This window comes from Triplophysa dalaica, chromosome 20, assembly GCF_015846415.1.
Source record: "Triplophysa dalaica isolate WHDGS20190420 chromosome 20, ASM1584641v1, whole genome shotgun sequence".
NCBI classification, from domain to species: Eukaryota; Metazoa; Chordata; class Actinopteri; order Cypriniformes; family Nemacheilidae; genus Triplophysa; species Triplophysa dalaica.
Genome location: NC_079561.1, coordinates 11,380,977 through 11,525,155, shown reverse-complemented (window position 1 = coordinate 11,525,155; position 144,179 = coordinate 11,380,977). Strand labels below are relative to the sequence as shown.

At 38.0% G+C, this 144,179-nt stretch overlaps 6 protein-coding genes across 12 annotated transcripts in view; 3 read left to right on the top strand and 3 right to left on the bottom strand.

Annotated features, from left to right (window-relative positions):
* The window catches only part of kcna10a (potassium voltage-gated channel, shaker-related subfamily, member 10a), a 15,813-nt gene extending 1,832 nt beyond the window's left edge, over nucleotides 1-13,981 (top strand). Inside the window, exons 2-3 of one of the 2 annotated variants that reach the window (XM_056733096.1) lie at nucleotides 10,695-10,803; nucleotides 11,773-13,981. In XM_056733096.1, the coding sequence (XP_056589074.1) occupies nucleotides 11,880-13,583 (1,704 nt within the window). In that variant the 5' untranslated portion in view covers nucleotides 10,695-10,803; nucleotides 11,773-11,879 and the 3' untranslated portion in view covers nucleotides 13,584-13,981. The remainder of the gene's footprint in view (nucleotides 1-10,694; nucleotides 10,804-11,772) is intronic. The other variant, XM_056733095.1, reaches the window with a different exon arrangement.
* Nucleotides 13,982-34,402: 20,421 nt separating this feature from the next.
* pnpla1 (patatin-like phospholipase domain containing 1) lies at nucleotides 34,403-39,780 on the bottom strand. Of its 2 annotated transcripts, none has more exons than XM_056733606.1 (9): nucleotides 39,382-39,780; nucleotides 38,282-38,514; nucleotides 37,808-37,873; nucleotides 37,481-37,690; nucleotides 36,945-37,005; nucleotides 36,089-36,307; nucleotides 35,873-36,005; nucleotides 35,554-35,676; nucleotides 34,403-35,455 (listed from the first exon to the last, which is right to left on the bottom strand). In XM_056733606.1, the coding sequence occupies exons 1-9, from the start codon at nucleotides 39,656-39,658 to the stop codon at nucleotides 35,194-35,196; spliced, it is 1,584 nt and encodes a 527-aa protein (XP_056589584.1). In that variant the 5' UTR covers nucleotides 39,659-39,780; the 3' UTR covers nucleotides 34,403-35,193. The 2 variants fall into 2 exon arrangements, with proteins under 2 accessions (XP_056589584.1, XP_056589585.1); XM_056733607.1 differs by having other exon boundaries at nucleotides 37,481-37,611; nucleotides 37,813-37,873.
* Nucleotides 39,781-40,361: 581 nt separating this feature from the next.
* etv7 (ETS variant transcription factor 7) lies at nucleotides 40,362-46,832 on the bottom strand. 2 transcript variants are annotated; one of them, XM_056733232.1, is made up of 9 exons: nucleotides 46,639-46,832; nucleotides 46,031-46,139; nucleotides 45,632-45,796; nucleotides 45,424-45,543; nucleotides 44,699-44,821; nucleotides 43,109-43,246; nucleotides 42,743-42,885; nucleotides 42,505-42,605; nucleotides 40,362-41,995 (listed from the first exon to the last, which is right to left on the bottom strand). In XM_056733232.1, exons 1-9 carry the CDS (start codon nucleotides 46,672-46,674, stop codon nucleotides 41,812-41,814), a joined length of 1,119 nt encoding a protein of 372 aa, XP_056589210.1. In that variant the 5' UTR covers nucleotides 46,675-46,832; the 3' UTR covers nucleotides 40,362-41,811. The 2 variants fall into 2 exon arrangements, with proteins under 2 accessions (XP_056589210.1, XP_056589211.1); XM_056733233.1 differs by lacking the exon at nucleotides 44,699-44,821.
* A 3,525-nt stretch (nucleotides 46,833-50,357) lies between these two features.
* On the top strand, nucleotides 50,358-52,264 carry zgc:194242 (uncharacterized protein LOC100005854 homolog). The gene is made up of 2 exons (XM_056734048.1): nucleotides 50,358-50,793; nucleotides 52,068-52,264. Exons 1-2 carry the CDS (start codon nucleotides 50,358-50,360, stop codon nucleotides 52,262-52,264), a joined length of 633 nt encoding a protein of 210 aa, XP_056590026.1.
* A 5,686-nt stretch (nucleotides 52,265-57,950) lies between these two features.
* ube2t (ubiquitin-conjugating enzyme E2T (putative)) lies at nucleotides 57,951-60,770 on the top strand. Of its 3 annotated transcripts, none has more exons than XM_056733603.1 (7): nucleotides 57,951-58,081; nucleotides 58,313-58,437; nucleotides 58,551-58,620; nucleotides 58,711-58,816; nucleotides 59,266-59,364; nucleotides 60,244-60,327; nucleotides 60,514-60,770. In XM_056733603.1, exons 2-7 carry the CDS (start codon nucleotides 58,329-58,331, stop codon nucleotides 60,628-60,630), a joined length of 585 nt encoding a protein of 194 aa, XP_056589581.1. In that variant the 5' UTR covers nucleotides 57,951-58,081; nucleotides 58,313-58,328; the 3' UTR covers nucleotides 60,631-60,770. The 3 variants fall into 3 exon arrangements, with proteins under 3 accessions (XP_056589581.1, XP_056589583.1, XP_056589582.1); XM_056733605.1 differs by having other exon boundaries at nucleotides 58,000-58,081; nucleotides 58,328-58,437; XM_056733604.1 differs by having other exon boundaries at nucleotides 58,010-58,081; nucleotides 58,317-58,437.
* A 103-nt stretch (nucleotides 60,771-60,873) lies between these two features.
* Nucleotides 60,874-137,275, bottom strand: LOC130409246 (leucine-rich repeat-containing G-protein coupled receptor 6). Of its 2 annotated transcripts, none has more exons than XM_056733108.1 (18): nucleotides 136,901-137,275; nucleotides 106,131-106,202; nucleotides 89,879-89,950; nucleotides 85,671-85,742; nucleotides 81,666-81,881; nucleotides 81,244-81,315; nucleotides 75,541-75,609; nucleotides 74,798-74,869; nucleotides 73,809-73,880; nucleotides 73,147-73,215; nucleotides 72,198-72,269; nucleotides 70,871-70,936; nucleotides 70,563-70,634; nucleotides 69,766-69,837; nucleotides 67,479-67,604; nucleotides 65,952-66,106; nucleotides 64,859-64,939; nucleotides 60,874-63,632 (listed from the first exon to the last, which is right to left on the bottom strand). In XM_056733108.1, exons 1-18 carry the CDS (start codon nucleotides 137,083-137,085, stop codon nucleotides 62,398-62,400), a joined length of 2,850 nt encoding a protein of 949 aa, XP_056589086.1. In that variant the 5' UTR covers nucleotides 137,086-137,275; the 3' UTR covers nucleotides 60,874-62,397. The 2 variants fall into 2 exon arrangements, with proteins under 2 accessions (XP_056589086.1, XP_056589087.1); XM_056733109.1 differs by lacking the exon at nucleotides 136,901-137,275 and adding an exon at nucleotides 112,969-113,059.
* Between the last annotated feature and the right edge of the window lie 6,904 nt (nucleotides 137,276-144,179).

The following is a 144,179-nucleotide window of genomic DNA, read 5'->3' as shown; positions in this document are numbered from 1 at the left end:
CTTTCTTTCGCCATGCCATGCTTTTCCGGGAGAATTGCGCAATAACATATCTGAAACAAGTTGGAGTGCTGGGGGAGTGTATTAAGCACAGAAATACTACGTCATACGTCCAACTCGTTTTTTATCAAGTTGACCATGTTAAGCATGAGAGCCAGCACGGTCAGCAGTGTGAAGACGTCAGAATGCATGACTTAGCATGTTACCTTCACTTTAAGAATGGACCCCCATCCCATCCTCGAGACAGACTTTTTTTAAACTATGAGTCTGCAAATTAGTGCCTGTCTGCCTGATGAAAATGCATTTAAAACACGTTCATATTTTAGAGAATTAATAAAATAAAATATTTGCATAATTAATGACCGCAATTAATCACAAGGTACTTTGTTATTACCTTACCCGCCCAACCTGCGGATTATCCGCAGCGCCCACAGATATAACCGCTATTCATGAATCACTACAAACTCATCTGTTTAGCTTGTATATTACATATTATTAATATGACCCCTGTGTAAGTTCAACCAGTTTTAGTAACAAACAAGTGCTTTAAAAAATCATTTTTACAGTAGACTATTCTATTCGTCTGGTTGATGATGAGATGGATGAATGAAGCTGGCAGGTGAAGGTCAGCACTGCTTGGATAAAATGAGAATATTGTTAAGAACCACGCTCTGCCCTTCTGCTTTACTGTGAAGGACCTTTTGCATCAGGCGTAGGCGATGACGGGCCGTTGCGACCGTCACAGGCTGTGTGTGTAGACACTAATGCCCGTTCTTGTTGAGAAGTGCACAGATGGGAGCACAGTAGGGGCATGATATTTTTAGTTGAAATTTTGGAAGGGTTTCCCTGCAATCTCGCAAGCTAATGATTTTGGTGACCTTTGCAGGGTATTTTCACGAAGTCCAGGAGGTTTTCTTAAATAAGAACACGAAAAAAAGGCTCTGCTGATGGCTGTTTATTTATAGTGGAAACCATCATGCCGCAGATTCTGGCAACAGAGTTGAACTCTTCTAAGATACGAGTGGGCAAACAACCACAGCTATTAAAAATGTTCTTCACTTGTTCCATGTCATGAGACACTATTCAGTAAAGACAGACAGGGCTTTCTGTACGGTTAAAGTTCAACCCAAGCAAGAAGTTAAAACAATTGTATTTATTTTATTTGTACGTTCTTTCGTAAATATTGCATAGGCATCTTAACCGCCAGGGGGGTGTAAGCAGATCGTATGAAAATAAGTGTGATAGGGTTTGTACGCTTGTATGTGTCATGTGTGTGATTGGTTTAGCTCATGTTGGCATACATACAGTAAATGTTTATGTGTTTTTTTGCGGTTAAGCCGTGCCAGTTGACAATGCAAATAAATTTTTTCCTCCATGCAGTACAGTAAATCCCTTATGCTGATATACAGAGAAACCAGACTAAATGCTTGTCCAAGCCGGTGCGAGGAATTTATCACTGACATTTAACGCATCCCGACTAAACAAATGGCACCAATTTGAGTGTGCAGAACGATGGGCAAAACAGCAGGCGTAAAAGCGTCATTCTAAAATACGCCTCGGGTTCTTTTTTTGTTTGATGCGGCGCGTAAAAAACTGGCCGATCAATGAGATTGCTGCTTTATTTCACGTGCCTGAAGCTGCTGAAGTTAAACACGACTTGGTGGCGCTCAAGCAGAAAACAATCTTGCCGAGCACACATTGAAGAAGAGGAAGCAAGTTGAAGCTTTACAAGCTTTACAAGCTTTAAATAGGTAAACGTAGTTATAGCAAAAAGAAAAAAATCAATCGCACTTTATGACAGATAAGCAGAATAATTCACTAGACACTGTACACATAATTTCAAACTCTTAGTAGACATTTTTGTGTTTTGTATTTGTCAGCTGTAAGTGGTAGAGGAATTAGAACATCTGTGTGGCTAGACTCAACTCTTATCCCATAGTTTGTTGGGACTTGTTTGCAGATGTGATTTGGGAAACAAATCAGGTCAGAACAGCTGCCACGCAAGGATTGAGTGAGTCCTCCATCCCTCAGAGGGCACACAGCCACCACACAGAGATCTGCTGTGTCAATGTCAGTTCACATGCAATGGATGTACGATATCATCCCGCACTACATTATTTAGAATCCAATTTTATTTTAAAATTAAATGAGGAGCAGCTGTGAAAAGGGCGGTCCTAATGATCCTTATAAAAAAATACTTACAAAAATGATATTTGGTCCCCACAATGTAGGTTTAGAAAGACCAAACACACACACAGCGTTAGAGAAAGAGGCTGTGCAGCATCAATTTCTTTTACAATACATATTTATATATCTATGTATTCTGCAACATTTTGATACAATAACAGAACTCCAATGCTCCGAGTAGTGACTTCAGTCTCTTTGGAATTCCCTCTGGGGATTCCTGGTCCAAGCAAAATAGGAAATTCAAAACTATTTATCCTAAGTACACACACTGGCCTGTAAGGGAAAGCTTTAACTTGCCTCTGGAGGTAAAAATAGAATTAATGATCGCTATTTCCTCTAAGCAGTGTAGAAGCTGAATTTCAATGTGTCAATTAGGGACTATCTACGTATTAGATAGTTGCACTGATACACAGGTCAGACTATGTCGTAAAACAAAACATGAACGTATACAATTGGTTCCGTTTATAGAGTTCACCTAAAAATAAAAATTATTTCATAATTTACTCACCCTCATGTGAATTCACACCAGTATGACTTTCTTTCTTCTGCAGAACACAAACCAATATAATTTGAAGAACATTTGTAACCAAACAACACTGAACTCCTCTGACTTCCATTGTATGGGCACAAAACCAAATTCAGTTTATCTTTAGTATTTTGCATTCTGTCTGTTTGTCCCTCAGTCTGCCTGACTTTTGGATATGGCTTTGTCAGATTGTTTTTCAAGTTAGTTTGTTTTTCAAGTTTTTTTTCTCTATACATGAGATTTCACTTTATTTCAGTGTGTGTCATGAGTCTATGTCAGGTGATGACATCACTAAAGGCGTGTTAGCGGGATATAGGCGGGATATAGGAATATCCTGTTCCAATAGTTCTGATGGTGAAAACCTGTGCTTGTGTTTCTCCACACACTTCTATACTGGTCAACGATGGACTGGTCATCTCGGAGAATGTTTTCTGATCCTAATTGATGTGTTGAAGTCATGCCATCTATCCTATAATTGAGCTTTCAGACATGTGGCGGCTAATGTTCAACTGAGAGAGGTGATCCCTCAGCTTATAGCATTGAGCTCCCTCAGCCAGATTAATCCTCTTAGAAGCATCCAGACCAAGCCCAAAGTCATCTGCTCTGGTTTAGGAGTTGCACAGTGTGATCCCCCTCAAGATGAGACACCGAAGACCATCGTGAGATGGTCTCATGTTCAGTAGGTCAATGTTGTTTAAGAATTAAATAACATTTTGGTCCAGCCTTGTGGAACATTCTAGATGGCATAGCATTTGAATGGACAAAAGCCTGTGTGGTGCAGGGTGACTCATCAATACTTTTGGTCAATTTTTCAAAGTCTCTAATGTAATAAGCTTTCCTGTAGCTCAGTGGTAAGAGCATTGTGTTTAACAACGCAAGGTTGTGGGTTCGATCCCAGGGGATTGCAAATACCTATGTAAAATGTAAAGGATAAAGCAATGTAAGTCGCTTTGGATAAAGGCTTCTGCCAAATGCATAAATGTAAATGTAATAACAGATACTTAAATTATTCACTGTATATCTCATAAACATATCTCATCTACATTTTGTCAACCTTTAGGACAATTTAAAGCTAACACACATGGATATAAAGTTACAAAACTCTACATTTGACTTCATGGGGTCTGCAGACAATTTGTATATTTCAAATTTGTGCAGATCTGCACCAGATATATTGTATTTCCTGATATTTTTTACTGTCTTTGGTTAATATCTAGATAAACCGCAGCTTATGTCGGCGAATGTACCAGTCACATTGAGGATTTCCCCACTTAAGTCCTTCATCTATTAAAGCGCAGCTAAATCTAGTCAAAGGACAAATTACAGTCTTTAGGCTTTTCCTCGCATGCTTAACCTTTAAAATGGCTCTCAACTTTCATACCAATTTCTTGAGTGACAGTGAAGGGCTACAGGGATTAATAAAAGTTCTTTGATTACTTTTTCAGCCTCTTGTCATTTCAAATAACCCGTATGACTTTCTATCCTTGCAGAACACAAAATAAGATATTTTGAAGAATGTTGGTAACCAAACAACATTGGCCTTAACTTTTAGTTTCACTGTATGGACACAAAATAGGGTTGGGCAATCTCTATATCTACACTGAAACATTTCGATGGATGCTGACATCGCCCTGCGGCGTGATAAAGTAACGTGCATCTTTATGCAATGTGAGCTGCAGAGCCCGCATTGTATAAAGACGACGTACGCGTGTACAATTATAAACCTTTTCTTGCCTAAACACAACAGGTGAAAAGAACGTACTACACATCATTTTAATCCGATTATTTATTTTTACAACTCATGGCAAGTGTTTTGCTTTTATTGCCTAATTAAACAAAAAATATAACTTAAACTATGATAGTACACTTCATTTACATGCATTTATGGTGACATTACTGCATTTTTGTGTCAATTCATTTTAATTTTGAGCATAATACGTGTGCTATCACTTTAAATAAATCCGTGCTTTACAGCAAAAGTAGACTCGATGAGTAAATGATCGCTGCAACGATGCACCGCACTGCATCTGCAACGGACGGACCACATCGCATCCGCGTGCTATTTCAATGATCTTATCCGTTAACATGTGCACTCAAAAATATGCACACCATATGCACTGCACACGGAGTATGTGTGAAACAGGCATGACTTGTGTCTGCGCAGCCCACGTTGTAAAGTCAGGCAATTCTGCGCAGCACATGTTGAAAAATCAGGCAGTTCTGTGCAAACTGTGCGTTCTCTTTACACAGCGCGAACTCCACAGTTATAAAGTCAGGCCAGACTGTACAGCGCGAGCTTATATGCCCCTTTACCTTGTTCGTATGCGACCCTGGATCACAAAACCAGACTTAAGTAGCACGGGAACATTTTAAGGAAAAGACAAAAATACATTTCATGGGTCAAAATTATCAATTTTCTCTTTTATGCCAAAAATCATTAGGATATTAATTAAAGATCATGTTTCATGAAGATATTTGTAAATTTCCTACCTTAAATATATAAAAACTTTATTTACGTGAGTGGATGGCCTGCCACAGTTCCCCTGATTAACAACTTGATTAACAACAAGGCGATTTTCTCACCATTAAGATTTTTTTGCGCTCTCAGATTCCTGAGTTTTAAAGGGTTGTACCTCAGCCAGATATTGTTCTATTCTAACAAATCATACATCAATATAAATCTTATTTATTAATTAATGTAATATTTCATTTATGTAAAAATCTCAAATTCGAAAAATTGACCCACGAGACTTTTTTTGACGTCCAGGGTCACATATTTGTTTACAAAGTGATGTGCAGCACAGAGCAGCGTGACGAAAGTTAAACATTTGTTGGACAGGAGAGAGAAAAGCTGTTTAACAACGAATAGTCTGACACTTCGGGATGTGTTGTTTGACACAGAATTTTAAAGAAGCTTCTTTGAAAGGTGTAACAGAAGTCCAGGTTTGGTTTAATGACCAGGTTTAATGGGTAGACAGAGAAATTGATGAGGGTGTTTGGATTCTAGCCAGTGGTCATTTATCATGTCACATTACGAAAGCTCGGGTCAGTATATAATTAATCTCTATGACAAGATCCTGACATGCTGCTTTGATCTTTAAATCTATTATCTATACTCTTGAAATATGCATTGAATGTCTTGTTTGTGGAGGAAAATGCTATTATATGATAAAATCTTTGACCGTAGTGTCAGAATAATGGAGAAAATCACCTTGTCTAAAAGCTATCACGTCTGTAGGTTGTTTATGTAATTAGAGTTATCGGTCAGTTTAAAAAGACAAATTGAGAGAGATAAAAAGATGTGACCAATGAGAATTTGGGAATTTTTTTTGAACTTGTCATTTTATTTATTTATTATAAATAAAAGAAGACAATATTCATTCAGTTGTTTCGGGTTGCATCCATACATCTACATATTGCTGTTAGATTCTCTTAAAGTCCCCATGAAATCACCATTTAACAAAGTAACGTTGTTAGCACACATTCCTACGCTGTAATATTACAGAATTTTTATGCATTTTTGAAATACAAAATATAGATAAATAAAAGATAGACTGCAAAAGTCTGGTGTAAAATAACATATAAGTTTGCTTAACAAAAAAGTCATTTTAAGGCATTTTTCTGATGCCCCAGCTGCCAGAATATTACATTATTATAGAATATTATAATTTTTATGGGATTTGTTTTACAGTTTGTATTGTGGTAAAAGTTTTTTCCACAAACAAAAAACTTCTTCTTCAATAAAAATGTAAAAATGAACTTCTGAAATGCCCACTGACGCATGCTTTCTACTTCCAATCAATTTGCAGTGGAAAAAATAAGGCCCGCCTCTTCAATATTCAATATTCCATTTCACTGATGAACACCCCAAAACTGAACTTGATCGAGACTTCCGGTTCACTTAGACTTATTTAAAACGGAACCAAAAATATTTATTGTCAAGGCAACCCCTGCTGTAAATCAGCCGGTTATCAATGAATACCAATATTGGCCGATTACTTGGCATAGGCGATACATCGATCTTTGGATTTGTCAAGCCAGCGTAAAAGCACATTGACTTCTGCTTTCTGCTTTGCATAACATAACATGTTCAGTTCAATGCAATGCAAGCAAAAATCTGATCCCTGAATCGACAGATACAATGACACCCACACGTCTTTTCATGATGGAGGTGATGTGTAAATTCGGGGGATGAACTGGCGAGCTGTTGAGCTGGAGTGATCTGGAAATAAGCAGAGGATTGATGTGATATGCGAGCGATTGGTCTGGTGGGTGTCAATGCTGAATGAGACAAATATATTTAGCCCGGACACGTTGATCAACGCTCATCAAATGTGTCTAGACTGCTGTAGGTCAAGCGTGTCCGACATGCCGCCATAAACAAAAAGTTTGTCTCTGTGACAGGTGACGGATATTTAACAAGGATGTCTCTAGTTAACGTGAGAAGGCGAGGTGTGTCGTGGATTGGATACGAAAGTACGCCTCTAGTGCACTGTAATTCCATACATTTGAAGCGCTAAATCCTGAAGTTACACCTCACAAAAATAAAATAGTTGGTTAGTAAAACAAAATAACTTTAGTTGACTGCTGTGGGATGCATTTTCTGTACACCCTGTGTTTGTGAACAGACCATTGAGTGTGTGCGTGTGTCTGAATGTGTGTCTGGGTGTGAACTCAAATAAATGTTTGTTTGAGTGTGAGAGAGAGTTTGCGTTTGTGTGCGTGTGTATCTCAGCTCTTGTTTCCTGCCAGCATAAGGTTACCTAATGCTGTCTTTAATAGATTAGGCCACTCTGAACCCAAATGTAGAACAAGCTGGAGACAGAAACGACAGCTCGACAGGAGACTCCTCTCTCACGAGAGGTAGGCCTGTGTGTGTTTAATAAATGAGTATTAGGGGAAATCTGTTCAAACGTCCTGTTATCTTTAAATGCGTGTGTGTTTGTGGAATTGAGTGCTCTTCTGAAATAATGCCCTGTAATTTTAGTGTATGTGTAAATGTAATATTATTATTACCTAGCCCTAAATTGTGAATACTGAGATGTAAATCTGGTCATTGGACTTGAGTGGCGTTCAGGGTTTAACATCTTTGTAGTTTCAGTATCATATCAAATTATTAGATAAATAAATGAATTACTGAAAAAATGATTTTGTGCTTTAGCAGATTTGATGAAAAGAAGTTATTAAAATATGCTTAATATAATTATGTTCCTGTTTCTAACGAAGAGAATTATGTTAAAATAACGTAAAAATACAATCTACTAACTTGGGTTGTTGAGATTTTAATTATTTTGTTTAAGTAATTTTATTTGAACAAATAATTAGGTAAATCCAACTCAATTTTATTATGTTAAACCCAATTAAATTTGTCAAATTAAGTTTATTTATTTATTTTGTGTTGATACTACATAAATAATTTCTGTAAATATAACTACATTGGCAGTTGATCACTGAGCATGCTCTGTATCTGACTCGATTAGGAGATTCATTTTCAAGATTAACTGTCATTTTAAGTTTTTGTCAGTACAAAGAAACACTTATTTTGTGTTGATTTATCTTTGAGATTTAGTAGAGTTTTGGTATTATTTTTATGTTTGGGTTTTTTAAGTTGTTACCGTTGTTCAGAAGAGCGGCGCTTGTGCCTCGACTGACGGAGGCACGAGCGTAATCATGAAGTATGTTATTGAACTGTGCTAATGCAAGTACAGAGACCACAAGTATATTCTCACTTGACCATCTATGTTGTTAATATGAAAAGTAAGTGATCCGTGAAGTTTGAGTCAAGACACATGATTCAGTTCAGCATCATCTTTTTGGTTTACTTTTAGTAACATTAACTTGATATTTTAACAACAACTAAATGTAAGTTAATAAGTAGAATTGAATTTATTCTGGTAAGTAAGCTGTACTTGAATCATAACAGCAAATTTTACTTAAAAAAATTGTGCAAATTGTTACGAGGATTTTATTAAGTAAATTCTACAAGTTCTTTTTTTCAGTGTGTAGAACTGCCTAGATGTTTTTTTTAAATGGAATATATACATTAAATAACAGAAATACAGCAGAGTGTATTATGATACTGTAATTAAAGTTGAGATTCCTTTAGATACATTTTAACAGAATGGAAATAGTTTGGTTACATGGCTTGAATAGAATACGTTACATTTTTAAATAAGTTCAGTAAAAACGATTGTTAGGTTTCTAAGTGACTGCCGTCTAGAAAGTGTGAAATGTTGATATATGTTAGTGTTTGTTCAAGTTATGTCAAACAGCCTTTTCACGGTATGAACCACGCAGGTGTTTCGTAATATTAATAATTTACATAAAATAAACAAAACAGCGCACACACAATACATTTTGTTAGGCTATGCATTAGAGTCTACAACACTTTATGTTCAAGAAAACAAAAAGACAGAAATACAACAAACTTTAAACACGAACGCTATGGTTAATACAACACTATAGATTTTGTATAGCACTCTCTTTCTTTTTTCAAATGGGTCCTTCTTCTGTGGATTTGTTTCCTTTGTCTAATGAGAGTATCTCTCTCTCTCTCTTCCTCTCTCCGTGACGCACATGTTCTCTGTTTTCTTGTCTGGGCAGTTCAGCAGGATGACTCATTTTTGGCATCTTTAATTAAACATCTGTCCAGGCGTCTCCTCCACGCTCCTACGTTAGATTTATCCTTTTCAGTGTGATAATTCTTAAGTAAAAATCTCCCAGCAACACTTTTATAAAAAATATTCCAGCTATGTATTGTTATTCTGTTATCGTATTTGTTCGTCTATTTGCATGTTGCTTTTCTAGTGAAAATGTGCTATTGTGTTCTGATGGGATATTTCAGGAGGTTCACACTGTAAGTCAATCTTGTAGCGGTTTCTTACCAGTCAAAAAACCCTTTTTCATTGTAATGTTGCATTCACACTAGACTTTTTTTAGATTGCAAGATGATTGTTTTTTTTGTTATTTTAAAGTTGTATTGTAGAAAATTGATTCTGATTTTATTATTATTAGGGTTTCATCTAACTGGCAAGATCACACTGTGGCATACTGATCTTCTATTGGTCAAACGTAGTTATGTGATATGAATTCACAGGTCATTTGACCGTTGGAACATAGCAAAATGCAATTTTTTTTGCAAAATCTTGCATCTCTGGTCTACGGCATTTGCATGCAAATTAATAATAATCTGGTAGTGTGACCATGCCATGAGACTGAAGACGGTTTCATCGGATGCACGTGCCTTGCCCGAAGTTAACTTCCGGTCTTTGTTTGGTTATAATATTTAATTGATATAAATATGTTATTGTATATTTATTGGATTAAATGACATTAAGACTACTTAACAGTTATTGATTCTTTGCAGAGATCTACCAAAGGTTAAGTTTGGGCTAAATAACATTTGTTTGTTTTGTAGTCGCTGAAACTGTGTACAGTATTTTGTTTTTGGTTCAAAATGAAAATGTTGAGTTGATCACTTACACTTACAGCAAATTTGCATTAAAACTGCAGCCTGTAACTTTTTGGGGTAAAAATAAACAAAAAGCATGAGCAAGTTCAAAAACTGTTTTGAATAGTAACTTATAATAATGAATAAAAATTTGCGCGATTGGGTACAATGTTGCGGTAAATGTCAGTTTGACTGCATAAACGTGTTAAATTAGATGCTGATTTATTACCGTTTAATCAATGTCATACTCACCTGTTAAATTTTGCATTTAATTAAAATGTGATGAGAATGTTTGTTTAAATCTGGTTAAAAGCCGGGGAAAAAAACTGTTCTTCATGACTTGTATGATATTTACTGTTAGCAGATCTTGTCTCATGACATCGCAACATTGTCTACAGACCCAATAGAGGTCATTGGAATAGTAAGTGAATAAGATGAGGGGGTGATTGTTTTCATTACAGCCGCAGGCAAGAGTTTCTCTTTCTCTCTCTGTTTCCTGCAGTATCTGCTACTATCTCGCTCCTTCTCTTTCAGTTGCTGTCTTATCCGCCCACGTTGGCTCACAGGCCTGGACTCTGGTGTCAAGTGTTTGACAGAGTTGCACTTTAGCTGGGGTGATGTCCGGCCGACTGTTGTGTCAGAGGTGTGTCACCATAGATACTGTTTGTCTGTGTCACATTAAGAACTGGGCAGAATTTGTCCTTGTGTCCTCTTCCGCTTAAGTGTACCACACTTTGTGTTTGTGAAAATACAAATAAACTTTATAATTTATGTTTGTCAATACATTATACAGCAATATAAGTTTGTCTTTCAAATGCTGAAGTTATCATAAGGCAATGAAGTGAAAGTTTTGCATTGTATACAATTAAATGACAGCTTAAGCACGGAATGTGTCTAGATATTTTTTGTTTTCCCCAAAAGCATTCGATTAGGTCTTACTTTAATACAATATTTTTATTTACTAATTGTAAGAAAAACATTTAAAATAGAAATTGATTTTAAAATTACTTAAAATTATTTTTAACCAGGATATTTTAAAGGCATAAAAACAAATGCTTTCATTATGTCATTGACAATGTAAATAATATATCATTTTTCATTTCACAACAGTAAGCTTTCCTGTTGCTCAGTAGAGCATGGCGCTAGCAACGCCAAGGTCATGAATTTGATCCCAAGGATTGCACATCTTCAGAAACAAATGTTTAGTATCATGTAAGTCGCTTTGGATAATAGTGTCTGCCAAATGCATAAATGTCAAATTTATTGCACTAATGGCATAATTGTTATGAAATGTTTTTCGCAGAACATATTAATACTTTAATGCTTCTTAAAGGACTATATAGATGTGTAAAAATTCCCCATCACTCCTACATTTGCAGTGCAAAAGTGACTCACAGCTAAAACAGAAATAACCCAGCAGCTGGCACCTGACATTTGTGGAAGTGTTGGGATGCTGACTCCCAAAATATGTATTATCACAATCACCAGTTGCTCTCGACAGCCTTCCAACCAGACCAGCAAACCAAGAAACAATGAGTCTCCCAGACATCACTCACTAGTTAACCCTTCCCTTTAACATACATGCTCTAACGCTTTGTTATTTGTTTTACAGGCCCCACTTGTTGGTTTCTTCTTAAACAGTGTGACGACTCTATGCAATAAATAACCAGTGCTTTTGTTCCGGTGAATGCTTGACTCTGGTGTGGCATCTGGAGCCACATGACCGTCCAGGCTGGAAGGATGGAGGTGGCACTAGTGGACTTTGGGAATGTGGAGAATATTGACAACAGCGTGGACAACTTCAACGATCCAGATTATCCCAACGAAATGACAGCATTGATGCTCGATATGCCAGACTTTAGCCCTGGCTGCACTTATTCTTCAAAAATGTCCCAATGTAAAGAGAAAATCCCCCAGAATCTGGAGGTATCACCACCATCACCAGTCATGCCCCCTAACAACAGAAGGGGGCGGGCTAGCTGCGCTAGTATTATTTCCAATTGGAAATTACTTATGAACAGTGAAGGGACACAAAGCGAGACCATCTTGAGTCGGTTGGCCAAAGAATGCTACGAAGACTTATTTGTGGACAAGCGAGGTTTTGATGATGGAGATCAGAAGGTCATCATTAACATCGCTGGGCTTCGTTTTGAAACACGCCTCAAGACCCTTGACCAGTTCCCAGATACACTGCTGGGGGACCCTATGAAACGAATGGGCTTTTTTGACCCAATGAGAAACGAGTATTTCTTCGACCGTAATCGTCCGAGCTTTGATGGGATCCTGTATTACTATCAGTCGGGTGGCAAAATCCGTCGGCCCGCCAACGTACCTTTGGACGTCTTCGCGGATGAGATCCTCTTCTACGAGTTAGGACAGGAAGCCATGGAGCAGTTTCGCGAGGAGGAGGGCTTTATCAAAGAAGTCGAGGTCCCTTTGCCTGCCAACGAGTTCTATAGGCAGTTCTGGTTGCTTTTTGAATACCCCGAGAGCTCAAACGCAGCCCGAGGGGTTGCTCTAGTCTCCGTCTTCGTCATCGTTATCTCTATAATCATATTCTGCCTGGAGACTCTTCCGGAATTCCGTGAGGACCTGGAGATTTTTCCAACCGTGGGTTTTTCCTTAAACCAGACACACGGTCGTCCCTCGGGTTCTCCGCCAAGCGTCGCGCCTAAAAGCATCACCAGCACCTTCTCCGACCCATTCTTCATCATTGAGACGGCTTGCATCATCTGGTTCTTCTTCGAGCTCAGTGTGCGCTTCCTGGTCTGCCCCAGCAAACGGGAATTTTTCAACAACATCATGAACATGATCGACATTGTCTCCATCATTCCTTATTTCGTCACTCTGATAACCGAAATAGTGACCTCTGCTGATAAATCCAACACAGGGCAGAACATGTCCCTAGCGATCCTACGAATAATTAGACTGGTGCGAGTCTTCAGAATATTTAAGCTGTCCAGACACTCCAAAGGCCTGCAGATCCTGGGCCAGACGCTCAAGGCCAGCATGAGGGAACTTGGTCTACTCATCTTCTTTCTCTTCATTGGAGTCATTCTCTTCTCTAGCGCCATCTATTTTGCTGAGGTGGATGATCCTAACACCCAGTTTGTTAGCATCCCTGATGGATTCTGGTGGGCAGTTGTTACCATGACCACAGTGGGGTATGGAGACATGTGTCCTATTACTCTGGGGGGTAAGATGGTGGGCACTCTGTGTGCCATTGCCGGTGTTTTGACCATCGCCCTGCCGGTGCCTGTAATAGTCTCAAACTTTAACTACTTTTATCATAGAGAGAGAGATCAGGAGGACAAGCAGCCCGCAGCAGATGCTGATAAATTAGGAAACGCTACAAAACATGGGAGCACTTCCTCTCTGAACAAGGCAAACGGGAGCTGGAAGAAAGACAAATCAAAGTATTAAAAGCACATTGAAATGTATTTTTTAATAGGTGAATATAACAGAAATTTGTCCAGGACATGTTTTACTTCCAAATAATAAAAAAATATATATTTTAAGAAAGAATATGAGGCATTGTAATTTGGATATTTTTACATTATTATTTTTGTGAGAAGTATCCACCAAAATTGTCATTACTATAATTCGTTCTGATGCTTTACATTATTAAAACTAAATTAAATATAGTACAATGCTGCTACCATGACATCTAAATTATAACTTTTTTTCAAACATCTTCAATGTAATGTGAATTAGATTATTTTGCAAAACATTAAGGAATATTCAGGGAATTTCGATTATTTGATCGATTTAAGTAAAATAATGCCACAATGCAAAACACATATTAATGATTCAATACACTCTTAAAAATAGGTGCTTAAAAAGGTTTTTTGATGCCATAGAAGAACATTTTGGCTACATAAAGAACCTTTAACATCTGAAGAACCTTTCTGTTACACAAAAGGTTCTTTGTGATGAAAGGTTCTTCAGATAATAAAAAAGGAAAGAAAGAGATGGTTCTTTAAAGTTTAAAGAACCTCTGTCTGAATGGTTCTTTGCGAGACCAAAAATGGTTCTTCTATGGCATCGCCGTGAATGTGTGTGAATGTAAGAGTGTTTGTGCTTATTCATAATTATTAAAATTGTGAATTTTTTATCAATAGACATGCTCCTATAGACATGCTCCTTTATCAGTAGACATGCTCCTATGATTAAAAACTTTTCTTATATCTGTTTTTTTTTTTATTTCTGTGAACATAGAATAATATATTTTACCAAAATATATCCTATCCTGAATGGTTAAAATAAGATTATAGTTTCACTGAAAGAGTAAGTAATGTCCGATTTTCATCTGTTTTGTATAATCCTATTTGAATAATAATATTTAAACCATCTCATAATCTCCTAAACCTACAACATGCAGAGTCCACTATCAGAAATTAAATGTATCTTTAATCATTGTGAAATTAAATGTCTAATTTTGACAACTGTCCTGTTCTGTAAGTGCATTTAGGAGGCTTAAAACCTCCACCAGGCAAAATATCATCCTTGCTGACACATGAACAGACACCCCTAACATTTTTCTCTAACAGTATAGCAACAATTCATTGTATCATTTTGTATGTTTTTTCTTATATAATTACAGATTAAGTAGCACACTTCTTAATTCAAACATATTGCATTTGAAATGATAATCAATTATGTTTCTATGAAATGTGTTTATTTATTTTGGTGTTCATAACAGTGCCTTTTTGACAAATGGTATTAACCTGCTACCGCATGTTTTATATATGATTATTTATTTCTCTTCATCCGTGATAATTGTTGTCTAGAGTAGAACAAACATATCACAGCTTTCTCCATTGTAATTTCAGGGGAGAGGACTGGGAAACTATGAGTCATGATCTCATTGTATTACATATGATTATACTTGTGTTAGTTTGCACTTTTGAGAAATCAGACTCGCTAAGAAACTCCTCAGGACACTGTAAACATACCGCATGTATACAAAGCTTATTTTCATTGCGATGTGTATGTTAAACACTGTAACTGCTGCTATTTTTTAATTATCTGAAGTACATTTTCATAATTTTAAAAGAGATATTTAAACTATGTATTCAAAGGACATTTTTTTTTCCAAATGAGCAAAGTCTCTGTTTTTGACAGGGTCACTGGTTTGTTATTATTGTTGATATCGTGTATCAGTGCAGGAAGAAATTGTTAAGCAGAATGCTACCTGATTTTCATTTATTTTACCTCTATGATATGGTTGCCCTTAATATCTAAACATCGCACTAGAGAATATATTAAAGGGTAAAACGTCTAAAAAGCTTAAACAACTGATGAAAGCTGGTCCTAATGTATGAGACTGTGCATATATTTGACAAAATAAAAGTCATTTAACGTCATCATACTGTAGTTGTCTCAAGTCATTATACATGTTACCGTTAGCTGGGCAACGCAAGCATACTGGATGTGACATTTTAATTCAAAACTTGAAACGAAACACTGTATAAAGTCTTCCGAGAATGTATTTATTACCATTATATTGAACACTTCACATGTGCACTTCACATGGCCCATATCTGCCATTTTACTTGCAACAACGCATACAGGACAAGCTGGACTAACTTAAATTGTAGTTGATGTAAATTCGACAGAATGTAACATGTCTCTTATGTATATTAGCAAGCAGACTCCTAACAGGAAAGTAATGAAAGTGTGCTGAGGAGTTATGTGGCGGTCAGGTCTTTGAGGTCTCCCACCTCTCTAGAAACCCCACTGGCTCATTCATTTACTCTGTGTTATATAAGATATCCTCATTACAGCAATGACAGGCTTAGCTTTCACCGTAACATGAGCTCCTCCTCTTTTTCTCCGTCATCAGAGACAGAACCTCTCCTGCGATTGTTTTCAAACATTTAAACTTTTACCCAGCTTTCCTGTAGCTTAGTGGTAAGAGCATGGTGTTGACAATGCTAAGGTTGTGGGTTTGATCCCACGGGATTGCACATACTTAGAAACAAATGTATAGGATAATGCATTGTAAGACGCTTTGGATAAAAGTGTCTGCCAATTGCTTTATTTTCAGTGAACAACTACTTTATTTTATAGCTTCCAAGTTTTGTTTTTTCAGCACTGCATTTTCTTCCACAAGTACCTTAGGAAACCAATTTACACTGCATTTGGTTAAAATGCATAAAACGTTAAAATTTTAAGCAAAGCATTTAAAAAGCCAATTGCCCTAAAGCAATGCTTCATTAAGTCCAAAGTGGGTGACATAAGACTGGGCGAACAAGTCAGACAATTCTACAATCTTCAAGTGAAGTTCTAAAATTTTTACATGAAGATAAGTCCAAAAATCCCAAAAAATTGCAATGTACAGGAACTAAAAATAATTCCATCTCAATCCGCTTTTTATTGTGTTTTGATCTTTTTTTATGCAAATAGGTAAAATAATATAAAGAAGAAAGGTTACTTTCTAAAATGAGTTTAAGTTTCCCTGGATAAAAATGGCTACAGTACATTAGCTCACCCTCATGTTATTCAAAACCTATATATGACCAATTTTTCTGTGGAACATAAAATATGATATTTTGAGAAATGTCTCAGTGGTTTTGTATTCATTCAATGGAAGTTGAATTCTAGTGTTGTTGGTTACCAACGTTCTTCAAAATATCTTTGTGATATTTGCAACGGCTCCGCATCTCTCATGGTGGAGATCGGAAGCATAGAAGGACGAGCGTACGAGTATTCGACGAGAGAGGACCGGGCCCGGACATATGTTAATTTTGTATTTAAGTTCTTGTGGCCGGCAGTCGACCGTGAGGTGGCTGCCGGGCTTTTACTTTTGTTATATTGTTTGTTTATTTTGATTAAAGTTTGTTGAACGGTCGGCGGTTTCCTCCTCCTTCCTTCCCTACTTTGAACTTTGCTATAATCTTCTTTCGTGTTCTGCAGAAGAAAGAAGGTTATACAGGTTTGAAATGACATCATTTCCAACATTTGGGATGAACTTTCCCCTTAAATGTGTATAAAGAACAACTAGAAGTCCACTTGCATATCAATGGGCTCTTTGGTAAAAGATCAGTAAGACATAATAATAGAAAAATTAAACATCTAGAAAACTGGACATCGGCCAAAGGTTAAAGTAACCAACACTTTTGTCGTGCTACACCACTACCTGCCTTAAAGACCACCTCCCCCCACTGTACAGACCCACGCAGACTGGTTCATGCCTCTGACGTGACATAAGCCGCAGGAGTTCTCACTTAAATGTGTAACACTAGCCCAAATGCTGTCGGGCGCTAAAAGGTAAAAGAAAAACGATGACTAGTGGTCAAAAGAAACACTGAAAGAGTTTTTTATGAAAGCATGTAATGCGACATGCCACTTGAAAGAAAGAGGGAAACATGATGAGAGAATCTGTCAGTGCATTGCTGCAGTTATTCGTGGAACTGAATGTGACTTTTGAAGAGATGGTTTGAGTGTCATAATGATGCTCAGGTCTGTTACATAGCAAGCGGTTTATAACAAGGCCTCATGAGGGGATTAGGTCTTTGGTGTGTATGTACGTGTGTTTGTGCGTACCTGGTAAACATTTTGTCCGCATACCGTAGACCAAAACATTTTTTTGGTCCCCATGAGGAAACAAGGTTATAAATCATACAGAATTAACTTTTTTGAAAATCTAAAAGAGCAGAAAGTTTTGTGTGATTGTTAGGTTTAGGGATGGGGCTAGGAAATATGATATACAGTTTGTACAGTATAGAAACCATGATGGAATGTCCCCATAAAACGTCTTGGTTACGTATGTAACCTCAGTTCCCTGATGGAGGGAACGAGACGTTGTGTCGAGAACGACAGATGGGGGTTCGCCCTTGAGAACCAATCAACTCTGACTACTATAGAAAAGGCCAATGAAATTTGGCGAATGCAATTTGCATGCCGGGCTCCGCCCCCGGAAATCCGGTATAAAAGGAGGCCGGCGTGCAGCATTCACTTACCTTTGTTCTGAAGAGCCTGAGACCTCTCAAACTGCAGCAGAATACGATACGTGTTCGTGGCATAAGGGACACAACGTCTCGTTCCCTCCATCAGGGAACTGAGGTTACATACGTAACCAAGACGTTCCCTTTCTGTCGGTCTCTCGACGTTGTGTCGAGAACGACAGATGGGGTTGCCTATGGAAAATGCCACAACGCTGTATCGCGTCACAATCTCTAGCGAAGCGACGGTAACAAGCCTGGGCGTGTCATCTCGAAGCTTTCATGAGACTGTAACCTTCCAGTGTGGTGGTCGGGGGGTTCCAGAGCTTTCTTGGAGAAAGATGGGTACAGCCCTGACCGGTAACTTTCACGGACGGGGCCTTAGCTCTCTATAGGCGAGAGGCCGTCCAGATCAGTTTACACCGGGTAAGCGCGACTCTTAATCAGGGAAGCGCTACAGAGGCCACCTCCTACCCGTGGGGAGGAATATGGTGGATATAGGTATGGTCTCGTCCTTGGAGGAGAACGCATGGAACGTGCGGACTGAGTAGTTAACCGCGAGGTGGAGGCCCACCTGGGGAAGCTCATGGGTTACCAGGAGTGGGAACCATTCTCATGAGGATACATCAGACGGAACAGCCCACGGAGGGGGTGTTACAGACGTCTGGTAGCACTAGGTCCGGTTAGAGCTATCTGTGATAGCTCACATGGTATCCCGGCCTAAGGGGGAAGGCTGCTCTGCCCAGCCAGCCCCCAGGGGGTGCTTGTTTGGTGATGGATGGAATGCCTATTCTTAACCAGTGTCTGGGTAAGAAGGGAGGCTGGTGAGGTACCAGTTTCTTAGCGATGTGTTCGGGTAAGAAGAAAAGGTAAATAGCACACTGACCCAACCTGTTAGAGGGTGGAAAGGTGCTTTCGCAGGCATACGCCCCCCCGGATGCCAGTCCTACATGTCGCCACGCAGGACGTGGGCTGACACCGGGTTTACGCGAAGGTTGTTAACCCTTGCGAAGGTGTTTGGGCATAGCCCAACCCGCAGCTCTACAGATGTCTGCTAGAGAGGCGCTTCTACCAGTGTCCAGGAGGTGGCTAAACTCCGTGTGGAGTGAGCCCTCACTGCCAATGGGCATGGGAGATTCTGAGATCGGAATGCCGTCGTAACGGCGTCCACGACCCAGTGCGCCAGCCTCTGTTTGGAGACAGCCTTCCCCTTCTGCTGTCCTCCAACAGACACGGAGCTGGTCAGAGCTTCAGAGCTCTGCGTGCGGTCCAGTACGTACTGGACACAACACTAGTCGGGTTGGGTCTTCCTCCCCTATGGGGAGCGATTGCAAGTTCACCACTTGGCCCCGGAGGGAGTAGTGGGAACTTCTTGGGCACGCATCCGGGCCTGGGTCTCAAGATAACGTGAGAGTTTCCAGGGCCGAGTTTAAGGCAATCCAGGGACACGGAGGATGCTCGGTGGTCCCCTACCCTCTTGAAGGAAGTGAGCGCCGTCAGGAGGGCCGTCTTACTCTATGAGGAAGATCGGAACCTCCGAGGGGCTCTTTGGGGGGCCCTGAGGCTCCCCAGGACCACTTAGGGTCCCAAGAGGGTATGGAGCGGAGATGAGGCGGATTCCGCCCTCTCGCTGCTTAGGAACCTGGTGACCAGGTCGTGTTGCCCTAGAAACTTTCCACCGACTGAGTCGTGATGAGTGGCAATAGCGACTACATACACTTTCAGTGTGGAAGGGAGATGTTAGTCTCAAGTTCGTGAGAAGGGGAACACAATCCTGATCAAGCACCTCAGTGGGTCTTTCTCGTTGAGAAAGACACCAGGACGAGAAGAGGCACCGTCTAGAGGCGTGTAACCGCCTAGTAGATGGGGCCCTAGCCTGGGTGTCTGAGACCAGACATGGGTGTTCCAGAGGTCTGATCTGGGATGCCAGAACGTGTCCTTCCCCTGAGAGAGCAGGTCCTCTGTCAGGGGAATGGTTCAGGGGGAGTCGCTGTCCAGAGCATCAGCTCTGAGGCCAAGTGCGGTTAGACCGGTGTGGTGTAACCAATAACGATCACCATCACCATGCGCCTGCTGCCGGTGTGCCACGCTCATCTCGGAACTCGACTCTGAAACCAGTGTTGGAGCGGTGTCATGTGCATCAACTCGAGGGGTATTAACCCGCGAGGACGCAATGTGTCCCAGGAGCCTCTGAATTGTTTCAGGGGGACCGCTGTCTGCCTAAAATGTTCATTTCAGACAGTTCAACACTGGTTGGGCACAACTGCGGACAGGTGTGCCGACATGGTGACAGAGTTGAGTTCCATACCGAGAAAGAGGATGCTCTGCACTGGGGAGAGCTTGCCCCTCTCTTGGTTGACCTGGAGTCCCAATCGACCTAGGTGCCGGAGCACCAGGTCCCTTTGTGTACATAACAGATCTCGCGAGTGTGCCAAGATAGGCCAGTCGCTGAGATAGTTTAGAACCCGCTCGCCTTCCTCCTCTCAGGGAGAAAGGGCGGTCAGGGACAGACCGAAAGGGAGGACTCTGTACTGATATGCCCGCCTCTCGCACGCGAACCGTGGGAACGGCCGGTGTCGAGGAGGATCGAGACATGAAAGTAAGCGTCCTTCAGGTCGATTGCCACGAACCAATCCTGACACCTTATAGATGTCAGGACGCGCCTCTGTGTGAGCACCCTGAATGGCAGCTTGTGAAGGCGCTCTGTTCAGGGTACGCAGCCTTTGGGGGCAACCCGCCGTCTTTCTTGGGAACGATGAAGTGCGGGTGGTGATCCACTGAACATCTTGGTTTTGAGGGACGAACTCGATGCCTGTTTTGCCAGAAGGGTGGTGACCTCTACCCGAAGTACGGATGCGTCCCTGCCTCTGACAGAGGGAGAGATGATGCCCCGAAACTTGGGTGAGTCTCTGGCGAACTGGATCGAGTAACCTAGACGGACCGCCCTCATTAGCCAGCGAGACAGTGTGGGCAGCTCTCGAGCTCCCAGGGACTGTGACAGGGTGACCAAGGGGACGGTCTGCTTCATCATTCCCACGGGGGGTGGTTCGTCGGCTGGCGGAGCTAACCATGTCGTGGGGAGTCCCCGGAGGGAAGGTTTGCTCCGCCTACTTACCTGCCTGGCGGGACAACGGCACGCACTGTCGGTTTGAGAGTGGTGACGGCTGTCGTATGTGTACGACCTCACGCCTCGCCAGGGTGTGAGGTCGGTTCGCCGAGCACAGTCCAGTGGAGTGTGCGATCGGCTGCAAGTAAACCCGGGGAGAACAGAAAACTCAGTGAGTAAGTGGGCGTCAAGCCCTAACAAGGGCCCGGCTTTGGTGACGAGGCAGGAGTCGTCCCGTACCGACCGATCAGAGCCGTGGCTGTGAAGGTTCGGGCCCGATGTTGTTCTCCCTGGGGTCTTCCCGTCAGTGTCCCTTCTCGCGAGGAGGTTGCTGACGGGGTGGAGGTTTCCCCCTCGACCTCTGCTTCCGGGGTGCCGCCTGTGGGGGCACAGGAACCGGAGCCGATGTCGAAAGGGTCCTGGGTTGCAGGGAAGCAGACGTCACGTGAGATCTCGGGGGCCTGTAGGCGGCCGAGTCGCGGCGTGTAAAAAATGTGGTTAATTGCCACTGTCTGCTTCGCCGTCAAAAAACTGCTGAGCGCAGTCCTCGACGGTGTTACCAACAACCCACCCTGCGAGATGAGTGCATCAAGAAAGCGGACTTCCTTGCTGTCACTCTTCTGCACAAGGTATAGCCGGGGGTGTCTCTCCTGGACCACTTCCGTGGACATCGTCCGACCAGGGCCCGTGCCGCCGCCTTAGTCGCCCGTAGAGCGCTGTCAGCGGTGGCACGGAGATCCTGCATTATACCCGGGTCGGCCTTACCCTCGTGGAGCCCTCTCAACGCCCTGGCCTGGCGGACCTGCAGGATGGCCAAGGCATAGAGAGAGGAGGCAGCCTGGCCCGCAACATCGCAAGCTTTCGACACCAGTGATGCCGAAGTCTTACGTGCTTTGGACGGTAGGAGTGGTCGATCCCCCCCCAGGCGGTAGCCGTCCGCGGCACAGGTGCACTGCAGGCGGACGTTCCACCCGGGGGATCTCGATGCAGTCCTTGGCTGCCTCACCATCGAGGGAAGTAAGGGAGCCAGAGCTGGTTTCACTGGAACGGTCCGTGAGTGGAGCGTTCCAAGTTTTACACAGCTCCTCATGCACCTCCGGGAAAAACATGGCACCCGGGGTGGGCACGGTTTGCACCGCGCACCGACCTCGGGAACCACGTATCCCCGGGTTAGCACGGATGACATCACTTCTGCTTCCTCCTGAACTCGACCGCTGGGGGTGGAGTTTGGATTCGGCAGAGTCGGATGCCAGTCTCCCTCCGATGCTGCGAGCGACATCTCATCTACGTCACACATCGTTTCCGAGTGTGTGCGTGAGGATCCGGACGGTATGCCACCGCCGGTTGGGGAACGTTCAGAAGAGCAAATCGGGGTGCGATCGGCCCCTGAGCACTTGGCTGGCGGGTTTACGTTCGCAGAGTTCCCCATATCACTAACGCTGCTAACGTGGGTGGTCATCGGGGCCGTAGCCACAGATGTCACAGCCCGGGTAGCAGACGAAATGGTGGCTGGTTCCCGTAGGAAGACAGCCACCCGTGACCGCAACTTCTGAATGACAATCTGCCCGCAGTGCAGGCAGATGTGTCAACGAACGCTGCTTCAGTGTGCTGGACGCCCAGACACCTAATGCAGCGATCGTGTCCATCCCCCTCCTCGATGAGGGTGCCGCACCCAAGAGAACAGCGGGACATGCCGCGCTGGAGATTGCTCAGTCAGTCCTGAAAAGGACTTTTAGAAAAAATCTCTAACACCTCCGGAACCGCCGAGACGCCCAGGGGAAGGTCGCTGCAGGAAGGGACGATCCGCTGTAACACGTCGTAGCACCAGCGTGTAGTTGTAGAGGATTGAATCCTGAGTTGTACTCATGAGCGATGGCTCTGAAGAACAAAAGGTAAGTGAATGCTGCACGCCGGCCTCCTTTTATACCGGATTTCCGGGGGCTGAGCCCGGCATGCAAATTGCATTCGCCAAATTTCATTGGCCTTTTCTATAGTAGTCAGAGTTGATTGGTTCTCAAGGGCGAACCCCCATCTGTCGTTCTCGACACAACGTCGAGAGACCGACAGAAAGGGAACATTGAAACCCAACATGTGTGTGTATGTGTGTGCGTGTTTGTGCGTGTATTAGTGTTGCTTTTCACAGAAAGAACTGACAGAACGAACATGTTCACGGTGTTCATGACATCGGACTCTGACATACACGCACACACAACTAATGGAATATTTACTAACTGTAAACAGAGCTAACAGAATGACCCCATATGCACTACATACTGACAATCAGTTTGCAAAATAAACACTTGCCAAAATATCAAACAAGAATGGAATTATGAGGCATTGAATGCAAAACACACCCTCCTTTATAGCATAGATAAATGCTTTCATTTACAGTACAGTCTGTTTACATTGAAGGATTTATAGTTTGTCAACACATGCTTTAAGGGATAGTTCACCCCAAAATAGAGCGTAGCATTAGTTCTGGCAGGTCATTTGAGTCTAGCTTGCATCAGCCGATCACATCAGGTGCCGCTTATCAACGTTTAGTCATACAACACACACTAGGCTGCGTTCTATTTAAATTGCTCCTTATCAGCTGCTTAATCTCCATCCCCATTTCCTCCATTTCTGCCTGTATATGAAGGATCATTTCATTTAATCCTGTTATGCATCATGAATTGGTTCTGGTTCCCCAGATGGCCCAGAACAGTTTCATTCCGCCAACCTTAAATAGATGCTATTGTTAAAAATAGCACAATACAATTTCTGTCTTCACTTCTCTAATCCTCGTGTTATTCCAAGCTTGTAAATGACAAAAGATATTTTCTGAAATTTCTCTGTGGTTTTGTTACCATACAATGGAAGTCAAAGGAGGTCATTGATGTTTGGTTCACAACATTCAACAAAGGAAAAATGTCAAGCAGGTTTGGAATGACATGAGAATAAGAAAATGATGAAAAAATATGTTGCGTGTTTCAGACATAACATCACACACTCTTAAAACTGTTAAAAACATTTATTGTGTCACTCAGCATGACTTCTAATACACAGACCGCGTGTGTATGTACAATTATATGTTTATAACCTAATATCAAAATAATTCGTACATATTTAAGGAGGTGGCTAACCAACAACTAACCTCATCCCAAACTCTAAAATCATAGCTGCAAATGACATTTTTTCTATAAATGTGAGTTTCATGAGCTGGAAACTCACCCTAATCCCAATATTCCAAGTTGATTTTAAATCATTCGATAATTTATGTAAGTAAAAAACAATATAGCATCAATAAGTTCATGGAAACTCTGAACCCAGCTGCTGCTGTCATCTGTCAATATCAACCCCTATAACACCCCCTCCTGGTTTCACTTCACCGGCTGCCAGTTGCATCAAGTTCAAATTGACAACCAACATGTTCTCACTCACCACATATTGATGCATAAATAAAGCGGACGTAACGTTTCTTCTGGCGACATTTTTTGAATGCATGTTCACCTGGGGAATGTTCAAGCTCAAACCGATGCGCAACGTTTTGCTACGGTTTGCGTTGAACGACACGTTTTCTGGAACCGGTTTGCAACGGTGTGCAATATATAACACAAATAATAGCCTTCTCAGCCGCCATAGTTCTACTCTTGCATCATCACAACAAGGTCTTCAACCGCTTCACCGTTTCCGTTTAAAAAATGTTTTGCAACGTTTTGTCGGGGGAGAACGCAGCCCTAATCTGAGGTGGACGGTGATCGCTTTCACATCTTTTCTTATTGCAAATTGATCATTTGGTGTCTGGTACTCTTGGAATATTTGATAGACATTGTAACTGTTTGTGTCTTGTTTTTTATATTACATGATGGTTAACAAGACATTTAATAAAATATAATTATAAAACACCACACATTATATAACACCCACAAGGGGTTAACATAACAAGACATGGCAAATAACTGGAAAAAGGACAAACTAAACTGGACAAGACAATAACTCTAGACATTTAACTACAGTAAACTAAACTCACTGATATGACACGGGAACTCACCACAATGACACACATAATGGACCAGCACAGGATAGAAAACACACGGGCATTATAAAGGTAAGTAAATGAGGAGAGGGCAGGTGTGGGGCATGAAATCATAACGAGCATTAACAAGGAAACAAGAGGGCAGGAACAATGACAAGACCGTAGGGAGAGTATTGCAAGCCATTAGCACCAAAAAGCCTCTCTCCACATGAAACAAGGGATCCTGCTAGGATTTCGCCCCATCATTCCATGTCTTTCCTAGTCTTATGGGACAGAATCACGACAGGAATCAATACTTAGGATCCAGAACGGTAAAAGAAAATGTGGTATCGGTGCATACTTATAAGCCCAGCAGAATGCTGCATACATTAAACCTGCAGAGTAGCAAATACATCAACAATCTTCTTCAGAAACAATCTTGTTGTGTTCCATTGAGGAAAGGCATGTGGGTTTGGAACAACATGAGGGAACAGGATTTTGTTTGAACTATCCCGTCGAATGCTTGATTTCTCAGCAGGGAAGGGCTTTCTGTCTGAGATTAATGCTTAGTTTGGAATTAATGCGGTGTGTGATTTAGTTGGAAGATTTGATGTTTAAATCCAGGTCTTTACCAAGTTAAAGCAATTGATTTTAGAAGCTCATGAAAGACTATGTTGAGTCTATCTGAATACTTTTATTTGCTAAGATTATTTGTCCGTTAAGATTCTGGATAAATACTTTACATTTGTTTTTGCATTCTTGTATGTAATTGCACAGGGTGCTTTGGCATTACATCAGATATCCCAGTGACTTTGTTGTTGCCTTATGCAAATAGTTAAAAAGGATACTTTATTGGTCTTCTTGGCCTTCTTACAATGATGATTCACCATGTTGACACCAAGCCAAAGCTTTAGACAAAGCCATTCAAGCCCTTCATTCATCACTAGCAACATCAAGTAAAAATATTGTATATATATATATATATATATATATATATATATATATATATATATATTTACGTATATATATATATATATATATATATATACAGTATATATAGTATTTTCTTCGTAATGGAAAAAATTGTCGCTCTAGGCATATCTAATCTTTTTGATATAGTTCTGATTGAATTTCAATACTTTTAATTCAAATCTCAAACCAATTACCAAGCAATACTTAACTTTGTTCAGTCTGTGGTGTAAAAAGCCATTAGCGATTAAAGAAAATACACTCAGAATACAAAATAAGGTCAGGTCAAAGTGTCTGAATAATTTTTGCTCCCAAATTTGAATCTTCTTAAACGGTAGTCCACTGTATGGACATTTTAGGAGTATGAAATTTCACAGTTACCTTTATTTTACTATCCTCACTTATGTAAATTAAACATAGTGTTCTGCACCAACTAGTAAAAAATATCAAAAATGATATCTGGTTTCTGAATAAATTTTGGTTCGACCGTAAATGGGCCTTTCTACAGATTTCGTGCACACTAAGATCCTTCTTTCATCTTTCGAAACCCACAATAATATTTATAATATCAGTACGCTTGATAAATATAATATCGTCATTTATTGGGTACTTTCAATTGGAAGATGGGTGTCCTGAACCCAAACCCTTAAATTTCAACCTGTGATGATATCACAAATTTTTCATTTTTTTCACATTGTTGTTTTAAAAAAATATACTTGAGATTTTATTTTAAGTGAAGTTTAAATTATTAAATTTTATGTAAAAATATGTGTCCCGGATTCTCATGCCACTACCGAAACAATGTATGTTTAACTCCATTTTAGCCATACCCCTACATTTTAATCAAGAATCATTACTCTGTCTGTCTCTCGGTCCAATCATTTTGAACTGTGTTGAAAAGTCAGAAAATCTGTCTGTAAATTATAAGAACGTCACTACCTAACATCTTTTTTTTGCAATTAAAAAAAGATTCCGGCATTATTCCAATTAAAAAATTGTTTTTATGTGTGTACATTTGTTCAGAACTGCGCTTGCAAACCATATGCTGATTAGCATCTTTGAGTCACATATCACATACTGTATCATTTCTTGGTAGTGACAAAAAAAATGGTAGTGAGAATAAGGAACACTTAATGCCTTATTTGGGGAAATAAACAAAACAAAAAAAGGATGTGAGCTGTGGGTCTTCTATTAGATATTTACTGTCAGATGTGTGTCTGCTTTATGTGCTGGCTGGGTATGTGCAACAAAGTTAGTTATTTGTATTGATTCGGCTTTGCAAATTAAATATTTAGATCACAACCAAAACATCAACATCAACATCACTGCTGAAAATGTGTGTCATGACCAAAACATGGGATGTTTTGTCAAAAATAAAGAATATTAAATTATCAACTAATATATTAGGATGGTGTTGGTTCAATACTTATAATTATTGAACCCTTAACTTTGAAATCGTTATGAACAGTTTTATGCCTTTTACAAAGAAAGATTGGATTCAAAATTCAACAAATATCATAAATTATGCTTGAAATATTGTTAAAATGGTATCTATTATTGATTAACACGTGTGAAAAATAGGTAAAATAGTAATTAACTAAAATTATCTGATATTATATAATTTGCATACATAAAAAGATTCTGGAAAAAAAATCCAAGATGTTTCCAACTCTGATTTTGCACTAATTCTGTAGAATGGCTCATTTTTTTCAATTTTCTGTAACCAAATGAAATGAAAAAATGTCAATATGTTACACATGTATTATGCTAAATCTATTCCTCCCTTTACAAGAAACCAAATCAGACTTCAGGTTTATCTGCAGTTACACGTAACTTTCCGTCACAGAGATCTGGTTAAAGATGTAGTAATCCATGCAATTTTAACAAGTCGAAAAAAATCCTCAGAAGCATCTAAGATGACACAAGTTCCATTAAACCGTATAAATGATAAACACATTGTTATGCCCATGCCAGGCTAAATATATTCATGAGGACAACGCTAACCAACAAACTAAAACACAGTAAGAGTTAAAAGAGATATAGGATTAAGTGAAACAGAAAGAGAGAATACCAAAGTAAGAAAAGACAGATGGAGAAAGAGATTGAATCACCAAGACAATTATCACCTTACCAGCACAAAAGATCTCCCCAAATAAGACAGTGTTTATTGTAGCCCATGAGTGTGGGTACTTCAGACATTCCTTTTGTAAAATGTATGAAAAATTGTATGTTGTATGACAAAGCGGACAACTGATATTTAGTAGTAAACTTTCGTTTAAACTCATGGGGCAATAGCTTTACTTTAGTGTTTAGCCTTATACACTCATTATTCAAAAAATTTACTCAAAAACCCTGTAAAGAGGTTACAGTAGCCCTTAACGGACAAACTGCTTCACAGAGCTCATTTCGTAAATACGTCATCTCCTTCGACAAAGAAAAGAAAGCGTGACAACATCTAAGTTCTGTGTCAGCCTCTGTAGTGCTTCAAAAGGGAGGGGGGAGCGTTGGAGTAACCCGTTGGTTGCAATTCGCAACCTTACCACTAGATGCCGCTAAAATCAAACAATGGTCCTATAAGAATGAAGCTCTATTATGGGACACTCAAAATACAAAATGAAGACTTGGCCATAAAGGGCCATACTTTGAGGATTTTATTTGCTGGGGCCCTCTTGTGCACATTGGTGCTTATGGGTATGCAGAAACCAAAACAAATCACCATGTTGCATTTTGGGACACAGGCCAATTCATTTGGCAAGATGAAGTTGGGTGGATCATGGAGACAGCTTTAAAAGCAAAGAATACTACATGAAGCAGAAATATTAGTTTGCTAGAACACTTTTACAAACATGTCACCAAGTACATAAAAGTAAGATCAGGCACCTATTTAATCTTCTAAACAACCAACAAAACATATACAGTGCTAGAAATGTGCCTCATTGTATCAGTCGCACAATAGGAACATTGTCAGAGAGTTAAACTCAACAGTTTAAATGATCTTTGCGTGCTTACCTGTTGTCACGTATACTTAACCAGCAGGGCACATCCGAGGACAGACGCAGTCACGAGTCACGCCTGCTTAACATTTTATAGCTCTCCACTTTGTCACTCTTTCTTCACATGATCGCTGCTTGTGTTGGTGTGTTATCGTCCATCTGTTTCCACTGTATCTGTAGCACCACAGGCATCACTCATCATTCCAAATGGCTGTGTTACTCTTTTTTTATATGTTTTATCATCAGTCTTGTCCTATTTTTTCACACCTACCCAATCAATACTTGTGAACATATCAGAATCAGAAAGAGATTCGTTCGCAAGTGTGCTTTGACACACAAGGAAATTGTATTTATTGTGTTATAGTGACAGAAGCTTCCAGTGCACAAACAGGTTCAAAAAGTGACGGAAAACAAAACGTAAAAAATTTATATGTGAGAGACAAAACACATTTGACAAAAAGGACAATATTAGACAAAAGGACTGAGAAAAACACAATGCTTTTGCCTTGTCAGACAGGGAATGAGAAATGTCACAAACAGTGGGTTCAGACACTTTTATTAAGACTAAAAGTTTAACTAGTTTGTGTAAAATAACTCAATATTTTGTTGTATGAAGTTAAATTAAAACTCATACTTTCATATACAATTTGTGTTGCTTATGATAAAGTTTTGTGAAAGAATTTATTCTTTAGTTCTTGCTATTGTATTCTTTGTTTGTATCTTTCAATTTTTTATCCAAAACCCAGATTAACATTATCCTGTAAAAAATAATCATAATTTTTCTGTTTTTCTATTCGGTCGTTTTCTGTTTTTATATTTGTACATCATATGTGGAAAAACTGTAAAAAAAACTGTAAAATTATGTTTTTTACAGTGTGCAAAAATGTTTTTCAAACATTTAGAAATGAAAACCTATTATCGGACACCCAATGACCTATAGTACAAAATGAATCATGTTGCATTGGGACACATGACAATTGATTTGGCAACATGTGTAGTGGGTTCAGACACTTTAATTTGATCTTAAATCTTCTATTTTATTATTCTAATGTTGTCCAAAACCCAGATAGACATTATTAGCACACTTAACAACTGTGTCATGTTTATCAAAAAACAATACAAGTAAATATGTTTTAAAATAAAATTAAATTGAGATTATTATTTTATTAGATTATTTTGACATGATTTTTTCAATATTATTTAATTTAGTACATTATTTAAAAAGTATAAATAAATCATTTACATGTCACATTTTTCTTGTGTTAATTATTTACTGTTAACGCTACTTACAAAATTAGACCATTTTTAAATATTAAAAAGTATTGTTATTTATTCGCACCATAGAATGCTATCAAAACACATCATTTGAAAATCACTTCATTACTTTCGGAAATATTGACAAAACTGAAAGTACACAAGACTAAGTGCCAGTAGTTAATGGAAAACGTCCTTGATTATGTTTGCTCAACCTTAAGCTATAACATACTGTTTTAGGAAAATGAAAAGTTTAATCCTTCAGCATTTAAAATGTAGTAATCTTGTTTTAATAACAACGTGCTTATAGATTTAAATGCAAAAGCCAGGATGTCGCCTTTAGCTCCCTTGCTGAATGACATCAAGCAAATTTAACATTAGTGTTAACGTGCCTCTAAATATTTAAACTGCTGGAGTTAAGTTGAACTTGGGTGAATTATTCACTTGGGTGACTTGGAGGATACAAGGTGTTTCCTGGGCTATATATGTTTAAAATACGCTAAAAAGACACGATAAAGCTTATTTTGAATTGCTTGTGGTCTCTGAAGAGAATTTAAGGTGAATAACTCCTCTGTGGCGGTCTGTGTTCGCATAGGTTATGTTTCGCCAGCCAGATTGAATTCTCATGTGATAGGCTGCTGTTCCCATCAAGCTGTCAAGTGTTTTGATGTTATCGGAATGGAACAGAATAATTAGACAAGATGTCTCATGGTTTGTCAGTTTAAGGGTTGGCCAGGAACTAACCATGCCTAGACTGATGAATGGTGTAGATTACATTGTACATTTATGAGAAATTATTGCAAAATACTGTAAAATAGTATTTCAAAGCAGGTCTGAATGCACATTTAACTATTAATAAAACCAACAGGGGTTCTTGAGCGCATTATTACAAAATAATAAATCTATGGTTACTGTTGACCATCGTTTCTTTATTGCAAAAAATAAACTTAAACTTTGTAGTTACTGTGCTTTTAATGCAGATAAAACTAAAAACTATGGTAATTATAGGTAAGTGGTAGTTCACCCAAAAACAGCACTTTTAAGGAATTGCGCCATCATATGGACAGTTTTAGAATACATTACTCAGTGGATGTCCCCTAACCATTCCAAAAAAATAAAAAAAATAATAAAAAAAATCTTCAAAAATCACCTCATGTTTACAAGGGAACGCAAAATAATCTCATGGGAATGAGAAAGTTTCTGAACGGATTTTTTTTGTCTGGGAATTAAAAGTTCTGCAAAGAAATTGCAATATTCTTGGGGAAAGAGAAATATTTTCGCTCCCTTTCATATTTTTTACCAGCTATGTCCGTTTAGTGGCTCAGTATCGCATCGGATCTGGTTTGACAGTGTGAGATAACTTCGTTGAAAAAGAAAGACCTGCAAGTTTTTTCTGCCTATTTTTCACAGCATTTGTTATGTTTATGATGTGCCAAACAATAGGTGTTCATGTTTCGATAAAAAAATTATATTAAATATTACACCTATGTTTTTTCCACAGTCATCTCGATTCTCTGAAATTCTTCCGAAATGCTGATTGGTCAAGCAGAGCCAGTCTTTTGTGATTGGTCTACAGCTTAGAGTGACATGGAGAAATAGCGATGCGTTTGTCTGGAGTACCTTTGTGTGTATGGTTTGTAAACACGGTTCTCTCGCCCTAATGCGGCCTAGACCGGACGGGCTTCGCGAATGGCCCCGGGGGAAACCGGTGTGCTTAGCTTATCGGAAACAGTGTGTTTGGTGTTCAAAGACGAGACCTTGTTTCTCGTTCGCTTTATGTTACCATACTTTAATGTTTTGTCGCTGGAAGCAGAGGCTCACTGCACAGTTTCTGCTGAAAAGGGGGCTGAGACTAGCAGCTCTCTTGCTTTTAAAGAGACACATGCAAAAGTGGGCATGTATCGCATGATATGCCCACACTGAAATCTGATGTTTGCAAGATTTCTGTAATTTTTAATATGCCAAATAATTGCAGAAATCAAAGCTGCATTGAACTCAGAAACTTTACACGTATAAACCACGATGACACCCTAACCTTAAAACTTACACCTGCACTGTCAATGACTAACTACTGTTTTGTTACTGTTATGAAGTGACAAAGTTTAGTCCAAAGAAACAAAGAAACTTACCACTACTATGCAATCTGTGCAGCTACACTCCAATCACAATGAAGGCTGCTGCAGGTCGAAATACTTGGTTGCGTCAAAAGGTGCTGCGGTGCCAAAGAGTATAGATACCAGGAGGCAAAACTCTGGTGTTTTTGGGAAACAGTGCGGCCGATCTGTGGTGTTTTTTGAGCTAAAACTTCACAAACACACTCTGGGGACACCAGAGACTTATTTAACATCTAGTGAAACCATTCGTACAACCTCTCCTTTAAGAAGATGGGTTCCTTTTCTGTGAAATTTGAGTGTTGCCATTTGGCAGGTGTTGTTTATGCTCAAACAGCTACAGTACACTACTCACAAAATAAATTTAAAGAAATGAAATTCCATCAGACCTCCCCTATAAAGTAAGATAACTCAACATGAGAGGATCCGCATGCTGCCAATGTGTCAGAGTGACATCTCTGTCTGTACATGTCTTCATTAAAAACAGTGCGGCGTCCTTGAGAATGCATACATTTTACAGATAAAAATGTAATTTCAATGACAAATAAGTTGTTTGAAATAACGGACGTAAGTGTAGTGTTTTGGTGTAAGAATTTGACAAAAAATTATAGGCATTTATTAGTCTAGTTTTAATGAATACTTTGAGACAGTGTCAGAAGAACTAGAACAGAGAGTGAAGTATTTTCAGTTTATTCCAGGAGAAGATTCGGCCGTACTGCCGTCTGCTGTTTGTCTGGAAGAAACAGCCCCATAGTTGACAAGTCACATTACAAAAGCTGTAAACCATAACTTCATGGTTAAAACAACTCAGCTGTTAAGCAATCACATAAAAATAATGGTAAAACTTTATAAATTGAGCTCTCGGGTAAAGTTTTGTGATAAATGTCAGATTGACATTCAACACACATAAAGTATGTCGTCATTTCTTACAGAGTTTTTTACGGATATTGAAACAATAAGGTGAGGACATCACATTAAGCAATATGGAGATAATATTGAGTTATTTTTGTATGTTTGTTTCAATAAACACTTGTCTTGTTATGTTATGTAATTCTAAGGGTTCATTTTATTTGAACTCTGATGTAATGGTCATTTTCAAGAGCCTGCAATATACAGTCTACATACAGTACATATAAGAAAAATGAAATATGTTAGATAGCCTATTACTCCCCAGGGTCAAACGTGAGTAAGATAATAATTCCTATTTTTTTCTGTTTCTTTGTTCAGACAGGGTTGATTGAGGCAGTTGATTGAAAACGTGCCGTGTGATCATATTCCCTTTTTTCCTGGTATAAGTGTCAGAAGATTTGTAGGCTTCAGAAAAATGTGAAATTAGGATTGATGCTGCTTTCTTTCATAAACAAGAACAGTATTACATTGTACAGCAGTCTTTATGCTATACTTTATATGAGCCACAACCTGTAATCTGAAATTCTATTGTGTTTGCATGTTAAATTACAGTTAAATATTAAAAGCTGTCATGGTTCTGTCTGCCCATGTCTGCCTCTCGTGTCCTTCTTCGCCCGTTTTCCCCAATGGACTCAGTTTCCCAGCATCCTCTTCACTCCCTCACCTGTCCCACATCGGTTATCGCAGCACCTTCCAGCTATTCTCTCATCACCCGGACTCTGTGTGTATCCGGACTCATTGTGTTGTTTTGTATATATATAAAACTCTTAAATGTGTCTTGTGATTCTGTCAAGTGCGTTTACTCATCGCCCTGTGTTGGATTATTGTGGATTACCATTAAAGAGTATTTTTGGATTTACCGTCGTCTGTCATGCAGAGAGTACTATTACAAAAGGTTTTATAATAAATACAAAACACAAAATTGTCTTTAGCCGTTTTTTTTATTGCTTGAAAGCTTTTACACCGCTTTTGTTTTGTATTTCTTACCATGTGATAACATTTTTAATTTTGGCGCAGGAAAATGGCAGATTTCTCGCAAATGCTTTTTTCAGTGATTCTCACAAAAACGTTTCTTCCCAAATGTCATGAAAATGTCACAATGCTTTGATATTCGCCTATTCAAGCTTAACACTTTGATACAAAATGTAACAATGGATCGGTTATCTCAACTTAGGTTGAGAGTCCTCTTTGGAAATCATGCAAAGTTAATTTGATATGCTTTTTAGCTGTGGTCTGAAGGTAGACAGTAGATGTTTGTAATGATGGCGGTAGATGCAGCATCACACGACTCGCCACTGATGGATTGAGGCCATGCCAGGACATGCTTTTTGGTTCCACTGTTTTATTTCATAGAGGGAACTTTGAGCTTTACTTAAATCCTATTTTGCATCATTAATGTAAATTAGCAATGGTTGACATTAAATAACGATGTCTACTAATGTGTGCAACATGCATTAGCCACCCCTGACATTTCAATGTGTTCATTGAGCACTATTTCTAATCCATCTCATGTGAATCACAATGTTTGGACTGATCGAGTCTTGTGATACATTACTACATAAGCGTAAAAGTTGTGTACCCATATTTTAGGAGCATACCTTGAATATGTGAATAAAATACTTAGAATATAATTGTTTTTTATAATAAAACACACAAAAAAAAAACATATTTGCAAACCCACAGAGAAACATGTTGGAAATTATGAAAAAGGGAGATACAAGGTTTTTACAAGTTCGGTTCGCACGCACTTAACTTCTCTTTGCAATCATATGCTGCAGTATTGTGTGCTGCACCTCTATCTTGTGTTTCTTCCATTTGCTGTCTATCTCTAGTGAACGCAGGAGTGTGTAGAGGTTCGGAAGGGTCTGTGATATGGAAGAACTGTCTTGGAAAGAGGTAGAGACCGGAACGTTGAAACTATTGGAGGCATCACGTCTCTCAATAAGCTGTCGAGCCTTCTGGTACTCGGCATGAACTTGTGAAGGTACGAAACTGATCAGACTCATCATCCTTTGGAAAAGACAGAAAACAGGGCAAAAACAATGATGCATTTAATAAAGAGTTTTAATGTTGATGTCAAGGAAGATAATATTTTCTTGTGTGCTTACATGTCTCTCAGGCTTTGCCACATAGTGGACAAGAAAATGTTGAATATAAAGATCACAAACAGTTTACAGCCTTGCAAGACCCAGTATGTCACAGTCACGGCGTGTGTGATCCATTTCTGATACCTTTAAAACAACAAAACCAGACTCGATGTCAAGATGTATTCTGCCAGGTTTAACTTCAAATTACATTAAACTTTATTGGGGATTGCTTTTTCTTGTGATCAATCCTTATTCTGTAAATTATTATGTTTCCTATTTATCGTATTTAAATGATGCTTTTGTAAAACAAATATGTGAAAGATCATTTATGTTTCAGCACCTGCTAGCAAACGTTGTGGCGCTCCATATTGGCAGAGTGAACAGAAAGAGCAGGAACGATAGCGTTCGTTGAGATAAAGATACTTTTGGATCACTCATAATCTCCAGCTGACCCACGATATTACACAGCAGCACTAAAAGAGAAAATCTTGAATTTCTCTTGGTTGTTTGGTGTACTGTCTATGTGTATGTAAAAAATGTAAAAAAAGAACAATACCTTCCTGAACCTGTACTTTGGACACTTCCTGGATGTATCGAGATGGACCCTGGGATGAGGAGACCTCTTTAACGCTCTTTCGAAGTTCCTCTTGCTGGTCTCGGTCCTCTGCATCAGTCTGTGTCAGCATCCAGTGATCAGAGCTCAGAGAATCAGACGTCCCAGAATCATCGGATACATCAGATTCCATCCTCCTGTCAGGGTACAACTGCAAAGCCTCTGTTGAGGTACGTGATATAGACGTTTATCATTTAAGTCATCCAAAATATTAAAGCATTACTTAACAGTGAGAAGCTAACACAGACAAATTTTGAAAGACTTTGGTTTAACATCTTCTTTTCAAATTATGACAGGTCGTCATGCTATATCAATCTGATCTCATGAGATTTTACAAGGTGGCTAATTTATATGAGTCTGTACGATGTAAATCGCACAAAAAAATATAATTTTGTAGATGAAAAGCATCACTGAAGCTTTTTAGTAGATGACAAGTTACACATTCTCATGAGATCGGATTGATACATCACGCCGACCTGTCGTATTTTGGAAAGAAAATGTTTAAGTCCATAAAAATTTGGCTAGTTTGTATTAGCTTCTTACTGTTTAGAAATGTTTTAATACTTTTTTAGTACCTAATAATAATATTTAATTATTTTAATTGTGAGTTGGATATTTTTGGAGGGGCAATGCCCCACTTGCCCCTGCCCTGATCCCACCCCTAAACACAACCGTCACTGGCATGAAAGCAAATCGAACAGAAACATACAACTGAGATTGTACGAATTCATAAAAATTGACCACCTCTGAAAATAGTTTTGGATTTCTGAGATTGTGTTGTGTATATTGAATCACTCACTGCTACGCTCCAGAAAATAAATGGTATCTTGGTATCCACTGTAGAACGCTTTCTTTAAAATCTGCAAATTAACAAAAAATATGGTATTTAACAAAGGCGGTCTAGAAAAAGGTTGTTTTGAGGAATGTTGGTCACCAAACAACATTGACCCCCATTGACTTCCATTGTATGGACACAAAACCGCAGATACATTTCTCAAAATATCTTAGTTTGTGTTCTACAGACGAAAGTCAGTCGTGCAGGTTTTGATCGATTTGAGCATAAAGAAATGATGACCGATTTTCTTATTTAATATATGGGTGACCTATCCCAGTTGTTATTCTCTTCAAGTCCTCCTTTACACAATACACTCAGTTGTTCCAAATCTTGTCCTCAAACAAATCAATCATAGGATTTATAGTTTTATGGATTATTTATATTAATTTAAGTTTGCTCATTCATCCATTAGTTTTTCTTTGGTGAAAGACCCTTGTCACCATCAGACTTATATTGCACTCCACAAAATATTTTTATGACCATATTTTGTCAGGACTCACCCTCCAGTCTCGAGGGAACATGGCATCTAACAGTCTGATTAAGTTGGGCATGGAGCAATGGAAGGACAGCTGCTGGATGATGACATCACAGAAGGTGGTGGAAGTGTCAGAGGGACAGATGTCCATCTCTCCTGCAAATGGGGAGATGGTGAGGGTTGGTGACGTGTCTTCAAAGGGCTGGATGTTTGTGAAACCTCCATCCATGTAGTGCTAGGGAAAAATTATTTTTAGTTCGTCGAGCTCTAGGATGCTCCCCAGTCTGGAATTATTGGGAATAGAAATGCTGCGCTAAAGCTCATATGCCGTATAGATAAAAATGTCACTCACCTCACCTTTATACTGCGGTGGGATCATGCCAGAGTATAAAGGAACAAAACAACTGCACAAAAGTGCCTTACAGAAAAAAGACAGTTTAAAGCAAATTTGTTAAATCATTTTCCCCATATTTAAACATATTTTTTAGCGGATCAATTGGAGCTGTAGGTTATCACAACTATCGACATATGTCTAATGTATTTACAACAAGAAAAGTTTGAACTTTAATAAAACATCTAGTTAAACGTTTTCGGGGATTCATTCATTTGTTGCTTGAATTGTGTGCTTTTGCTAGTTTAAAATAAATGCTGCTGTATTGCATTATTTTTTACTCTGTAAACTTTTTTTGCTGTCTAAGATTTTCAAGTAAAATTGAACTGGATTTACTGTAAAAGTCTTTGTGAATTTTTTTACACTGTATTTATAAAAATGTTTTATGTATATGAATGTATTATAACATTCAAAACACTAATGTATAATGCTAACTCTTATAAGGTCTTCGTTGGATTGAAATTCCGACACTAGAACGTTTTTCCCATCAGGGATCCGAGTCATGGAAATGTGCAGACGTCCGCTGGCCAGACTGTGGGCATTATCAGGCAGGGATCGCTCCAGTGTGACCTCCAGCCATCTGTAGACATCAGCTGTGGGGCTGAGAAGGCCGAGAGGAAGCTGACGTGAATATCTCGCAAATTCCAAAAGATTGTCTCGCACTCGACCTAGAAAAAGGAGATTTGATGACTCTTTGATCATTTACGATCCACCAGTGTTGAATAAATTAGCTATGCTTCGGATATTAATATTTACATTGTCAATGTTCCATTTCAATTGCTAACAAATCAAACAAAACAAGTTCTACAAACTACAAAAATTACAACTAATTATACTGGATAAATTGTAACTGCATTACTACCTAAATTCTGAATTTATCTTGACCACATGGACAAAATGTGTACAGTATGTATATAAATCAAACGCTCTTTATCTCTTTAAATCTTAATCTTTAAAAATGTTGCCAATTGTGCATAGACTTAAAAACAAATACTAAAATGCTAAATAAACAACATAAACCCATATTACTATAAAGGCAAAACAAAAGCAACTCCTGACTTAATAGGACTTTGATACAAACTGTTTTTCAACAATGCTGTATGAAAACATCATCATAAAGTATGTTTATAAAAACAAATACACCACAAAAAAATAACAACCTATAAACATGACACTTTTCAATTAACCAATTTGGTTCAAGTGAAACTATAAATGACAAAATCATGATTTGTAGTTGTTTTTCCTGATTTTAATGCCTGATTTCTAGTTTAAGTACCCCTAGTGGGCCGGGCCCAGGTTGTGAAACACTAATGTAATGCAAGAATGAGAAGTTGTAAATAATCTATTTAAAAATGTAGAGTAAACTATACTTTTCTCAGGGTATAATTCATTACAGATTATTACATTTAATTAAAAGCGACTACCAATATAGTCCAGCTGGACCAACCTTTTTAAAAAGCGTCCCATCTTGAGTTCAAACCAACAGTTTTTGAATTATCAGTACAGTTCAAGATTAAGTAAATATCAAAAATTACCCAGATTTGATCCACAAACAACAGCAGCAGCAACGAGAGAACCTGCAGACGCGCCGTACACCCTTGGAGCACCTCGTAGGATCCATGGTGCATTATCCAAAAGACTTTGCGCAACACCTAGCTGGTATGTTGCTAAAAAGCCTGAACCACAGAAAGACACTGAGAGGTTTTCAGTGTTAGACAGAACAAATAAAGGTGATGACATGTTTACAGCTAACCCGTATTCGTCTACTGGTAGAGTTTCAGCCCTTTTCACACACTTTTGAGAAGTGTGCATTTAGTAAAAACAGGCGGTCACGGAATTAATAAACCAAAAAAGCTTCAGTCATATAAAAAATTTGTATTTACGTACAGCTATGGGAAACAAAATCTGTGTCAAATCAGTGTATCACTGCACGCTGTCTGGAGTATGCATGTCTAATGTCCATCCATCCATTTTCTACCGCTTATCCGAACTACCTCGGGTCACGGGGAGGCTGCGCCTATCTCAGGAGTGCATGTCTAATGTATGTCGGCAAAAACATTCAAGTGAATGAACGCATTATCATTGTCATTGCACTGAAAAACATTACTCTTAAATAAATAAAAATCAAGTGTCATGTTTAGAAAATAGATATTTCATATGTATTTGTTGAATTAGATTACTGTGCAAAAAAAGAAAATAAAGGAGATGTGCTGTCATTATTTAGACTTGAAAGATTTTTTAATGGTGTTCTTTTGCTGTGTTAGACAGTTGCATCAATTCCCACTTTCACACCAATATATAATTGAATCTCCACATTTTATAATAAATATTAATTAGTATTTAATTTAAGTAAAAATTCAAAGATAAACTAATTAGAATGTAAAAGTTCAAAATGACTTGTTCTGGTTTAACTCAAAATGGGTGTAGTTCTGCCTGGGACAATCACTAAACAACAATCCCGTAACCTTGAATATGAAACTTTGTTGTGAAATATATGACTTGATGAGAATCAATATGATTTTATGTTTTATAATTTTATTCCTTTAATGATACATTTTACAAAAAAATATATTAATCCCTTTATTTGTCAGTTTTAGTTAAAGGGGTCATATGGCACGAACACGTGTTTTCTTTGTCTTTGGTGTGTTATAAGTTGCCCATGCATGTATATTAGACACGAAAAATTGCAAAAATGAAAGTGTCGGAAGAAAAGATGCATTCTATCTAAAAGTGAATGCTCACCCAGACCTGCCTGAAACGCCTTGTTTAACCAAACCCCCACAAATTCACATCAGTTCGTGGTATGAGTTGACTAAGACCGGCCAAATGTATAGGCAAGTCAGTACCGTCAGTACAATACGCATACAGTATTTCAGAAAATGGCGACCGAGACCGTAAGTAGGGGATTGTTTTTTTCGGCCACATTGCTGCGATGGCCATTCATTCATTCAGCTTGTTTTCTCACAGGCATTCATTTTCTTTACCAAAATGACATACGTTGTCCGATTTATTCATGGTTTACTGGGAGATGTAAAAATAGGGAAAGCAAACATTACAAAAACATTGTTTTTTGAGCGATTTATTTATTATCAAGGTCTGATATGTGTTAGACAAATCAGCATAAGGGTTAGGTTAGGCTTCATGTCTAACTTCTTCTGGTCTCTGCAACTGTTCTGTGTAGTGAACGGACCTAGAGCATTGACCGGACAAGCGTTTACCCTACTTCCGGTTTGTACATGTTACTCTGTGAAATTGATCCATAGCTTTTGAACCTCATATGCCAAATATGGTAAGAGGCGTTACATTTCCGTCACATGCTTGCAGTATTCAACCTATCAATACGCACTGCTTAACTGTCCAATCATAGCACACCTCGCTAAGAGAGCGATGAACTTTGTGAAAATGTTCGCGTTTCAGAGAGGCGGGGCAAAGAGGAGATGCAAACATGAACGGTATGTGGAAAATACGCCTACAGCATTCTTGAACCTTAAATCGTGTTTACACATTGCATTACGTCTATTCGTTTTAGCCATGTCATATTACCCCTTTAATTATCGCATTAACAGATTTAAATATACAGATTAATAACAAATGAATACCATTAATTATTTACTTCATACACAAAAAGAAACAGAATGCTACCAAGTTACAACCTGAGAGAGTATTCTCATAAACGTCAACTTCTAAATCTAAATCCTCAAAAGATATTAGAACCTGTATCATATTTGCTTGTATTGAAAAATTAGTGTTGTTTACTGGTACTTTACTCCCAACCCCCACTGCTAAACCAGAGAAGAATTGAATGCAGCTACTCGAAATTTAGAAAGAGTGATGTAGCTCTAAAGTTAAGCAGCTTGTGAAGTCTTATCCCTACAGCAATTACTAATATTCACACTTATGGAAGATCAGAGTTCATTGTGAACCATTCTTAAAGCTCATGTTAAATCAGAATGTGGAGGTATGTTTCACGGGAGTGGTGATATGCTGAAGTTGTGTTCAGAGCAGGGGCTTAAGGAGGTGGGGGACGATTCGGGCGATACTCCTAGAACATCTTCTCTGTTGTCAGGAGAGGCAGGACTGTCAGGAGACTCTGAAGGTTCTGCACGATCTGACCTGCTTTGCATTATTTCATCAGGTGTCTTGAGAAACCTGCGACACAGAAAGGTTTGAGGGCCAATGGATAACATCCGAGCAGTGATGTGTGAAATGTTGAGAGTTTGTGCCCAACCGGTGAATTACAAGAAATGTTAGCGCCCCCTAGTGTGAGTTCAAAAAACTGTAGGATGGTCAATGGATACGAAGCAGTTTTTAAACATTTTTGGTTTATTTTGACTAACTTCAGTCTACAATACATTTGTCATCATAAAAACTGGACACATATCGTTTATTAGTACTTAATATAAGACTGGTAAAGTAACTAAAACTATGCATTAGTGCAAACTATTATCTGCCAAATAAACTTTTACATTTTAGATTTTTTAACATACAGCATTCTACCTCCCCCAACCAATTTCATGCTATGCATGCTGGGATATATGTTGTGTAAAAAACAAGCCAGTAGCTCAAACGCTTATTATGAGTCAAACTACAAAGTGGTAAAAAATGACTAGTGTCCAGTACATCAGTTGCAAACAGGTTTTCAGAGTGCCTCTACTTACCGGAAAAGTAATCTCTGCCCTGTCTCTTTTTTGATAATGTTGAGTTTGTAGTAATGACGCAGTGCTCTAGACATTTTCTCATATGTCATGTTGACTCTGTTCTGCAATACCAAACCAATTATTTAATTATTGTTCATGTATTTAGCTCTTTTCAAAGTAAACTTTTTTTTTACAGGAACTGAAACCATGATTTTGGCATTGCTACGTCAATACAAACAAGACTGGTCTCTCTTGTTACCTTGTGGTTTCCCCAGAGCCTAGCTAGTCCATTGGGATCCACCACTCTGAAGATCATGGTCTTAGGGTCCTCCCAGCGGATGTAGGCCTCATACCTACTGTCTGACAGCAGGTGGTACACGTAGTCCCATAAGAGTTTACAGTCTGATAAACGAGGTGATCAACAGGTTATATTGCAATCTGAGAGACTAGAGAACAATTCTACACAAACAGTAAATGTAGGCTACTGTATGATACACATCCATTTAGCTAGAAAGATAATAGCATTTTAGGAATTAATCCTTGCCTTAGTTCATTCACTATTCTTCATTTACAAGGATAGCAAGCTTGCCTCTAATAAGGTTTAATAGTTTGAAACAACATGTACCTGCAATCTTTCCATTTGCTTCAGATGTGTGTGCGTTGTGTCCAGTTCTTTCTGATTTATTTGACAGATTGAGTGGTTCATCTGGGGGTTTTCTTACATTGAGTGTAAGCCTTGTAGTTTCCTGATGATGAGAAGGTCCTGCAGAATAGAGATACAATTAAAGTTATGAAAACCCAAATGGATTTTGTTACGTTTGTGTCAGGTATCAACTCTTCAATATCCTTCATTAGATTAAATAGCTGATCCGTCAAAGCCAAATCTTTCTGCTATACGTTAAGGTGAATGTGCTCAGTTAACCCATGCACAATAGCTCAGATGTTGCATATGCAGTGCTGACATTGCTCAGCCAAACTGATTTTTTTATAGTTTTCAAATGTGTACTTACAATAAAATTTAAGGGGCATTTAGAATAATAGCACACTCTAGATTAACACAAACTGATTGTTTGGGGAATATTGTTCTTCCAAAATAAATCAAAACTTGATTGTAGAACCATCAGACACGCTTTGCCAAGAATTTGTAAAAATGTAAACTGTAAAATATTAACATCATTTCAATGGAAAAAATAATGTTAAAAACTACAGTAAAGACCTGTTAATTGGTTAATATATGCAGTAAATAAATATGATGGATTTAACAAGACGTCACATTTGATTTTACTGTAAAATAATCCAAAATGTAAGGTTTTAAAAGTATTGGCATATATTTTATGGTAAACATTTCTATAATATTTCTATTTATAATATATAAAAACAGAATTAAATGTCCGTTTTAAGCAAAATATTATAAAAGTGACATCTTTTGTAAATTAAAAACATTAACAGTGAAATAACAAGTAAAGCAGTTTTCCAAAATTCCCTGTGCACTGTGAAAAAACAGTAAAATTACAGAAATAGACGGCAAATGTACAAGTCGGGTGTAAAATTATTTGAAAAGCATGTCGTTTTACTTTTAAAAAATGTTAATTTACATCTGCCGGAATATCACAATTTCATTGTGTGACTCTTCACATTTGATGATATTTCATTTAAATAATTATGTTTCTAGTCGATGTCCTTCTGAAACCTCATGTTTCCACATTTGCTGTTTTTCAAGAAACGGAAAAACATTGTACATTTTAATGATTACATACTGTGTTGACAAGCACTATTTTATAGTTTTTATTTGTATATATTCGCAAAGCCCAGTGACAAACATAAGGGTGACTTATAATAATGATTTATGACAAAATGAAAAATCCCCAAATATGGATATATGAGCTTTCAGAAGGACTTCAGCATTATATTTGTTGCCAGCTATGTACATGTTGTGTGGGGTGTTTTATGTCATCTTTCATGTTGTTTAATTAATGCGTGTACACTGTTTTAATGTCTCGTTACAATCAAAATGTTTTGCCCTTGTGTGTGCACAATTGTGTTTTTATCCACAAAACTAATTATGAACATCTCAACGTACTCCTTCAGATCAAAGGTTTGCGAAAAACATTTCACTCAAGTCACCCCAAACCTTCGAACTGTAGTGTTTCTTCACAAACAAAATCTTCTTAGATCATGAACTATGTTTTTGGGGATTCAAATTGCTGATCATGACCTGTTTGTATGTCCTGCAGATGTCCACTGTTAACACATAATTTTGTCTGGCTGTGATTTGTGCCGCCAGCTGCTAATTCTCCAGAGTTTGGATTCACAGGACAAACTGGGAATGTGCAGGGAGCTGTAACACAGTTACACTGTATTTAGATACAAAGAAGATCAATAACACTTCCTTATATCAATACACACCAAACCTGAATGTATCTATAGTTACGGTTCTTTTGCATTAGTGTATTGTTTGCCCTGATTTTTTTTTCAGAGAGAACAGGTAAGTTTGATTTAGCCACACCCACTGGCAACAGGTCTACTTGCTTTGAAACCAGGAAGTAACCTTTTCTATAATGGCATGCGAGCCATTTAACCCCATATTGTCCATTTGTAATGAACAGATATGAAACAGATAAGTATTTTTGCCAAAAAGTAGAACTGATATAAAATGTGAATTTGTTATTGTATAATTATATATAACCATTTAAACACTGAAATGCATTGATGGGAAAAACAGTAGATCTCTTTCTGTCTGCTGTGTTTCCTGAAAGCTGATTTTATCTCCTTTTTGGCACTTGCTCAAGGAGAAAGTTTAAGACTGACAAAACTTATGTAAATTGTTGCATTATAGATCACATTTGTGGACTAAATTCAGCCCGAGTTCTCTCTTAAATTGAGATTTCAATTTCAACGGACCAGCATGGTAAATGCTAGAAAAAGAATCCTGTAGGTCACCTGTCGTCCCAGGTAAGCCGAGCATCTGCTGCGACTGTGTGTTGCAGCTGGACGGAGGGCTGAAGATGGCACATCTTCTCTGCTGCTTTACGTGTTGAAGAAGTTCATAGAGGACATCACCTGTTTGCACATCCAAAAACAATGCAGTTATTATGAGAGTCTTTAACAAAATGAGTAAGTGTCACTAAATAACTATAGTCTCACAGACCAGAGCTGGGACAGCGCAGACGGAAGTCTTCTTTGGTGAGCAGGCAAAGTGCTTTTCCATTCATCTCGAATGATTGGTGATCAGGACGCCGTAAAGAATATTCTCTATGGGCCCAGCGCAGCCAGAGATTCACATCCTCTTTATTCCACAGGGAGGGATTTATCCCTGTACATTACAAAACCAAACACACAACAAATGGTTTGTTCACCCTTATCATGTCATTCCAAACCTGTATGAGTATCTTTTTGGCCACGGAAGACAATAGGATATTTTTAACCAAATCTACATATAGTTGGAATTTGACTTTGAATATTGTGCACAAGTTCTTCATTGTGTATATAGTGTAAAATAGGTCATGTGTAAAAAAGTTGAAGTGAAGTTTTTTATGTGGGATCATACGCAGTCTTCCAGGTAGCTTGCAGAGTTCATCAGAAACAGCTTCATGTGGACCTCCATGAAGGGCACTCTGAGGATCAAACAGAACTGGATGTCCATTCCCATTAAAGCTCTGTTAAGTAAAACATGAAAAAAACTTGTGTTTAAAAAAGTGATCTTTTAATTTCTATAATGCATTTTGACCTATTTTGTTTTAAATATGGATTATATATTTCCATCCGTTTACAAAACTGATAAGTCTGCTTTTTCTTTCACGTATCACAACACTGGCACCTCAATGCACACAGCAAAAGTGAAAGTAAATCTGAGGCACACAACAGTTTTTATTTTCAATTTTGAAGTGACGCATATTTGATATGTAGTTTTGTCTAAAAAAATAAACAAAAAAATTGACACGCCTGACACAGGCAAAAGGGACCATTTTGAGGCAGTCTTATTTGTCAAATGTATTTAAGTTTTAAATCATGCAAGCTTAATTGAGAAGTTATGTGTTCATGTGCTGAGTGTTTTATTTCGTTTTAAACTATGGCAATGAATAAGAATATAAATAGTTTACCTCAAAGGCACTTTAACATGACATGACGACTGCGTGTTTACCTTAGATGACTTACCTTCTTTAAAGGTGGCGGTGAGGAAGCGTCAGTCATGTTATCCAATTTTAATATAACACAAACTCTTCAAAATGTTCGCTGATTAGTAACTGGTTGACATATACAGCACGTTAGACGGCATTTACAGTCGCAAAGAAACGTAGTTTAGCACAGCTGAGTTTATTCTTATGCGGATCGCCTGCAATATTAAGAATCCTTCCGGGAAATGAAAACGAAAGAGACCGGATCTGTGAGGGGGTGTGTGCACTTCAAATATCGCAAACACTACTACTGCTTCAGGAAAAGGAGACTCGAGAAGCGCTTTTGGAGCTACATAAACTGTATGGGGGCAATTTTATGAAGAAGTTAAAACTCACGTGAAGGCTATCATATGATAATAGTAAAGAAGAGATGCCTTAGCCAAAATGAACTCAATCAAACGCATTTGTTTACCATTGAAAACCCTTGCCACATGAAAGCATCGCTTTTGCTTAATGAAAGAATGTGCGAAAATAAAGATTCAGCTCGTTATTGCGCGTCTCCGCGCTGCGCACGATGGATGTGTCATGATCCTGCCTCTTCTTGTCTTGATATTCTATTATTGTCCCCTCGGTTTCGATTAAACCATAAATAAAATAAGATAAGATATAAATCTAAGCGTAGTATATTGTATTATGTAGGCCCAATTTCACAGACAATAGGTTAAGCCAGGACTATGCCTTAGTGCAGTGGTTCTCAACATTTTCATGGTCGCGCCTCCCGTATACCAATTTTAGGAACTGGCGCCCCCCATACCGCACATTGAGGATAGATAAAATAATGTATAACATATGTAAGATATATAAACTATGTATAAAGAAGCAAAAAATAACTGTATATGACAGATTGAAGAGATCAGATTATAAATGTAACAACCCTGCTGATAAAAACAAAAGAAACCATCACATAAATTAATGGTTTCCAATGAAAAACCATTGTGAACAATTATTTTTTTGCATAACAACAATTTGAAAATTGTAGGAGAGTGTTTGATTTTGGGCAACATTCCAAAATGATTAATATGCCAGATCACGAGAACGGTGCGCCTATCATGGTTTTAAAATGAGCGAGAGTTTATTCGCAGTTTATACAGACGTGTTGTGGTGTCAGTTGACTGTAGAAAATAGCGTTTACATCTTTAATAACTCTCACCAGCTTTAAACAGCCGTCCGAGTTCAGAAATACATGAAAAGGCACTTAATCTACACGCCACTCCCTTCACGCGCATCCTGAACTCATCGGGAGAAACAAACGTGCCCTTATACTAAAATTACAGTCTGAAATACAAACATACTTATATGATCTACCTGTTTCTTAAAATGATGTAGAGGTAATTGCTGCTGCTTCCGGAGTGGACGTTTGCCTACTTTGTAGATATGATGCTTTTGTGCGCAGACTAAAATTGCACTACAAATGGGTCTGCGCGTCCGCTCACTGCGGTCAAGCCAGTCAGACTCCCCCTTACTCGGTTTTTCATTACGGTAAAAGCGTCTTTTTGGATTTAAAAAAATAGCGATTTATGGCGAACGCGGTGGATTGTGAATTAATAAACAATCCTGATATTGTTTGCATAACACGCGGAGGTGTTATACTCTCAGTTTAAAGTTAAATGAGTCTGTGCAATCGGAAAGTTTTCTTCTAATTGTTATCTGAAGTTATAGAAATAATGGTATACATTGGCCATTTTGAATGCAATTACTTTAAAAGGCTCGGGTTAAAGCCTTCAATTGTAGTCCAATAACATTATAACATTATATATGAATATATTTAATTCATAATCCGCGTTCGCCATAGATCGCTTTTAATTTGAAATCTCTAACGACGCTTTTACCGTAATGCGCAGTATATGCGGACATAAGAAAACCGAGTGAGGTTTTTAAAAATGCCTCAGTAAAAAACATTACTGGTGTGCATCTTGAGACAAAGCAATGGCCATGGTAGATTTTAAGGCATGTCAGTGCATGTTATTTTCAGTTAAGACAACTCAAACTTTCATTTTAGTCTGGGACTAGTTTGAAGCCTTGTCTGTGAAACCGGGCAGTAATATATATTTATATTTGACTAGAATGGCAAAATCTAATTCAAACAGGCTATACAAAAATGTATAAAACACAGTTTACAAGAATGTACCCTTAAACTCCAAACAGTCCATCTTGACATAATTTTAATGAAACATTTGATTAGCGAATTGATAACCTCTTCTGTCAGAATTTCTATACATATCATCTTGTAAAATATACAATGTGTATTAGCAAAGTTACAAATCATTGATTATGCTCTCGAATTGCTGTATTAATTGTCAAGGTTTTAAAATATGCAGAACTTTCACACTTGAAGAGACAGTCCACTACAAGGAGAATCCAACAGGGTTTCACTCATTGACCACACTTTTGCTCTCCTTTTTCTTTTGTTTTTCGAAAATTCAATGCAGTGTTTTCATTCAGTCAATCAACCAGGTACAAACACAATAAATACAGTAACACACAAGTAGGATCTACAAAACACATGATTTAAATAATTTCATTTAATTTAGCATATGGCAGACCATTTAAATAGACAGCAAACATAAAAGCTCACCGGCTACATTTCCATTTGTTTGCAGCTTTGACTAACGTCCGTTTGGAAAAAATGTATGATGATAATAGGTCAGAGCTCAAATAAGGTTCAGGTTGAGCTTTCTCTAAAGAGGATTTTTACAAATAACAAGCAGGTCAAAAATTGGGTATTTATTTTGATACTAATTTAAACTTTGAGTTGCATGTCAAGAAGTTGGTTCAGTCTTGTTTTCATCAGTCAAGAAATATTTCTAAAGTGAGACTTTTTTAAGGACACAGGGAAGCTCATTCATGCTTTTACTCCCGTCATGAAGATTGTAATGCCTTGTATTCTTCTTTGAATCAACTTAATTGATCGCCTTTGCAATTATTACAGAATGCTGCAGCCAGATCACTGACACAAACAGAGTTAATTCATCATATAACAGCTGTTTTAGCTTCTTTACATTGGTCAATTGTTTATTTTAGTGTTGATTATAAGATTTTATTATTGACATACAGTATAAAGCGTTAAATGGTTTGACACCTTTGTACTAAACTGAGCTTTTGATACCATATGATACAGCGAGATGTCTGAGATTTTCTTTTAAAGAATTACTGGAAGTTTCAAGAACTAGATGTAGAACTACAGGGGATAGAGCATTTGCAGTGAGGGCTCCTAAACTATGGAATAGTTTGCCTGAGGATATGAGATCATGAACTTTTGTGTCAGTTTTTAAATGTTGACTTAAAACATGAACATGTATAGATTTGCTTTAAAGAGTATGAGCTCTTCTGGAATGTTAGTGTGTTATGTAAATTCACTGTGAGAGGCTACCTATAAGGGACTGGATTTCTGGCACAAAAAATATGACAAACTACAAACAAGCTAGTCAGACAAACGTCTAGATCGTGATTGTGTAATTGAAATTTGCTACATTTTTTTTATCTTTTTCAATTGAAGCTGTGGGTTTGTAATCTGAAAAAAGTTAGGTATGACAACTTATTATTGAATAAAATTTGAAAGCCAGTTTAAATTTTTACGGGCTATTTTTGTTGGTGTTATGCAGTTTATTTGCCTATTTAATATAATAATAAGTTTAGTGTTGGATATCTTGCATAATTGCCAACGTTTGTCATCACTGATTGGTTTCTTTTTGTACAGAAATGCTGGCTAAAAACGTGGGCAAACAACTGGGTCACCCCACCGTTTCGCTTACTGGATGGCTGGTGACTAAATTCCTAAAATGGCACAACCACATGTTGGAGGAGAATGCCGTGAAGCTGAGCAACATACAACCGGATGACACAATACTCGAAGTGGGTCATGGTCCGGGCATTGGTCTGCAGTCGGCCTCGCAACTCCTGAAGGGTCCCAAAGGGAAGCTGATCGGGGTTGACTTCTCCGAATACATGCATCGGATGGCCAGTGAGCGCATGATAGAGGAGATAACCAAAGGGAAGGTCACGCTGTATTTCACTGATTTGATGACCATGCCGGTTTTGGAAAACAGTATTGATAAGGTGTTTCATTGCAACTGTTATTACTTCTGGCCGGATCTGAAAGCGGGGGCGAGTGCGATTCACAAAGTAATGAAACCAGGTGAGAGTCAAAGCCTATTTGTCTTTGAGATATGGTTGTTATTCAGCTAAAATAACAAAAGAGGCTGTATGGTGTTCTTGTGGTATTTTCATTATTTTCCATAGGTGTTATGAATGGTGTATTGTACAGTTTTTACACAATTATTATGTGAATTAAAGATTGTGACCAAAAATTTTACCTAGATTTACTTATTTAGATAACATAACCTCATTGCTTCACCATTTCAATTGAATTTTAAATTAAAATTCACACAAAGACTGACAAATTACTGACTTGGAAAATTGTTTAATTTAAAATCTTTTATAGTAGTTCAGTGATAATTTCAAATTTCAAAATTTACAGTAATACCACAAAAACTTGTCAGCTTGTTTTATAGGCTTAAAACAATGTTGAGTATAAAATGACTGAATCTTAATTTATTAGTGAACAGTCCCAATGTTGCCAGATTGGGCAGGTTCCTGCTCGATTGGACTTCTTTTGAATGAGTTAGACCGGAGAAAAAGGCATTTTGCGGGCAGACAAAATTTGGACTGATTATGAAGTTAAAAACCTGCCCAAGCTGCTTGCCTTTTCTTTTCTTTTGATTAGTCAAGTTTATATCAAAGCGTTCGGAAATAATGTGTAGCGCAGTCTTAAATCCATTATTCCTTAACAAAGCCCTCATTGGTTCAGTTTAACCAATCAGGTCTGGGATAGGGAGACCTCACCTGTCAAACAATCTACAGTTGAGATCATGTGATGGCTCGTGAGTGACAGGGATTTGCCGCGATAAAGGACCAGAATATTGAAGCGATTCTTTTTTGTTCTGATGTATGGATCAATGAATTGCACATTTTTGGCTGCCTTGGTGTGTAAATGACGTTTTTGAACAAGTGGAGAGTTCGGATACATTTCTATCACATTATTTTGGCAGTTAAAGTTGGGCGGGTTTTATGGAGCCTTTGGGCTGGAAATTGTCCACCCAACCTTTCAACACTGAACAGTCCCCTTAACTTGTATTAATAAGACCAAAAAGGAGAATTCACAAATGTCATGAACCTGCCACTCTCTAAGAAAATAGAAAAGGCTAAGTGGGAGAGCTGTTCAGTGTACGTAGTAACATGCCTGAGAATTTGAATGCAAACTGGTGTGAGCTTGAAGACATGATGACAGATGAACAGGGAAAATACATTGCAATTACATTGATTTGAATGAAATAATTAACAACTTTAAGCATAGTTGATTTTACAGTAAATATACCAGTGCTAAAAAGTATTGTTTTGTGAGTCTTCTAGGTGGACTTATGGTTACAACGCTGAGATTGAATAGCTTGAAGAAAGCTGCTTCTATGAGTGTGCTCACCGGAGACAAATGGCGCCCCGAGGTCTATATGGAAGCACTGAAGTCCTCCGGATTCACAGATGTCCGCATGGAGAACAGAAGAGACAAACTCATTCCTTTTCAGGCTATTTTTGCCACTGCTCTGAAGTAAAGAGAGAGAATGGGTTGTCAATAATTAGGAAAATTGTTCACACAAAAATTAACATGATGTAATAACTAACTCACCCTCATGCCATCCTAGGTGCCTATTACCTCCCTTCTTTTTTCCGAACACAATCAGTTATTTTAAATACTATCCTGTCTAATCTTTGTTATTCTTTTCAATCAGGAAGTGTTTTGAAGCTCCAAAAAGCACATCTATACATTTAAAAGTAATTCACACATTCTATTAATGTCTTCTGAGGTGAAACTAAAGGAGCGATGCTTTATGTATTAATGTTAGTAAAAAGATTAGGAAAGTAAATTCAGTTTGACAGCATGTTAGCTCACTTTTTTGATATGTAGCCTACTGTATACTGCTCATGTATTCATAAATGATTCAACTTATGATTTTAATTCTTTGCTTTTAATTTTAGTTTCAAGATTGCAGAAATACCGTATAACTAATCATATTAGTTTACCTCATTTCTCCTTGCATAAATGGGAACTTTTTTCAAATTCCCCATTGACTGTTTTTTTTTCCCTATGGCGGTAAATGGGGGATAAGATCTGTTTGGTTACTGACATTCTTTCAAATATCTTCCTTTGTGTTTAGCAGAACATATAAATGTATACATGTTTGGAACAATCTGAGTGTGAGTAAATGACAGAATTTACATTTCTGTTGGAACTGTCCCTTTAAATCTAAAGTGGCCTTACTTACCCAACTCCCATGTAATGCAATTCATGACCTGCTGAACTGTAGATATTGTGAAATAAAGATTAATTAAACAGGTGTGCAGTTTTGGAAATGACTCTCACAATATGTTATTTCATACACCTTTAAAATCTTTTAACAGTATAAAAAACATGCTTTATCAGCTAGTGCAGGGGTCGGCAAGTAAGTTTGGCATCGGGCCGAAAAACAAATTAGCCAGAACCTAGTCAAAGGATAATTTAAGAAATTAAAGCAACAACGAGCCCTTTTTCGACCTTAAAAAAATCTCTCTAAAATGATAGAGAGAGGTAGGACAACTCTTTACTGGACGGATTTTATTGCCCCTTCTACCTAAGCAGTCCTCTATCGGCTGAAATCACACGTGTAACTTTGGATTGCGGGTAGGATCCAAAGCCTCATCCGTCACCTGCTTTATGGCTTACGACACATTTACTCATAGCCTGTGTTAAGTTAGCCAATATCTAACAGTAAGACGAGACCATCTAGTTCAACACAAAGTCTCCAAACCATCACCATTGCAGAGCCTGCAAAAAACCTCAAGAAGGGTTTGTCGGAGGAAGCAAATAAAATGAAGAGAGACACTAGCCCGATAATCAAAATCGGACGAGCTTACACTCGGTGGCGTGTGCTGAAAGTGTCAATGGGTTGCAAAACTGATGGAGACCTAGCAGTCCTGCTACTGGATTTGTAAGTATTATATGTACATTTTTCTTACACTCCCGTACTTTTGAGCTTATTTGTAAATAGGATGTGTTCAGGTTGTTCATTGGCTCACCACCGGTTCACATTTTTCAAGCTTAAAGTGGCTGAGAGATAATATTTTGTTGCCCCTGTGTTGATAGAGAGCATGTTTTTTCTCGTCACGAATTTGTGTAATGGATGTAAACGAGGACTTCCCAACCACAATAAACATTTTGTGATAAAAATGTGCAGATTCCTTAGTTCAGACCAGTTTTGCACGTAATTGTTGAACAGTTCAGTCGTTGAGTAGGCTAATGTTATGGTTATGTATACTTATATGCTACATGTGCTGTTTTCATAGCGAGTTGAGTGTAGTTACACAAAACACAATGCCTGGTCGCAAGTGTGTTTAGTAACCTCCCAAGAAACGTATGCACGCAAAAAAACTGGTTTACCGTTCTTTGTTGTCATTATAGTAGTAAATTATGGAGTAACAATACATACAACTTTGTAATGATATCTGAAGGACATACGGTAACACGGGCTGCTTTACCTGACCGGTGGACATCGGTATTTGTAAACAAATTCAGTTGTATTGAGCTGACTACGGGGAAACTTTGCTGACACAGAAAGTAGAGAATAATTCATGGTTTAAGTCTCTAATGAATGCTTAGACTCTCTCTTCCTGCTAGGTCTGTGTTACTGTGAAAAAGGACTTCTTGTCATGTTTGAAAACATCTCCTGTTAGCACACATTCAAAACTTCAGAAGCTGTGTATGTGTGATTGTATTGTTCCAGGAAAGTGAGAAAGAATGGAAAATAATGAGACAGATGTAATGTCGTGTTTTAAGTCGTATTATAGTGCATGCCTGTCATATTTGATAATCTATAGGATTAGATGTCCAGTCTCATGACTTCGGAAGTGTTTGAGAGCTTTGTGTTCTTGTTTAAGTGATTAACTATTGATAATCAATCATGTGAGCTTGATTTACACAAGTAATGACATAGTTAGTTGACTCTGTTAGCTTAAATACTACTGAATTTTGGATGTAAGGCAGGTTGGCCTGTGGAACTCCTTGAGAGGGCTGAAGATGACTTCTGCTGGCAAAACTACAAACTACTAACTTTTTCTTCTATTAATTAAATTCCTGTCTTCATTCATCACAACTGGTCTACTGGTCTTTTACTGTAAATCCCCTACAGCGTACTTTGGAAAGGTGAAGCGCGGTTGGTTTGAATAATTTTATGGCTGCAAAGAGGACCCAGACTGCTGCTTTTTGTGCCAGGGGGAAGTGACGGTGATGAATTATGTACAATCAAATGAACTGCAATCAAATCAATATTGAATAAACATCATTGAAATAATCACATTGTCGCATGTTATTTACAAACAATTCTAATGTTGATACCATAACCCTTGTCATTATCTAGGAAATTCATAATGTAATAATAACATTTGAAGACTTGACACTCTTGCTAAAAACACAACATTTTGATTTAGATATTATTTACATGTGTAACCTTAAAACATATACATAAATAACATGTAGATAAATTGTAAATAAACAATAACCTATTCGTTGATTTATAGTTCATAAATGCCAAAAATGCAACTATTTAAAAAGTGAATTTTTATCACACGTGAATATAACATTTTCCAAACACAATTATCAAATTGAAAGTCTTTGACACCATGTTACCTGGTATTAGTAATTCATGGATTTACTGTTGTATATAATATATGTGTATGGTTATGGATGTAACAAGGACACGGTTTTGGGGAAATTACATACTTTGTAGGGTTTCTGTGCAGAACGCAGAAACCAGTAGCAATAATACCTAACAAATGGAGAAGGAATTCTTCTTCATTAAACATAAAATAGTTCATTTAATTTTCATTCGTCATTTACGAAAAATATGTACCGTTATGGATGTGACTATCCTGAAATTGGCACTTATCTAACTCGTAAAATCATCCACTAAAAAAATACTTTAAAATCTCGAGGAGAGACCTAACATGGGTACTTGAACCACCAAATGTTAATATGCTGTATATTTAAACCCTTTGGTAATAACGATATTATTTCACGGTAAGGTTGACATTTCCACGGAATTGACAATTACCTATTTACCGTGTCGTCGACGTCATTACTTTACCACTAACCAATGGAAAGGCATGTGGACGGAGCAACGCTAGAGGCCCCTCATGTTAGTTTTCATTTGAAATATATGTATATGGTTTAGCTAATCTGATGTGATTATTCTCATTTCTAATCAAATCAAATATGATACAAAACACATTTTATTATAATGCATAAGAAGTACTTTGTAGAATAGGGAAAAACAATTCAGGCAAAAGTACACAAGCAGTGCTCCCAGACTATTTTAACTAATACATAGCCTACATACAGCTAGGCTGTGTATATGAAACTCTTAACTCAGTCAAAATGATTCTCGAAACAATTGATTCATCAGACACACGATTGCCCAATGTGAAATGTAACCTATTAATCCTATTACCACTGAAGTTATATTGGAGGCAGAGTACAATTTTAGATGTATTTGCTGGCATCAAACTGTTCTAACACCGGCTAACAGCCTGGTTATCACGGGGAACTCACACAATAGATTCATGTCAAGGCCATTCTTAAAATAGGAACTATCTTTATAAATCAGCTGCAGATTCTTGGTTTCATATTTAAAATATTCGATACAGAAACACCACAGTGAAAAGTGGCTTTAGATGTAGACCAACAGCGTTTAAGCTGATGCGGAACAGGCAGTTTTCGTGACTAATTGAAAAGATCTTTCGGCACTGACGATACACGATCCGTCCCGGAAACAAGATTTGTTCCGCGCATGGGCGAAAGTGCGACTACTTCCGGCCGAAACAATTTACGGCAGTTAGGCTATAATCTTTTAATAAACTCTTTATTGAAAATTGCACTTAACATCAAAAGACTTTACAATTTGTAGTGACTTATTCCGTGGAGAGGTGACAGTGCCTGTGTTTTTGCGGATGCACGGGGACGATCAACTGCATGTCCTCAGAAAGGTCCTGATCCATCAATTCTCCAAGGCAAAGGCTTGGAGACTTTTTGTTGATATTTCAGTATCAAGAAAACAAGGAAACATTTTGTTGGCAAACTGTATTGACAAACAAGGCCTAAAGGTCAATTCTCATCAATCAGCAATTTAAGTATATGAGCGAGTGAGTGTGTGACTAAGGGATGGAGGGAGGTAGTGAGTGAATTAATGACTTAAGAAGAGAAGGAGCAAATGTATAAAATAAATAAATTGAATGAATTCAGAAAATTCTGTGTGTTTTTAAATACAGACATTTGTTAAAGTATGCTAAAATATGTACAACACATTTTAAAAATAAAATACACACTTTTCTAAATATGGTGTTTAACAAATGTAAAAACTATTTAGTTAGATTTAAAAAAAAATGTATTCAATTGGGGTAACAATTTGTGCCACATATAAACCGTGACATTTTTAGCCAAAAAAAGAGAATCACTAATAAAACGTATTGTATATTATTTTTCCTATATATCTATCTATCTATATATATATATATATATATATATATGATTATAAATCAAATTATTTCTCGCTCCTGATGCATATCGTTTTTTATATAATGTATTTTCATTGGTATTAAAAAAAATTAAAAGTATCAAAATTAATTAAAAAATACTATTTTCCGCTCTTATAAGGGTAGGCTACCCTATCCTTCGTTCAGTACATTTCTCCAAACCATTACAAATTATAATTTTTTAAATGTCTTTTGATGTTGAGTGCAATTTTCAATAAAGAGTTTATTTAAAAAAGATCCGGTATGGAACGAGTTGTCAAACTAGCACCTTACGCCCATTTCTCCAGGATGACGAAGGACCGTGCTCCAACTACAACACCCATCATGCATCCAGAGAAAACAGCGTGAGGTTGCCAAGTTAATTTTTTTTACAACCTGCGGAAGTTTTTTAAGTTATGTCACGTTGAAAAAACGATACTTGAATGAAATGTATGTATTGAAATATCTGAGTAAAAATTCTACCATTAATACAAATTTTAAGGATGAGAGATGTTCACGATGAAACAGGGAAAACTTTTTTTTTCTGAGGCGTGCTGCTTCTTCCGCGTTGAATGCCGTTTTGTTTTGCTAATAAATAATACAAAAGTTTTTAAACATGAAAAAATAAAAGTATTTTAGTAATGTTTTTTTGGTTTAGTTATGATTGTCCAAGGGCTGCCTGATTTAGGACGCAGATCTGGCAACCCTGCCCGCGAGTCACACGTGACGTATTAAGATTGAGCGGGTAGAATGATCAAACCTACTGCTGCTGTAGTTGTGTGTTGTGTGTCTGTAAATTCAGTTGTCAAACCTCGACAGTAACTATACATGTAAGTCAATCTAACACGCTGAATTTATTCAAAAATGCTCAATTAAAATAATACTGTACATTAACGTTACGTGTTCTTGTTAAAGATAGTTTTGCCTGCAATCCGCACAGATAAACAATGGCCGTTTTGCGCAAAAAAATCGGATGTTAATTCATTCTACATTGTGAACATTAATATTGTGAATAATGCTGTAGGTAGGAATGAATATGTTTGTGTTTATTAACCATGCAGTCAGTGTGTGTTCAGTATGCAGAGGATCAGTCGCCTGAAGCGCGAGCTGCAGCTCCTCAGTGCTGAACCTCCACCCGGAGTATCGTGCTGGCAGGTGGAGGGTCGGCTGGATGAACTACAAGCTCGTAAATTTGCATGATTATCTCTCTTATCAGTTTATACCCATACATCTTTCAAAATTAACATGAGCCCTAAAGTCCGAAGTTACCCTCTCTTGTGTTTTTCTTGTGTGTTACAGAGATTGTCGGACTTTCAAGCACTCCATATGAAGGTGGGGTGTTTACACTGGAAATCAAGATACCAGAGAGGTAAAAATAGTCTGAAATTAAAAACACAATGTAGTCAAATCAAACGTAGTTCTATACTTGATTCACAATTTTGCTTTTTCTTGTTTGAAGGTATCCATTTGAGCCCCCGAAGATGCGTTTCCTTACACCCATCTATCACCCTAACATCGATAATGCAGGACGCATTTGTCTGGATGCTCTGAAGTTGCCCCCAAAGGTAAATCCCTAAAGACAAGTGACCCCAGGGCTTTTTTTTATAGTAAAATGTAGATGTTGTTAGCTGAAACCAGGGTTGTAAAGTACTTGATTAATTGTACCGGATTACTATACTTATATATATATATATTTTTGGAGATCTGTACTTCACTCGAGTACGTTTTTACCTGAATACTTGTACTTTCTCTTGACAACCGTTTAAAGATATTATTTCACATTTTGCTCCTTCCAATTCATTTTAAAATTTTATTTTAAAACTTTTAAAAGTACTTGGGTTTCTTTGGCCATTATAATAATAATGGTAAACAGGTGAAGTATTGCTACGCAAAAATAATGTTACTTTAACATTATAAAAATGTATATCATGGTAAAACATGAATCAGACATGTATTGTCAGTTTATATGTGATGTGACCAACATGCTGAGATTTTGTATGTCTTTTCTGATAAGGGAGCTTGGAGACCCTCACTCAACATTTCAACAGTGCTGACCTCCATACAGTTACTCATGGCTGAACCCAACCCTGATGACCCACTCATGGCAGATATCGTGAGTTTGGTTTCCCACAATGTTCCCATCATTTGTTAGAGTAGGTGTAAATGCAAAGTGTTTGAATAGCCCCGACATACAGTCTAACCAAAATTTATTCAGACACCAGATATCATTTGTGATATTTTTATCTTGTGGGTGCAGGACGCTGTAGTTCATTTGTTTAAAGTGAGGACGGTAAAATAATTTCAACCGTGACATATTATAACCCAAAACACGTCATACAGTGGACTACCAGTAAAATGTATATAAATTTGGAACCAAATTATTCAGACACTTGCTTTGCGTTTTTTTCTTTACACCACAGTCTTAACAAAATTAAGCATTGCTTTGTTATTGTTTGCTTTAAACTGGTATTACCTAATTGTACTTAAATTGAACAGCTGACAGCTATTCAACCTGATCCATTACATGCCTTTCTATCAAAGTTATCTGACAGTATCTTCCGTAAAGTTATTGTCATGTTTTCTTACCATTTTCTAAATTATAGTGAATAAACTGACAGTGATAATGTGAGAAATGTTAAAGGTGTCTGAATAAATTTAGGTTTGACTGTACAACCTTGACTCAACCAATATGTTTGGGATGGGATTACCATGAATAGCATATTTGAAACCTGTTTAGAAGTATCAATCATTTTTGCTCTTCTGGGGTTCGTTTCTCAAACAATGATGTAACTCGCAATTCTTTTTTCGTATGTTTATTGGAACTGTTGTTTTGGAAAACTCTGTTGTCAGCGACGGAACTTGCGACCATAGTTGGCTCACAATGCTTTTGGGAAATGACCCCCCCTTTGGTTTAGTACCATGACGCATGATTTGATAAATGGTGCTCTAGTTTTGTGTTTAGGATGTTAATGATGTTTCTTATGTATTCCAGTCTTCTGAATTTAAATACAACAAACCACTGTATCTTGAGAAGGCAAAGAAATGGACAACTGAACATGCAATCCAGAAAAACAAGGTAAAAATTACATTGTTAAATGTTAATTACGCAAAATAATTTTATGTGGAAAACAGTGAATCAGAAAAAGTGAGTTGCTGGGTTTCAACAGGTTCGCATATTACGCAATTACATATATAAACCAGAGGATGGCGACATTGTTCCTTTTAACGGCATTTTAATAGCACAACTTTCTTGTTTTTAAAGGGATATGAGACCGAAGAAAAGAGCTCTCTTGAGAATAAAAATAAGAAAACTGCACACAAAAGAGAAGCACTTAGTGCACAGGAGAATTTAGAGCAATCTAAGAAAGCATGTATGTAGTGTACTTTACAATAGCTTGTATTGATTGTTGATTTTATATTTGATTTTTGTTTATATACATATAGTATTTCTGTTCTGTTCTGTTCTGTTTTGTTTGTTTATTGTTGTTATGAATGTAATAAAATGTATTTGATTCACTATTCCTTCAGACATACATTTATGAAACTAATAACTTTATTAAATCATTCTTTCATCACATGTATACAGAAATATGAAAATATTTACATCCAGAATAGTGTCTGTTGTACAAAGATCTTTAAAATCCAATATAAAATAATAAATTTTTAATATACAATTAATATAAAAGGAATAGAAATCAATCAGGATAAAAAAGGTAATAGCATGCCAGATCAGAGGTAGTTATATTTTACAATACAATAGCTAGCCTACTTTACAATCTGTAAAAGAACCCCATTTTTTGTACAACCAAATCACAAATTATTTTTATATCTTCATTTATATAATAGTGACATGTTTTTATTGCTCTTCCTTATTTATGGGCCCTTAGCGTAAAAACACAATGTCTATGTAATATTGCTAAATGAAAAAATTATTATTGGGGATAAAACACTGAAAATTGTTTCATATATCGCAAGAGGTTTTACAAGATAAATCGATGCCAGTGCCATATTCTCAGTAATCCTATAATAAGCACTAACAGGCATAAACTAAATATGGTCAGTTTTCATGAATTAGGAGTTTGAAGAGTATCCTGCAGTGACAGGTTTATAGCTCACTTCCTGAATAACAACACATCCAGTTTAAAGGCACAAACATTGGAACTATCTGTTACAATAATTAAGATGTTTTGGAATATAATGCATATGTAGTAAAAACAACTGTTTTGATAACAAACCCTACAGTTTTTTATTATAAAATTGAGAAAATGGCATGGATAAATAAATAATGGAGTTTTCATTATTTGGCTAATATTTCTCTCTTGCCATGGGGATGTTAGGTTTTTTTTTCTAAACGTTCTCATTCACTAGAGGGCAGACCAGAGTAATTGACGACTTGCAAAAATGATTTCGATACATATACACTTGGAAATTAATGCATAAAAGTTTGAGTACATACAAGTGAGTTTGTAGAAATATTTTTCACATTGAAATCTTTAGATACAAAACACCCACTACATCAGCAAACATACCTGTGGTATTACCTGAAATAAAGCAATGCCACAGGTCCTAAAAGCTAGTTTGACAGGATCAGTGGCATGCTGTTGACAAATGGCACATCCACTAGTATGTGAACAACTAGATCGTTGTGTCACATCACTACTTTGTGCCATGCAAAATTGACATTTTTATTAAATTGCTTATAAAAAAGGTGTTCATTCAAAGGTTTTCATCAGTTGCTTTGCCTCACGAGGGTCCGTTGTAAGTTTATTATTGTGAAAACGCTTTCACAAACTGAGGGACAAGTTCAAATGAGTTTTTGTGGAAATTCACAGCATGCCACACTGTCAATAAAGCTCAATGTACATTAATCCCAGAACATCCCTTAAAGATTCATCTCTAATCTGTACACAAACAAAGAAAAAAAAAACAAGGTGAAGCTGTTTTTGCGCATGTCGTTTTTTTGCTTAAATTATTATATAGCCCACAATAAGCTTTTATTTTTTCAGAATGTCATGTAAGTACAGGTATATATTGCCCCAATTCAACCTTTTTTATTGTTCATTAGCTGTAATGGTTTCAGGGCTAGGTCCATACGTGGGCTCAAAATTTCTCGCACTTACAGAGTCCTTATAGCTCAGGAAAAGACTTAAGAATGAGATGAGAGAATTTGGGAATGGCAGACCCTCGAGAAGACCTTTCCATTACGAGTGTCCAGTCCACTTTTTCTGAGAAATTCCTGCTCTCTTGAATTGAGTCCTCCTGTAGACCTGACCGTGTTTTCTCCAGCGCTCTCCCTCTCTGTTGAGGGTTTCATCTGCAGCAGGCACGGGATGACAGGCACTGATGGTGGGCAAGAAAATGGAGTGACTGTCTCTTGGGTCGGCACTACTGCATCTGCTTCTGTTACAAAGGACACCAGGGCTTGAGTGGAGTCATACGAACTCTTCTCCGTGTCAACGGACACGAAGGAATCCAGGTTGCGGTCGTGGCGTAGACAAGCTCGGCTCAGGAGGAGACGTGCGTCTTCACGGAAGTGTGGATTGAAGAGAAGGTAGAGCAGAGGGTTGATGCTGGCCGGGAGAGGCAGAAGCACCAGGACGACTGATTTGACAACTTCCTCGCTCACTGGAAAGAGTCCCAGAAGGGAGGAGAATGTGAGGAAGGCCACCGGGCAGTAAAGTAGGCAGTTGGTGAAGATAAGCCAGGCCACGTGCTTGACCATTGCGCAATCCCAAATGCTGTCAAAGTCACCCTTCATCAGATCCCAGTACAATTTGATATAAGTTCCAGTGATCACCAAGAAGCAGAGGGAGTTCATCATGATCAAGGCAACCATGAACCCAAGCGTTGACGGCTCTCCGTCTGGCAGCGGTGACGTCATGCACAGCGGGGTTGCTCCATACTCCCCAACCCCTATTAGGGGCAAAGCAGCAACTGTCAGAGAAAGTGCCAAACATGCTACCGCTGCGGCTCGCACACTTCCCAGCGAAGGCGACTTTCCGTAGGCCCTGGCACAAGATACTGAAACGCTACACTGAACCGCGGCTAGGGTGAGGAAAAGTATGGAGCCCTCAGATGCCAGCACTGAAAGGAAGCCTGTTGCCTGGCAACCGGCGCCCATTTCCCATTGAGCACCGTGCAGGGCGAACTCGCCGAATGTCCTAGCGTCGACTAGCGCAAGGGTTCCGGTGCACAGGCCCGTCAGCAGGTTGGTGCAACTGATGCTGCCGATTATAAACTTGACGGGTGAGAGATAGCTGGGGGAGGCAAACACCGTCACGAGGAGAAGACTGTTGCCCATCAGCGAGACCAGAGAGATGAGCCACATCCCAAGGCGTACCACCCAACTATCAAACAGGTTGTCACATGGCTTAAATGGACCTGGAGGGCATGGAGAAACATTTTTTAGAATTGAATTAGATAAAAAAAAAACTATAAGCTGCAAACTTTCTGTTCAAAATATAAAATCACAGGTAACTTCACATACTTTAAAGGTTACTGACATTTTCTTCAAAATCGTACCTGAAAGCTCAAATTATGCACATGTAAGCTTATGTATTTGCTTTATTGATTTTTCTCTACTTTTAACCATGAAACGTTACAGACTGCTGTAAGGTTTGTTTGCACCAGGTCTGAGCCTCATGAATGGAGCCAATATGTCTTTAAAAATATTTTCTTTAAATCCTCACTTTATATTGAATATGACGGTTTTGTTCTGGAAGCAATTTACACTTGTTTTCATGAATGAGGCTCGACGCATCTTGAAAGTAGTTCACTTCAAAATAAGCCCCCATTGAATTTCCATAGAAGGAAAAAAAATGTCTATAGAAAGTCAATGGGGGCTTATTTTGAAGTGAACTACTCCTTTAACACCTTCACACAACAAGAGAAATAGTTCACTGTGATGATTTATTGCTTAAAATTGTATACATGCAATCAAATTCATTCATTATTTGAAACTTTTTTTATGAGAATTCCAGAAATTTGAAAGTCGACCAATACTGGGGGAAATATTCTAACTACTGGTCAAAAGTTTAAAACACGTTGTCACTCACAGTATTTATATTTTTCCGTATTTTAGTAGAAAAAAGTAAGTTCATCAAAACTGTTGAATAACACAAAGAGAGATTTTAGCATCTTCCCTGTACTTAGTTACCTTTTGTCTAGAATTTGAAGAAACGTTCTCTTGTCATTTTATCAAGAAGCTTCTTAAGGTCTCACCCTGAGATGCTTTTGAAACATCAAAACATTTTCGCATCTATTCGGTGTCCTTTTTGGCAGTTATTTTTTCATTGTTCAGTCAAATTCATCGAAGTCAAAGACATTAATAAGAAACATTTTAGTTTGTAACGAAAAAAGTATGTTTGCACAATTAAAGTTTTGTCCGTGAGACATTTAAGCATAGCACACACCTTTTTAGGATAAACATTAAAGTGTTTTTAAACGTTTGACCGGTATTGTACATTTACATTGTGTAAATGCAATAGGCTTGCTATGAATCAAAATTCACAATCATGAAGGGCATTCGTGTGACATGACCTAGAAATCATCTCTATCTTTGCCAGAATTAATGATTATGAATAAATTTAAAAGCGAATAATTCGCACCTGGGATAGGGGTGCACTGTATACTGGCTTGTAGTTTGGACTCCTCAATAGCCAACTGGAATTCCTCCAGGTCCAGGTCATCTGTAAGTGAAAACAGTGCATAATAAATGAATCGCCATTCATATTGTGAATGATCAAAATTTGCTCAGTCTGACAGAAGATAAGAAACATCAAGTCCATTGGGACATAATTTATCCAAGGGCTTTAGGACCACTCGACACAGTTCGCAACTCAACTTTCCATTTCTCCTTTGTGCATTTAACCTCAATCACGACGCTTTGTTTACGCTCTGGATTTGTTATTTTACGATAAGCCGACTGGTATTACAATGTTTATTCCCATTGAGTGTAATTACGAAAGAGTCCTTTCAAGTCAGAAGCTTGATCGAATCACACCGAGGAATGCACAGAGAAAAGAGACACTTATTTAATCTGTCAAATACCTGCGGTTACTGTACGGCCCTGACATGTTGTGTAATAATTAAAGATGAAGAGACTGGCAGATGGAAGAGAGCAGATATAAATAGACACTCTCATTTCAGATGTTTAGCGTGGAAAACTACTAAGTGATGTTTTTACGCTCCATTCATATGAGAACATGTTTGTGTCTGGTGATTGTCTTTATTCTTGGCTACAGGGACAGTAAACAGGTTCACTGTACAAACGAGGGACTTGATATCGATATAGTAAAGTATTGGTTTGGAAACTAAAACAGTTTGGTAACCAAACAGTTATTGGCCACCACTGACTACCATAGTAGGAAAATTACTTCTTGAACTTCTTTGTTCTGTTGAACACAAACAAAGTTATTTTGAAGAATGTAGGAAAGCAAACGGTACTAGGGAACCAGTCAGTGAGTCAATGGTGGCCTTGATCAGTTTGGTTACAAGCATTCTTCCAAATTCTTCCAAAAGAAACTGATTTGGAACAGGTTGAGCAATGATGACAGAATTTTCATTTTTTGGTATATGTCCCTTTAAGGATCTTCTCTAGTTATATTTTCTATCATACCTGAAACATTAATGCTCAAATACTTGCTAAACCCACTTTGCATTGTACTTCATGAGAGGTAGAGTAGTAAAGTTAGAACTTACAGTTGTTGTCTGTGTGAATAGGGAACAAAGATGAGGCTTTCTTCTGTAGGTCTTCTTCATCACTACCCATCTGCTCTTCTCCTTGACTGGCTGTTCTGTAGCTGTTACATGCTCCAAACACACAGCACTGATATGCATATGGCATCTCAATGACCCTGTTTCAACAGAGATGACATAACATTTCAGAGTCACGACAAAACAACAGGACTGGTACATCTAATAGGGAAAAACAAGGAAAGAACTTATCAGCCACGAGTTCCATTTATTCTTAATGAATTAAGAATTTGACAATGCACAGCTGTGTATAAAATAACACATAAAAAACGAGTATTTCATATATCTATAAAAAGGTTAGAACATATGTGTTTAGGAATTCCTGTCACAGACGATAAAATTACAGTAGGCACAAGATGTTTTGTCTGCTGTGCCAGCAAAGTTTTTAAAGAAAATTCTGTCATACTCTACTCACCCTTGAGTTGTTCCAAATCTGTTTGATTTTTTTGTTCTGACGAACACAGAGAAAGATATCTGGAAGAATGCTTATAACCAAACAGATCTTGGACCCCATTGACTACCGTAAATAATAAATTACATTATATTTATTTTGTTGGACACAAAAGAAGATACTTTGAAGAATGTAGGAAAGTTAACAGTTAAATGGGGCACTTTTGACTACCGTTGTCATTTTTCCTACTATGGTAGTCGATGAGGTCCAAGAACTGTTTGGTAACAAGCATTCGTTCAAATATCTTTGTGTTCAACCAAACAAAAAAATGCATAAAGGTTTCGAACAACTTGAGAGTGAGTAATTCATGACAGTATTTTCATTTTTGGGTGAACTATCCCTTTAAGAACTTTGAACATTATGATATACAAATAAATGACTGCACAAAACAGACATGTTGAATCATTTTAAGGAAATATGAAAAACAATAAAAGATCTGAATTTAGGAAGGAAAGTTTTAAGAAAGAATGATTCGTCAATCTGCAAGTGACCCGATCATTAAATAAGCAGTGCATCGAACCCCCAAAATGATTTCAAATGTATTTGGGTCACAGCAGGGACCGTAATTTGATTTTCATTTTAATCAGTTCAGTTGGTTTTCTGGAAATGGTCAAACGTAAATCTGCCATTTTTTAGGTGCTAAATGGTTCCAAGGATGAAGTCTTGGAGCGTTTCCATAGCCCCGAGCAGCTGATGAATAAGGGTGATATCTATTAAGAGACTGTGTTGAGAATGGATCTTAAAATGATCAGTATTCAGATAAGTTGCAGAAATGTTTGACTCATATCAGTAAATGGAAAGTTCCCGGGGCCACAGATTGTTAATATCTTAAAGCTGTCAATTGACAGTTGGTCAATTCTTAAAAATTCACATGTTTTTAGACTACTCAAGGCATTTGCATTGTGGGAAATAACCACAGATACTTGTGAAGTTTCTTTCATGGTTTAAAATGGAAAGTCTGGCTAGTCTCTTGTAGGAGAGCTGATCGACATTTTTGATGTTACTGACTTCTACAAATGTACCTTATGTTGGGGAAGTCCTCCTCTCTGAAAGAACGAGAGAGAGCCATGTTGTTCTTCAGTTTAAGATGTGTGAGGCTGGATAATCCGGCTAGTGGCAGACTGCTTAACCTGTTCCCGGTCAGGTCCCTGGTTAGAGAGAAGAGAAATTCCGTTCCCTGTCAATCACAGTCTTGATGGATGATGAGTACAGAAGTTACAGACAGACCTCTGTTGTTGTTTTTTACGATATTATCATGTGTGTATTAGCTCCACAATATCAATGATGATGGTTAATACGTCAATACCGTTACATTGTGACACCCCAATCTATACCAGATCTGATTAAAAATGTGTATTTTGTTAAGAAAACATTTTTATATATTTTTTCATTTTATAAGGAAAAAAATAATATAAAAAATAGGGTCTGCTTACAGAAGAAACTAGACTTCTCACTACTAACTTGTAAGCAGTTCTTTGTATTTGCACACAACGTATGGCAGAGTTATGCCAGCTCATCACATTAAAGGCCAGAAAAACGATTTTTTTTTTTAGTTTTAAATATTGTTTTAAATTTGAGGGGATAGCAGTGTCCTCACCACAACTACAAGACCAACGATAGAGAGCAACAATATTGTTGTGTTCACTTTAAGAGCTTTTTCTTGAAAAAAAACATCGAAAGCCAAATGAAATCCATTTAAATTTAAAGAACTCAATCAAAATGTGAAACTGCAGTGCACAGTTAAAGTAAACATACCGTTATTGACTGTTTGTTTAGATACTAATATACAGCCACGGAATTAAGAGACCATTCTAAATTGTCAAATAATCAGCATTTCTACATGTATTGTGGTCATTCCAGTACAGTATCTGTTGAATTTCAACAAAATCGAACCTCAGGAGTGACAAGCAAAGCAATGTGAAAGACAGCATGACAAGATATGAAAACTGATCAAAATCAAAAAATATTATGTTGAACTTTTCCTAAATACATTATCTTTATATATATATATACATATATATATATATATATATATATATATATACAAAAAGTAATGTTGTATTGCTTAAAATTCATATGAACTTGTTTTCTTTGCAGTATTTGAGATCTGAAAAAATATAGAGCATCTTTTCTGTTATTTTGACCTTTTTGTCCAGTTTTCATTTTATGCAATTAAATGCAAATAGAAACAATATTTTTATTTATAATTTGGGAGAAATATTGTAAGTAGTTCACAGAATTAACGAAAACAAATGATCATTTTACCTAAACACATATGTATAGTCGTTTTAAAATCAGTACAAAGTCTCTGAAACGGTCTCTTATTTTTTTTGCGGCTGTTATTATCTTTATAATTATTGTTTTTTCTTTGCACATTTCCATGAATGTTTACCCAGAACAAATCCAAAATAGGTCCCTTTTTATCATTGTTCTGAAAAAAATCATTATTTTATATTATAATGCCAAACTTTATCGGTGGAATGTTTTGTTTAAAAAGTGTGTTTGTGCTTCTACTTGAAAAGAATTTGTTTACCAGTAAAATACCATTTTGAAGTGTATATAAATTCATGTGAATCCAATAATCTAGTTTGATGAAGAATGTTTTATTTAAAGCAAAATCGACATGTTTGGCACACAAGGCTTGAGCGTTTATCCCTGCTGAATGCCAAAGTATGCCAGTTCACATAAAACTTAAAGGACTGTTTGACACAAACAATGCTGTTGATAACCGAAGAAAATGATTTTTGCTTGGTTTTCACAAGCTGCAGGACGTGTCAAAATTATTTTGTGGTCACAGATGCTTGCATCAAACTCAGAACATTACAAGTTCTGCAGACAAAAACAGTTTCTGACTTAACCTCCTCCTCTAACAGTGTTTATATTTTCCAAACGCTTCGTCGATAGTGAAAACATTGCATCAGAATAATTTATAATAGCTTATACCTTTGCATTACCCGCATTTCCTTATCCATGAACATCTCCAGTGCTTCACAAATGAATCATCTGTCAGTTTTTAACACTCATTCAATCGTCACATTCTTCACATAATGCTGCTTGTGTTTAATAGCCTGTGACTGAAGACGCAAGTTTTCACCAATGCACAAATCCTTTTGCCCTGATAACAACCACAGTCTTTTCACATCGAGCCAACTATAACATCACAAAAATGACAGAAACTCTGAAGTACAGGACAATGAAAAAAAAAGAAGAAAGTCTAGTCTGTTTTTTTGACCGACATCAGGGGTCTCTGTGTCATGTTTATCTTGGGTGGCACAGGTGCCAGTATTTGGCACTGGTCTTTATACTTACAGTTTAACAAGAGACTGCAGAGAGGAAAAGGCATCAGGGTGGATGATTCCAATTCTGTTCCAACTCAGATCCCTGTAATGAGAAACCATTCATTTATCTACATACACTCTTCCTTATGTCAGATAGACAGTTTGTGTCAAAAAGGTTTGACTGTGAGAAAGTTGTTTCATATATCAAGACATCAAACATATTTTGAATAATTTAAAGATGTCAAAATATAATTTATATGGCCAATGCATCTATAATTTTGCATATAGTATAAAATCTACATATCTGTCATACTGCCATGTTGGTCAGAACTGCAAGTTTTTCACTTACTGTTGCACTTGTGTATATGGTTGAGTGACAATAGGGATTAGATTTTTTTTACAATGTGAATAATGACATTATTTGATTTATTTTCGTTAAATGACGTTAGAAAAATAAATCCATGAGTGCATATAAATTGCAAATATAAATGTTATTTTTAAAAAAATGTTTACAACCATGACATTTGGTCAGAATGTTAATCAGATGTTAAGTGAATATTTTTATGAAGTTTCTGGCCTGTAGGGGGAGGTATTGATGAGCATGCCGGCACATTTGACTATTTATTACTATACTGTTGATCAGTTCTATGCTATGACACTAGTTACTCATAAATGAAAAAAACTTGATTAAACATCACTTTCCACAATATGATGTTGGAAATAAAAATCAGTATCACCCACAATATTTTTTTCAACTTAAATGACAGTATCAAACAAGCTGTGGTGTGCAAGAGGTTACAGAAAGGACAGATCATGTGCAGTACTCACAGAGAGCGCAGAGAGTTGAGTTGTTGGAATGTGTTCATCTCAATCCGTCTGATCAGATTGTGCTGCAGGCCTCTGCCAAGTCAAAAAAATAATAATGCTATTACCGTGATCACACACACACGTTGTGCCAGACATACACGTAATGTAATGCAGACATCACACATGGTGACCGTGAACATGCTCGAAAGCATCCAAAACGTGGACACTGATGGATTGCCACAGTAACGACCATAATTTGTCAAATTTGTTCTACTGTGGGGGGTTTTGGGGGCCCTTCACAGATATGTGCTGGTATTAAAAGAACTCACATCTCCTGTAGAGAGGCGCAGTGGTAAAAGCTCGGCAGCTCTTCGATGACGTTATGAGACAGCTCGCTGTAAGACACACAAAAAGTAGATTTATATTTAAATGACATGAGGATGATTTCTTTAAATAAAAGAGTTTTTATGTTTATTGAGCTTGAAAAGTATCTGTCAAGCGCATTGGCTGATAATACTTGGTTTATGTACGATTCATTTTTATGTGGTATCTCGTATGTTTAAGAGATAGTTCACACGAAACTGTAAATTCTGTAATCGTTTTTTCACCCTTTTGTCATTTCAAACCTGTTCTCAAAGTTTGCTTTTGTTTTCAATTCTGCCACGTGTACAGTACACACATATATAGAGGATTGAAATTGCGTTACTCTCAGACGTATGGTGTATACAAATAACACTACACAGAATAAAAAAAATATATATATATATAAATAAAGATAACGCAGAACACAAAAGAAAAACATTTTGGAGAATGTTGGTTACCGAACAACGGCGGTACCCATTGACATTTATTGGTTTTGTGTCTGTACCATAGATTTTAATGGGTACAGCCGTTGTTCCGTTACCACCATTTTTTTAATATATTTTTTTATGAAATGACAAGAGGGGTGAGAAGATAAATATTTTCAGAATTTTCATATTTGGGCAAACTATCCCTTCAAGACTGTATTTTTTACCAATATATGTTTAGTTTAAATATGTAAGATTATTTAAACAACACATGTGCAAACATTATACTTCTACGTTTTACATTTTGATCAGCCTGAAATTTGTGAAAGTCTACATAATCCACAGTTCATTATTTATAAACTAGTACAATTTTATTGGATATAATACATAATTTGGTTAGCAGTAGCAAAATACCTTTTTGGGGTCATTGTATACTGCAAGAGATCGGTATATTCAGCAGTTACATTTTCTAGAGGTCTTATTCTTCTTTTGAAGAGTTACATAAGTTTATTTTTTATTCAAACTTTTCCTCATGAAAGTGGGCCACTCTTTTTTCATGCACTTTGGCGTCTTCTGGTTCATTAAGAAACTCAATTGAGAAGAGGTAGACAAAGACAGAAACATAAGGAAGTAAACCTAGGACGTTGTGCTTTTTAAATATTACTTGCAACAGCTTGGTACAAACAAAAAGTGAGACGTTAGCTTGCTCTCCACCGGCTGATGTTTTGGAGTTTGTGTTAGAGCTCTTCCATTAAATCGCTCAGGGTAAATTTGAACTCTCTTTCCCAGCCTGGATCTTTAGGAATCATGTAGATGTGTAATGATGTGTTTGTGTGCTACAGGTGTGTATTTGTGTTTGGAAACTCACAGAACTCTTAATTTAGGCACCAGGTGGCAGAGATCATGTGGCAGGCCGGTCAGTCCAGCTCGGGTCAGCGTGCTGCGGGAAAATCAAAGAGAAGAAGAGTTTACATACAGTCTGCATACATGTGCATTTAAGGAGGTCGGCAATCTCCGTAAAACAAATACTTTACATAAAAATGCCTGTCTGTAAAAAATGAAATAGATTGTAAGTTCTACACTTTAAGCACGTGAAAGTGCTGCCAGCGAGAAAAAAAATATATACTGTATTTAAGGTATAATTTCCTCTTGTATAAAGTAATTCTGCTTGTCGGTTGAATGTCTCTTTTTAATGTTTACAAATTATTTACAGGAGAGCAGGACAAGGATATTGACATGCAGTGTGACAATGTCTGTAATCCTGAACACTTACTATATTTTCTCTGTTTAATGTTTCAATAAAATAAACTAAAAAAAAATTATAGAAAAAAATCTGTCTCCTTTATTTTCGAGCTTCTTTTTTTCGTTATGGAACAAAAACAGTGTATTTACTTTTATTGGCTGCCTGTCAGAACCTACATGGTTATTATAAACGACAGTACATAAGTTCAATATCTTTTGTATTCCACTGACAAAATAATAGCATAGCAGTTTAACCAAGTTTATTAAAAGATATATTTAAGAGCTCAATAAAGATATAAATGACCTAACACAGACATTTTAGTTAAAAATATCATGTTCTGGAGGTTTAAATTGTTGTGGTCAAATTGACCCCAGTGGGGAAAAGGTGTTATCAGATTTAAGGGTAACAGGGGTAAAATAATAAAACTAGACAGCAAGTAACATGAGAGATCAGTGAACGCATTTCTGTTTCGTCAACCATTATTTCATGGTCCTCAATGGTGGGAAGAACTTCTCAAAGTCTCTTAAGTGAAACTGATCCTGGGTGAAATGGAGATATTTGATCTCAGACTCACAGAACTTGCAGGCTGGTGGTTCCTTTCAAATCTGGAAACTGTCGGATCTCGGTGGCTCCGTTCAAAGAGCTAAAACGAGATTAGAGAAGTCATTAGTGGGGATCTTTCTGCTAATGAAGATGTCTTCCAGGGAAACCACAAGAAAATGTCTTCTGTTACCACACACACTCGGATTGTCGTAATCTAGAGTAAACTTTAACCCGGGTAGTTTCAGTCATTTTGATTGCACCCGCGACACTGTCCAAAAACAACAGCATCAGCGGTGCGGATGGTAGACTTTATATCCAAATAATGAATGCTGGATAGACTCTCAGAACAATCTCATGCATCATCTATGTAATTAGAGAATGATAAATGACTTTTCAGGGCTTTTATGAAAAGCTAAATCTCATATTCTGACGATTATGAGGTTATAATTGAAACGTGCTGTTTTTTGGAGACAAATTACTAGTTGAATGTTTTTCGATATGAGAAAGGATGGCAAAATGTGAGCAAGATTACAGTATTCATCAAAATGAAAGCCAATGATGAAACAGAAATTAAACACATTCGCCAACCGGTACTTTGAGGCCCTTTATCGGAAGTGAAACAGTTTACTGTTCAAACTGTTTAATTGTACATGTGTACCTTATCATTTCACACATTAAAGTGTAGCTACTTACAGCGTGTGTAACTTTGGCAAGAACTGGAATGCTGATCTGCCAACAAATTGAATGGGATTCTCATAGAAATGACTGAAAAGAGAAGACGTGAACTGGGTTATCCTATTAAACTTGGATTTCTGTCAAACTTCAAACATTCTGAGATAGAAAAAAAAACATAACAGTTTATTAAATATACATTTTGATCATTATTATAAATCATTATTATCATTATATGTATGACATGATTTAACTTCATCTCATTTGACTTTCATGGTAAAGATACATATGTAAAGTCACATGCAATATTATATTTCAAACAGAGATGGCGATTCAGAGGCAAAGGTTGGAGAGTACAGATTTAAAGGTCTAGTGTATGAATTTTAGTGACATCTAGCATTGATGTTGCGAATTGCAACCAACGTCTCAATCCACCCCACCCTTTCGAAGCACTACGGTGGCTGACACAGGACTAAGATGTCGTCACGTTTCCGCTTATTTGCCGATTGTGATAGTGTATTTACGAAACGCGCTCCGTAGAGCAATATGTCCATTTATGGCTACTGTAGAAACAACATGGTGAATTCTGTGTAAGAGGACCCGCTGTGTATGTAGATAGAAATAGCTCATTCCAAGGTAATGAAAACAAAATTCTTCATTCTTTATTCACCTCTGAAGACATAGTTATGTATATTATGCTGCATTTCTGTTAATAGATCCTCTAAAAAAATACACTGGACCTTTAATGCTGATAGAAATAGTCTAAATCTAGATCTTGGTAACACTGTTGCCAATTTAAGACAAATCGTAACATTTACTTGCCAAATTACCTCTTGAAGGATGATTGTTTTGACAGAGGTTTGACAGTTTGATACGCCAGTCATATATTTCATATACAGTTATTAACTGTCCATAAACAAACCACGTACTCAGGCATGTTATGTCAACACAGAAAGTTATTTATGGAGAACCGCACGTGCAGTTTTGGCTTCTTTTGACAAGACACTCACATGGTCTGCAGAAGTGGGTTCCCGACAAACGCTCTCTCAGGAATGGCCTTGATGTTGTTGTTGTGGAAACCCCTGGAAGATGCATACAGAATCAGAACATGACCATCTGCACACTTGAACTCTACAGTACGTTCAGGAAGTCTACAGACCAGCTTTCTTGATTGTTTTTGCTAAGTGCATCTGTTCTGTTTGAACATTTTTAGCCACTGCGAAGGCTTATAATTTGTCATCGTCTGCTGTCACTGTGACGAAAACATGCTCTAGTTAATTTATGACACACATGTTACTTGCAAATTCTAATCCGCAAATTCTAAACACTCTAAAATTATTAACCGTGTTACGTAAACAAGGTTCAAAGGTCTTTCTGGGGTCCAGAAAAGGAATTGGCCAGTTTTGGACGATCATTTTGTTTCAGCAAAAGCTCTAAATTCTGCTATAAGCACACATGTGAGCCATTTGGCTACGTCAGTTCGATTTTGCCGATGTAAACACCCTTTGTGTCTTCCAGAAACACCTGTCGCCAGGCAATCCCACAGGCAAAAAACACTTTAGGATACTTGAGAAGGAACGACTCAAGTGTTCCTCAGCGAGCATCTGCTTTTTTGCGGGAGATTGTGCTTGAGAACCACATTCTGGGATCTATCCGGGATTTACAAGGGGCGCGAGAGGCCAAGCCATGCGATCCACTTAAAAGGAAGCACATTGACACATGTATGCCGGGCGGTTTAGTCTCGGTTACTTACAGTTCCTGAAGCTTGGCAAGTGTGCGAATAGCCATGGGGAACTCTTGAAGGTCGTTGAAATTCAGTTCCCTAGGGATGAGAGGTAGATAAAAATCACCATAAGAGCAGAAGTTTGAGGAACACAAGGAAAACTGGAGGACATTTAAGATAAAGGATTTTGAATATGATAATTATTTGAATTATGCATAAATATTCGTAGATACAGTATATTATGACACCTTTCGAACAACAATTAGACTGTGGGTTGCATATTAGGCCAATTGTTTTGGCCATTTTAATTTGATCTTTCATGCTATGTGTCAGTAACATAAGCAAACACTTAGGAGAAACTGTGGTTCCAATCAGTCAAAATCCTTCCCCTTGACCTTGCAGGTTTTTTCCGTGTTGGTCGTCCTTAGAGACCGAGACAGCTGTTCAAAACTAATCTGACATGATGTGACCTCTCCTATGCATTCATTGTTTTTGTTGTATGCATTTCATTAGCCTTCTAGGGAACCTGCGTCCAAAAAAACGCGCTTGAACCAAAACACGGGTGGTTGCTAAGGGCGAGTGGCCTTACACGCAGGTGCAAGAACAATGTGTTTATGGCCGTCGCCCGCGTCCCAGAGACTGTTTTTCTTGGATTTTAAAGTTGCTTTTCATCTCGAGCTTTTCAAAGAATACTTATTGGGAAAATCCTCTGATCGAACAGAAGTCTTCTTTCCCAAAAAACCTCCCTTATGACCAGTTAAGTCAACTGAAAGCAGGGTAAATAGATTCCCCTGGCCCGGTATTGCCTCCTCAAGAGCCAGGTTTTAGTTTTATGCGGTCCCCAGCGGTACAAGACACACAATTCTGAATGTGTCTCATCATATCATAATTACACATCTTATCCCTAAGTGTTAAGTGTAAGCTTTCAAAACAGTCCAAATGTTTATATATTTTACTCTTAATTTCTTCTACAGCGGAAAAAAGTTTTTTGGCAGGTGGCCATCTTGTTTGAAGTCAGCTTGGTGAATAGGGGTGGACCCGTGTTGGCCGCCATCCAGAATGGGCAAAGCACTTAATTCCAACCTGTGAGTGTGTGTGTCTGTGTGTATATGAATGAGTGTGTTCGTTGCAGAGTGTTATGGGATTTTGGCTTCAGGTAAAAATAAGAAAAGCAGGGTTTTAATGATTTACCTAAATCTGTGTGCAATTTCTTTGCAACCACTAAATGTAATTGCAAAAATTCTCAAAGATTTTGAGTGGGTTCCCCGCGATCCCATTTTTCAACCTTTAGTTAGTGTGTTATGTTGCTGTTAGAGCCTAAACAATTCCTGCAAAAAGATAAAGCTCAAAGTTCAGTGCCAAGCGAGATATTGTCTTTAACAGAATTCGCTTTTCAAGGACTACAGAGAAATGCTGGATCGGACAGACCTCTACAGACCTCTACTTCCCGGGTACATGATGTCACAATTCCAAGTGCTTATAATAACCTCCGCCTAAAAGAATACACCAAAAAAGGGGCGAGGTCTTCCTTAGAGAAGAGGACGAGCCGCTGGAGTAGTGTTTGGTTATAAGATATTGTAAACATTTCGGATCGTGGATCCTTCATAACAGGGATCCTATTCCTTTCTTTGGGCAATTCTCCCGGAGAAGCTATCCCATGGCAAGGCAAAAGAAATAGCCCACCCACGCGCCAACTGAGGGGCGATATGAAGACTTGCTTATAAAGATTGGCTGCATTGCGTCAAGATTGGCTGCGCTCGGCCTGCAGCTTGTTGCTCTTGCTATAGTGAGAGAAGTTGAGGTTTGTTTCTTTGTTCAAGGTATTTCAGTGATTAATGTTGTATACACTGTGGATATAACGCTGGATTTGGAGATTGTTTGAAACTGATAGATTACGTGGTCCATCTTTAAGACAGAAAGGGACAATTCTATACAAATGTAAACCTTAAAATTGCACTTAAAGTTAAACTTAAAGTTTTCAGAGCATTTTTAACACATAGTTTTCTGTAGTCAGGTAAATGAATTTTCACATTTATAACAGTCCATATTCCTCATAAGTGGGCCACATTAATGAAAAAAATGTGTTATGTTCTATAAAGAGCCAGAATTTTGATTTCATGTTTTGACAAAAAATTGAATGAGTGAGAAAAGTCAGTGAAACACACATACATACATGTGCACATTTTTTACCAAACAATACGTCATTAATCGCGGTTCACTTTCACGATTTGGAACGATTGCGTTCATATCAGCAGCGAAGCGTACTGGAGTTTACATGAACCGCACCCCAGACATCTCTTTTTAAGTGGACTCGGCTTTCACATCACCCAAACAAACCAAACTCTCACATTATCGAACCCGGGTGCGCACCAAAAACCGCCCTAATATATGATAAATACAAATAAATACATAAAAGCATACAATACATTAACTTTGTAAAAACTAACAAAGATAAATATAAAAAAATAGATACATTTGCAAAATAGTAAAGTTTAGAATTAAAGACTTTCTGATGTGTGTTCCTATTGGAGAAAGTCTATGACTTGTTGGTAAGAAACTGGAACCTATACTTTCACAAAGCTAGGCCTACATAGTCGCGTTTCTTTCTCCAGTAAGTGCATATGTGTTGTGGCCCATGGTTAGAGCTTTTATTATAGTTTAATTAGTATTTTAAATTAACTTTTAATTTCAGATTTTTATTTTTTATATACATTTTAGTCAAAGTTTTAGCAATTTTGGTGTATACTTTTGTCATTTTATAATTGATTTGTTTATTTTTTGCATATGTTGCTAATTAAGATTAATACATTTTCATTTCAGTTTTTGTTTATTATTATAATTTTAGCGCTATAAACTTATTTCATTTTATTTTGAGGCAACATTTTAATTGTTCATTTAGTTTTAAGTTTTTCCAATAATTTTTAGGTCAATATTTGCTTTGATTTCAATAAACAGAAACGTTTTCAAAATGTTTATTTTTTTAAACCAAAAAATATATACCATGTTTTGACAGAAAAAATCTATGAATTACAGGCGTCTGTGCACATTTAACTGGGATACAATTAATTGAACATCGAAAAGAATTGCAGACAAGAACAAATACGGCCACACCAACTGTGCCAAAAGGTTTGCATAACTAGTTTATGAGCAATTTAGATAAATGATGTGACTATGAACAGACATCGTTTAAGTCATTATCTCGTTCACCTCTAGTGAGTCATGTAAGTGTTTAAGTAATTTTGGTCAAACACTACATGAAGTCTAGAATCCACTCACACTTACGGCCAATAAAACAGAGTGCACTGCGGAGAAACCATTGCTGTGGGTGAGCTGCTCTCTGTCGTTCTGCGACGTCTAGATTCTACTTTTGTTTACGACATCCGTCACTCTTGTTTGGATATTTTACTTTGATATGCCACAGAAGAGTAATGCTTTTCATTTCCTGAGAAGACCTCACTGTTTAGAACAGGAGGACGTTGGAATCGTCAATTACCTTGATTTACGATTTATAAAGTCACGCAGCGCTCTGTTTGAAAGCTAAATCATCATGACAAAACCACAATGTGGTGGGCATTTGTCTAACTGGGTTTGAATGTGTTTTTAATGACAATTACAGTGATGGGGATTATGGAAGCATCAATAAAAATTCATGGCAAGTGAGTTTTAGGAAGCTACGCAGGAAGCTCATACACAGCACACATGTGCGGCTGGATTGAGACAGCTGAATTTATGAGACAGAATGTCTTCCAGTGTGTCATGTTACATGCCTTCAGGAGGATTAGTATGTTGCTTAGCCATCCTTGTGATGGTAATTAAAATGTCATTCAATATGGAACATGCCTACATAGAGTACAATATCTGGCATCTGCAAATTTAGATACGATCTGGAGTGTTTAGTTGCACTTTTAAGATATTGCTGGATGGGTGCTTTTAATTATTGTAAAGGAAGTACTTTAGTACTTGTGATTGTTTTAAACTTGCTGGAAAGACTTATTTTTTACATTTAAAGCCAGACATTTAGTTGTGTAGGTTTAAAGGGATGGTTAGCCGAAAATGACAATTATGTCATCATTTATGCACCCATCATGACTTTCAAAACCTGTATATTATTCTTTCGTCTGAGGATATTTTGAGAAACGTCTTAGTGGTATCGTTTTCATACATGAGTTAATAGGGTACAATGTTGTATGGTTACCAACATTCTTCAAAATATCTTCTTTTGTGTTCTGCGCAAGAAATTCTAAAAATTCAGTTCAATTGTAGTCTGAAAAACATTTTCTCACCGCAACAATTCTTTCCTCAAAAGCTTAATCTATCAAGATGTACAAGCATGGGAGAGTCTCAGCGCCGGGTTCCTTGACATTTGCTCTCGAATGAAGTGTTCAGCTCAGCGTTTTTTCTCGTAAAGAGCAAAACGTCATTTTTAACACTTCAGCAGGCTGTTAAAAAGCAGGTGTGAACCTCTCTGTATCCTGGAGACCACCATGACTTCAGCATATGCTAGTTCTTTTAAAGCCAAGCCTTCATAGCACGGCCTATGTAATGTCTTTCATACATTAGTGAATATATGCCGGCTGTGGTTCTATGGCCCTTTTGAGAACGTTGTTATGAATTTTATTAGCGTCTGTATTTATTGGACCTTTTTAACATTTCGTTTGAATATAAAGTACCGTGCTCCGAGCCGCATAAAATATATAATAATATGGCCTAAATGTATTAGAGAATGTGTCCAGCTGTACTATTAAAATTGTACAAGTTCAGCCAGATGATAAATTCATAAATGCCTCTATATGCATTTCTCTTTTTGTGCTTGTCAATTTCTAACAGATAATCACTTTTAATCAGGATTTTATTTAAATGTAATGAAACTTGTCATTTCAAATCTGTTTGAATTTCTCCATATCTTCTTTCAAAAGAGGATATTTTGAAGAATGTTGGTAACCAAACAATGGGGGTAGCCGTTCACTTCTATTGTATGGACACAATACAGATGCAAGTCAATGTGTTCCACTGTTGTTCAGTTACCGAAAGTCTTTAAAAATAATTTTGTGTTCTGCAGAAGAATGAAAGTCATACACATTTGAAATTACAAGAGGGCGAATAAATGATGATTTTATGAGGGGTAAACCTAACATAAGGTTATTATTTATTGCCATACATTTTATTTCTAAATGAACTAAAATCAAACAGCTTTTATTTTTGCACACAGTTTTTAATGTAGCTTTGCAAGTAGGTTGTTCTCAGCATCAGTGACTCCTTGATCTTACAAAAATGTGTACGTGTATTAGTAACAAAACGTTTGTCTGACAAAAAAAATGATAGCAGTAAATACGCTTCTCTTCTATGTATTCAAGCAATCATGCATGTACTGTTTGAGTGCTTCTGAGGTCGCCGTCAGGACACTTTTGCTATTTCCAACACAGAAAATGAAAGTCTGCCGCAAATTCATTGATTTTAATTAGATGTGTTTTTGAGAAAACAAGGCACTTAAAATTAAAGGTCACATCTCAATAGCTGATGTATTGATTTTGTTTATAGTCCATGCGAACCTAAACCACTTATCAGAACTCAAGTTTGGTAGTAATTTTGGTTGGAATTTATAGGCACAAGCTCTTCCATAATGATTCAATATAGATGCCAAAACCAAATAATAGACCAGAGAGTGTTTGCGTTAAAAACAGGAAGTGCTTTTATGTTGTTTATAATCTGTCATGAAGAAACGGTGTTACTTACAGAGTCTCTAGGCTGTGCAGTCCCTCAAAGCTGTTCTGTCCAAGAGTCTGGATCATGTTGTTATGAAGATGCCTGAATGTGCAAACATTCATTAGGATCACGGTAAACATAAGAACAAACTGCAGAAATGACACCTGCCCTATAAATTAATGTTAACCGGTGCCGGATGATATAAACGAAATCCACTATCATTTCACTGCTTTGTAATTCAAAGAGGTTTGGATTCCTGTGGTTTCCTGTCAAGCCGATGTATGTGTTTTTTCCACTTCCTTGTTGCATTCCTATCATCATTCACATCCTAACACATCCACACTGGCTAGTCTGGTTTACTCAGGAAGTACTCTTGGATTTACATCTGGTCCTACAGCAACACCCCAATCAACCATTTGTGTCAGACAATAAATCACGAGTAAAATACGTACAGCACAACCAGGTTGGAGAGGTTCCTAAAGGCGAAGTCTGGGATATGGGTGATGCGATTTAGGGCAAGGGTCATGGCCTGCAGCGATGAGAGGTCGTTGAGCGCGCTCACTGGGATCTCCGTCAGGGCGTTGTCATCGAGCCACAGGTGCCGCAAGGACCGCATGCCCGAGAAGGTCCTTGCAGGAACGTCCATGATCAGGTTGGCATCCAGACGCCTGTTTTTAACAAGAGGAACAGAAGCATCTGCATATGTTTATTCCTGTAAACAGTTTATGACATTTGACATCCGCACAACATCTACTTCAGTCATGTGTAGCAGTCAGCAGGTTGTGGCTCTAACTTTCACCTCAAACATGCATTATTCTCATGTCAAAACAACTGGAGAAGTTTGTGAAAACGAACAATTACTAAGCACAAGAATCCGGAGATGAAAGCCATCGGGATTTCACAGGAATTTTATTTACGGCGTTCTATTATGCCTCTCTCTTTTGATGTATCACTGATTGACGTCTATGAACCTGTGTCAACAAGACGCACTACCCACCCTACGTGAAAATATACTTCATGATCTTTACTGACTTTTCAACATCGAGGCCTGACTTGGCATAACTCCAACTGCGATATTTGCGACCCAGTCAACGAAAACAGTCCCGGTACTGTCACAAAATCTACAGTGCTTAACTTTTTCCTATTACGCCCTACAGAGGTACATGAAAACAAGTGAACAAAAGGGGCTGCTATTGTGGCTAAATAAAGAGATGTACCGTGCCGTGGTCTGCGGTCCTAACATTTCTGCTTTGACGATAATATAATTAAAGGATCATTTAGTTGCTGCTTTGTTTCAGCTAGTGTATGAATTGCCACTCCTATCCGAGTGCTTTAGTTTGTCTCCAAGTGATCTATATTTGACTGTTTTATGAAGCTATATTTGGTTTCTCCAACATGGACTTGTTTAACAAGAGTTTTGGCACGCTCGCTGCTCTAAAGGTTTAAGTCGAGAAGCATCGGCAGTTTGGATCTCTGTGGATGTTTACGAACGTCAAGTTTTGGAGTCTTAAATCGCAAGTGACTTTGAGAGGATGCGGAGGAAAGTTGTGCAAGCACCATGGTGAGGCGCGCGCGGGTTTCCGAAGCAAAGATTCTGCACTTGGTCCAACCACATGAAGGCGTTTTTGGAAACAAGCTAATTCTCTTTCATTTCTTCCTGTGCTCGTGTGGTTCAATAAAGCACCAATTGTTAATTTCATGGTGTTTAGCTTTGCGGCATGAAGAGCTGATTTGGTTCAAGCCCACCAAATGATTGTTGCACTATGTTGACTGGAAGGCTTTGAGATGCTCTTCCTTTCTGACTTTTTGGCAATTAAACAAAGGAACTGCACTAGAGATAAAAGCTGTGAAGAAACAATCAGAGGCTGCTGGGAATAATTGAAGAAAAAGACGGTTGGAATTCTCTCGCAAATCTAAGAACTGAGTTAAGCCCTCTAGTTTTTCGCGAGCCGGTTGTTCACAGACCTTGACATCTCTATGACCAAGATGAATGTCCTCCCTATGTCAACAAGTTGAGTCTTTGATCTAACGAATGTTGCCCCCGGATTCAGCGTGTGTGGGGGGGGTGTGCGTGCTGAACCTCAGCGCTCAGCCGAGTCGTGATGTATGATAGCAGCAGAGCACGTGGAGTTGGCCGCAAGCACTTCCTGTGCATTTTTCCACCGTGACCTTTCACACCCATTCATTTTGCACTAGCCTCTCCACACTTTCCCTCTGGCCTCCTCAACCCTCAAATCCTTCAACTAAGGACAATGCATGGAGAGCATCTGCAGAACTTAAACCCAATTTATTCTCACAGCGTTTTAGAGTAAACTCTTGATTTCTTGGTTGTGACCTTTCGAGTGTCTGCTTTTTTATTAAGTGGGATTCAATTGCTTTGCGGTCTCTCTTCGTGGTAGCTCGCTGGTAAGCAGCATATGATCAAGAGGTATTGTATTGCCTCTGATTTAGGGAAGGTGATATTTGTTGCTCAGCTTTGACTGGATAAACGTCCTTATCAGATCTCTCTTTCATAGACCGAATCCTGAGAGGGTGGTCTTGACATCAAAGGATGCTCTGTGCTGAGCGCACCAACTATAGCCTACAGTCCTAAACCCTCGTGTAGAAACAAAGATGAGTTTCATCCCCAATCGTCTGTCCTGCCTCAACTCATCTTCCCCCCGTCTACATCGGGCGCCAGTGGACTTCAAAACTTACAGCCCCCCCAGTGGTTAACCGATCCCCATCTTATCATTACCCTAAATTACATGTTTGTTGAGATCTAAATGCCTTTCCACTCTTGTGGGAACTCAGGATGGAGCACCTAGCTGAATCACCGCATATTCTTTGTTATGGAGGATTGAAAGTGAGCGTAAGTTAGCTGGACATATGCCAGAGCTCTGTCTCACTACATGGAGGGCCCGTACGCACTCCGCGAGCGTCTGGAGACTCTTCTGGAACCAGGAACGTCTTCCATGCGGAAAAAACTCTGTTGGTGGCGAAGGAATTAAATTTGTACGCCATGACTCTAATGAAAACATCCTCGCGAAGGTAGAAGGAAATGAGCACATGGATATTTACATGGAATTATTCATTTGGAAAAAGCGGGGCGTGCTGCTCCGGTCCGGGACGCCGACTGGCATCGGGAAAATGGAATAATTGGATGGGTGGATGTGAGCGGAGCAGATGGACAAGGCCAGACAAAATCCCAGACAATATTTAGATTCTGACCTTTTCATGGGGAACCAGTTAGGAAGGGGGCGTTTGTCCGATTAGGAGGGAAACGTTTGGACCTAAGGGAAGAGGGAAGAGTAACTGATGGAAAATTGGGCTCTTCACAGCTCATTGAATCTCCCAGTGCTTGCTTAGGAGCCAGAGCGCAGTGTCTGGCGGGTTCCTCATGGGTTCCAGATGCGCCAACAGGCCTGTAATGGTTCCTCTCTTTGACTCTTCTGATATTATATGTGACATAGTCACGGTTTATCTTCCTCTAGCGTCTTGAACGAATGTCATATTTGTCTCTGTTGTGAGTTAACTTAACGTTAATAGCTCTTTTATAAAACCAATGAACCCATAACAGCTAAATTCTTTTCAATATGTATTCGTACTATATGGGATTGTACAGACAAGAAATATGGCTTTTGTTACTTCTACTCTGTTTCTGATTTGTTTGGTCAACTTACATGGCTTCTTTGTTTGCGCCATCTATCAAAAAGCCAAGAAAAGAGCAAAACATTTGCATTACATTTAATGTATTGTTTTAGCAGATGCTTTTCAAATCGATTTTTGAGTGTGATTTTGATATTCTGCCTGAAGAGACACAAAACGTTCATTACATAATGCTACAGCTAAAGCACAAATAGTAGTGCAGTGAAGGCGAATTGTAAAATCTATTTGCCTGACATATGTTTAGCCAAAGAACCACCTGTTTTACCACTGCCATAAAGCTTGCATTGTTTGCAATTGCAAGCTTTATACTCTCTTGTGGAGAGTTCTTGATGAAGGACCTAATAGTCCATATATATAACTGGGCTTTCCTTCATCTCATGTACAGCGAAATGAATGAAATGCCAGAACTTCTCGTGTCGATTACTGCAATAGACCACATATTCCTTCTGCTAGAGACTACATCTGATAGAGTTAATGAAAACACCTACTGTCTTACGCCTATTTGATACAGAACTTGAAACAAATTCATGATGTTTTCAGCTGCTATATCTTATCAGATAGTTAAAGTCACCATTTGTTGTATGAAGGGAAGGTCTTCTAAAAATATCATGAGATACCTGTATTTAAATTCAGACAGTCTTATTCAGACAGTTTTATTCTAGCTGTTAATCTAAGAGCTGTTGTAAAAACTAGGATGTCTGCACTTGGCATGCTGGCCTGTCCTATGTTGCTTGAATAAACACCAATGTTCCATATACTCCATAACAGCCCAAGTTTGTTTGTGATCATTTAAAGCAAGTGATACTTACAGAGAAAGCAAATTAGGTAATTCCCACGGGTCTTCACTGGGCAGTGTCTCCAATTGGTTATTCTGCAACATCCTGCAAACATACAGTCAATAAAATTAAATTGAATCAAATTATTGGTCGTGTTGTAAATAATATAATACAAATACATACAAATGTAAACACCAAGATACATCTATTTGAGAAATAAAATGTCTAGGGATATTGTTTTTTGAAAGAACTTTCAAAACAACTTTAAACTAGAAATATTGTAAAAAAGACCATTTAATCTGCCATTGGAGTAATAAAATATACTTGAATTAAATATACAGAATAAAAAAAATATGATTATCTTTTTTGTAAAAACAAGACGTCTATTTTGGGGCACTTTGTTAATCAAGTAAATGTATCATGTTTTGGTTACATATTTTAACTGGAAAAGACAAAAACACTAAAACTTTATTTTGCAGCGCAGGAACTAAAAAGTTTTTTTTGTCATGTGTTTCTGAAATGCCAGGGTTTTTTGCCGACAGAGAAATGAGACGGATTGGCTTTATGTTTTTAAGTTTAGTTTATTTATAGTGACTATGGTAAAATGTTTGGTAAGACTTAACGTAAGTTGCATTAATTGCATTTGTTCACTACATTAGTTATGCAATAAACAGTTATATTTGGATTAACATAAAAACATGAATACATTTTTCAAAAATATATTGTTCTTTGTAAGTGGATGTTAATGGATGAGACTGCATAGTAAAGTGGAACTGTTGTATAAAAACAATCATGCTGTTGTAGTAAATGTCACAGCATGCTTGCAATTACCAATGGCTTCCTGTAGCTGTGCTGATTTAAAGCGGTCCTAACACATGCGGTTTCTGCTTATCTCAAAAATATTGAGTATTTATAGAGTAGTATTGCATACTTCGTATCTTCGAAGAGTATTTAGTTTGATCAAATTTATAAAAGACAGATAAAGCTGTATCGAGTACAGAAATACTATGTAATACGCCCAACTCGTTTTTTTGATTAGTTGACCATGTTAAGCATGAGAATGTGTAACATTGTAAAGAAGTCAGAATTTCCATATGTGTAATTTGGTGGACGATACATCAGAAATACTAAGGCCTGTCAAAAGAGTGCCATTCGGTCGCTTTTACGAAAAAGCCTGTCAGAGGATATAACTCCCAAGGGAAAGAGGGGACCAGTTTACGGCTGCAATTTCACGTGCGGTTACCTGACATCAATCAGTTAGGAGGTATGATTTCAGATACCGTGTGGTGCACTTTTCAATGGACAAAACCAGAACAAAGGAGGGGTGAAAAGACTGAACAAGAAGAATTAGAATGGGGGGACTGCTTGGGTGGGCCACTGATGTCATGCTCACAGGACTGGTAGAATAAGAAAGCAAGAGGAGGAGGAAGTGGTAGAACAATGACGCCAAGCTCTTTGAACAAAGCAAATTATTCCAACGTGAGAGTATGCAGTCATAGACGCTTGGCTTTAATTACAAGGCAGACGGCTTTATCATGTTCAATCAAATCAAACTCCTGACATTTGACCAAGCTGTGTCTGAAGGAATGAGTATGCCTTTGTGGGCAGGATGCCCTTATCGAGGAAATCATGGTGCCACCACAGCTATTGTGAGCTTAGACTTCAAATGTCCGGCAGACATGACGTTGTAATTCTTTAGTCGCTCGAATGCAACAAAGTATTTATTCATCTTCTTGAACTTTAAACGTTGTGTGGGATTACTGTATTTTGACTAACAATTTCTCTTGATATGAGATTTTCATTACATTGTTTTGCTTGCAGTTTTAGGCCTTTGTTGACACATTATAATGTGAAACTGACCGGCTCACTGAACATTACATTCATGGTCAAGTTTTAAATAATGTTATAGGACATCCTTATATGTCTTTAAAAAAGTCTCATTCCGTAACTTTTCAGGGAGTACAAATACAGACATATTAACATTGTTTTGGAAAAAGTGTCCGAAGATCTTTTCTTAAAACGATCAACTTTGAGCTGTCGGGACGATTTCTCAGGAATCAATCAATCGGTCATTTCACTTGAGTCAACTTCAAGAAAAGTACGTAAAATAATGTTGCAATCTTATGTTTCAAACAGAGACTGCGATAAAGAGGCTTGTGTACGTAGCTAACAAGGTCTCATTTTCAATTTTACTTAATATCTCAACCTGATCTCACACAAATTTGTAACTATTTTACGAGGTGGCTTATTCGTACGAATTTGTGAATCGTGTGAATCGTACAAAGACGTATGATTACAAGAAAAAAGCCACAGCCCCAACCTAACATAATTTGCTTGAAAGCAAATCATGATTACGAGAGACTATATGAATTGACATGAACGGTCAAAAATAAGACACATCGCAAAAAGCTAATGTTGTTTCCATGAGATTTGTTGTATATTTGGCTTGCATTTTCAATGTTAGTCAACATGTGGTTGATTTTTTTATTTGATTTAATATGTTGGTTGTTTTTCAGTTTTATCAATATTTAAGTTAATTTGTAGTCTTTGCTTAATGTGTAGGATTATTATTTGATTTGATTAAAAAGATTTTGTAATCACTGTGACTACCAGAGTTTGTTTGTTTGAGCATCATCGTGTGGTTACATGCCAACAATAGAGTGAATTTGGGGCGGGATAATCTGTTTGTCCGACTGATGACAAATGGAGGGAGTGTTTTGAACCTGTTTGAAATCACTACTCTTTTTTTCAATTCCGTTTCATTTCACCTTTAAACAAGCATTGGGAGGTCAAGTACTCGTGCCTTTGACAAGTTTGGTAGTTGAATAGGATAGTGAGCAGTACAAAAGCATACAGAAAGCAAAGACGTTTTACTATTGTAATGCCCAACCCAGTCTCTGCCTGCCCCACATCATAAGATTTCTGACAACAAACATGTTTTTAGCCTGCTGTCTACATTAATGTCCTCATCGAGCACTTGAAATGTAGACAAATGAACAGTCAAATTACTGAAAATATCATGGCACAAGATGAAGAGAAAAATGAGAGTATTTAGGTTAATTATAGAGACATTTCCACTTTGGGCCGTTAAAATGATATGATTTGGCAGTACACTTTTCAGAGGTATGTGATAAAAGGCTAGGTTGGTGAATAATTAGAAATACAGTTCAAATTCTCCCTTCAGGAAAGAAAAAGGGTGGCTTGAGCCAGGTGTGGACATTTTTGGCAGAATGTTGGGGTGAATGAGGGTGTTCCAGGGCTGGGCTCTGACAGTGGAAAAGAGACAGACACCTGTCCGTCTGAAATTAAGCATAATCAAGTGTTTGTTGTGTGATGCTGAATACCACAATAAATATATAGAAACGATGGCACTTAAAGCGGAATTATACATAGTAATACACAGTTTGAAAAGCAGAACCACAAGACTTAAACATTCTGCACGTGTTAAGACATATTTACTGTTGGTCTGAGCAACACTACTGTCATAATAACACAATGTGAATTCTTCACTCTTAAATTATTCTGAACAGATTTTAACTGGAGTAGATTCTTCTAATTTGTTTCTCAGGCTGGTTGAATTGATCTTTCCTGATTTGTGCTCATTTCTAGTCTGACCTGCTACTGTTCAGTGGTAAACCGGTCTAGATGGCCTATCATCTTGGATTAAAATGCAAAATTTTGCTTTAAAATACATAAAAAATACTATAATTACCTTATCGTTAAAACCTTTTACTGTGTGCCACAAATGCTTTGAATCAATCTAAACGGGACAGTTCGTCTAAAAATAAAATGTCTGTCATCAATTGTTCACCCTCATGTGGTTCAAATCCTGTATATGACTCTTTCTTCTGTGGAACTCAAGATATTATGAGAAATGTCTCTGTGCTTTTGTGTTCATACAATGGAAGTCAATGGGGGGCAATTTTGAACATTCTTCAAAATATCTTCTTTTGTGTTCTGCAGAAGAAGGAAAGTCAATCAGTTTAAAATCCATAAGTCCATGAGTTTAGTTCCATAAAAGATTACCTAAGAAAAGTTATCTAGTAAGCAACACAACAAACAAAAGGGGCAAAGATCACTGACCACGAAACAAAACCTGACTCTTCACCTGTCACACATTCTGTTTCTTATTTTGCGGTGAATGTTCCTATAAAAGTTGTTTCTGAATGAATCACTCTGAATATTATTTTCCGTAGAAACTTTGACTGAAATACTCTTAATAACTGTCTTTCGTTACTTACAGGACTTTAAGATTGTAGAGGCCTTGAAGCGCGGAGCCAGGGATGTGTCTCAGGTGGTTGCCTGAAAGCCTCCTGTGGAAAGACAAAAGAAGTGGCTTGGTTCATTTACAGTCCAACACATTGATGACTTTAGCAGAAGGATGAGAATCTGCTGAATTCATAAAGACAAGTGTGCACGCGTGAGCAGATGTGTGTGCGCTGGAAAGCTCCCAGCAAAACATTTTCGAAACCTGGCGGGGAGGCGAGAGGTCTCCTTGGACGCATGAGCAGCGGCATCTGGGGTTCGAATCTCTTTGGCTCTTAGCTTGCGAGCTTACCGCTCGCATACCACTCTTTTTTTGCATGTCATGTCAACACATTTTGAAAGAGAATCCAGGATCTGAATGCATTTCAGATGGCCACAGGATTGTCTTAGTACTAAGTGTACAGAATATTAAATGCCAAAGATACCGTTGGGTACAATTGCTATGGAGGGGAAGATGATCCCTATGGAATGGGGATTGAGTGTCACTAAAAGAAGTAGAAAAAAGTGTTGGGGGTCTTTAAAGGAGCGCACATATAAATAAATTGGAACAATGCTTTCACACACAACCTCAAAAAAGCCATTTAAAATGCACCTAAGGTGTACAGTATAGTGCATGAGCGCTTTTTGCTATGTCATTTTAGTGACAAATTACAGATTGGATTGTGCCGAATTTCTTTTCTTTCTTTACAATCCCCTCTAAACCAAATACAGAAACGAAAAAGTAAGATTTCATAAGTTGCACTCCAGCCAGAGCTGAGCTGAGCATCGCCGCAGATACCCCTGACCTTCCCGGAGAGAGTCTGAATAAATATCAACCAGCTGTGGGCTCACCCATCCAGTCCAATCAATTTGTTTATCAAACAAATCACCTAATAAGCATCCGTGTCGGTTTTTGCCTGGGTGGCAGTTTGAGAATAGTTTGTTGAAGCCTCATAAAGACTCATGACAACCTATACGGGACCACCCGTACCGCTTTGCCTCATCCTGCCTGAGTAACCATCTTGCCAAATGGTTCCCTTCGACGAGGTGAAGTTGTTGAGGGCTGTGTGTAGCATGTAAGTCAGCTAATGTGATGGGTTTGACAGCTCTGACGTAAGAACAAGTGTGTTGTGCAAAAGTACATTAATGGAAAACAAAACCATGACCTGTACTGACACTTCTGACAGTTCATAAAGGTCCAGTGTGTCATAGAGCAATATAGTATACATTACTGTGATGTGTTCAGAGGTGTATTAAGACCTTACATAATGAACCGTTATGTTTTTATTACCTTAGAATGAGCAATATCTATCTACATACACCGTGGGTCCCCTTTACATGCTATTCATCATGTTGTTTCTACAGTAGCCCTAAATGCGCATACCGTTCTAAAAAGTGCTTTTCTTAAATACATTATCTCCTTCATTGTAGAAGCGAAAACGTGTTAGCCATTGTGCTTTGATAGGGAGGGTTGAGTGGTGGAGTGAGCCGTTGGTTGCCATTCGCAACCCCACCACTAGATGCCACTAAACTTGATCACTGGACCATTCAGAAAACGACATGGTTCTTCATGCAAGAAGCATTTTTCTATGTTGATAACCATTCAAATGTAGTGTATTCTGCCACAACACACAATAAAACAACACACAAATCACAAATATTGCATTATATCAAACTAGATATTTGCCTTTTTACTGCTGTAGAAAACATTTGGTCCACTCAATGATGAATAAACCTCTACACATGCACTCATCACCAGAGAACCATGAAGTTAATGAGGTTTCAATGGCTATCACTTCAAGTTGTGACAGACCACTTTCTCCTCCACAGACTCAATTTCTGATGCAGCCATGTGCTGCAATATACTCACAAACATTTGATTTTGCATAGACCGACATAAGAGGGAAACGTGTGACAGGGACATCTTAAAAAAGCAAAAACTACAAGTGTGAGATTTGGAGTCTGCCGGGCTTAGCGGTTCGCCCCATGTAAACAGGCCAGTGATGGTTTCAGATGCGTGTCGGATGGGGTTTCAGGCACGTACCACAGCAAGCTGTTCTGCTGGAAGCCCTTTCCAGCTCTGCGGTCAACTTTTATCCCTAGTAATAATTCAGTTATGTATCTAAACACTAAAGCTTTCTGCTCTATGTATTCCCCTCGCGTTACAGGCATAGATACTCCTTTTCCTAAACCACTTGTGGCAATATCTTGTGTGTTCTTTTGGGAAGATTCACAATGATGAATCTATTGAACAATGAAATGTATGATGCTTTTCATGACCTAGAAGTTTCTCATCAAGTCCTACAAAGATCAAATTATATGAGCAATGTTCTCCACATTAGTTTCATAGCCATGCGCTCTTGTTTCTATTTACATTTTTGCCAGTGGAATTAATGTTAAAAAGAAACATCTGAGACAGAGTTGATACTTAAATTAAACATAAATGAGAACGGCACTGATGAAAGAGCAACCTCCGCACAATAAAACTATGCTCCGGGTAATTTGATTTAAGTTCTAAACCAGTCCTGATATAAGTTTACCAGAACCTCTTTGAACCTCTAATAACCCGTGCCAGCTCACTAGTGCTTGCTCGAGATTCAAACACTGGCCAACATGCCCCCAACAAATTATTTCAAGAGATCATTGAATGCTGAGTTCATGAAAGGTGTCGGAAATATATCCTATTGGTGGGAAAAGATCAGATTGGGGTTCGGCGCCAAACTTTTACACAAAAACCCGTATTTTGAAAAACATGGATGTCATTTGCTGGGCACAAGTGTCTTGAGACATATTTACTAAAACATAATAACCTTTCTCAGATGGAGTGTGAACGGAGTCTTTTTAAACTGCCAGTTTCACCACAGATGCTTGTTAAAATTAAGTGTCGGAGCACATTTGGTTGTGAAAAGAGTCATCAACAGCTCCATTGTTGCTGCCACAGTCCATTTTTAGCATCAGTTGCAACCTCGTAAAGTGGCAACCGCATGTTTACTGGCAGAAATTTACGAGAATCGTCTGCGTCTCAACTATCGTGCGGAAAAAGGTGGAGGCCGTCCGATGGTTTTGGACCGCTGAAGGCCGTGTTGACAACAAGCAGCTCAAATCAGAGGCGAAGAACTCTGGTAAGGCTGGGTAATGTTATTTCCTCCTGCAAACCATCTGTCTTCTGTTAGATGCCTCATTGGGGACCAAAATACCGTAAAACTTTAATCATGCTCGTCGTTTTTTATTAATTTTTGGTTACGAGCTATTGAGTTTCAGGAGAATTGTTAGCAGGGAAATAAGGACGTGATAGGACGTTGGTGGAACTCTTAATGTTTACTCTGTTTCCCTCAAAACTTGGCTGTATGTATTACTGAGGAATTTGAATTGCAAAGTGTTTTCCTCATCCATAATCCCACACTGAATCTGCGGTTGCCGAAATCAACAGATACCTTCACCAGATTACAGCAGATCATCGGGTTCATTATATTTGCAACAGAGTTGATTTTTGCGACAATTCTCTACATTTTAAAGTAAAACATTTAGTGAAAAGAAATATTTAGAGGAATTTAGGAAAACAAACTGTTCTTAAGCACCTTTGACAATAATCTTAGTTGTAGTCATTGAGTGCGTTTACTTGCACGAAATAAAAGGATATCTATCAAAATCAGCTTAAAAGAAACCTGTTTTCACGTGTTTGCATGCATAGTAATAAACTGGATACGCATAAACCAGGGTTTACATGGAAGTTTGAGACTTGCCGGGTTTCTCGGGTGCAGTGACGTCATTGTCGATATACCTGTTATATCAACAATGATATATATATCGGTTATATCGGTATATCTGTTTAGTAATTAAAAATGCAGCGGGATAACAGTCATTTTTGTATTTCTTCTCATGTCCGCAAAACTTGCATATGCAACAATATATTTTCATTTTGACATTTCTACATCAACTGCATGATTCGAGAGTAGACTTTTTTGCGTTAATTAACTATTACTTCCATATGGGACTTTTACAATTGCGCCGTCAGACATGCGTACATAAACAAAAAAAGAGAGAAAACCGTAATGGCATTTACAGGCAGCGCGAAATCGGAGAAAAGGGCAAAAAATACCGTACTCGGTTTTTGCTTAAGCCGTTTATGACCTTTCCCCGATCAAAGAAAACCATTTTACGGGTTTACATGACCTTACATATATCAGCTTATTAAGCATAATTGGAGTAAGACTGTGCATGTAAAAGCGTTCAATGTTGCACCAGAAATCTCAGTTGCTAACATTTATTCAAATAGCATTCTTTGTATTCAACCTAAAAGAAACATTTGAAAGGGTTTGGAACAACTTGAGGTTGAGCAATTCATGACGGAATCTTTATATTTGGGTGAACTATCCCTTAACAGGATACTATTGTTACACTTAAAGTATACATATAAGTTTACTTTTATTTTCTTAATAGATGCCTACTCATCCCTATTAGTATTGAAATAGTACATTTACATAGTAGGCCTACTACTACATTGATATTAGTATACTGTATATTACTACAGTACATAATGTATACTTAAATTATCAAGTTGAAGTCCACTTATTTTTTGTAATGAAATAAACATGCAGATCATGTTTTGTCCTGTATAACAGTTTATACACTTTATCAGTTTTTAAGGAATACTAGATAACGCACACTAGATTTGGGTATGTGTATTTTAAAGCACATCATTTGGTTGTTGCCAAAAAATGATTCATTTACAAATTTACAGTGTACTCTAACAAATGGCCTTAACCACATATATATTGCATTATTAAACCATTGGCCTTTACAAATTGTCTGACTGGTGAAAATATCAGCGGTTTCAGCTCTATAAAATCCGGGTCACGTTATTCGTAATACAGTTTCCTACCAGATCGATTTCATAGCGTGATGGAAAGCGTTTCCAGGGCTAAATCATTTTTGATTGGATCCCAGCCTGAGCAGGATCTGTAAATGGAAAACGCACTTCCTGTGGCTTTGAAACCCAAACTGTCGGCAGCTCTCTGAAAGTGACCTCGTCTTCCACAGAGCGTATTCATCATGACTATAAACAGTGACCTGCGCGGAAGCGGCCTGCGCACGCTCCCTTTTGGTTCCCTTGTAAAACATCAGATTGATTTTATGGCATTTACACAGATCTTTATCGCAGAGCTCACCCTCCGTCCCATGAGGGCACTTGTGTGAGAAATGAGATAAAGATTCCTTTGATATGTCTGGCCTGCAATACATCTCTGATAAGAGTAACGAAAAATGAAAATCGCAAGAAAACAGATAAGATTAAAGACCTTAAAGACATTCTCAGTCATCATAACACTCATTTTCAGGACTTCAATTTAATATAATACAAAACATGTCATGTTAACACATTCCGAGACAAACTTAAACTGCACTTTTTACACACTCAAAGTAGGCTATATCAACAAAACAACAGAGCGTCATGCAAGCGTTCGTTTAAAACGGCAATTCTTTCATCATTCTAGACCTGTATGATTTTCTTTTGCAGAACACAAAATAAGGTATTTTAAAGAATGTTGGTAACATTTCTTCAAATATCTTCTTTGTGTCCCACAGTCGTATACAGGTTTTAAATGATATGATGTAGAATAAATGATGACAGAATCTTTCATTTGGCTGGACTATCCCTTTAACTTTTGTCAAAAAAATGGTGAGCTATCTTATCGTATAATGTGAGACATTTTTAGATCAAATCTAATATTTTGAGGGGGGTCAAACAACATTCAATCTAATCGGACACGAAGTGTAAGAGATATCCAGACAGCTGCAGACACGGAACAATGAGATTAAGTTTGACACTGTGTTTTGGTTCCTAGAAAAGAATCAAAATGTGGGTGGATGGGGTGGGTTTAAATTCCGCGTCTGTTTGTGAAAGGTGTTGCTTGGCTGGGTTGCCATCTCCCATCTATCCAAAAGGCATTATCTCAGATGAAGTGAAGATGAGAGAAGAGTGGAGAACGGAGAACAAGTTATCAGCAAACGCTTGAGAAGGGTGTGGGATTTTTACGTAGGAGCTTATCTGAGCGTGTTTACAGTATGAGTGTGAATGTAAAACTGTACCGCTGTCCTATGGAATACAACAGCTGAGAACTCTCAGCTGAGGCAAATAAATCGTCACAATTAAGATTTTATCAACAATTGTCAGGACAGGACAGTTTTTTGTGCCTTTAAAAACACTTCAGATGGATATACAGATCATCAGATGCGTCACTCAATCAGAAACACTACTAATGTCCATCATATCACAGTTCATTCATTTGGTGTTCAGGAATGATGGTTCCGGAATTCTCACCATGAGTGCGCGCAACAGTTTCTAATCACCCAACAGGTGCCACTGATACATAAATGAAGATCACATGTTTATGTGTCTATCTGTGTGACATTTTAAGAGTTTAATTTCAATACATTTTTATGGGGGACGTTTTGCATTGCGATATGTTTTCCTAGTTCATCAAGCTCCTCTATCTCAAAAGATGAAGGAGAATGTGATTCCTCCTGATACGACCCCTTTAAGGTCGATGGCGTGTTACTTCAGAGATACATGTTTCAAACAAAATGAAAGTGTGATCGTTATCGCTCAGATTTTTGTAATTTTTTGTACTTGCCTCAGTGTTGCAGTTAAAGCACATGAAGCACCCAAACACAGGCACTTTAAGCACTTTATAAATGTGTTTCGGGTCATTCTGGGTCTGCGGTACTCTGTTACTAAAAATTAATACAAATAAAAGGCCTGTCCTGTTACTTAAGAAGGGATTTTTTTATAAATGAGTACACCAGACATTCAAAAATATGGTCTAGTTGAGCTCTTAAACTGTACACTCTAAAAACGGTTTTCTTAAAAACGAATTATTTTGTGTTGAGTTAACCAGAACACACCTCTGTTATTCCTGGTACAACACATTTAGTGTTACTTTTAACTCAACTTGTGTTGTCAATTTCATTTATTTAACACAAAAACAACCGGAAAAGAGAAATTCCTAAATTCGTTCCCACAACATAAATTCCTGACGTTGTCAATAATTAATCGTGATATTGTCACAACGTCACAGTATTTACCGACTTACGTACTGACAAAGTCACAAATTTAAGTTTTGGCAAAAACGTCAAGAATTCTCAAGAAAGTTTGGTCGTCAAATTATGTTGCAGTTACGTGACAGTCCGTTATTATAGTTAGCTTGGAATGCTAGTTATTGCATGAAGGATTAAATATTTACATAAGTGGGCATTTTTACGGCCATTTATCCAGCTTTTTTAACCAGTATTTTATACTGTATTTTTATTCAGGAACCATTCCTCGACACAGTTAAAAGACGCAAGCTGAAGTGGTTTGGCCAGATCACCCGGCTTGATAGTCTGTCTAAAACAATCATGCAAGGCACGGTTGAAGGTAGACACAAGCGTGGTCGGCAGCAAAAGAGATCTGCTGACGACTGCTTCGAATAGATCGGTTTGGAGGATGATGACATTTTGTGTGTGTTCCTTTAACCATCTGGTACATCTTCACCCGCACTAGGGCTTGCCTTACCAGCGCAAAGGTCATGGGTTTGACTCCTTTATCTTAAATTCTCATATGTAAAAACATATCATAACAATAATCAGAATTGCAATATTTTAATACCAGCATCAGAAAGAGCTTTATTGCCAAGTATGTTTGCACATAATAACAACTACGCAATGATTGACATACAAATGTTCTTCATTCCAGGAACAATCTAGGTACAGTATGACTTAAAAACAGATGTCATCAGTTCACCGCACACTTCTGACGGCAATGAGATCACAGTATCGTGGCAAGCCAAGGCTCCAGGTAAATGAGACTATACAGTACAGTGTGATATTACAGTCGGTTATTAAGGGAGACGTTCTAAAATGCAGACTCGCACACAGTCATCCATCTCTATCCTGCGGTCTGAAGACGCTTCAATTATCCTTCATTAATTACAGGATATGAGACAAACCCAGAGCTATGAAGATTATTTAATCACGCGTCGGCCTCCACTGTTAAATGAACGCCTAATGACAGGGATTAGAAAAGCGGAGAATTAAAGAGTGAGGAGAGGGGGAGCAATGGCCCCGGGAGACAATCAAAAAAATAGGTGGGTGGCAACCTTCACGTAGTTATTTATTTAACTTGAGCTGCACAGTGACCATAGAGATGCGTTTGAAACACTCCTCAAAATGGTTAGTAACAGTCCTCAGGGGTAAAGAATAGATGGCTCCATCCAAAAATATAATTGAACTCATTTTGTTTACTTGTATATTAAATATGATATTCTCACGTAAAAGGCACCATTTTGCCTCAGACTGTGTGTGAATAATAAAGTTCATAGAAAATGTGCATGCTTAGTCTTATAAGTTTACTCTATATAAGTTCAGTGGCAATATCCAAATCGCTAAACCTATATGTGGAAAATAGATATAAATGTTAACGCTTTAGATTATGGCCCGCAATGTACCTCATAATTAAATAGGATTTACCGCGTAGCTCATTGTTACAATAATGTACCTCTACAGTACATATCTATAGATAAAGAAGAACAATCTGCAAAGTTTGGGCAATAAGGGATGAAGGTATGGAAAGTTTAAAAAAGTATTTATGAGGGAATTGCAGGCCATATAAACATCCAAAGCAGACCGCTCTTGAACTACCTGATCATAGTCTCAAAAGATCAACATTGATTTTGCACATTTTACATTAAAACTTATCCAAATAACTCACAATAACTCTTAATTAAAACAAATTATTCATGACCAACAAAATCAATCAAATGAATTTATTCCTAAACTCAAAACTCTTTACAGTTGACAGACAGTCTGCTTCCTTCGTCCTGTTTTGCTTGTGCAAAAACTGAACACATCATTTCCCTTTAATTGATGTTTGATATAATAATAAAATAAGAACCCCGTACCTAACTAATATCACAGCAGCTTATCTATGGGTACATGCAAAAATGTAATGTATGTTTACGCCAAGAATGTGTAGGCCATGCATACCACGTGACATTTGAATAGTAACTCATTAGTTTTAAAATACTTACAGTATAAATATCTTTTTGAACGTCCTGTTTTCATTATTCCCCAAACTTGGAATATTGTTCCCTTTTACCTACAGATATGTACTGTAGATGTATATTTTTGTTACAATCTGGTACATTTTGGGCCATAATCTCAAGCGTTACCATATAAATATGATAAAGACTGCATTAATAAAAAAATAGAAACAGAATGAAAAAGGTGTCTTGAGATGCGCAACGACAACAGCTGAAAGTCTGGGAATCTTGGGTGTAGGATATCTAAATACAGTAGTTGCAGTTTTGGCGCCTCGCCGAGCTCTGCCACAACACGTCTAATTCTGCATGTCTGTAAGGTGTGTTTTAATGGACCTATTTATATTCCGGAGACGATTTCGTCTGATGTGTGTAAAGCGATCTTAAAAGGCATACCGCTCACTTTACTGGATTTTAAAAAGTCATATTTTCCAGCTTGGGTTGATTTGAGGCACAGGTTGCTGCTGTGTAGCACAGACTGTGTGTCATGCGCTTTTTGGCACTTTGCGCGCTCCATGTTATTTTAAGTGCATGTCATCGGCCTTCATGTCGAATATACAGTATATGAGCCAGTGTCTGTATTTGCTCATCTGCTCGGCAGAAGCTTGTTGGGATGTGAACACAGGGCGGTTCTCCGTGTGCGGTTCTCTCCTGCCGTAAGTGTGTGTGGGGAGGGTTATATTCGTAGCTCATCTCCTCACATCACATCGTGTTGTTCTGAGAACCATCATATTGAAAAAGACAATTTACAAATTACAACACTGTGTACGTATGTGTGGTGGTGGGGGGTTGTGGGGTTGTTTGATGGATTTAGCAACAGGGGCTGTATAATTTGCTCCATATGAGGGGGCTGACACTTGGGTTCTGGTTTATTATGGCAGGACGAAGCGGGAAAAGCATCCAGCGCTCTGCGGTAGGTGACTGCAGCACTGTCATGCGCACTGACAGGCGTCAATCAAAATAATTCACCGCTTGCATTTTCATGTCACGTGTCCACTGTCGAAAAAAACAGCATATGCTGGCAAGGTAGGTTTTGAGCATGGTAGCTGGTTTGTGCTGGTTGAAGCAGGTCATGTGCTGGTTTGAGCTGAACATGAGCTGGTTTAGGGTTTTCCTGAAAGTGTAAGATAATGTGCTTAACCAGTTATGTTTGTTTGGGGGGCTTCATGTTCGACTGACTAATGGCAGGCAAGAAAACCGCTTGAGAGCAGTCATTCGGTTTGGTGAACCTAGTGGCGCAGAAATGAAATGCTTTAGCCTCAAATTACCCATAATCCAATATGAGTGCCTTCAAGAAGGTATCACATCATATGACAACAATAACTTTTTTCAATATTAACCAAATCTTCCTTCCCTCCCCCTTACTGATCAAAATATATGAGAATAAACTGGAAAATAAAATCCAATATATTACACAATGTAATGATATATATATATATTATATAAATATATTAATCTCCTTATATTGGAACCAAGTGCTCATATCTTTCAATTTATGAAGCTTAAATTCCTTTAATTCAATATATTGATCAACATTCACAATATGTTATTATATATATTTTTTATTTATCGATGTAGTAAATTGACAGTTAATGTGTAGAAAAATGAATTTTCTTTGCGTAAGGGTGCACACGTAAGAGTTTATAAAATTATTTATTTATCTCAAACTGTTTCTCGTCACCTAGATTTTCACTTTGGCTGAAACGTAAACACATTTTTTTGTGTGAAAATACACAAATTACATGTATAAACATACACCAAACAGATGTGAATTCCAAACATTGTCAAGAAGTGATTTGTGTGTTTTTGCTGTGATTTGTGTTTAGTAAATTCCCCTCTGTATTTCTTGGACAATTACGCCACGACATCATTTACCCCCCCTTGTATCGTAAACTATGATGATCTCTCCATTTCGCTCCAGGTCAATTTCATCATTTTTCCATTCTGTACACCACCGTGCTCATGTAAGATGTGCCGAAGCACAGTTTACCTCTCTGTGTTTATTGATACTTATCTGCCTGTCTGTATTGTTGTATCAGTGATTATGTTGTCTTTTCAAAATGCTCAAAACATAACATTAAAGTTTACTTGATGTCAACCACGTTCTCACAGAAACAAAGCAACAAGTGTGTCTCATAAAAACTCACGACCTAAAAGTGGACTGCGCACACTAGCAAAACCTTTTGCACTTCTCCAAGGTTTAAGCCCGCCAGAGACACGAGCTCTATATTTTGTTATTGTGGCTTATTGTCATAAAACTGGAGACGGGACAAAGGCAGATTTGAGTCTGTCGAGGGGGTTGGTTACAATAAAATCGCAGCTGGTCTTCATGTGATACCTTGTGGATTTCGTTTCCTATTTTGGCCCCAGAGAATATAGCAGAGGCAGCAAAAAAAGGCAATGTTAATCAAATTTTGGTTAGGTTTGAGCTGGCATCTGCAAAGAAAATAAAAGATGCTGAGGCTTAGCTGAAAACACAGTCAAAGTAGATGTGCAAGAGAGGGGCTTACAGGTCATCACGGCCTAGTGCGCTGGAGCATTCAAAGTCCCACGCTGGATTAAAAATCGGATCATTTTTTGAATGACCAGTCTCAAGAGCATTTTTTAATGGTCTTGGTCTTGTCTCGGTCTCGACTGTTTTTGGTCTCGGTCTTTTCTTGGTTTCAGACTTAGTGGTCTCTGGATTTTATTTCAAGAACTCAACTGTGGGAATTAAACTAAATTATAGGTGCATTGTCTGATTTATGCATTAACATAATTAATGTGATTGGATGTTAAACTTCTGGCTTTTAAAAGCGTCTTTTTTATTTTACGATTTTTCTTTTTTAGTCGGTAAGAGATGAATATGGGAACGGCCTCAGATCTGTCAACAAAATGAATACAAAAGTGATTGCAATATTGTATATTATAACATCTGTCTTGATCTGAAAAGGTGATATTGATTTTATGCAATCATTCAATAAACCATGAGTTGATAAATGATTGTATTTTAGACACAATTACAAACAGTAAAACAGTAAAAGTTTTTGCTTTATTTTCGTCAGTCCCAAACGAATCTTGTACAAATCAGAACACAGCTATTGTGCTACTGAATAGATAAGAAGAGTTGGAATCCATGATTCTGTAATAAATATGACTTTGTAGTGTTATGTGGATCTTTTAAATTAATTTTAGGAGTGCTGGTCTTGTCTTGGTCACTCAAAGTCTTGGTCTTGGTCTCGACGACACCCTATGGTCTTGTCTAGGTTTCGGTTTAGTGATCTCAAGTACAAAAGTCGTGTCCAGTCTGATATGAACAGCGTGCTACCATTCAGTGCAGTTTAGAAGTTCTAGTGAAAATGTGACCTAAATTTGACAAATTTGTCTTTTTCACTCTTTGTGAAGTGGAATAAATTATCATTTAAATAACAATATTAAATATGATAGATAAACAAACAATAATCCTAATACTATGTGATCACAACTAAAACTTTACTGTATAATAATTATTTCATTTGAATTTACTTTAGGGTCTCCATTATAAGTCTTCAGTTATAGTTTTAAAGCCAATGTTTAAATGATTCTATTCTTTATATTATCAGATTTTGATCCGCTCATCCTTGCATGCATTTCCTGACAGCGTGTTATAGTGAACCTTTACCAGAAAGAACGTGAGAGTTTTCCGCTCGCTACAAATCGCAATTAGTAAAGCAAACAACAGCAGAGTTTCCAGCCAGCCACAATTCCGTCAGAGCTGTTGATTTATGGCCTTCAGACTAGACATTAACCATTTTCAAATGGGCCAACAACGCAGCCATTAAACCCCATCAGCACTGACAGCTCTGTCCTGTTCACTGCAGTGAGATGGAGGTACCCATTGGCCCTCTAATGGCCCAGGATTGGCTTGCGATAATAAAGCTACAGGGCAATCTGGCCAGGGTTTGTTTGGTTGATGACGAGTAGCCGTGACTGTGATTTCAGCTGAGAGCCATTACAGAAAGGAGAGAGAAAGATGGGAGAGGGGAGCTTGCCATGGCCTTGCATCTCACACAGGATGAGGAAGATTAGAGCACTTAAGAAAACAGGAGAATGGGTGTGAGACAGGAATTCCAGGTCTTTCACACTGGAGTGCACCATTCCTAAGGGTGCTTGCAGGTCAGTTACATCTGAAGCCTGGGAAAGAAGCTTGTACTGTACTTCAGTGTTACCCTGTTGAGAAACAGAAGCTAAGAAACAAGCTGGTATACATTTATCTGTTTTGGTGGTTTTAAAGGGGTTTTGGGCACTGTTTAAACATTTTGAGTTATATAAAATTCAACTAGATTTTTTAAGTAAATTTAATATAATTCAAGTGCAAATTACTTGTTAAGCCAGTTTGATTTAATTAACAAATTTAAGTCGGCTTTGAACTTTTTTGTTTTTCAGTTGTTAACGGTGACATTTTTACAGCGTTTGTCTTTGTAAGTTTAAAAACACAGAAATATCCTGTGAAATCCGACCAATCAATGACCTTGTTTATGTGCTTGCTCAAGGCGAATACCTCGGATTGTAGCATTAACTAAAAATGATACACAAAAAATTATTTTGTTATACTCTAAATATGAATCCTTTTGAGATTAAAAACTGCTCGGGAGTAAAGCACCCTGTCTACAACAGACGGCATGTAAGGTACCGCAGATGTCTCTTCCCAACACAAAAGCAACATTTTTGCAACAAAGTCTGCGATCAAATCCATTCAATACTGCAGAAAGAGTCAATTTATAAGATTTTCTTGCTCAATCTGAAAGTCATTCCGAACCACCGGACCACCACCAACCTCAAGATTTGCCCAAACCAGCACCGGTCTGGAAATTCCTACCAATCTAAGACTGTTCTCCAGCAGGGTTTTCAGGCAGCAGACCGCAAAGAAGTACTGAGAAGAAAGTGTGTGTGCTCAATATGGAAAATCATCAGTTTCATTGAAGCTAAGGTACAGCAGAAAAAGTCAAAAGGTGAAGTTTAGGAAGGAGAAAGACATTCCGGGCTCAGCTTGCGTTTCATCCGTCCCAAAGGCAAACACTGAGACTTCCTCTGCCCTCTTCTATGCTCACAGATGACCTTGGAGTTGATAGGATAGCAGCCAGAATCTGACAGCGGTGGGCCATGGGAGTATTTTATGCAATGCTGTGGGACTTTGATGGGTTATAGTGTTACGGATGGTTCAGTCTGAACTCTGATTGAAGTGGACACAGACTGCATAACTCCAACACAGGATCCTGAGGGACAGCGTTTGGGTCAACGTTGCCTCTCTAAATGACCAACAAGGAGACTTTGTGTGCATGCTTAAACCAATTTGTTTTATCACATTCATTCAATTCATTGGATGTAATTGAGATACAAATAACAGATATTCTTAGAGAGCCTGTTGTCATCCTGAGGGCAGTGAAAATGTACAGATAATCCTCAAAAGTGCAATTTAGACTCGTGAAACTGCTCATCTCAAAGCTTGCTGCCTGGAGGGTGTAAATGAGTACACAGCTTAGGGTTAAACACACACACACATTTCTCATTCCCATCAGAACATCAAAGAGAGCAAACGTTTAATTTATCTCCCACTAATGTGACTGTAATTTCAGTTAAACTGCTCTGGGAGTTTCGCACTGTTTATAATGCGGTATTGAACAAGGACAAAGGGGGTCATTATGTTTTATTAGCAATAACTGCAGTCAAAATCATAGCCATTTGATTGTGAAGTAGAACACAATGTTACTGAGATTCCAGCTATAACGCAAAACAGTGCTTTGTCAAGTCTTTGTTAACAGAAGGGCGTGGACTGAATGGCATATGGTAGATCCATTTCTTGATTTTGGGCATTTCAATGCTTCCTGGCGTCCAAATAAAGAAGTAGCTATGTTGTCTTAAGGTCAGAAGAGCCACTTGAAAAAATCCAAATGCTTCAGATTTGCTATGTTTGTTCATGCCCCACATGCCAACCCATTTGTTTGAAATCTAAGAAAATCCCAACATTTCCTGAAGCAGCCAGGACTAACTCGGTCAAGTGGAATGAGGATTTGTCGGTTTGCTTTGACAGGCACACCGTAAATATGGACTCCCTTCCAAAAAAATTACATTTCCTTGAGCGCTCTTGTCGTCCACATGTTCTGCGACACGTTCTGACAGCTTCGGCCATTCCCAGTCTATTCTGTTTGTGTCAGTCAGGTGGCCGAGAGGCCCAGCTGCTCTGCAGACCTGCTTCTGCTGCTGCTGCCGGCACCATGTGCTAACTGCCATAGCGGCCAGGTGCTTTTCATTTCAACGCTAACGCTCTCAAGAGACTCTCAAAGAGGTTACGCTAGCTCTCACCTGAGCTAATTGGTCCTTGAGGGGGAAAGTGTGAGCAGACATGCTACATTGCGTTACGCTATGGTAAGGTCTTCTAGACAGAGTATGCACATGCTAGCATCTCTGACATGTTTTTATTTGACACAAAAGTGGTAATGCTAACATAACATAACTTGACATTGCGTAGCGTAACATTTTCAGCAGCGTGACGGCTACTTTTTCTGGAGTTTAGCAGTGTAGTCTCACGGTGGTTGACGTCCTTAGGTCAGAAAATAATCAAACTTGCTCACTTAGTTTCATATTAAGCATTGTAGAGTCTGATTCATTCTACTGAATCAGTTACTTTAAACGGTTCAAATAAATAAACTGCATAGAAAATAATTCACTATTACGGTCATATGATGTTGCCATTTTTAGTTAATTTTGAAGTATTTATATAGTTGCTATCCCTAAATAAGTAAACAGTGATAGGTAGCGGCTTTTATTCATTTCTGTAGCTGCCTTGGAATAGCATTCCTAACAAAGGAAAAGTCTCAGCATGTGTTGAAAATTTTGATCGATTTTTATAACCCAAGCCAAAACATACAAGATTGGAATGACAAAGGTATGACATGATATAAATACACAGGTGAACGCATGTTACGGAACAGTAATCATCACTCAAATTGATGACTTCATTTATTTATTTTCTCATGATTTCATGATAAACTTCTATCTAGATTTCTTATAACACATCTGGAATTGCGTCAGTCTCTGACTTAACCTTCAATGAACCACTAAACAAAATTACTGCTCATCAACACGATTTTTTGTGTATGCAGTGTGATGGATTTAAAGACCCCCTTGGGTTTCAGTCGAGTTTAAATGTACTTACAGTTCACTGAGGAAGTGCAGGTTGTGGAAGGCATCGGGCTGAATCTCACTGATGTTGTTCATGCTGAGATCCCTAAAATCAGAGAGAGGAAACAATTATTTTCAGTTTTATGAATTTACAATTTATAGGTATGTATTGGTATAAATGTAAAAAAATTGTTTCATTGTGTAACCAATGAACAAAGTTTCTGCAAAATCTCAAATAAAAATAATGTTTCTATTTGTATTTATTTGCAGAAAATGAATAACAGAAAAGATGCTCCGTTTGTTCAGACCTCAAATACTGAAAAGAAAACAAGTTCATGTACTTTAAGCAATACAGCAGTCATATTTGTAGGCCACATGTATTTAGTAAAAGTTCAAAAGTTATTTTTTTAAGTGATAACCGGGGTTTTATCACAGTTTTCATGTGTTTATCATGCTGTCAGTCTTTAACAGACACTGGACTGGAATGGCAACAACACATAGACATGCTGATTAAATGGTCTATGACCCACGGGTCTGGTGAAGAAAATATAATACTATATTTATTCGTTTTTTAAATCGTATGTGCTGTGAAGTTGACGCAAGAACTTTTGATGATCGTTTGTGTTCAGTGTGCTCGTTTGATTGTGTTTGACTACAGCTGTCGTCATTTTCTTTTTTTTTGGCAATGGCAGCAATGTGTAAATATCAAATTGGAGACTTTACTATCGATTGTGGCACTAAACAACACAACAAGGTGATATTTTAAACTCCTCATGTAGCTGAATCTGTGCTGGTTTGTATTGGCCGCCTCCAGTTTCCCTTTGATTTGCCTCCAGGGGTCTATTATAACAGACCACTTTAAAAGACGTAAACAACATTAGACCGGTGCTGGTCTAGAAGAACTTCATGTTTCTGTTTTCTAACACTACACAAACGTTTATAATATATATCCAACAGAACGTATATAACAGAATCAAAATGAAATCTTTAGATTTAATTATATATAAAACTGAAACCAGAAGTGTCTCTAAACCAGTGTCTACATCATGCAAAGTGGTCTAAACAGAGTATAGAAAAAATATATGCCATCTAAACAGTATTCACCTTCATACCACCCAGTCCTAAAAGCAAGTATAGGTATTTTAACACAATACAACCATGAATTTCTGTTTGTTGGTGGTAATAAGCAGTTTTTTACAAACATGGATTATGCTATTCGCAGAAATATTTTTTGTGCTGTTAACTAATTCACATTCTTCCTTTAGTGAATGAGGGCTAAAATAATTGCTTCTAAGTAAATGACTCCATGACTCTGTTTAATGTGCCCGTGTGACCTCTAAAGAACTTCCTCATCCTGATCCTCATTTTACTTTCAGTGCAATCAAGATGAAAAATTGCACATTATTGATTATGCTAATCAAACAATTGTGAGTAATCCATACGCCAGTTCTCACATTTCAAACGAAGATCCCGCCTGCTCAAGTTGCCTGGCTTCAACAACTGAGCAACTCTTGATTACAACATATGAAATCTGGCTTTGCTATTTTTATAATGCGTGCCTCTCTCAATTTCCCATTTCATTAATTAATGAACTCCAGAGCCAGATTTAGTGTCAATATGGTGATAGACGGACCAATCCCGACACGGCGAGAGGGATCTGGTGTCTGCGAGTGCTTTGCGTTATCGGCCGTGCCGATTGCGACTGTTTAATCAATAGTAATATTTTATAGAATCTAGACAGCTCCTGCAGGTGACCTGGACAATCTCCGGGTCCGGCGATGAGAGGCTTTGACAGTATCCAGCCAAGCGAACTCAGCCAAGACCTCTCCGAATGAAACATATGCACTCTCATATCAAAGAAAACCCGCACCTGCACATTTTACCATCCATCAGAGAGGAAGAGTGGAAAAAACTTTCCACTCTGAATTATTGTTCGACAGATGTAATTTCCTCCCTGGTCTGTAGTAAGTGTGTCTGTGTGGAGTGGGCTGCATTGGGTTCCAGATGTTTGCTGCCTTCGACCTAGTCAAACCATCTTCATTTTATATTTTTCTCCTTCCTTCTATATCGAAAGACAGTTCAGGGTCAGATGTACAGTATATGTTTATTTTTACCCTCATACATTACCCATCATTCCTCTGAATGCAACTTTAATTTTGACCTATGACCTGTGATGGTTGATCACTGATGGCTTTGTCTGAAATCTTATGTGAGTTAATAAATTTAGTGACCTTATAATAAAACTGGTTTCCAAGGTAACCTCAGAATGATCCTAAACAAAATCATATGAGCTTTAAAAAATGTGTTATAATGATTAAGAATGTACATTTGTAATTAACATTTCTTTAACATGTAAAAAAATATGAATTAAATGGCTTTTTTAACCGCATTGTCAGCATTGTTTGAACACAATACTCAACTTAATTGCACATTTAAACTGAGGGGCCGCCATTGCAGTGGCATAACAGTGATGTGGTGTTGGTATAGCGGTTTCACTGCAAAGACATCTGAGTTTGAACATTTTAGCAAGGTTTTTATTTAGGCACTTTAAACTCTTGAGCCTGCTCGAGCTGACATTGATGCAACCAAACTGCAACATTACTTCATTTATTGTCCCAGGAGGCCTGGAACAGCCGAAAGGGCAGGTTCTCATAACCGAAGACCACCAGGCTTGAGAGGATAAACTGAAACGTCTGAAAATATTCATCATAGGGACTTTGATATTTGGCTGTTTATTTGTTTTGTCAGTGTGTCAACCGTGACAAGGTGAAAAGCTAATTTGCTGTAGATGAGGGCTGGAAAAGTTGACTTGACCGCCGCTGTTTTCCACAGACACGGTGGCATGGAATGCACTCAACACAAACCTGTTAAACCGTAGGGAATATTTGGGATTTGAAAAAACTCCCAATATCGCACACACGAGCTGGTATTCATGACATAATGAGCATTCAACATTGAGGGTTTTGACCGACAGCCTACAGCAGCTACACAAAACAGACTACATATCACTCATATGAGAAATGTAAAAAATGATGTCCATTTTTTACACAAAAACCATCCTGTTTCATTTTGGTAGTGAATAGTTATTAGAAAAGTTAGCGTAACAAGATTTAATACGTTTCTTTAAGATGTATTGACTAAAGATTGGTTATCTAAATTGTTGTCAACAGTGCTAATATACTGCTATTTAGCGCATCCAATATCTTTGAATTGCATGCTTTACTACTAGCAGGAAATCCCAGCCGCATGGGCATAGACTACGTGGGGGACGCAGGAGAAATATTCCCCTCACTTTCAGACGAAGATGATTCTGTCCCCCGCACGACACACCGCCCCCACCACGCAAATGCCGCAAACACAGTTTTTATTTTACACAAAACCCTGAATAAACAATGACATACTATTAACACAGCCCCCAAACCAAGAATGCAAATTCACCTTTTTTTCTAAAAATAAACTGCATAAACTATATTATATCTTAACTATATTAAATATAGTTTTTTTAGCTATTTTTCACAATTTTTTAGCTAACTTCAGTTAAAGTGGCAATCCGCAAGTTTTTTTAATTAAAAATTAACTAAAACCAATTATTGAACAAGTACACGAAAGAACGACGTTTAAAACTGTGTCATTACCCTTGCTGGATTCCTCACAGAAAGCTTGTAATAATAGTTTTTAATTTTCCTTGTCGGGTAGTGTTTCTCAGGAAATCCTTATTTGGTGTCTTTCGTCTATTTCATCACATTCGTGAACAGATCGAAGGGGCTGCTTGCCCGCCAGTGAATGCTCCGGGTGACGGGTAGCATTGTACACATAAAATATTTATTGGAAACTTTTAGTATTATTTATGCCAGTGTTTAGTACTTTTACTTTCAAACGGCAAGCAGTGATGACATCTGGAGTACGAACTGATGAGTGTTTACAAAGAAAAAGGGAACTTGATAGGACTCGTGCAAAAACAAGATTTAATATTGGCAAGGCATTTCAAAGATGGCGTGAACTCTGTGATCTGAAAGGATTGACAATGGATGCAGACATTGCTTTCAGACTTTTTCAGAATTGCTTTCATTCTTCAGAAAAGAACAGGTAAGACATTTCAATATTTCAATAGATAACACAAAAACCGTAGCGCACTTGTTGTGTTAATCCAGACGGGTACAGTGTCATCGGTTGTTCTTTCTCTCTTTGTTATGTTCATTATGATAAATGTAACTTTAACCCTTTTTGCATTCAAAACATCAGACTCATCTGCGCAGTTGAGCAGTGCCGAATCACAACTCACATAAAGAAAATACCTCCTCACATTACTTGCAGTAGCAATTCAAAACTGAGATGGCGACAAAGAGGCCATTCTTAAGGACTGCCACTTTAAATCTGAAAATGCACTTCCGCCCTATCCATCTCAAATTGCATAAATTAAACGGCTTGGCCGGAGCATCCATAAACTGCTTCCCTTCAACTGTCAGTCTGTTGCCGGATTCATTTCAAAATCAAGACTACAACTGTTTTTACACATCAAATCAGAAACGCAAGCCACACCCACTAATTTTCTCCTTTGAAATTATTTTAAATCGGAAATATGTCAGAATACGCAAGTAAAAACGATCACAACTTCCAGTTCACAGGGACTTTAAAGAATTTGATCAAATTTATTTTGACTTATGTGCCAAATCGCCATCTACAGGTGGGATGTCTCCATAACAGACAAGAGACTCAACATGTTATGTTTGGGTAAATTATAATTAATGTTTAAATATTAATTCTTCATATTAAATGGTTATTTTAGTTTGGTGATATGTTTTATCTGGTTCATTTTATTAGCTTAGATATTCTTATGTGCAAATTATTTTTATGATAATTTTTCATTTCATTTCTGTTTTGTAAATGTTTGTCTTTGTTTTGATACACTATAAAACATTGTTTTAATATACAATAAAATTGTTTAGTTCACAACAAAGCCCTGCTGTTGACAACACTTCTTTTAACGTAAAAACAATTCATCATGTGGTTATTCTCTTCCTGCACTTGAAATAACACATGCTTTTTATTGCAATAATTACAATTAATGAAAACTAAGTTTGTTTTGCATCCAGATGGGCATTGTTGATCTAAGACATTAACGGGTGTTTTCAGAGAAAGCCTAACATGTTCTTCACACCATGCAAGCTTCTTATTGCAACCGATGCAATCGAGAAGATATTGTTTTCCTTTGTTGTTTTTTTACTTTTTTAATGAGTAAAAGACAGATGTGACAGGCCCAGTCCCAGTTCACAAGAGGCAATGTGCATTACGCTCAAAAGACCAAAGGAAATAGCTGGCAGACATGAGGCTGAACACATGGTTCCTGATGATTAATATTAAATATGTTCTTGCCATGGTGCGAGTCAGAAGGGCGTTTGTTCAGAACAATCTTGCACCTTCAGCATGTCCTGTGGGAGATGGTATATATAAAGGCTATGTTGCAATCTCCTGGCGTGTGCACATGTGAGGCGTTTGATGCACGGCCTTCAGAGTGATGATACTCATAAACGTCAACATGTGCAAAGAAGACTTAAGTATTTTCAGACAGCTGCTGCCTCTTTCTTTTTATGCATGTGCTTGTCTCTCTCCCTTTTATCGTGCACTAACATAATCTCTGCCGCCAAACTATATACATATTTGATCAATAAATTATGATATAAGTTATGTAGAAAAAGCAATTGGTCTTAATAACTTTCTTATAATAATGTAAGTAATTTTGTGGTCAAATGTCTTTTTTATAAGATGTCTATAGGTCTATTCCAAAGCATTCATTAATCAAAATGAATGAATGCATCAAAACTTATGTTATGTAATATATTACATGATACACATTTGATTTTTGTATTTTATTTTCACTTTTCAGTAGTCTCAGTGTTAGCAACGTTGAATGTATAGTTTAGGCTTATAAACTGTAATCGCCTTTTCAAACAGTGAACGTGTAGAAATGATAATATCCATTCCATTTATGTTTTGGTTTTCTTGCTAAAACTTATTTATTCCCCTTAAAGATTCAAGTTTCTGACATAAATTAACAGCTCTGTGACAGCATAAGCCTTTGATGTGATAAAAAATCAAGCCCAGGAGGAAAATTTTGCCCCTTTATAAAAATATAATTTCTGACACTGTTATGAAGTGAAACTGAAGTAGAGCCTCTTGTGTCCCCCTGCCATGTTTTCATGACTTTATCGCTCTGGACTGAGGTGAAATGCAGGTTAAAAAGCATTTTAGCCGACACATCAGACAACCCTTTCGAGGGAGAGGAACTGCATGTTGAGATTACAGTCTCTCGCTCTTTGTTTTAAACATTTGTTGTTAAGTTTTTAACTTCTGAAGCGAATTCTACAAATGTTGATTTACAACCATTAAGTTTACACTTGAAATATTATGCAATGTAAAAATGAATATCTACTCTTTTACCCAACATGCTGTGGAATTCAAGCTAGGTCAAGCATATGCTGTCAAGAAACCCAAAATTTCAAATTCTGACAATTCTGAATTAATATTTTAATACTAAAAGGATAGTTTACCCAAAAGTGTATCATCATTTCCAAACCGTATGACTTACATTCTTCTGCAGGACAGAAAATAAGATATTTTATTTTTTAACATTATTAACCAGACAATACTGAATCTCATTGACTTCCGTTTTATGAACACAAAACTACTGAAACATTTTCTACATTTCTTCTTTGTTTGTTTCAATGAAAAAATTATAGGTTTTACATGACTTAAGGGTGGACTCATATTTTTGGGTGAATGCTTTGATAAAATATTTGTTGTCATAAGCATTGCATTAAGTCTGCTGAGTAAATACATTTTTTTAGGAGTCTTTAAGTGCAGTATATACTCACACACGCATACATACAGTAATCCAGTGCTGAGGTCAAGACACGCCTGAATTCAATTTTTACATTGCTCTTCTGGTCGTGCAAAGGTAAAAAACGAGAGGAGATCTTTGAAGTGGCTTTTGAGGGTTCTCTCCTTACGCCTGATCCTGTCACAGGTATGCTTTAATCTTCACTTCCTCACACCACCTCATCTTCAATGCCCTGGCATACACTTCACTTTAAATTACAGCCGTTTACTGAATCAGTGTGAGAAAGAATGGTCTCAACCTCAGATACTTGTATGGAAAATCACAAGAGTCTTGAGAGTATTCCAGTTTCAAAAAACATTAAGGCATGTCCAAATTTGACAAGGATGATGATGACCATCATGATGAATTTGATGATGATGATGACTTCTGAGTCAGACCTACCACATCAGCAGAAGCTTTGGGATGAATCCACAGTTAACAGCAAGGAAACTTCTGGGAATTCAGAATTACATCTGACAAATGCAAAATTCCTGCTGAGGAGCATACGAATATGTTTAAAGAAGAAAGCAAGGAAAGTGAGACAGTTCCAAAGATTAGGATCCTGTTTGGAAGAAGTTGGTGCAGTCTCCATGACGAGGAACTTCAAGACCTTTTCGGGTGAATCAAAGTGTGGAGGTCGAAGCTATGCTTCAATTCATCATTCGCCCCAAGCTGACATAATGGCGTATAAAAGGGACGAAAAATAACAATCTTTGCTCAGAAATCAGTTCCCTGTAATCTGCAAACTTTCCATCCACACACACAACGGACTGCAAACCGATAAGCTAATGCTGTAGCTGGTGCCTCATTGTTTGTTGATAAGAACGCCGCATGTGTTCATTAGAGATATTCTGTCTTTCTCACCCCCTTGATGACAGCAACATTTATCAGCACTACTGGAACACTGTGAGCATTGTCAGCAGGTTTCCTGTTTTTTGTTTCCCCTCAACAGACGCTCTTGTGCGTATGACTCGCAAACACTTTCCTGTAGGTCAGGGGCCAAAGCTTCTCAAAGTGTTTTTACACTAGCTTCAGAGGAGACCACCCCAGAGAGGAACAAGTGATTGAAGTTACAGCTTTTCACAACATAACTAGAGATAAAGTCAAAAATCATATTGCCCTTTAAGAGTCACGGTGAGGATAGGGGTTCCTCTTTGTACAATGGACCACTAGGCAATAACAGCTCATGTACAAACCAGACTGCCCTCCATAAATTGACCTGATTTAACTCTACTTAATATGGCTGGCTTCAACTTTTTAACTTTTATTTTATTCATTTTTATGAACTTTATTCAACACATTAAAAGACTGATTATTGATATTACTAAGAATGGGGGGAAATGCAGCTCTCAATCAGAGTTATAGTTTTGTTTTACGTTTTAATATTTTGAATCAGATGTTTTCTTTATATTTTTATTTTTCATGTTCTTTTTTTAGCATATTTATTTTTTTAATTTGATCATTTATTTGTTTATTTCTTGTAATGCTATATAAATTGACTTTTTTTTCCAATTTTTTTTCAATTTTAATTTAGCCTTAGTTAATTTCATTTAATAATTTTAGTGCCTTATTTTAGTTTATTGCAGCAACAACTAGCATTTCATCTACAGTTTTAGATTTTCAAAAAATGTTAAAATTGTTTTAGTTTTAGTATATTGTAAAAACCTGGCTGCTCTAACGAAGTCCCACCTTCAAGTAAAAGAGCCAATCGTCAATTAATAAAGACATTTTATTTATTATTTTGAATAATACAGATTCTCTGGGGCGGGGCCCTATGGACAGTTTCATCGGATGCATCTACCTGGCCCAAAGTTTACTGCCGGTCTGTGTTTGGTTATAATATAACAGTTTATTTATACTTCATTTATATTAATATTTACTAGTATTTTGTCATATATTAATTGTATTTAATTCAATTAAAACTGTTGTTATTGATTGTTTGCAGAGGTCTGCCAGAAGTTACGTTTGGGTCACATAACATTTGTTTATGATGTTGTCGCTGAAATCATCTATATGGAGACTTGTGAGGGACAACATGTGTGAACGCGCTACAGCTGAAATTACATTAAAAAAGGTGCTTTTAGTGCAATGTGATCAAAAACTAAAATCATGATATAGTGAATGTCAGGTTTAATTGTTGGTTGAAAATATGTTACTTAAATGGGATTTTAGTCAGAGATGTTAGAGATATTTGTATTTCCTCGTTCAAGTAGATAGGATTTGATTGAAATAGCTTACCAGTGGTGTTGCGAACATGGCCGCTGAGTGCCACGACTTCCCTAAAGGGACTTTCGTATGAGAACTTGACGCAACCTGGACTTCAACCTGCACCAAAGCACTGGATCTGTCGTGACACCTGTCTGTATGCCAGCGTAACAGTTTTAGATGTGGTTCAACAATAGAGGGTGAAAATTTGGTTGAAGTGTGTGGCTTTCATTAATACATATATCATTGGCTATAAGCTAGAACAGTTTGTACATTATCATTAAAAATCAATTTCTCTGTGGAGGAAAAAATGAGATTTTTACTTCCGAAACCCCGAGAGGTTACATTCACCACATCGCCAATGCCAAGATATGTTCTCCCTACTCTAAAACACAGAAAATAAAGTATCTCTGTCCTGTCAAATCCAAACTGTTTGACCTTTCTCTCTTTCTTGCTACTTCCCACCCACTAAGCCACTACGACCCCCTTCCCGTTCTCTCTCTCTGTCTCGCAATGTCCTTCAGTATTTTCTGCTCCATTCATACTCTCGTCCTACTCAGGCTGGCAGAGCTAATCCTCCCCTTCATCACCTTCCAGCTTTAAAAGCTGACATGTTTAGGTAAACATTACACAGTGATGTGAATCCCGAGCCACTGGTGGAAAGCCACAAGATAAACAGGCCATCCTCAGGTGCTGCTGTCTTCTTCAAAGGCCTGGATCCGTTTCAAAAGCTCTGTCGTTAACACCGCTGCTCTAGTTCTTGTTCTTCGGTCAAACCCAAAAAAAGAGAAGTAGGCCCTCCAGACATATCTGTCTCTACCTCTCTCGCTTCTCGTTCTCCTGCACCAGGTTGTGGCTAAAACTTCTCATGCAATTCTTTTTGCCATAAACACTCTTCACACCATTAGGAAATTGTGTCTATTGTAAGGTAAAAAAATATGTACAAAAAAATGAAAAAGAATCATTTTAAAATAAGGCCTCATTCATTAACGTTAGTTAATACATTGGTTTCTACAAACTAACAAATGGCAACATAGTTTTTGTTAATTCAAAACATTTCATTGTTTCTTCATGTTACAATAGTTTGATTTTGAAAAAATTATGTTAATAATATATAACAAATATATAAAATATGAAATATGTTTGCTAAATGTTGAAATTAATATTTGCTAACAATAATTATTGCTGGAGTATTGTTCATTTATGTAAACTTATGTAGATAAAGTGGCAAACTGTAATGTTTTTGTTAAAAATAAGAAAAAATCTGTTCTTGAGCAACATAAAACAATTATTGTTGAAAATGTCTCTTTAACTTACCACGATTTGCAATAATAACCAACTAATAATGATTTTTTATTTGGGCAGTCAGGAAGGACTTCACAGGAAATGGCAATTATTTTCTAGATATAAAAATATGTAAAGTCAGTTTTTCTCAAACTGGGGGCTTCAAGATGGATCAAGTGTTCCCACAGATTTTGTGCCATATTATGAAATATAGAAATGTATGAAATATTCTATCAAAGAAAAAGATCAGAAAATACCCAGCAACCAAAATAATTGATGTTCTAGCATTGAATAACAGAGTATGTTTTTGATTTAATTAAAATTCTAAGTTTAAGATTATAAGTCTTTGTGTAGGGTGCAACACTTTGCGGGCCCGAAATAAATGGGGTTCTTTTGAGTTTGAGAACCATTGTGTAAAGTCCATACAGATGGTGATATAGAGGCAAAAGTTACAAAATATCTAACCAATATTAACAAATTCAACTTTATTGTAACACACATAATATTGTTTAAACATAGTGTGTTAAAAAACTTGAAAAATTATGATTTATTCAGTAATTAAACCGATTCAGTTCAGATGTTAACAGCTCAATCGGAAAGAAAAATATCAAAATACAAAATATTATGTGTTCCTCACATAAAGCATATTTATTTTCTAATTTACCTTTAATAAACCCTAGATGAAAGAACAGATCCACACACCTCCAAGATTGGCTAATCAAGCTCGTAAATGTTTTTTATTATACAGAGGCAAGTTCCAAAACATTTTCGGGTAATAGCCCTTCCTAAATGCAATTAGCCCTTTAGAAATTTGCCCTGTTGTTTAAAAAATACATGTCTGCACATTCTCCAAAATTCACCTTTTGTGTTCCACAGGAAAATCAACAGCACAAATGTTTGGAACCGCATGAGTGTGAATAAATGATGACAGGATCTAAATATTTGGGTGAACATTTCTTATAAACCCTTTACGTTCCTCCATTCAAAAGTCTCAATGTTGCCACGCAAGTCTCAACACGCCATCCCAGCCAATGAATGTCTTATAAATAAAGGACCACGCTAGTGTGAACAGGAACATGTTCAATTGCTTTGATCATTGAAAGGTGTATTTGGAAAATACACCATACCAGGTTGATTTTGAAAAGAAAATGTTTGCAGAGCGATTATAAAAGAAAAACATGCAGTGTCCATTATGTAATCGGCTGAGGCGAACTCGACATTAAAGGTTTGAAAGGGGATATGATATCCCGGCCCCAATAAATGGAAAACTGCGGAAAATCGAGACCGAAAACAAACAATATTTGCCCTTCCTTAAACACTCAAAAGCCGCCTGGCTTAGCATTCTCCTCACACAAATTCACAATGCAACAGGAAGGAGGAAACAATACTAACTTCCCCTCCTTCTGTTTTCCTAAAGACATGTTTTTCTATGACATACTGTCAGGCTTCCTGAGCTAAATATTCTGCCTTTTGTTGAGCCGAGGGCCTCCCTTTCACTCCAGCACAATGAACAAGAGGACACTCTTTCACCTGAGCGAAAAACACAAGAGGAGGTAAAAGAAGAAGAGGAAGAAGAACAGGGAGGGAACAAGAGAAAGAAAATGAGGACAAAAGAATGAGGGTGGAAAAGACGGATTCTCATTGGCCGACCTTTATTATCCGTATACCACAAATGCTTAAAGGTTTAAAAAGAAGCAGGGAGGGAGGGAGTCAGATGTCTGAGTGGCGAAATTGGATGTTTAGTCTGTGGAAACATCATGGGAGCTGCGCTTTATTTTTCTCATTCCCTCTGGGCATTGGAAGGATGTCATTCCATGTAACACAAACACTGATAGAGAAACAAATTCCTGTTCACTATATTTATTTCTCTGAAGCCTTGATCTAGTTAAAAGGCGCTCACACACTTAGATTGACATTGACTGTATTCCTTCTCATGGCACAAATCTTTTCAAGCGCATCTGAAATGAATAGTTGTTGTTCTTTTTTTAAATCGCTTGTCAGATTTTCTCCAATGCCCTCGTGAATGACTGTGTGAAAAAGTCACTAACAGAAACGTCTCGGCTTTGTGGAGTTAAAAGAGAATTGGTCCCCCGAAGGACTTTTTTTGTGTGCACAAACAGCAAATTGAATTCAGAGAAATTCAAATGTGATACAAACACCAACATCATACGGTAAGCCTACACAACACACACATGCACTTCGGCACAGAAGGCTCACTATGTCTCAGAATTCCCTTTACCTCCCACACGCACACAGCCAGAACAGACATTGTTCTGTTCCATCGACCTCTTTTTGCATATAGACAAAAGATGATGTAATTTGGACCGGAGGCATGAGTCAAAGGTCGCCACGTTTGACAATGCTCACAGGAAGTGGAACGATAGTCCTACTTCCTCCAGACAAGCTTAGAGACATTCACGAAAAGACTGGTCACTCTATACAATAACCGTTAGCCTTTGACCCGCATGCATGTCTCTTTAGCATTTGTTTGAAGTGTGCAACCATAAGTGGACTACTTCTGCCGTTTTCGTTTTTTTCACTAATCCTAGATGATTTACAACATGAGCTGGTTTTCATGCCCTCAATTTCCTTTAGACATCAAATGACAACCTGACAAGCTATTGATATTGTGAACAGGCCCATTTTGGGTTTGTGACCCAGTCGGTGAGAACAGCTGGAAACCCCGATTTGATCCAAGTAGAAGACATTTTCCACTTCAAGTTCATCCACAAAGTTTATCCATTATTATAAATGAAGCTGGCAAGCACCAAGGTATTTGAACAATTGTTTGCAATGAAAATACCTGGATTACATGCAGAATTCCATCATTTATTCTTTCAAGGACTCTTAAAGATCATCTTACCCACAAAAGAAAGCCTCTGGAGTTTGAGATGACAGTTAAAGCGCCTCACCTGTGACTTATATGTGATTCTTGCAGATTTGTAATTCAGTAAGACAGCACTTCTGGACTTTGTCTGAACTCTTAAAGAGCTTGTCAGTTGCACTTTTGCCACATTGCCGCTGTCTGAAATAAAGACAATGTGTCTGACACCTAAGCCTTCACTGCTATCCTCCACGATGACTCTATTTGAAGTGCCTGTGTCCTTCAAACAATCTTGGTATCGGTTTCTGTCACAGTCTGTGAAGGTATAGAGATGACTCTCCCTCTTTCAATAAAGACATTTCGAGCATCTTATGCACCGCTTCCCCCTAGACCCAACCCCTTCCCGTCTTCCACCACCCAGACATTCCTCTACGCCCCCACCACCTTTGTTGGCACTAAGTGTCGCTGTGATCTCCCACTCGCCGTTGTCTCGTCACTCCGTTCTCCTTTTCTCTGCCCAGTAATCCCCCGCTTCCATAGAATGGCATTAGCCGGGAGACTATTATTGTCTTTGATGCTACAGCAGGGATTTGGGCAAGCATTAAGTGTCATTAACGCCGGGACTATTTATCACCTGCCTGCCAGCGGATCTGGCTGCTGCAGGAATAGAGCTTTGAGCTGGCTTTACTCACCGCATTTGGCCGCAGATCTGAGCCCAGGATGGGTGGGAGGGAAGTGCCTGGCCCTCAGAGCACGCTGACTGTGGCCTGCCACGTCATGTTGAGCATGCTGACAAAGTCTTGTGGTCAAGATGTACTGTACCTGGATAGACAAGTGAGCTTCGGGATTTGAGGAAATAGTTTGAAAGCTGTGATATGGTTTTGAGCATTTTATGCGCATTGTTAACTTCTTATTGGAGGAAGTTGTATCCATGTCAAAAAGTTGACAATTTGACCATTTACAAGCCTGTATATGACTCTTTCTTCTGTGGAACACAAAAGAAGACTTTTCAAGTGGTTATGGGTCCCTAACTAGAGATTATGCCAGCTACATTTGAAAATCCCGTTCCATCCTCCTGCAAGGGTGTGCAGATTGATTGACCATTCCAGCATCATTTTATGAAATTCACCACCCAAGAGCAAAGTGACCATCTGTCCATCCCAGCTAAGGCAATTCCATCCCCAACCAAGAGCAAAGACGGACTACTTGTCACATAAATGCTAAATTTACAATACTAAGTATTTAATACTAAACCTGCAACACATGACAACAGTTTGAAGTTATAGCTGCACTCAGTTACATTAAGCCATTGCTATTTTCCCTGCTCATAACATTTCTCTGTTGTCTGATATTGATCATAAAATTAGCCAAATTAGACCTTAACACTTTCAACAAATGAAATTTCATAAATCACAACTAATAAGCTCTCGCTATTTTTCATAAAGATTTACTCCGTAACTTTTAACCAAAGAAACTGAGTGCAGCTGTGACACGTCAGAGGAGACCTGGCCCTCCCTGCTGTTTGGGTTCCTCGAGCAGTGTTGGCTTGCTTGATGGGGAATGGGAGACTGCATTTATTAGATATTACTTATTAGAATGATCTTGCATATTCTAACACCATGCACTGTGCTGTGTTTGAACCTTTTCTGTGTTTTTCAGTTTTTCATATTTTCTTGAATTGAATTGAATTGTCCATAGATGGAAGTCAATGGGGTTCAGTGTTGTTTGGCTGTCAACATTTATTAAAATATCTTCTTTTGTGTTCTGCAGAAGAATGAAAGTCAAACAGTTTGGGAAGATATGAAGATTTGTGTTCCTCATCAAAAATAAGATGGTGAGTAAATAATACGTTTTTGGCTTTATGTCCAAATTGCACCCATATTCGGCCGCTTCTCATTGAAGGTTTAAAGGAGTTCCTGTACATATCATCCTGTCAACAACTCGAGCTCTCACCTTCCTGCTAATCCTTCTGTTGTAACGAGGCTCACTTTGCCAAACATGATTGGTTCGAGGACAGTCTGCTCGGGTCTGGGACCGAACACAATGCCCCCTTTGTGGCATTTCAGAATGGGGGTTGATGACAGGACAGGGGTCCGGCAGATTTCCACGGCGCAGGAGGAATCTCTACAATGCGAGTGCACCCATCATACTCTGTGGGAGTGACCTCAAAACACGCACACATTTGCACAGCCCTGCTCGGAGGAATTTGAGATGGGTACAGTCTCTGATTCATTATAATCTGGAAGAAAAAGTTTTTTTGAACTGGAGGCACTGTCTTTTGTTCGCTCTTTTGACACATAAAGAGGCAAACTTTGGTAAATAGGCTTGGCCTCTTCTAAAGCAGCTCCTGCAAGTATAGACTGGAAAAGCCCCACCGTATCATCAGCTCAAACTTCCTGCCCTCCCATCATCACCTTGTATCAACTCCGCAATCTCAAACCGTGAGCACAAACATTGACACTGACACCTTAGGTCCCTTTATGCCTTTGACAGGAACAGGAAATATCGCTGTGGCTGAGTTAAGTCTGCTCTTTGTCTCTTTCTCCCTCCTTTACTTAAGCTATTGTTGGCATAATAACCTTGTCATCTAGCATCTGTCTCTGGGCAATGTACTTTTGAAAGGTGGGACGAATGAAACCTCATGCCTGCCACCTTCTTCCTCTGGAACATAACTGTATCTTTGTCTTGTGCGGAAGCTGCTTTGTGTTCGTTCACAACGCCACTGCGTGTTTGATTCCTTTGGGATCTCAGCTGAGTATCTAAAAGTGAGGCGTTAAATAGACTATTTACAGTGTAAACACTGTGGTCCAATAATGCAGTCAGCATTACTCTACAGACATTACCAATGGTGTGTGTGGGGGCGGGGGGGAGAGCATTGGGTTAACAACGCCAAGGTCGTGGGTTCCATTTCAGGGATTGCACATACTTAGAAACAAATGTATAGGATAATACAATGTAAGTCCCTTTGTCTCTTTGTCTGCCGAATGCATAAATGGAAATGTAAATAGAGAGAGGTAAGGTAAGCATGTAAGACAGTTATTATTATTTTATTTTATTTGGAGACACATTTAAAGATGAACTTCACAAAGTGCAGACGAAAACTAGACCACATTTCCGGATCAAATGATAAAATATGTTACATTTATGCATTTTTTGGAAAGCTTTATCCAAGGCAGTTAATTGTACAGTGCATCACAAATTACACATTTAATCTGTATGTGTGTTCCCTATAGGTCGTAGCTATGATCTGTGCATCACCAACACCTGCAGGAACATTATAAGAGATTTTCAAAACCCTTAATGTGTTTATTAAATTTGTCAAAAGAATGTGGATTGCGATCCTTAAGAATAATGCAGAAGGAAGTTATTAAGTTGCTATGCCATTGTTGAGGCCATCTGTCTTCCTTAGAGACATGGAAAAAACCGCTGATGTATTGTACATTCATTATGATGTCCTGGGATGAGGGCCATTAACTAATCCAGAGTTTATAAACCAACACTAATGGTGTCATTCCTGATTGACTAATAAAATGTATTGCCAGAACAGCCAGAGACCGGTCCTTCTGTGATCTTGGTGGCGTTTGCCAAAGGCTGTGCAATGTGTCCTTTTTTGGAGGATCTATTGACAGAAATGCAATCTAATATACATTACTATGTCTTCAGAGGTGTATAAAGACCTCATGTAATGAATGTTTTTATTACCTTAGAATGAGCTATTTCTATTTATTACAGGGCTCGTTGGAGTGCTTGATTCTAATTGGCCAGTCGCAACATTTGCAGGTTCGTTATTCCCAGGTAACAACATCACAAAACTAATAACACGGTAAACCAGGATGCCGCAAATAATTTTGATTTGACAAATTAAATATAAATATTTTACCAAACATTCATTTTATCCATAGTGACTTACAAAGAGTTTAGAGAGCAATAAGCGATATGTCATACAGGAGCAACATACATGACATTATATTTACAAATGATTGAACCAAATTGCCTTTCCGTGACATTTGAATGTCATTTCTAACCTTAAAACCGATCTAAACAGCATTTTTTCGTGGAAGGGCTGCATTCGGCTTATTAAGTATTTCAAATCAATATTTGCAAAATAAGACCCTTCAGTGTGATACGAGATCCGTCGCTTCGTCACAATGATCACAAATATATCTGCGATAACAACTGGCTACCTGTACATTATCCCTAACGTGTACACCCCAGGTCCCGTTGCATGGAATTCACCATGTTGTTTCTACTGTAGCCCTGGGCACCATTAACTACCATAGTAGGAAAAATAACAATGGTAGTCAAAAGTGCCCCAGAACTGTGCTTTTCACATTCTTCAAAATATCTTCTTTTGTGTTCATTTGTAAATCAATGTTTCCTACTCGGGTAGTCAATGGGGTCCAAGAACCGTTTGGTTGCAAGCAATCTTCCAAATATCTTTCTCTGAGTTCATGTACAACAAAAACATTTATACTGATTTGAAACAACTCGAGAATGAATAACACTATTAAAAAACAATTAATTTAAAATGCATTTATTTCATACTTAGTATAGGATAAATGTATTAACAGATTTACTGACATGACTTACTTATATAAAATTAGAATTACATTTTTTTTGGAGTACTATTTATACACATTTCTTCATCCTATGTCTCAACAAAAATGTGTTGTTATGTTAATTTTGATAAGGATTTTATGATTTTTTCTTTTTTTTATCTTTCAATGCAGTGTACCTAAAGCATACTTGTAAAAGTTCCACTTTAGCACTTAAATGTATCTTTAGTTGGACACCAGCACTATTTCTTCACAATTAAAGTACATAAAGTACAACATTAGTTGTTCCAATTTAGAAGAAATTAAGTATAACAATTCAGTATAACACAAAAACAATCGCAGTGTATTTTCATTTAGTACATATTTTATGGATTTGCAGTATACTAAGCATGAAACACATGTATTTCAAATACATTTGAGTATGTTTTCACTAGGGATACGATGACAGAATTTTCATTTTTGTGTGAACTGTTCCTTTAAGACAGAAATAATGGGTATGAATGAATGAATTCTGCAAATATTTAGCGGCTTTTTATCACACTTTAATATTGGTATTGTGGTTATATAATATAGGTACAATTAAGTTTTCATCGGATACTGTAATGTATAGCGCCATTAAAACAGGTTCCCATAGAACATCTAATACAGACGTTCTAGATGTCTGAACCGTGCGGCTCCTCGACATACTGGCCCTCAAGTAATTATAGGCATCCATCTTTCACTCAATGCTGTTCCCTAACAACATCATGCTGGCCTGCAGCCAGACATCAAACCGCACCCGTATCAACATACTTGTCAACAAACTTCCTGTCACTTCAAACAGAACCGCTCAATGTGTACATGAAACACTAGCGTCCAATACCACTTAAATACTGCAGAAAATTTAAACACACATTGAAAGTGAGTATAATAACAAACGTAATGTTTAAAGTAAAGAAAGTTCAGTCCGAGTTAATCGCCACCGAAAAATGTCAAGGCATTGAATAAATGAACAAAGCACATGCTGTTTAAATGTGTATACACAACCCATTTTGTGTTACAACAAGTATGACATTGAAATTGCGTTTTAAACCACCCTGTGCATAAACCTCTCCTGTCATGATGAATTATATGGAAGAATTAATATTTAAGCACCATTTTAGGCTTGAAACCTCGAAAATGCCTTTCAAGTGCAAGGTGATTTGTTGTTTTTACAGAGGTTTGGGGTCAAAATTGTTTTCTGGAACAGCATGCTCTTCATAGTGTATTCTACATTTAGAGTTTTGACCTATCATGCATTGCAGGTTCAACAACCAATCGGCCACAAACGAACACTCATTCTTTCCCCTGCTCTCCGGTAAGATGAGGGGATGAGGTGGAGCTTCAGGTCTTTGTGGAGTTTGAGAGGGAGTAGTCTGGAGCCAGCGGCCTGATGCTGGAGCTGATAGTGGGCCTGTCTCGTCGTCTGGCTTCAGCGTGGCTCCTCTCTACAGACGCCCACCCCACTGTCCTGTTTTTTCAATGAGTCTTGACCTGGGTCAGAACAGATCGCCATCGCTCCACTGACATAATGGGGAATCCGCATGGAAACTATATTTGCTGCACGGAGAGGAATGCAATAAGGAAGAGGGGGAACCTAAGAGGAAGAGATTATCGTTCGGAGGAAGTCTTTGAAAGACACGAGACCACAGAGGGACGAGGCACACGCAAACAAATTTGCCACTTTGATAAGAATGTACGTTCAACTACACCAAACCAGTTCTGTGAAACGATGATAGTAAAACATGTTTATTTGTGCTTTCGTTGAAATGTAAAAAGTAATCATCAGAACATGTTGAATAATAACATCCAGAATAATAACTTTTCAGAATGCGGCAATCTTTAAAGACCTCATGGAATTTATTCTACTTCTATATTTATTCTCTGTGAGTTAGCTTTGAGGTCTTTTTTTACCTGAATCTGAAAAATCTTATGGTGTGAAAAATGACACTTTTAACACATTTTTACAGTTTTTTTCTCTCAGAAAACAATATTATGGCAATTCGTAACTTTTAAAAGTTTCGTATTTGTGTAAATCCCATTTGTATGTTAATGACATAATGACATTGGTTCTGTCTAGAAATGTTCGATTTTGTATTAATCATATTGTCCGAATTAATAAAAAAGATACCATGTGAAATTAGTTTTTGTATAATTCCTGTGAGATTATAGGATGAAAATATTTGATGACAACACAGATTATTTTCCAATAAAATGTTTTGTAAGAAACTCAACAACACTTTTCTAAATTCTTTTTCACCCTTCAAGTTATTTCAAACCTGTACGGCTTTCTTACTTTGCAGAACACAAAAGAAGATATTTTGAAGAATGTTTGTAACCAAACAACATTTGACCACATTGACTTCCATTGTATGGACACAAAGCCACATTTTTGTGACATTCCTCAAAATATTTTATTTTGTGTGATTCAGAAGACAGAGTCATATGCAGGTTTTGACATGAGGGCGAATAAATGATGTCAAAGTGTACTAACCCTTTAATTTCCAACTGTCCACAATTAACTTTACACCCATGACAAACAGATATAAAACTGTATTGAGCACATTAAATGAAACGCATCCTATTAAAGCGTCCATTAAACACAATGTAATGGTCCTTATGAGTTCTGCTTCATTTCATTCCACCAAAACAGGAGTGATTGAGCAATAGACAAGGAAGAAACAAATAGATCTAAATACAGACAGGGACAAAGATGCAGGCTCCAGAACACAGTCGCTGTTGCTTGTGGTCTCTCCCTCTGGTTATGAGAGTCTGGGTGGTCCAAACACACACACATACACACTAGCAAGCCCTCATTTTCCCTCAGCTCTTAATTCGCTTGTCGTGGTTTTCTCCACAGGCCAGACTCTGGTTAGCCATCACCACTGCAATGCGTAACATAATGACAGCAATTTGCGGTCGCAAAGGCAGAAAACGAGAGAAAAAGTCAGAAAGACAAGAGCAACCTGCCTTTCATATGGATGGCAGAACCACATATATCTGCGAGTGGAATGATGAGTAAATCCAGTGCATGCGTTGCAAAGGAAAACCACGTGGAAGAACAGACCGACCCCAGATCTGTCTTCGTGGTTTAGTTTCACCATAATTTGGCATATGACATTAAAATATGTCCGCATAATTGCCGATCCGAGTTGATGTGTGGATTAAATTTCTGTCAAAGCTGTCAGAGATTGCGGTTAGAGCTAAATGTACAGAGGTTAATAACTGTACTTTTCCTTAGCTTAGCATCATTTGCTATTTTGCAGTTCTGTCTGCTCTCAAATGCTTCCCAAAAGTGCCCAACCTCCTGTTGCAAAGAGGAGAGTCAAGCGTTTCAAACTCACATTGTACACATAAGCAGCATTCTGAAACACAGTCGACCACTATGTAAAAAAATTTCAAAATCAGCCGAACACACTTTGAGTCATTCTGAAATATATTCTTGCTCTACCCAGCTTTGTGAAAGTAGTGTCCTTGTTATAATTCTCCATACAAAGCTCAAATAAATGTATTCCGAAACGAAACGTTTATGAGTAAAAACTGTCTTTTTTTAAAAGACAGGTCATGTAAGACTTTGAACATAGATGAGAAAACTACACGCGTAATGGCGGCTCGCTGGGTCCTCATACTGTATCTCAATGGCGAATCTCATGTGTGTCTCAGAACCAATGAGATTTGACTTTGAGCATAAAACTTTTCATTACTTTTACTCACAAACATATCATTTCACTTGAGTAATGCACACTCCAGGGGTATAGAATTTAAAAACTAGAATTCATGTTTGGGTGAACTATTCCTTTAATGGTGTTTTTTCAATCGTTCTTTCGAAGTTTGACAGCCTCAGTATCCAGCTGGAAAAAGATCAAACACGTTTGAATGTGTGTAAATAATGACATTTTACTTTTGTTTCTGGTTTAACTATTAAATCTTGGATCCGATAGCACACTTTACCTTTAAAAAGAACATTTCTCATTATCTCTTCAAATCCTAGTTTTTCCCGAATCTCCAATCTAGAGCATTAACACCAGAGATAAAAAAACAGAATTTATCCGACATCTCTCTACATGTTAAGACTGAATTGTTTCCCTCCTCCCGCGAACTTCACTCTCTAATCAAGTATCAAAGAGAATGTCTTTCAAAGCACTTTCAAAGCAGAAATGTGCTATTTAATGTGTTGCCTTGAGTGATGTACTATTGCAATAAATTTCCTGGTGTCCCCAGTGGCGAGCAGCTGAAGCAGCTGCAGGTTGGGTGGAGGAAGCACCCTCCTTGTCTCTCCTTTTCACCCTTTACCTAGAGCTCCTCATCTCCGCTGCAGCCTCTAGAGCAGATGCACCCCCGACCCATGCAGAATGCTGCTCTATGGTGAAGACTGCATGACATCTGATGAGGTTTGGACGTTAATGTTTACTTTCATGCTGGAGGGCACGAGTTAAGAAACCTAAACCCCATGTGAAAGGAGCAATTTGAAACACGAAATTCAGAAATACGCAAGGGGAACAGTGACCTCAATATCTGTTCATTTCTTTTCATCAGATACGTTTTATGATTATCAAGTCATGCTGTCCGTGCTCAAAGCAGATAAACTGTGCACATTCAAATGAGCGGATCATCTCTAATGCCTTTCCGCTTTGATGTTCGGCAGCAGTTTGGCATGTAAGAGCATGCCATGGCTTTACTCATAAAGGATCATACCTTCCCAGACCACAGGTATCCTGCCTCCAAAGAAGTTTATTTACGCCATCATTAAAGTCTGATCACTCTCACCCTTAAAGTACAATAACACTTAATCCCATTTAACCTCACATCCACGTCTCCCCCATCCTTCCAGGAAACCGCTTGTTCCCAAAAAACTGCCTTTGATTTCAAAGCTTCCAGAGTTACTCTTAAAATGCAAGTTATGTTTTCTTTGGCGCAGTTCTACGTATCATCAAAAGAGGTTGTAATGTTCAAAGATGTTATTTACAAGGTTCTTGATGTGGAGATTTTGCAATGACTCCACCTGCATCGCGGCACAAGAAAGTTCTGCTGCAAGTTGGCCGGTTTATGACTCAACGCTACTTGTGCGTCAAATGGATTTGTTTGGATTGTAGCTCCTTTGTTGCTCTACATACGAGCTGTGCAGCTGCGAGCGATGTGACTCCGCGTGTCACGCATACCTCATGGCTCGCTTCATAGGCAACCGTTCCCTCGTCCGTTCCTGCTAGACTCGACGCCCTTGGTGGACCCAAGCCATTTGCCAGAAATCTCCTAACGCCACAAACTCCGCTCTCCCAAACAGACTAAAATTACTCAACGTCGTTCTGACAGACATAATTGTTTTGGGAAATACTGCAACATTCCTGGATTTTTTGGGAAAGGTTTGTCTCATTACAGAATGTTTCCAGTTGTTTGTGACGCAAATCTTCCTTGACTGTCGACATGTTATGTGATTCTCCATTACTAGCTTGTCCAATATATACAGGTGTAACCAGAAGGAGCCAGTGATCATTTTTGATGTGAGTCATGTCCCTAAATAGTTCAGAATAGGAAAATCTCTGTTTTAAATTCCTGCCGGAAACATGCTCTGATTGTCCACCAAACCTTTAAATCAGTGGAATCTGGGATGAGTTGTAGATCCTCAATATGGCGAATATAAGCAAAACTCACATCTGCTTACTCAAACCCTCACTGAATGAGAAACTAACCGTGCCCATTGTGACGTGACTGATTTCCTTGACGGATAAAGGAAATGAATCTGGAACCTGAGCTTCTGTATAAACCATTCCCACTTAACGACAGGATTCCGGGTGTCTTCTTTCCCAGCCATTGTCCTCCCTGAAGGGTTTTGGTGGTGTTTGAGGGGGTGAGAACATGTCACCTCAAAACCACAGTTTATAGCTTCTGTCAGATCCCAGGGGCCGGTGGTGAAATGTGGCTAAAGACTTAACCACAGGTTAAGAGACCCCCACACAGACCCCAACAGAGGCCTCTGATGGATCGTCGAGTTTGCCCAGGGGGTGATTTATGAACCTTTACCATTGAAAAGGGCAGAATCCACACTTGATCTTCTCTATCATTCAAATGTTGGACCCACCAGAATCGACAGGGAGGGTTTATTTGTTGCTTTTTTATAGCTCAGGAGACATAATAGATTAGATTTATGACTTATTATTGATCTTGTCTTGGATGTCTTTCTAAACGTCAATGAACACTTTATCTTGCACATACTGACCATCATAAGCAAATAGTTTTGAATGTCCTGAAGGAAAAAGTCGTGTTTGAGTAAGTTCTCAAGGAAAACTTTTTAATTTCCAATCGCATAATTTTTTTCACAAATTTCAGCACGGTTTGTTTCTTTAGCAGACATCATTTTTATAACTACAAAGAAAAATCTGAGAAGAAAAGTCAGACGTCTCCATTTCATCTCCGTTTAACTTTTATGTTATCTTCAAGAAAGGCTTGAGCTATTAAACTACTGAAACTTTTGAAATGTCTGAGGGTTTAATTTGTGAGTTAATTACCTAAAAAAACAGAAAAAAAGAAGAGAAATCTCGAAGAAGGATCAGGAATTTAGCAACTAGACTATTTAATAATCTGGAGGGGAAGTTAGTCAGAGATGTTGTTGACAGTTAATCGAAGGTCAGATGCAATTCATGTAGTCCCACACACTTTTTCTAAAGGTCCCACAAACTGTAAAGTTAGTTCCTTCAGATTGGCAGTACGTCAGGCAGAAGCGTTTGAGTCGGGTCTTCTCGAGCTCTGGATCTATTTAAAGATGTCCTGGAGATGAAGCAGTCTGCGGTAGGTCGGCTGGTTTATTTATCCTGCATGTGCTCTGACTATTTTCGGGCTGACTTCACAGGGCACTAATTGCTCTCGTTTCACTGTTAGCTAACGGGAAGAACAGGAAATGAACGACCGTGTTTGTGTGAGCCTGCGACTCTTCGTGTGTGTACTGGCTCCTACATGAATGGAGTTGTGTGTTAATCTTGCGGGGAAAATTGCAGCGGCCTGCTGTTTTTTGTTTATTTGTTGTTGTTTTTCTTTCCATTCTGCCCCTTTTTTATTTGGAATTCGAATTGAGGATCCGAGGAATTTATCAAAGAATGTGCTGTCTTTTCCACAGACTGCATAAAGGGATAGTTCATCCTTTCATCATTTACTCACCATCATGTCATTCCAGAATATTTAGGGGCAGTGTTGGCCTGCTCACCGGGAGAAAGCAAAAGGAGATATTTTGAAGAACGTCAGTAACCAAACAACATTGGCCTCAATTGACTTCCATTGTATGGACACAAAACCACAAAGACATTTCTCAAAATAACTTCTTTCGTGTTCTACAGAAGAAAAAGTCATAAACAGGTTTTGAATGACATGAATAACAATGACAGAATTGTTTTGGGGTGGACTACCCCTTTTACCCCTTATTGTGACATATTACAAGCAAAAAGCATGAAACACATAAAAGGTTTCAAAAAGGTTTTGAATTAAATACAAATCCAGTGAATTATCTATTTCAAATGATGAATTATTTATTTAGCTAATGGTGAAACTTGCTTATAAACATTTTACTGGACTTTTTCTGGCACGTTACACCGCAAAGAGTGTGCTCATAGAGCCGTAACGCTCTCAGGTGTAAACATACCTCGGGCTGGAGGGTATGTTGTACATTCTGACCCTCTCACTCACTCACTACATTGCACATCAGTGTGACAGATTCCTATGTCTGTTTGAATTCACCATTGCTCTGAATAGATCAATAGTTGAACTCCGTGTTGCCTTTCCATGACCTATCCTGACACAGAAAGCAGAACCAGACGCAGGTAAACAGGTCACTGGGGTACCGTAAGCCGAGGTCAACCGTCAAGCAGAGAGTCTGAGCAGTCTTTACATTTCCATTTGGCAGACGCTTTTACTCAAAGTCACTTACAGTGCGTCCAGGATATACATTTTTCAGTTTGTGTTTCCTAGTAATTCAGTATACAACCTCGGTGTCGCCAGCGCTACGGAAACATCCACCTTTCTGCTTTTAGCATAGCCTAATACGTTATGACATATTGCATAACGCTGTTGTATGTTATGACGCAATACTATACATTGCTCTCACTCGCTTAGTTAATCCTGAGGTGAGATTTTGTACGACGAGACCTCTGTAAACCGTAAACTCCATCAGCTGGAGGTTTTATTAAATTTGCTGTTCCAGATACCCCGTCGATATCTGGAGCCTCATTTGAAGAATACTTTTTTCCTCTTTCTCTCGGGGGCAGCACGAGTCTTGAACTTAGCCAAATACATCCATGTGTTTCATATATTTGTTAACGCTCGACTATTGCTTCTCGGAGACTCTGGGTTTTCGTAATGAACTGTTGATGGGGGCGTACATGGAGCAATATAAATCCACCGGAGCACCTCAGCTGTGATGTTGGTTCTCAGCCCACAGCACTCCGTGAGTCCTGCTGGGTTGCTTTTCAGTGATACTGTGAGCATCAAAGCTGTGAGGGATTGTCCGTGCAGTTTGTCTGCAAGCACCCCTTAAGGGATCGGCCTACAAACTTACCACATTATAAAGCTCAAAGCGTTGAGCACTGCCAGGATGAAAAGACCATTATCACCCTGTTTCACTGAAGAGCTTAAGGTGGTTTAACAGAGGGAACATTAGAGCTCTTACAGCCGTTTAATGATGCGCCCTGCCAGAGTTCAATTCACTGTGATACAAAAGTGCATAAACAAAGTGAAGATTTGCGACTTAATCCAATGTTCTTTGACATCTTAACTTCAGGGTTTACTTTAGGGATATACAGCCAGGGAGAAAATTGAGAGACTATTGTAAATTTCAATTTAATCAGCATTCTAGATGTATTGTGGTCATTTCAGTCCAGCGTCTGTTGAATTTCAATAAAGTTAAACCTCAGGAGTGACATCTAACAGCAATGTGAAAGACTGACAGCATGACTAGACACATGAAAACTGTGATTAGAACCCAGGTTATAACATAAACATTTTTTTTTTACTTTTCCTAAATACATAGTGCAAATTTTACTGATAATTACTGTTGAAAAGTAAATATAAACTTGTTTTCTTTGCAGTTTTTAAGGTCCGAAAACGTTTTTGGACTTGTTTGTCCAGTTCCAAATATTGTTTGTAGTTCAAAGGATGACACAAAAATGATGATACATTTAAATAGTAAATTTGAAAATAATTTTGAAATGGTCTCTTCATTTTTTAAAACACATCACATTTTAAGAGTAAAATGACCTGCAAACACAATTTCATGTTAAAGTTGTTTGCTAACCTAAAACTTAACTAAACCAAAACATCCAGAGTGAAATTCGGAGCAGCTTTGTGGCTATTTGACATAATTGATATGTGGATCTCAAATTCGTTCCAGCTGTTTATAATATCTATTACATCATGATTAAGGTGTTAACTTGGCCCGTTTGACACCCGAAACGTAAATCAGTGGCGAAAAGAGCCCCAAATAGATTTATGGTCTTCAAATCAGATAACACAACACGCTTCAGAACTTCTAGGCATCTTTCACACACTCTCTCTGGTCTTGTTTCTTTCTGACTCTAAAAGGTTTCGAGCACTGGAAGTCGAGGCAGGCCGGTAAGCGAAAACATGTGTCTATTGCCCTCATCTCAAGCTCAACATTAATTTGTGTTGTGTTGAAAATTGCCCTGAGAGAGATGAAAATATATGGCCCTTGGCTTCAGGAGTTGATGGCTTTGAGGTTCAAGCTGGATGGATGTTGCTTGCGTTCATGTTTAGTTCAGCGACCCTGATGCTTTCCGCCAATGTCGGTAAACTTCTGAAGAGACGGTTTTAATGCTTTCTTTTAATTGCAGCTTGTGACCTTTGTCTAGTGTATGTATGTTTGGCTTGCCGAAATTAGACATTGTAGTAAAACAAAGCTGTGTTTTCTATCACACCTGAGCACATGATGTCATATATATAATATATGTAGTGTCATAGGATTATTCTTGATGTTTGCTTTTCAGAAACTCTGTGCCAATCCATTATTTCATCTTTCCTCAAATAGTTTGTTCATCTAAAATTCACTCACTCAACACAAAAGAAGAAATTTGGTACAATGTTTTACTCTTTGTAACTATCTATACAGTGAATGGTGACTGAAGCTTTCAGTTACTAACATTATGTTTAATCCCTTTGTGTTCCAAGAAAGAAAGCAAGTTGAACATGTTTCAAGAGCAAGTAAATGATGAGAGAAATTTCATTTGTGGGTAAATTTAAACGATATGTGCTTCGTTCAAATTGTATGAATTATTGCAAATTAGATGCACAATTTTCATCTGCATGCAGGATTCAAATTGTGATTCTTAAGGAAGTATGACAACAGAACATCATGGACAAAATGTATGGTGTTCATAAACCTTTGGCCACTATTGTATACGTTGACACATGCACTGATGTACTGTTACCATGCGCAAGCAAAGCATTTTTATACAGATAAACAGTTTATGTAAAGAAAGCTTCAATCTTAGAACTCTTATGCCAGAAACTGACGCATAGGAACAGTATACTTAGAAATGTGCATGTTGTGTGTGTTCTGTATTTGTTCGTGTTAGTGTACAGTACAGAAAAGCAATCTCTAAACTGTTTCTGGTCTGATGCACCTCAGCGTCCACTCCTGTCGAAATCAACAGAAACAAACAAAAACCAGTACAAAAACAGACTCTCTTAGTGACAGACTTTTTCCACGCCTCAGGGCACCTGTTGTCCCATATGGGCGATCGCTGCCAAGCGAGACAGGCATTTAATATTGGCAGACTGTCCAGCACTGCTTCCAGTTTCCTCGGTAGCGTGTTCACACAGTCAACACTTGTGCCTTTACTTTCAACACTGAATTTAGCATTCATTAAGACTCATCATGCACATGTTGATTGATACAGTTAACAGTAATAAATGAATGAATAAGCAAATATTACTGCAAGAAGTAAGTAAGATACTAACTACAGGCTACCAGAGAGTAGATAAAAATGAAACTCTAATTTGGAAAAAAAATTCTCATCATTTGTTCCCCTTCATGTTTTTGAAAACCTGTAAACAACTTCTGTGGAGAAGAAAAGAAGATATTTTAAAAAATGTCTAAGTGGTTTTGTGTCCATACAATGGACGTCAATGGGGACCAATGTTGTTCCCAACTATCTTCTTTATTTAGTCCAATGGCAAATACATTTTGAGTCAACCCTTTAAGGATGCATTTAGCAAGGTGTAGCTTAACTATTATCTGTCTTGGATTACTGACACCTAGTGGCACGGATGCAAAAGCAAAGCTTTATAATAACAGATGACATTATATAAATGTGCTATTTATAGTAAGTTACTAATTTATTTAAATAACAGCCATCAACTCTCACCATATCAGTCTCCATGAGGCAACTTGACCCATGAGAAGAACCCATAGGAATATAAAATGAGAAGAACTCAGAAGAATATAAAAAGTTATCTCAAAATGTCAGATTTGAAATTAAATCTGATGAAGGCTAATTCCGAAATACACTAAGGAACGGTTTCACAGCCAAGGCTTAAGACTAGTCCCAGACTAAAATGAATGTTTGACCTGTCTTAACTTAATATAACTTGTCCTGAAATATCTTAAAATTCATCAGTGCCGTTGTTTTGTCTCAAGATTCATACCAGTAAGGTATTCTTCTAAGGCATTTTTATAAAAGGGACATAAATATCTTGACTTAATTTAGTCATAGTCCTGGCTTAAGCAAAGCCGTGTCTGTGAAACCGGGCCAAAATCTTGGTCAGTTGTACTATAGGGAAAGAAAATTTAACTGCAGTTCAAAATGTTGAAATATGAAAAAATAAGTCAAAATTTGAAAAAACTATTATTAATAATAAAAAATAACAACAAGACAATAGTCCAGAACAAAATCAATAGGAATCAGGCTTTAACAGGCAGAAACAGCATGTTCTACATCTTTTGCAAATACTTTTTCTCGATTTGTCTAAAGATTGACATGAAAAAAAAGATGAGAAATGAATAAGCACTTCGATTGAATAACTTCAGAAGAGCCGAATTCTCCTGCAGAGCGGCACGTCCTCCTCATACCTAAACACACACTCTGACATCTCAACAATGACACGCACATCAAAGCTCTATCAATATTTACTACATCCATTTGCTCTCCTTCAGTAAAGAAAGAAAGTAGACAAGGTGTTAAATTTCAACCATTTCTTCTAGTCGGATTTACAGATTTCCAAACCTAATGTAAATCTTTAAAAAAAGAAAAGTGTTCACAGTGTTTGTGACTTTAGACAACAATTCAGTAGTGAGATTCTGTTAAAATGTTGTTCGGTCAGTATAAACCATCAAGCGTGCACCAGTTTACGTTAATGAAACGAGCAGCAGAGTTGAATAAACTCTCAAGTCATGCAACACATTGCGCTTGGCAATAAAACTCCCTTCAGTGTCGGCAATATAAAAACAGAGATCCAATCTCGCGCGCATGCAAATGTCTAGAGGACGCCGCTCAAGATGTTTCAATATGTTTCGAAAGGTGGAGATACATGTGTTTGCAATCCAATGCCTCCAAAGCCTGAAACACAACTCTCCCCGGTTATTGATTCACGTGAGCTGCGCAACGTTTTATGAGCGAACATTTGAGTCCTTCTCTGCGTCATCATTCACAATCAGGGGACATATGGCATTCCTTAGCGATTAGCATGGACTTAAACCCAACGGGCTTCCAGCTGACATAGAGAAACCCAATACTGTGCAGAGCGCCCCACGGCATCACTCTACACACACGTTCCCATCAGATACCGCCGTACTGAGAACTGTCACAGGACACATGGGAAACGTGCGTTGCTTTCGTGTTTGGCGTGTTCTTTACCCTAGTGTGCGTGAGCACTGATTGAAGATACGTGGACCCCTCAAGAACCATGTCTCATGTATGCTTCATTCAGACAACTTGAAATGATCTTGAAAGCAATCGATCAAAACACATCTCAAGTCTAGAAATTCCTCATTCGCTCGGAAGACGACAAAGCGCAAAGCAGGTGATCTAAGCAGAGATACTCACAGGTAGGATGTTAAAGGACTCAGGTCACTCGGCATGGAGGATAATCCTTGTTCGGAGCAGTCCACCAGCAGTAAGATGCCATCCTCCTCACACTGGCACGCGGACGGGCACTGCACAACACCACCCGGCGGCCCGTGGGAATGGGCGCCTGAGATGGCATGCAGGATCAGCAACACCCCCAACATGACAATGATTCCAACTACTTTGCTTTATGTGGATGTTCTGTGTGTCTGCTGCAATGTGTGTCAGTCCAGTCTCTCTTGAGGCGCAGCTCTGTCTGCTCTCAGCTCTGTGAAATGTTATCCCGAGCCTCGTCTCTGTAGATTTATTCTGTCACTTCAAACTCCCATGGGTGTATGAGTCAGTCTGGGGGTTGCCCAGGTCTTCTCTCTCTCTCCGCAGTCTTATCTCACTTAGGAGACATTCACCTATTGTAGTGGGAGCGTTCAGCCTGCGTGCGATTGGCTGGAGGTTTGTGAGGGCGGAACTGCTGGGCTCAGCACTCCTCCTACTTTCTCCCGCGCGGTCCCTTTCTGCTTCAGGCAGCTGAAGCGGATGGTTAGATTGCTGCCAAAGACAGCGGAGACCAGACGCAGAGATCTACGTGTGCTGTAATCACTAAAACAAGTCTTGCCTTCATCTTTCTTGTCCGTGTCTTCCATTATGGTCAGGCTGAAAGAGAGATCAAGCCTTGAGGATTGGTGGAAAGTTCCCTTTTGATTCTGCTACACAGATTTAGACGTCAACAACTGACCGCTTCTCCTGCTGTTGCTGGCTGTATAAATCATAGGTGAATATCGTTTCGCTCCATTGCTCTTGGAGCGACGCTTACATGGTGTTTTATAACCTGAACAACAATAATCGAGTTAAGCTGTGCGCTCCCCTCAGCCAAACAAACTGCAGATTTACTGCCTCTTTACCGCAGGCAGTATGAATATCCAATATGTAGTGAAAGGCATTCGCATGGCTCGTTCAGCGTTCTGTTTGGGAATGTTTTGGAATATTCCAGATCCCTGGAATAAATAGCATTTATTTAATCTGATGGGAATTCTTGATTCATTGCTATTAAGGGTCCTGACAGTAGCATCATTCGTGTGTACTTTATATCTATATAGTGTATAAATTTGTTCTTGGAAAGCCTTGTAGGTTTTCCTTTGAGTTTATGTGTGTACAGGTCCAAATGTCTGTAAAACACTTTAAACGGATAGTTTACCCCGAAATCGTGTTGTTCCAAACCCATTTGACTTTCTTCTATGGAACACAAAAGGCAAGAAGTTATCGTCTGACAGCCATATTCGACTTTTAATTTATTTTTTCCATACAATGAAAGTGAACGTCTGTGTCAGACATTCAGCCTTTCAGATTTCACAGAGGAAGGTAAGGAAGTTTCATCCACATGATTGTGCTGTCATGCTTTGGATTTTGTATGTACTGGGTTGATTGAGTTGTTTGGTTGCAAGTGTTATTATTATCGCCATCTACGTTTCCATTCATTTCATCAGAAAACAATCTGTTAGGAGTCTTAAATGGGAGTGCCCGAAAACATTATCCCTTGTCACTCTGCCTACCTCTGCCGTTTTTTTAAAAGTTTGTTTATGTTTTTATTTTTGTTTTGTTTATGGAGGGTCATAATTGTTAGAGTGTACCCTTTCATAAAGCTGCAGCCAATTTGTGACAATCAAATAACATTAGTTTGAGTGCCCCGGTTGTTTTGCATTCGTTTTAGTTATTCCATCCGTCACAAAATCTAACTTTCTTTCAAAGAGTTTATGATTTGTTGGATTCCGGCTTGAGGATCTCCAGTCCTGCTCATTGATCTGATGTAAATCATTCACAATGAGCTCAAATGAATTCCATTAATTCATTAAAATTCCTCAGCTGAACCCATTTTCTGTGGAGCCTTTGTTACATTCCCTCAAAAAGCCCGGCTGAACTGTAGTCATCGTATTATCTCTTCATTATCCACACACACGCTCACATGCCGGAAAACTCAGCCAGGCTCGCACACAGCAAACACCAGCAAAAGCCTGTTTTATAGGAAGATCTTTTTATATGTATTTCAGGAAATAAAGTTCTCATTAAAGTATATGCATTTTCACCAAACTTTAGTTCGGCATAAATCAATGTAGAGAGCATAGATCAGATCATTAGCTACGTGGTGGAAAAACTTGATAAGAAAGGCTTGAGTTCATATCGTAGATTTTTTCTTGGTAAATCTGAGCACGTTCATTTTTGAGCTCTCTTCTTCAACTCGTGAAACATGTTAGAGATTCCTAAGGTCTTATCGAGGAAATTAAGACTTCTTAAATGACAGTTCACCCAAAAATGGAGATTCTGTCATCATTTACTCACCCTCTTGTCATTCCAAACCTGTATGGGTTGCATTATTCTGCAGAACACAAAGGAGATATTTTGAAAAATGTTCTACAGAAGTAAATGGGTACCGTTGCTGTTCGGTTACAATCTTTTCTTTACAGTCATACAGGTTTGAAATGACAAGAGGCTGAGTAAATGATGATGTTTATCCATTTTTGGGTGAACTGTCACTTTAAGGTTTGTACATGCTTTGCATCTGTTTAAACTTTTCAAAGAAAAAGTCACCCAGAAATAGAAATCATTTTTTTCATCCTCATGTTGTTTAAACCTGTATGACAAAATAAGATACTTAAGAAATTACTTACTTGAAATTTCTCAGTGATCTTGTTTCCATACAATGTCAATGGGGGCCAATGCTGATTGGTTTCCAGCATTATTCAAAATATCTTCTTTCATGTCATACAGGTTTGGAATGACATGACGGTGAACAAATGATGAAAGAATTTTTATTTTGGGGTGAACTGTCCCTTTAACTTTTGAGTGAAAAACTGCAGTATTATACAGATCTTATGTGATTTTTCTTTTCTATGGATAGTAACACGATTCAAGGTTAATCTTTATTTACACACACAGTTGAAGGACATACTGATGTTTGTGTTGATCTGCAGAGAGTGAATGAAATCTGCTCTCATTATTTCTCGTGAAGAGCGAAACAGAAAGAGCGAGAAATTCTGAAAAGCCCCAGTGCTGAAAAGCAGGGATTTGCGAACAATGTGCCAGGAGTAAAGAAGTTGAAAGTTAGATGTGCTGTCACCAAACACAGCTCTGCAAACAGTTCCCACCTCTGGGCACCTGCTCGCCGAGTCGGAGGCCAAAACGGGGTTGGGTTACTTGTATGGCTGGAGCGACGGGGACCGCTGGAAGATCTGCCCCCGTCCCCTGCCCCTTAAGATCAAAGGCCTACACTCCCCTCTCGATCTCATTTCCCCCCTCCCCTACACACACACTCTCCATCCAGGCATCGGCAATCTTTTAAGGCACAAAAGGGAAGCAGTTACCTGGCTCTCACCTGTCTGAATCTGCCACAGGTTATTCGAGCTCTGTCAAGCGCGGAAGTCCATTCAGCGGCTGCATGATGAGAGGGAGAAACTGGAGACATGGTTCTACCCACTTACAGAGGCTGGGAACAGACAATTACTGGTGAACGCAGTCATCTCTGGCTGCTGTGACCACCTGCTCAGTTCACTTGAGGGGAACATCTCGGAAAATAAAATATTTCTACATTTGCACTGTGCAGAACATTGCTGGACATTTGTTGTTTTTAAATTGACAAACTAAAATAAATGCACACGCATAAACCATAAGAAGATATTTGTTGAATTCCTTGTTTTATTTCAGACGTTTCTTCTAGAAAGGAAGACATTGATCATCTTGTTTGGGTACCTCTCACCATCAAATATACCAAATGCGTCATTATTTATTCATCCTCATTTTTAAAAAGTCTGAATTTGACTTTTGTGGAAAACAAAAGAAGATATTTTTAGAAATGCCTCTGTGGTTTTAATGTCCATGCAAATGAAGTCAATGGGGTTCGGTGTAGTTTGGTTACCAACATTCTTCAAAATATCTTGTTTAGCAGGTATGAATGACATGAGCATGAAATCTGGGGTCTTTTGTTCAGGATAAACATCAGAGACGTACATCATAGGCCTTTTTTTGCTTTGACAGATTATAGACCAAATCCATATCTAAGAGAAACTTTTGAGAAGACATCTTATTTTGTCTTTGTCCTGTTCTTTCGCTTAATCTTAGATTTGTAATGCTGTAACCTGCACTTTGAATGTGTGCAATAGTTCACAAACCAGAAAGTTTACCCCCAAGATAGCAAAGCTGAATTCTTGTTGGCTCGCTCATGAGAATCATATTAAAAGTGTAAAATACAGTCAACTAGTATATGCCATAATGTACGTGCGAGTCAGAGCCTGCAAGTGAGAAGAGAGGAAATATATTTTTTATCTATTTTATGTATTGCCATTGGCACTCCAATTATAGAAGATACTGTAAGGAGGGAAGATTAATTAAACAGCAATAAATAAAGATGATAAATTATCGATCATCTCAAATTTGATTGCTTCAATTATTTCCAGGCAAGAACTTGCACATGTTATCTGGGGGAAGGTATAACAGGTAAAAATATATTTGAAGATTGCAAATATTCAGTAAAAATTTAATATTAAGATCCATATTAGGAAACAATCCAAGTTAAACATCCCTAAAAAGCGTACTTCACAAAATAAGAAATGTAGGGTATTGCTCAGTAGTTGTTCTTTTATAACTGTGGAGATTTATTGTTGTGAACAGTTCATTAAATTATCTTTGACATAAATTGTCTCTTGGTTCTTCGAAAGATTGCTTTTGGAGAAAAAGCAATGAGACCTTTCTTATGCAGACAAGTTCAGGTCAGTTCCTCTTGGAAGAGTTTGGTTATAAATGTTTGAGTTGCAATCAAAATATATTTTGATTGCAGGCTTTGATCTGGTAGAGATTTTCTTCTAAAACAGGAGACAAATGTGGGATTACTGGGTCTATTTCACAGAGGAAGACATGGGAGAAATAAGTAAGGCCTACCTTTAATTGTGATGGAAACAGAGTTAATGTATTTTAGCTGTTGGTAAAAGGTAAGAATCAGATCATCAAAAGCTTACAGTAAAAGTATGACATTGCCTTATCCAGAAACAATTTTTGACATGAATGAAACCTGGCAATGAAAGGTATGCTATTTATTTTTCTGTTGCAATTTGTGCTGGGAATATGATAAACCAGACAATATCTTTTTTTTAACTAGGCAATGTTAGACCTATTGGTATTGTTAAATGTAGAATAGAACCTCAAAGCTTCAAAAGTTTCCTTGAATCAATATTGTATCCAACTCAGTTACCTTATAGCATTGCCTGACAGTGCACAAGTTGCATGAGATGGCACTTGTTAAGGTGTGGATTTGTTTGGATTCATGGAGCAGATATGTTTAACATAAGAGGGAGAGAGAGAAAGACACTGGTAAGTGATGATCGTATCTTGCATGCAAGCCACGGTTAGAGCTCAGTTGGAATGTTAACACTGTCTGATAATATTTTACTGTCTCCATTTGATTCCAGCCAAACAGAACCAGAGAAAAATGATTGACCTGAAATCAGGAGGCTTTGTGTGTGTGTGTGTGTGTGTGTTTGTGTGTGTGTGCGTGCGTGCGTGCGTGCGCATGCTTGTGTGTGTGTGTGAGAGAGAGAGAGAGAAAAAAACACACTACACCTCTTTAGCATTCCATTTTTTTCTACCGCTTATCCGAATTACCTCGGGTCACGGGGAGCCTGCGCCTATCTCAGGAGTCATCGGGCATCAAGGCAGGATACACCCTGGATGGAGTCTCTTTAGCATTATTATAATATTTGCATTATAGAGCATGTCTGTTTAGATTTTTATATAAATGTTGGCAGTACACTGAAATCCTAAATCAAATCAAAGTTCATGAAAAAACAGTGGTAATATTGTGCCATTAGGTTCTTCTAATATCTGAGCTTAAACTTTTAAAATGAAAAGTTATGTATTACAGCGCCCTCTAGAGCAAAAGAACAAGAATGGCAGAAATATGGACTGAAGGCAACTTATGGGCAAATTAAATATATTGTCAATGCATTAACTATTTTAATTCATGTCTAGATTTTCAGTGGTGCGGACTGAATATTTTCACTCACCTTTTCTGCATTCCATGAAAATTGAGTCTTGAATTGTTTTGTTATTTTAGCAACCCAGCTTCTTGAGATGATCTCTATACACTAATAACTTCAAACTGTAAGACTGGCAACTCTGCTACTTTTCAGAAGACGTGTTATAATTATATGCGAACATATAATGAAAAACAAAGATTATTGACACTTTTCTTGAGAGAAAATCATCCTGCCATCCTGAGGTTTTGGTGGTTATATAGAGGTTTTATGTAGTATGTAGTGTCTTAAAGCACTAATTTAAAGCATTTTTCTTTTAAACTTTTATATACCAAATTAAAAATGAAAATGTTTAAATTATGATTATTTACTTTTGTGTTTATTTAAGAAAATGATCAAATATTTTTTTTACAATTTATTATGCAAAATACACATACATCTACAACACTGTCGTCGTTGATAGGTGCATTCCAGAACCTGCCGTTCGCTGGACCTGGTGTCAATCACAGATGTAGTATCAGTACTAAGGGCGTATTCAATTCTATAACGTGCCTATCTGTGTTTCCGAGTTGCCTGTGTGTATTGTTTACTGCCTTTACGTCCTCCCAGAAATGCTGTAGGCTAATTCCCAGTTCAACCCAGAAGTAACGTCTGGATTGAGTAACATTAAAAGTATTCAGTAACATAAAAAATTGACTTTACTTATGATTAAATTGCATTAAAAGTAGTATCTGCTAAAAAATAAAAAGACCACAGTTCCATAAATTCTTGAAGTGGGGATTATCGAATTTCCGAGAGGACGAGAAGGCAGCTTGTTTCCGTTTGGCCACGCCCCCTTGTTTATTACCGTGGACTTCAATCAGGGACAACGTCCATCTCATTATCGATTTATTGCGACTCCCTCTGTGTATAAGTAGGTGTTTCATTGTCCAGTGTCTTGCTTCGTTTTGTAGTTATCCTGCTTTTGGTGAGGTGTGTGGTCAAATTAGTTTATTCCAAGTCTTTGTTTTTGGATTATGTTTGCAGTTTGTAATTAAAGTAACCTGCATTTAGTGATGACGAATCCTTTGAATCAATTCAACCAATTGCTTTGCAAAATGATTCAGGGTTCCGAAGCCTCGAAACACCACGTGCTGGCGCCACCTGGTGAATATGTTGTAGAAGCATCGAGATCAAATTCCAAATTCGATGACAGATTAACCAACAATAAAACAACTGCTAACGTTTCCTTAAAATGGTAAGAT

Bases quoted from the DNA above. Each gene is read 5' to 3' on its own strand.
- etv7 (XM_056733232.1), bottom strand. From the start codon at position 46,674: ATGACTGACGCTTCCTCACCGCCACCTTTAAAGAAG. The intron at 42,606-42,742 runs GTAACAAGAGAG...TTGGTATTGCAG, and splicing joins GGCTCTGGGGAAACCACAAG to AACAGAGTCAACATGACATA. The intron at 41,996-42,504 runs GTAAGTAGAGGC...TCTGTGTCGCAG, and splicing joins GGGCAGAGATTACTTTTCCG to GTTTCTCAAGACACCTGATG.
- ube2t (XM_056733603.1), top strand. From the start codon at position 58,329: ATGCAGAGGATCAGTCGCCTGAAGCGCGAGCTGCAGCTCCTCAGTGCT. The intron at 58,438-58,550 runs GTAAATTTGCAT...TGTGTGTTACAG, and splicing joins GCTGGATGAACTACAAGCTC to AGATTGTCGGACTTTCAAGC. The intron at 60,328-60,513 runs GTAAAAATTACA...TTGTTTTTAAAG, and splicing joins ATGCAATCCAGAAAAACAAG to GGATATGAGACCGAAGAAAA.
- pnpla1 (XM_056733606.1), bottom strand. From the start codon at position 39,658: ATGCACACTTCTCAAAAGTGTGTGAAAAGGGCTGAAACTCTACCAGTA. The intron at 36,308-36,944 runs GTGAGTGATTCA...GTACCTCAACAG, and splicing joins TTATTTTCTGGAGCGTAGCA to AGGCTTTGCAGTTGTACCCT. The intron at 35,677-35,872 runs GTGCTGAAACAT...GTTGTTTTAAAG, and splicing joins GCCACAACGTTTGCTAGCAG to GTATCAGAAATGGATCACAC.
- zgc:194242 (XM_056734048.1), top strand. From the start codon at position 50,358: ATGCTGGCTAAAAACGTGGGCAAACAACTGGGTCACCCCACCGTTTCG. The intron at 50,794-52,067 runs GTGAGAGTCAAA...TGAGTCTTCTAG, and splicing joins TCACAAAGTAATGAAACCAG to GTGGACTTATGGTTACAACG.
- LOC130409246 (XM_056733108.1), bottom strand. From the start codon at position 137,085: ATGTTGGGGGTGTTGCTGATCCTGCATGCCATCTCAGGCGCCCATTCC. The intron at 81,882-85,670 runs GTAAGTATCACT...TGTTAAAAACAG, and splicing joins TTACCTAATTTGCTTTCTCT to GCGTCTGGATGCCAACCTGA. The intron at 74,870-75,540 runs GTAAGTAACCGA...TGCATCTTCCAG, and splicing joins CTTGCCAAGCTTCAGGAACT to GGGTTTCCACAACAACAACA.